Below are 144179 nucleotides of genomic sequence, written 5' to 3'. Positions count from 1 at the left end.
CACCTTCTGCATGGGTTGTTGTTCTTGTAGGTGGTGCCCGCCTTCTGCATGGGTTGTTGTTCTTGTAGGTGGTTTCCGCCTTCTGCATGGGTTGTTGTTCTTGTAGGTGGTGCCCGCCTTCTGCATGGGTTGTTGTTCTTGTAGGTGGTTCTCGCCTTCTGCATGGGTTGTTGTTCTTGTAGGTGGTGCTCGCCTTCTGCATGGGTTGTTGTTCTTGTAGGTGGTGCCGGCCTTCTGCATGGGTTGTTGTTCTTGTAGGTGGTGCCCGCCTTATGCATGGGTTGTTGTTATTGTAGGTGGTGCCCGCATTATGCATGGGTTGTTGTTCTTGTAGGTGGTGCCCGCCTTATGCATGGGTTGTTGTTCTTGTAGGTGGTGCCCGCCTTATGCATGGGTTGTTGTTCTTGTAGGTGGTGCCCGCCTTATGCATGGGTTGTTGTTCTTGTAGGTGGTGCCCACCTTATGCATGGGTTGTTGTTCTTGTAGGTAGTGCCCGTGGATTCATTATCAAAGTCAATAAATTTAATGCCCGTAAATTTAAGGCAAATTTATGAAGATCCCTGGATAACTTGTAATCAGCTTTCTTCGCGTAAATTTTTATCAATGTAACCACGAGCAGGGAATGACTGTTTCCCAAAAATAAAACAAAATGTTTTGGAACCACAAATTGCAATCGTCCACTACATGTACTCCTGTTAGAAATATATATATATATATATATATATATATATATATATATATAAATGTACAGTGTAGCTTGAACGAGATTAGGGAATTTACAGCAACCAACGAATCGCACTGCACGACGAGAAGTGGCGGTTAAAAATTAATTAATCGTTAACATTAACACAACTCATTATACGAGCTCGCTACATCACTTGAATTAATATCATGAAAATAAAAATACTTAAGAGGGCAGTGTCCTAAATAATTTTTCTCCCATAATCGCGAGCCTTTGCTCATTATTTTAAATAAATTCATCATATTATCATCGCTTATAGTTAATGTGTTTTATAAATTTTAATACGTATTCATATAAAAGCTTATATAAACTCAAAGGGTAATTATCATGTCAACCATAGCATGTAATCGTTTTGTATAAAGTTTTTAATTAATCGCTTGTAAGTAACCTTTGACTATATCATACCCCTGAAAAACTCAGGGTTTGTTGTATTATTGAAAAACGATTTTTTTATATTGATTTATGAATGCCATACAAAAAAAGGAAGAACTAAAATACAAATGCTACACACAAACACACATGCTAGTAGTTCTTGCTGGACTTGGACATGAAAATTTGTCTTTTAAGTTTCTAAAAAAAATTATCGTGAGAACACGTATTGAGTTTATACGAAAAACTCTGTGATAGTTATTGTACAAATTGATTTAAAAATGATGAGCGAGCACGAGCGGAATTACGGAAAGCAAAATAATTCAGGATACTAAGTACACCATAGGAAAGAATTCAAAACATTTGTGAGTGCCGGCGGCGCAAACAGAGAGTTATGGTATTATGCACTTCAGAAATGAAGCTAAGCCCTGCGCGAACGCGGGTGTCGTGTCGAAGCGGCCGCCATGTTCTGGCGCAGACGTCCAGCCAGCCGTTGGTGAGGGGGGAGGGGGTGGAATGCATATTAATGAGCACATTTTCCTCCCGCGCTGAAACAACATGCAAATAGCTCGAGGGGTTTTTTTTTGTAATGGCGGGGGTTGTGCGGGGAAGCTGTGGTCGCGAGTTGATGGAGAGTTCTCGCTGCGAGGGCGCGCGAAATATATATATATATATATATTTTTTTTATTCGTCCGGATAGTAATAGGGGGGGGGGGGGTCGTCGGACCATCGTTACAGAACGCCGAACAAGGGTAGCCAGCATTGCCCGCTGATGTGGACCTTCTTCTGCAATCATCTCTAGGTTACTCACTCCCCACTTGGAAGCCGTCTACAGGGTGTCTCGCGCTGAGCTTGCAGTACCTAAAGTACGGAGCAAATGGCGCCAACTGTTGCCAGGTTGATGCTACCCGGTCAGCTAACACTAGACATGTTATTTTGTATGCCATCGTTGATTTTTATAAAAAAAAAAGTTTTTATTTTTTAAAAACTATATTATTTGCTGTCTATTGACAGTATTTTTTTTTTGCAGTTTCAGTCATTCTGAAAAAAAAAAAAAAAGAATTCAATGCTAAACACAAATTATTACTTTACAGGAGTAACAATGAGTGTAGTCAAAGAGAGCCTGAAAAATTAATATAAAATAATATATACAAAGTTTGTTGTCGAAAACGGTTGAAACCAGATGGCGTTTTTCAGTTACGTTTCCTTAGACGAAAAATGTATTCCCAAAATTATCGTTCTAAATTTTCCTTCACACAATGCAATTTTTCTGATATATTATAAAAACCAAAATCTTTACATTATAAGTTGTTTCTAAATATTTTGTGCTCTATGGCGGTAATCAGACAACAGAGCACAAAGAAACAGGGACAGAGATAATGACAGATATCGTACACTGGGAAGAGAGAGTAAATGTCCATTAAAATGCACGCTGAGAACTAAGGGTGAGGCACGCAATAGCTAATTTATTTCGGTGGAGATATTTCTTACTGGCTTTGCAATCGTGACGACACATGTGGCACCAGGTATAGTCGCAGTGGCGCGATGACTGCCAGGTTGTCACGACGGGATGATTCTGCAGTGGCGAGTCGTTGCCTTCCGCAGCCTGTAGGCCAAGGGACAGCTCGACTCCCGGTGCTGGAGCCGGGAAGGAATACTCAAACAAGTGAAGAAGTTCCAGGCACCGGCTGGGGTTCGAACCCGGAGTCAGCACAGACAGCCAGAGTCCTGTCGCCCTCCTCTATGGCAGCGTCGTTCCCCGAGGAGCGGCTCCAGTCTCCTGATGGACCAAGCGGCTGGTCGCCTGTTGGTCCGCCTCACACACTCCCTGCTTTGAATATATATACTGTATAGAAGTCGCCAGCCCAGGTTAACATTTCTAATACGGTTTTGAGGTAGTTGGTTAATTCACCGCCGCAATCGCCACCATCTCATCGACTTGTGGTGGTCCCTAGCGGACAAGTGTCGAACTCTTCAAACACCCCTTCCCCCTCCCGTTGAACGACCTTGAGCTGAGGTGAATGTTGGGTGTGGGGGGGGGGAGGGAAATGACAGCGGGCGACAGTGCTGCGCTCTAACGTGTAAATAACAACTAAGACGATACAGGGCGTTACGGCAGCGCACTGCAGCGGTGAAGTTCCCAAGCTGCTCATCATACGCTTCTGAAAAACGTAGAGTAAATCCTATCCACTCGCGACTTCTATACAGTGTATATATATATATATATATATATATATATATATATATATATATATATATATTCAAAGCTCCCTGGGAGCAACGGTCGCGATACAGCCCCGGGAACCTCTGTACTCATTGACGCTGAGTCCGTTCTAGTTACGTCACACGAGCTCTCGGGAGCTTTCACCGACCCTCAGTCTGGTGAATCGCTTCCGACGCGCACCCCTAGTTGGCCCTGTTCTTAAACCTGGCTCAGGATTCAGCGGCCGCAGCGTCTGTTGATTAATAACAACAAACCATTAAGACCACATGTTGAGGGAACTAACTAACAAAATTCCCACGGAGATTCCAAATAAAGTTGTACCAGCTCCCATTTAAAAATGCGTTCTCAGTATGTCAAGTTAACCATGGAAAATAACGGTGAAAATTAGTCGGGAACTTTAGTTGCTTTTTTAAATTTAAAGATATTATCCAAGAAAACAACGCCACGCTGTGATTTTTTTTTGTTCCTGTGAAAGTACAAATATTCAGACATTTTATTACAGAACTGTATCTTTTGTTGTTTGATATTTCCATAAGAAATATCGAGAGAGCGGAACTGTCAAGAAAATGGCGAAACTGTGGGTGTGTCGGTGTTTGTTCGGAATACAGACTGACGCGAAGGGAATGCTCGAGAAATGGGTTGTTAGAGGGGGCGGGGGGAGGGGGGATGTGTGGAACGACTGCATATGTGGACACAGGGACGTCTTCTCCTGGAGGCATGATTCATGACGTCACAACTGCTTTTATGAGTTTAGTGTTTTACCAAGATGTTTCTGGTTTCTTCTCGACCCTGGAAAATAAAAAAACCTGGTTTCGTGTACTTATGTATGCGCGTTGGAAGTATCCTTACTTGGCGTAGTAAAATAATTAATTTTGCATGCATATAATTAATAAAAATATATCAAATATAAAAAAGGACTGGAGAGAAATTATAAATACGGTTGTTAAAGTATAAAATTAATGAAATTAAAAAATAATTCAAATACTTACTTATTATTATTAGTATTCAGTATGAATATAAACACGGGTATAAAATTAATTTTTTTTAAATTACTTATGAAAATGATAAATGTTTATTTTAATTGTATATTAACTAATAATATATAATTTTTTAATGAAAATAAATTAATAAGGGCACATAAACTCTTTTATGAAACACTTGGAAACGATTATAAACTCAATTTTCATCAATAACATTCACAATAAACAACTTTTTGTAATGATATGGATCAGTACTCAATTTCAATTACTAAAGTATAAGATTTAAAAGCACATACATAAGTTTTATCTGTATGTAATCTTTTATTCATTCTGTGAAAATTTCGTTGCACGGTGCGCGCGCATTGTGAAAATTCACTCTCATCATGTTTTCATAACGCGCCTAAGGAAGTTTAACTTCAAAAAAAATTATACATTTTTTTGTCTCTTAAAATATTTCGTGAAAATTCGCCCTGACAGTTACTTAATGATTTCACAGCAACCACGTGATTATGCCGTACTGATAAAAAAACCAAGCACTCTTTTTTCAAGTTCGCAATGATGCTGACGCGGGTGTTACGTCATGCGTTTCTCTGGGCAAGTCTCCGGAACCAACCACAGAGCCGCGAGTCGTTCGTTAAAACTCTCCCCCCTTCCCCTCCCCAGCTCTTTAAAAATCGTATTTGTTCCTCTCTGGACCGGCGCGAAACGACGTTAAACGCCGACGTGTCGGAACAAACCCAATCGAAGAGCGAGAAGGATAAAAAAAAAATGAGCTGCGAATAGCGTGGGAATATAATTTTTTGATTGGCGTTCGGCCTAGGAAGTCCCGACAAGCCGCATCTCATGAATAAAATACCTGCATGCTTGCTTTCGTCGCCCAAATATCTCACGAAAAGAGGAAAGTAATTTCATAAGCTCATTTTTTTTTGTTTTGTTTAATAAACCACTCGAGTTATTTTTTGTTGTTGTATCCATCGGGACGAGCCTTAGAGTCAAGGACATAAGTTTTATACATACTAGTAGGATACCTTACAAGTCGTATAACACATTTTTTTTTTTCGGATTCCCGGAACAAGGCTATTTTGTTTGATGCATTAGGTTTCCGAATCATTTCCGTATATGTAGATTTATTTCATTTCCCTTAGTATCGTTTAAGATTATTTCTGTTATTTCACATTATAATGTACCTACAGTTAGGAAACATTACCACACATTTCAGTCCTTTCCTTTGATTTATTTCGTTGCAATTCATGCATTTAATCATTGAAAATCGTTTCTATTAAAGTACATTTATTTTGTTATAAATGTGTTCTTATGATGCTTTTTCATTTAATTTTACTTCATTTTATTTATTTAGTTTATTTATAGTCACAGGCGTCTCCAGAAAAAAATTTTTCGGGAGGTGCTTTCTTGCAAAGGATTTTGTTGGAAAAATATGACATTCATAAGTCAGAGATAGGCATTGAAATGTTTACAAATTTATAGTATAAAATACAGAACTTAAATAGTTTTATACAACAGTGTTTGATTTAAAAATTTTTTAATTTACACCCCCACCCCCCCCCCCCCCCCCTCATTCCGGACACACTTGTGTACTGTGAAATTAGCTTTTTTCTAAATGTATTATTTTTTTCCCCTTTCTGTCTAATTTTTTTTTAAAAGTTTGTTCAGCTCTATCGTAACACTAAAATCTCGTTAGAAGGAGTGCACTTTCCTTTAAAAGTTGTGCCCGTCCCAGGATATGAGGAATGGTACTCGGAGAGGGATTTTCTTTTTCGTTAGTCCGTGCGGCGCGACGAAATAAATTTTGCCGGCTCGTGTATGCGACTCGCGATCGTACAAAGCCTTTCGCAATCAACCGAGCCGAGGAAACTATAATTCGTTTAGCCCGGAGCTGATAGAGAGCCTTACAAACATTCTCCGAGGCCAGGGAAGAAGCACTCTGCGAGAAGACATGCCCCCCCCCCCCCATGACAGGAGTCCTGGTCTGACTCTTGAAGAGAAGGAGCCGAGGCTGTTAGTAGGTAAGAAAGTGGTTTATGGATACAGAACATACACATAAAATGTCGCCTAGCATGTTAGGCTACCCTTAATACAATGCGAATCATTTCATGCCCCAGCCATATCGGCTCTGGGGGAGCTGAATTGTTGCCCGTTGGATGGGCAGCCCTTCAGGATTTTTCTGGCAATGGTTTGTTTGTACAGCGACTGGAAGGGCAGCCCATATAATTTCTGAAAACATGTTTCTTTAAGTGTTTAAATAATCCTGAAAACTTGCCCCTTGGATAGGCAGCCCATCAGGATTTTTCTGACAGTAGTGTTTTTGAAAGCTTGTCTGAATTGTTGCCCATTGGATGGGCAGCCCATCAGGATTTTTCTGACAGTGGTGTTTTTGAAAGGTTGTCTGAATTGTTGCCCGTTGGATGGGCAGCCCATCAGGATTTTTCTGACAGTGGTTAGGTTAGGTTAGGTTAGTTTAGGTTAGGTTAGGTCACTTTACAAACTAACCACTGTCATAAAAATCCTGATGGGCTGCCCTTCCAAGGGGCAACAATTCAGACAACCTTTCAAAAACACTACTGTTAGAAAAATCTTGATGGGCTTCCCATCCAAGGGGCAAGTTTTCAGGATTATTTAAACTCTTAAAGGAGCGTGTTTTCAGAAATTGGATGGGCTGCCCTTCTAGTCTCTGTACAAATAAACCAATGTCAGAAAAATCCTGATGGGCTGCCCTTCCAATGGGCAACAATTCAGTCGCCCCTCGGCTATTTCATGTGACACACAAGTAAACGAGACTTTTTTTTGGAAGAAAAGAAGAAAAAAATTCACTTATTCTGAAAATAATCAGGAAATTTTCAAAAGAAAACCTGATTTTTTAGAACATAATTCTTAGTCTATCTATGGGATGGCGTTCATTTTATATCTGTGAGTACATGACATTTGTGACAACCGATTACATAACAACTATACATAATTGTTAGCGGTTATAGTAAACTAGCTTAAGTACTTGTCGTTGCCCGGGCTAAACACATCGTAATACAGTATAAGGAACATCACTACAGAGTTTCAAGTCTGCAGGACAAACACTTGAAAAACGTAAAAATTTTGATTTTAAAGTCCCATTGATTGCACAATCTCGGTACATCAAGGCTACGCATCAGCAAAACCGGGACGCCAATATTCAGCTTCATTTTGTGGGAAGGAAGGTAACCCCGAGGCAAGACGTGACGGACGCACCATAACGATAGCGCGTTACGAATTCACGGCAACGCCATCTGTTGGCGAAGTTCTAAACTAAACTGTTTAAAGCGCCGTTAATTCGCTGGCAGCCGTGAGCTTCACTAAGCGGACGGGTTTCGCCAAGGAATAGGATAGGAAGTTGCCAGACCTTAATATATGACCGTGTGGCGGACATAGCGAAACGACGCAAAACTCACTGTTCGTGTGTCTATGTCCTACCTCCTACGATTTTGTATTATAAAACAAATTTAACCTCTTTCATAATTATATGTAGTGTAGTAGTAGTCTTCGGCACACAAACTATATATATGTATGCAATAATAAAGTCGATCCGTTGATCCGTTGCTGCGTGAAAGGACTAACTGACATACACAATTTCTCATTTGTAATGTAAGTAGGGATTTAAGGACTTTTCAACGAAGAATTTGACTCAAATAAACTAAGAGTTCTTCGTAATTTTGACGTGACAACGTCTAATAAATCGATGAACGCCGGCTGCACGCACGAAAAAATGTGTCCCGTTACGCACATTGTTCCGTTACGCTGTGTCCCGTTACGCTCATTGTACGCTTGCGCCGCATCTATCTCTCTTCCACTCGACTGTTTATAAAGTGAAGTGAAAAGTTAATGTGGTTTTCATTGCTTATTACAACAACAATTTCGGCAATAAAGGTTAATTATTCTTGCATTTTAAAAATCTGATTACTAGTATAATTTCAAGTATTTATTCTTTTATTATTAAAATAAAAATGATTCAATTTTATTCATAAAGTATGCAATCATTTCATCAATGTTTTGTTATGACGTTGTCACGTTAAAATATCGTCCGTAAACCGACTTTACAGACAACCAATTTTTTAAAATGTTTTGTTGATATACGAAGAATATTCTTTTGGAATAATGTTCAAAATAAGTGAACTCAGGGTCCGTAAATTCACGAAGATAGAAGTAAATTTACGAAGATATAAATATAACCAATAAATATTCTGAATATTTATTCTAATTTATTAATATCAAATAATATAAAAACATTTCGCACCCTTAATGTATAAAAATCAGTGTGAGAGTGTTCTGTCTGTTGCATCGGCACATATAGTACAAAAAAATATTAAAAATAAATAAGAACAGAATATAGGGCATCGAAAACAAAATTCATATAAGGTACGATGCATTACAGGTCGTCTTGTACACTGAAGTTGTAACATTCTCGCCTAGTGTGCCTGGCCTCAGTATGTCATATGCCAGCGCGCGAACTCTCTCTCCCCCCCCCCCTAAGCCAATGGCACAAGCGGTGGGCTCTGCTCTGCGCTATATTTATAGTAGGCCTACTGTCTAATGAAACCGTGAAAAGCTGAATTTTAAAAATTCTTCTTTAGTTGCAGAAAAGTGGGATTAGCAGTTCTCATACCAGCATTTAGTATATTTAAAATATCACTCATGTCGAGGAGATGTATAAATCGGTCACCCACACGTATACGTGTTTTTCTGTGAACACCCTGCGCCGTTTGCAATATGCGATGCAGTGCTCTTCAACAGAGAGCACTTTCGCTTTGCTTTTCAATTAAATTCGAAATTTTTCTGGTTGTTTTGGCGTATTCATAAATGAAGAGTTGAAATGAACCAATAATGAGGGAAATTTTTTTTTCCAAGGATGCCAATAAAAAAAAGTCAGTGATAATTATTATTTTTTTTTGCACTGACAAGTAAAACTCCCACACGTTTATTTCAACAAAGTCCACGCTTTCATTATGTTCCACGCCCTATGGTAAGTAAACAATTTCTCCGAGAGTAAACATAACAACTATTTGCGCAAGAGTCAATTACTTTACAGTTTAATATCTGGATGAAAAAGCTTCAATCGGAAGAATCAAATTAAACTACTATGTGCAAAACGATTATGCTCTGCTGCACTTATAATGAGAGTTTTGTTACTAGTTTGACTGAAAATTAAAACAAGTGTTCAAAAAAAATCACTTTAAGTAAAAGTTAATTTTAAATGTATCAACACTGGAAGTGTTTAACCGCTGGTAAAAACAGCTGATTCGTGACTGTATTGCAAGTTGAATTTCTCCTGAAAACGAGTACGATAGTTGTAAATGAAATACAGCTAAGCAGGTGTGAAATTTTCTCACTTTAAAAAAAAAAGTATAAATCTTAAATTGTTTTGTGTAGGAGAAACTCAGGACTGATTAAGCGTTAACCATTCTAGACTTTAGTGCAGTGACGAATCTTTAAGTAAAATGTAGAAATGTAAACGTATAACCTCTGTAGCGAGCAAATTGATGTGTTCTCATGTTACAAATAAACTTATAATACAAACTCGGACACGAAATTTAAATTTTTTTAAACAGTGCCGAGCGTCATAAATATACTGACTAATAAATAAAATATTCGCTTTTCAAGTACAAAAATTTCCGGATGCGAATCACACACGTACTTTCTGTACCCGCCGATAGAAATCGCTGTCTGAATCGTAAACTTTGATTGCCGTCATCACGCGCAGATAGTAGCACAAAACAGACGGAAATTTTAAACTATTAGAAATGGCTCCCATACATGATATTATCTTTGAAAGATTTGTGCAATGGGAGTGCATGACGTGATGTAAGCTTTTGGACATACGCCATTGCTAAGCACATGTATGTCTGTAGAAGGAAACTAAAAAATACCCAAAAGACAAAAACACAAATTAAGCAAAAAATTGCTGTTGTCAACAGGATATAAACACCACATAATATTCCATAACAGGAATTATGAATATTAGTGAAATAATTTGTGTTTTTGTCTTTTAGGTATTTTTTAGTTTTCTTATAGGCTACAGACATACATGTGCTTAGTAATGGCGTATGTCCAAAAGCTAACATCTAGTCCCATACATGATGGTGTCGTTATTACTAGCTTTGAGTGTATAGTTTGGCCGTAGTGGGCTTTTCAATGTATCCTTTTTTTTTCTCGTGTCGCCAAGATTCTGTCATGACCCTCTAGTACGGAACATAAGCCGTTCATCGAATTCGCGTAAAAGAAAAAGAGGGGTTTGTCTGTAAAGTCGGTTTACGGACGATAATTTCACGTGATAACGTCATAAGAAAACATTGATGAAAAATTGCATACTTTTTTAATTTTCAAATATTATTTAACAGTTTTTGCAAATTAAATTTTAATAATTTGTTTAAATAATTTCACGAACAATTAGTTAAAAAGCCCACCTTAACCTGTTTGACAATATAGAAGATTTTCTCGCGCGGTGGTTGGCCGGTTCTTGCACTTTCGGCTCAGGCGGAACGTGACAATGAGTCATGCTTTTTCGTGCGTGCAGCCGGCGTTCATCGATTTATAAGACGTTATCACGTCAAAAAGTATATAACCTTTAACATGTGTACATAGGTACACAACCCTGGGCACAACCACGCGACCGGGAGGAATGAAGAAGGAACTGTAGGAGTGGGAAGACAGTGGCTTGCGGGCGAAGAGGAGCCGGGGGGAAAGGGGGATGTCCCTCGAGGACGGGAAAGACGCCCTTGTGTGCAGGGCTGCGCCGTCGGACCCGCGCGGCGCGGATCAAACCTCATTTCCAGCGTAGATCCCGCGCACGCGACGCCATCACGCACCAGGGGGTTGTTGGCGCGGGACAAGAGGGGCTGGTTGCGGTCCCCGCCGCTCGCGGCGCCAGCGTCGTGACGAGGGAGAGGGCCGGCCAAACAAGAGACCAGCGAGGTGTATTTTCTTCCGCGGCTTCGCCCCGAAAACACTCTTCTTCACCCGCGGCTGTTGCGGTCTTATGTGAGGTGCGAGAACTAAAATAAAATAAAAACTTCCCCTATACGCACCTATAATAAAAATATAGTAATGCGAAATTAAGGAAAAAATAATATTCCAATTTCCTGGTTATGATGGGTGTGTATGTTTAATGTAAATGCTTAATTTCAATGTTGGAAAATCATTTGTAGTAGCATGACCAACCATTTCCAGATCCCAGTCTCCTGTGGTCTCCCGCGAAAACTCTACAAGGGAATGTGCGGGTTGCATGTGTTTGAAGTCAAAGAGAGAGATGGCATCCTACACTCTATCTCTCTGCGAATGAATAGCAGCAACGATCATTTCGTTTGAGATTCGCTGGGTCGATGAGTAGACATGAAGCACGTGACTGGACTTCAGTGCTTTTGCCACGTCCTCGAAGACTCTGAGCCATTCATAAACAAGGAAAATAAGTGGTTGCCCAATCACGTGTAGCAATCCAAAGAATGTGACTTTGTTATCAACCGGTAAGCATTCTGAAAAGTTTAGTTTGTATATAGACAGTAGCATATGTAGGATTTAATTTATGGAAATAAAGGGGGGGTAGGAGGGATATGACCAATTTGCGTTTTGTTTTATTTTCAAATTGTTTTGTTTTGCTGGTAGGGATGGTAGATTTGTTAGGATTTCGGAGGAGAATACAGCCCCAATATGCCTCTACCTGTTTAACAATGGACAGTTCGCCTTCCCTGGAGTATGCGCAGGACTGTGGGGTGGAAGACGGCGGGGGTGGCAGGCCTTGTAATAAAGCACTCGCACGCCGCTAACCGGGGAAGGTAGCAGAGCGTGGTCACTGCAATGACCAGGCACGCCGGGTCGAGGACTCGCTGGTAATCTAGTTTGTCTGGAGAGACACGAGCCTCGCGAGAGGGGGGGGGGGGGGTGAATCGTCCTGAATAATACAGCTCGTCGGCCTCTCGCTCGGCAGTCACGGCGCCGCCGGGACCCCACGTGCTCGACCCGGGGTCGACACTGCCTCCCGTGCGCTGACCCGTGGCTAGGGGCGCCTCGTCGAGGAAGGAGGTCGTCGCTCCAAATGGCCCGTCGATTACCGACCGTCTTGTCTTCCGAGTCTGTTCGGCAGCGTTACCGAGCGTGGCGTGTTGTTCACGGAGCGTGTTTTGTTGGTTGCCGAGCCTACTTTAATAGGCGTGAATTTTTTACGATGCGCCCGCAACATGCAACGAAATTTTGACAATATGAATAAAAGACTACTTACAAAAAGGGCATCATACAAATAAAAAATATATGTATAATTTTTAAATCTTATACTTAAGTGATTGCTATTGAAAACTGATTCATATAATTAATACCATTTATTTATTATGAATATTAGCAAAAAAATTGTGTTTATAAACTTGATGGAGTGTATTTATATAAGTGTCCCATATGTATAATTTATTAACATAATAAATAATTACATTATTGTTTAATAAATAATTAAAATGTATAATGTAGAATAAACATTCAGCATATATATTGATTTTAATTATCAATTTAAATACACGTCAATTATTTTTCTTAATTAAAATATTAATTTTATGTTTCTGTTTATATTAATATCGAATACTGAGTATTTATTAAAAATTTTAAATTTGATTGAATTTACAGTTCACCAACCGTTATTATAATACCACTTTGGTGGTATCACTATTCATTATTTGCATGCACAATATTAAAGTAAGTTACAAGCAGTAAAACGTTTCCAAAAATTTTGTATATTAAATTCGCGACGTCACACGTGGCTGGCCCTGTCGTACCGGCGCCTGAACTCACGGGTGATCCTGAACATTTCACGCTTGAAACGGATTCACGGAAACCTTTTAATTTCGAAACCACCGCGAAACACATTCGACACCGAAAAGCTTTCTTTTTTTAAATTCAAATTTGAAATATTTTTTTTATTATCTTCCGGGTCACAATAATGCCACGTATCGCGTGGACCCCACGTGCGGCGCGGGGTTTTCAACAGTAATGTCGCATCGAAGCCCGTCTAACCGACCCCGTCACACGTGGTATATCCGCGCAGCATGTCCGGGAGTGTTATGGTGGGGGGGGGGGGGGGGAAGGGAAGGGTGACACCCGCAATACCGCAGTCCATTACGGGGCTGGATATCCCTTTTAACATGAAGAATATAGTTAGTCTTTTTTTGATTTCACAAAGCAGTCTTTTCTGGGTTAGATTTTCCCAACATCACCCATAGTTTATATCTAGGTGTGTGTATATATATATATATATATATATATATATATATATATATATGTATACACACACACACACACACACACACACAAAAGAATGAGTTTATGCTTCAAAGCGGTTTTCAGTTGAAAATGTTGCAATTCACAATTTTTTCACGTCGCAAGGTGGGAAAGGGCGAATGGGAATAAAAATGACAACGATCCACACTTTAGCGACATCGGATTGCGCCTTTGGGCGAATCGAAGCGAGCACATCCGGTGGCGATATGGAAGTCCACGGCGCGGAACGCATCGTACCGGAAGTAACTCCACCACCCCTTCCCATTCCAAACCAATCGCGCTATAGGCCCGAGAGACGAAGAGAGACGCCCTACAGCGTGGAAGAGCCGCACGAAACGTTAAACATTTAGTTCCCAGGTCTCGTAGTGCATGCGTTCTTTCATCACACAGCGACTCTTTAATGCCTCGTCGCCTAGTTCGTATGCTATTGAGCTATTCGCTTGATTTTGCCTAATATTGCGTCCGATTTCGTTTTAATTTCCTAGGACTTGCTGAAAATAGGTTTCCATTAAATAAAAACGATTTTCCAAAAAAAAAAAAAAAAATTAATAACCACACCAATGAGGAAAGTGCAGAAGTTTAGACTCTAGGGGAATTAAATTCTGGAGAAAACGTCTAGATTCAGTCCCAAAACAAGCCAAATGGTTTGGCGACACTGCGACGGGTCGGAAGCCAGGGGAGGGGGGTCTCGCGGCTGTCTGTGTCCCAGGCAGGCCGGTTGTCATGGCAACGCGCCCCGGCTGCCGGCAATAGCCCGGCCCGGTCCTCTGTGCCGGTCCAAAACACCGACATACCAACCCTCTTCACTCCCCCCCCAACCCACCAGCCATGGCAGACATGGGTCCCGCTGTGTCGGCTTCTGTCTGTGGGCGGCGCGCCGCTCTGCGGTGTCTCCAGGCGTCTTCACTGTCGGCCGAGCCTAGATCCTCCTCGCAGTTCAACCAGCGCATTCTCCAGGCGTCTTCACTGTCGGCGGGATCCAAAGCCTAGATCCTCGCATTCTCCTCGGTGTGAGCTGTTCTTGAATAGTCGCATACGTTAAGGGCCCATCTGGCACACACGCGCAGTGGGCAAGGCTTCAGAAAATAATAATAATAATAATTTATTTCCAATTTTTTTTTACACTTCGTTAACAATATTCACTTAATTAACCAGGAAATTAAGCACTCGCGAAAGCAAGCTTGTATGTGAGTGCATCTGGTCACTTCAAATTACATGCGGTATTTTGACGATTGTAAACATTTGTAAACGTATAATAACTGAGAAATAAATACATAAAATATAACCTAAGAAACTTTACATTAGTTATAGAAAGATGAAAGTTAAAAAGAGCAATTTATTAAAATTCAATATTATGTATAAACTAAAAACGTATAAATTATAACATTGTTACACGAATAAATGAAAATATAATTAAATAAAAATTAGTATTTAAGTAAAGTACAGGTACAAAGTTATAACAATATATAAAACTTACTTAAATACTCAAGTCACCTCGATAAATGTTGTGCCCGATTTCGTGTTATAAGTTTATTTGCAAAATGAACAACATGAGAACACATGGGTTTGCTCGTTACTGAGGTTAGATATTTACACGTCACATGGCGAGTTCACATTCTATTTTGTGTGTAACATCTTAGCTCTCGTCATACGGAATTTTGGAGGTGTAATTTCCCGAATGGAACGAAAATGTGTAACCATGGTTCTGCCATCTGTAGTCTCGAAAACCATGATGGTTTTGTCTGTTATGGGAAGTTTTAAATTTTTCTAAACTTAAGGCCCTAAAATCGTGTTAATAAGACAGTCTGTATAGGACTCTTAAGAATAGTCTGAGGGCGGATTTAGATCTAAACTTCCTTTTTTTTTTTAAGATTTAAATTGGCCAAAACGAGTGTTTTCAGAGTAATTTTTAAACATGAAACGATTGGCAGAGTTTCTTGAAAACACTTAATGAACTTGCAGTACATCTTTACCTTAATTTCTCCGTCATATAATTGTACCACTGTTCCCTATGCAGGGCGAATAAACAGTCTTGCGCTTAGAGACGACACAGCGCTAAAAGCACCAGCGAGTATCGCACTTATCATCCCGCCTCACTTACACAGACACGCCCCTGAATAGGCGGGCTTCTTAAGAGATATTTCTGAAAATATACCACGGCTGGTCTCATTTGTACGTTGTTTGGACACACATCTATTTACTACTTAGCATTTGTGAACTATATTATCTTTGAAAGATTTGTGCAATGGGAGTGCATGGCTTGATGTAAGTTTTTTCGTACCATGTGCGTCTCTGCCTGAGGACGGGAGCAGATAGCAGTTCCCGAAACGTCGCTTATTTCTGTTTTGGAAAAACTATTGTGTTCGTTTGTCTTTTCGTTTTGTCGTGTTTTTGTCTCGTTTCAACTGTTGTGCTGAATTATTTTGGGTTGAATATTTTTGTGCTGTCATCATTTGTGGTTTTTTTTATCGTTCTATTCTGTTTTGGAAAACTATTGTGTTTGTTTCGTCTTTTCGTTTTGTCGTGTTTTTGTTTCGTTTTAACAGTTGTGCTGAATGTTTTTTGGGTTCAATATTTCTGTGTCGTCATCATTTGTGGGTTTTTTTTCGTTCTCTTAGTACATTTTTCTTTGTTTTTCTTTGTTTTTGACCATATTCCTGTTACGGAATATTTTGTGGTGTTTATATCCTTGTTTACAACAGCAATTTTTTGCTTAATTTGTATTTTTTGCCTTTTTTGGGTATTTTTATTTATTTACTAGCTGACCCGGCGAACTTCGTACCGCCTTAGCGTAGCAATGATGCACTAATTTATTTTGTATAGCTGACCTATCTTAGGTATGAGTACCTATTCAATTTGAACTGGAATCTATAATATCCTCCATATAAAAATGGATCCATAATTCCCTGGTATCACTATAACTGAAAAGGACCTTACTAATTTAATTAAATAAAAAACAAAATATATATTGTCAAAATAGTGTTTATTCCATAGGATTCAATAATTCCACTAATGTTTTTACAAATTGCTATTGAACAACTTGGCATTTTTAAGTAAACAATGAGCTCAATACCACGCGCGCTCTATAAATCAACTAATAGTCTCTGTACCCCTCACTGCTTCTCTCTACTCTAATGCTTTTTGATAAACTATATTTTTAGTTTTATGTTCTGGCGCGTAAATAAATAATGTTGATGGTTTTCCGACACGGGAACAGGCGACATATAATTGGCCATGTGAAAAACATGGATTTTCTAGGTTGATGCCACATACAATTAGCGACTGCCCTTGCGATTTATTTATTGACATTGCAAATGCAAGCCGCACTGGAAACTGTAAACGCTTAAAGCTGAATGTCATAAGGTTACTTTAAAAATATTTATATTGTACAAAGTGTTGGGTTAGTTTGGAAATAATTTTATATATGGTGGTTCAGTATTCTTAAATTTTCTAATTTTCCGTTAAATTTTTTCTTTCATAAGAACCTTCTCGTGACAATAACAAACACAACAAAAAAAGAATTAGTGAAATCGGTTCAGTCATTTACGCGTGATAGGAATTCATTATTCTTAAATTTTCTAATTTTCCGCACAATTTTCTTAATTTTTTCTTTCATAAGAACCTTCTCCTGACCATAGCAAACACAACAAAAAAAAATTAGTGAAATCGGTCCAGCCGTTCACGCGTGATGCCGTGACCAAGGAAAACGGGTTTCATTTTTATATATATAGATTTATTTTTATTTTTTTTATTTTTTTTCCTTCAACAGAAAAGTTCTTAGCAATGGCGTATGTCCAAAAACTTACATCAAGTCATTTGTGAACTATGTCTCTAAGTGATATCTGATTGTCATAAAAACTTGCGTGGCTTTTTACTGCTATTTGATGACAGTAATGCAGTGCGTTGAAATAAAAGAAATTGGTGACCATACAAAGAATGCAGAAATAGCATTTAAGTAAATGAAATGACATGGAAATGAAATGGCCAACATGGCGTGTGAGATCGAGCTGGGAGCTTCACAGATGGCCGCTGAATCCGTATTTTCGTTGACTACATATTCTGGTAGATGCTGAACTTATAACGTTTTTAAGTTAGGTACTTCTGCGTGCTTTTTATTCCTTGTGATAGGCGCACTACTAAACAAAACTAAGCCAAGGTTTGGTTATTATTTGACGCGATAACGTCTTATAAATCGATGAACGCCGGCTGCACACACGAAACATTGTCACGTTCCGCCTGAGCCGAGCGTGCAAGAACCGGCCAACCACCTTGCGAGAAAATCTTATATAATATCAAACAGGTTAAGGCGGGCTGTTTTAACTAATTGTTCGTGATTATATTTAAACAAATTATTTAAATTAAATTTGCAAAAACTGTATATAATATTTGAAAATTAAAAAGTATGCAATTAATTTTATCAATGTTTTCTGATGACATTATCACGAAAATTATCGTCCGTAAACCAACTTTACAGATAACCCCCCTCTTTTTAAGTTAGGTACTTCTCGTGCCTTTTTATTCCTTGTGATAGGCACTCTACTAAACTAAACCAAGCAAGGTTTAATAATTTTTTTTACGTGAAAACGTCTAATAAATCGATGAACGCCGGCTTTACGCACGAAAAAGTGTCCCGTAACACACATTGTCACGTTACTCTGCGTCCCGTTACGCTCATTGTACGCTTGCGCCACATCTATCTCTTTTCCACTCGATTGGAATAACCATCGATTTGACTTTTTCGGGGCACATTAAACTTGAAACACTCCCATTAGTTTCCTACGGTACTTTTCCTATCATCGTCCTATCCTTAACAGAATAACACAGATCGGAAGAAGTTAAATAGTAAACATGTATATACGTTATAGTTAAAATAATCTGTTCGTTAAAGTAATAAACATATTTGAATTAATGAGTGCAAATAAAAGTAAATTTATCAATTAAATTGTAGATTTCATTTCACTCCTTCTTTGTATCCATACAAAATAGTGATAATTCAATAAAAATGATTAAAATTTTTTTCATAAAAGTATGCAATCATTTCATTAATGTTTTGTTATGACGTTGTCACGTTAAACTATCGTCCGTAAACCGACGTTACAGACAACCAATTTTTTTTAATGTTCTCAGCAAGCACTGTGTAAATGAGTGTTCTGTGATTCTGACAGAGCCGGGGGGTCGTTGTATCGCCGGGCAGTTTCACAATGGCGACCGTGGGGACGTACGTGTCGCCAGCGCTCCTGGCGGACGGGAGAAGCAACACCAGCGTGGCAGCTCGAGCGGCCCCGATTGTTGGGGGGGGGGGGGGGTGATAAGGGGTAAAAACTTGAAGAGGGATTTCCTGGTCTCCAGCTCAACCTTTGCCTTTAATTACGCCTCTCGCGCCATGTGTCGGCGCCTCTTTTGTGTCTCTCTGTGTGTGTGTGTGTGTGTGTGTTTGTTTTTTTATGGCACCTCTTCTCTCCGCCGCTTCGGAACAACAACAAACAAACAAAAAAAAACAGCTTTCCCGCGGAAAGAGGAACAGGGTTTCTCGCCGGAAGAATGAATGCTGCTCGCGACTGCACCGGAGGGAGCCGGTGTCGGCGCGGAGAACAAAGGAGCGCTCGAGAGAAGGAAGGGTCGAGGAAATTAAACGCGGGAAACAAATTACGAACGCAGATGACTGGTCTTTGTTCGTTCATTTTTTTTTTTTTGTTCGTTTGCGACTGAGCCCGCGTTTTCACATTTGCGAAGATCACGGACTGTGTTTCGGGAAGTGGGAGTAAGGAAAAGGTGCGAGATGAGGAATTTTTTTTTGTAAAAAAAACTGCTGGGCCCGCCTACCTGGTCACACAGACGGTGCGCAGAGCTTCAGGAAAAACAACGCGATTTCAAAACTACTCATGATATCCGAGTGGGGTATGTTTACGAAAAGCATTTAAGAGTTCGCTGAGGCCCGAAAAGTACTTTTAATTTTGTATCATGTTTTTAAACTGTATTTCTAGAAGAGTTAAAATGGCTAAAACGCATGTTTTCAGAGTAATTTTTAGGCGTAAAACAACCAGTACAGATTATTAAAAGCACTTAAGGGGCTTACATTACACCTTTATCTTCATTTATCGGCCATATAATGTTGCGGTCACCGCTCAAATTTCACAGTTATCCTGTGACGACGAGAAGACTACGCGTCAATTTAGAGCCTTGCGCTTAGAGGTGATACCGCGCTAGAATCACCAGCGAGCGTCGCGCTTATCATCCCGCCTCACTAACACACATACACCCCTGACGAGGCGGGCCCCTTAACGGCTGCAGGCAAACCACTTCGAATTGGCGTGCTTTTGGTTTTTCGTCGGAGGCGAATATGTGTTTCATATTGCCAATATAAATCGTTAAACTGTTGTTGAAATATTTTTTTTAAGTTTTCCACATAAAGATGGTGCTGAAACACACGTTATATACCTATATCCTGCCGAACACTTCAATAGTTATGAAAAGTCCACAAATTTACTCTCGCTCAAGCCTTTACATATTTATAAACTGAAAAAAAAGTTTATTGAGACATCCCCTTTTTTTGTTTGTTTAGGATAAGAGGGAAATTATGCCACTCCGGTCGTTTGGATTTCATTTTTTACTCACGTCAAGTCTAAATTTAAAAAAAATAAACAACCAAATAAGACATCGTCTTCTGAATAATACGAAAAAACATTGCGAATACATTGGAATCACTATCGAAAGTGTCGAAAGCTTCTGCCAGTAAATGCAACCTTAGTAGAAGGAGGACAACCAGTTTAAGTGTTAGTAAGGCGACGCTCGCTGTTGCTTCTAGCGAGGAATCGCCTCTAAGCGCAAGTCTCTGAACTGGCGTACGGTCTTCTCGCCGTGCGTAGAGCCACAGCGTTGAAAGTGTACAGTACCTATTTACGTTGATTAGTATAAATAACATAATTTTTTAAATATCTAACAGCATATTTCAATATACCTTACTTTTGAATGCGTAGTTTTATTAGGACTTTCACCACGATTCGCAGCGTAAATGAAAAAAAATGGACCAAAGACGATAAGACGATAAGACGATAAGACGATAAGACCAAGAGTCGTAGCGTTGAAGTCGCAAAACCCCATTTATTTTCCGTCTTCGTTTCTACACTGAGTAGAACATTTTTTTCCTCCCTTTCGTTCTTAAGATTGGTTGGAATTTAAAGAATTTTCTGCTGACGTCTTCGTTTTATTTTTTCCCCTCTCGTAGATCACAGGTTGACGGCACTCTCTGGCCTGAAACAGACCTGAAAAAGATCGCGTTTCCAGATGACGTCACGGCGGAGTGAAGGAGGTCCCTGTGGGGGCGCCTTATCTTCCAATGAGGGGGCGCTGTTCAATGACAGCGTCTTTCTTGGGTCGACCCTTCGACCTCGGTACCCCCCCCCCCCTCGGGCCCGGAGTCACAGGGGTTTTGAACTGTGCGCTGCCTTATACGTAGAGACCGGAAAAATTCGCGTATTCATTTCGCGATATGCTGAAATGCAAATAATTGTACCTTTATGCAATTTCTGCCATTGGTTCACTGTTGACCTGGAGGACTGTGGTCCAATTATAGACCCTCAGTCAAAGCAGTGTCGAATCACGAGTCTCCCGATTGAGACGCCTCACGAGTCAGCAGCCAATGAACAGGTGACGTTTGCCCGAGTATGCACAGGATCGTGGAGTCTATCCTGGAGGTCATTGAACGCGCGAATTTTTCAGGTCCCTACGTTATACGGGACTGTTCATAGCAGAATGAAGTATGCGTCCGCTTCCAGAAAAACTAATAACAGAGTGCTGCGTCGAGCTCATACATATAAGGGCTGAAGAAGTGAGTCATATTACAAAACCATAAAAACTTATGTACCTATAGCTTTCATTTTTTACAGAAAGTAAGTTTCATTTAAAAACAAAACAAAAAAAAACAATTGTTTTAACTTGGAAGTTAAGGGCACCGTCTGACCGGTTGCACATGCGGTGCGCGGAGTTTCAGGAAAAACAACGCGATTTCAAAACTACTCAAGATATCAGAGTTCAGTCTGTTTACGAAAAGCTTTTAAGGGCTCCGCCTACCTGGTCACACAGACGGTGCGCAGAGCTTCAGGAAAAACAACGCGATTTCAAAACTACTCAAGATATCCGAGTGGGGTATGTTTACGAAAAGCATTTAAGAGTTCGCTGAGGCCCGAAAAGTACTTTTAATTTTGGATCATGTTTTAAACTGTATTTATAGAAGAGTTAAAATGGCTAAAACGCATGTTTTCAGAGTAATTTTTAGGCGTAAAACAACCAGTACAGATTATTAAAAGCACTTAAGGGGCTTACATTACACCTTTATCTTCATTTATCGGCCATATAATGTTACGGTCACCGCTCAAATTACATAGTTTTCCTGTGACGACGAGAAGACTGAGCGCCAGTTCAGAGCCTTGTGCTTAGAGGCTATACCGCGCTAGAAATACCAGCGTGCGTCGCTCTTATCATACCGCGCCAAAAACACACATACACCCCGACCAGACGGCGCCCTTAAAGTATATATATATACCTAAAATTACTTTTATACTTATACATATTTATTTATTCTTGTGCTTTTTAAAATAATTACTTTAATATGTCGGATAATCAGCTAAGCAACAACATATTTTAATTGTAAAAAGTGAATAGTTAATACTTATATATATTTTATTTATATCAAAATTTTATTTATTTTGTCTTTAAATAGTGGCAGAGTCAAGGCAACTGCTTTTTTCTCTAATATAACCATCTGAAATTTTTTAATAACTTACAAGGAAATTAATAAAACCAACTATGATTAATATCATGTAAATTAAAATAAACTAATTTAAATAAACTATGCTCCTTACTAAATTTATTAAATTAGCATACTGTAAACATATTATATTTAAATATATACATATTTAAGTTAGTGTTGGTTAGTCACTATTCTGCATTCTGCCCTAGTGACGTATGGTTTTATCAGAGACCGGAATAATTCGCGGATTCATTTCGTGATAGGCTGAAATTCAAACATGTGTATAATTCTGCTGGTACTGCTATTGGTTCGCGGTTTAACTTTAGCTCTCTGGGCCAACGAACGACTATCGACCAAATAAGCGTCGAATCACAAGCTACCCAGTGGAGACGACTCACAATTTAGTAACCAATGAACACGCGTGTTTACTTGAGAAGTGCAGAGGATAATGGAGGCTATCCTAGAGGTCATTGAATCCGCGAATTTTTCCGGTCCCTAATAATAATTATGGTTGTAATAATGTTCTAGTATTTTTTAAATTTAATATCTAAATGACAGAGATAATTGTTCGGTACACTAACGTCACATGGTCATGTATGTATAACGGCTTCAGGCGACGAGACCTCAAATATTATAGTGGTCTCAGAACCACTCGGCTATACCCACATTGTACTCATAAATGAGTCATGCAATGGTGGATGATAGAAAGGCTAATTGAGTAGAAGAAACAGCTTTAAAGACTTGTCGTGATGACGTAAACCAACTATTACTCTGCAGTTACAGCTAGATTTTTGTAACACACTTGTATTCAATCACAACTTCTATATTATTTTGGGAGAGGCCATAAATTTCAGACTAAATTGATTATGCAACTACATTATATATATAGCTTTCTTCTTAATATCTAAAATAAACTTAATCTCACTTTGTGCGATAGTCAACTAAATATTATATTGTTATGCACTTGGGCTATCAACAGGAAACAAAAAGATTCCTACTGGGCATACACTGTTTTTGGCGCATTATTCTCTGCATTTTATGGACACTTTTGGTTTGTAATGACTTGCCGACAGCCATATTAATGTTCGTCGTGTTGTCGTGCCCCTACGTTGTTAACTCTGTCGTGCTGGAACGCTGTGCGACGCCTTGTCGTGTCGTTTTAGTCGTGGCATTGTGATCCCAGCTTAAGACTAACAAATCAAATGATGTAGCAAAGATACTTGCTGCAATTTTCAAGTAAATTTTTTTTTAATCGGTTAAGAATTTTTGTTTAGTCATTTGATACCTTTTTTATGTTGTGTGTTTCACCCACGCAATTTTTTTTTTCAAATTTAAAAAGGGGGTTGTCTGTAAAGTCGGTTTACGGACGATAATTTTACGTGATAATGTCGTATCAAATTTTTTAAATTGCTGCTTTTAAAAAGCCCGCCTTAACCTGTTTGAAATTACAGAAGATATTCTCGCACTGTGGTTGGCCGGTTCTTGCACGCTCGGCTCAGGCGGAACGTGACAACGAGTCGTGCTTTTTCGTGCGTGCAGCCGGCGTTCATCGATTTACAAGACGTTATCACGTTCAAAAAAAAATTAATCCCGAAGTCACACGAAGGCCACGTGTTCGGGCGTGCAGGAAAGAATTTGTCGATCGCGGACTCCCGACCTGAGAAACAGGCGCCTCTCTCCCATGAACTGACACCTGCCCTGTTCTACGCGATCGGTAGAAGGTGCGTCGTTGGAAGCTGAGCCTGAGTCAGCTCTGGTTCCTGGGGGGGGGGGGGGGAACTGACTCCTGCGGGGCGACCCCTCAGGCGAGCCTGTGTCTCGTCGTGGGAAGCCTTCATTTCACACACGAGAGAGCCACACCCGAAGTTTCCCGAAGTTCATGCTCGCTTTCCCCCCCCCCCCCCCCCCCCGTACCTTTAATGTAGCTATCCTAACCAAATCAATCGTCCACAATGTTTTAAAGTATCCATAATGTAGCTAACCTAACCTAATTGACCATTAGAATCCTTTTATCAACACATTTACAATGAACAAAAAGAAAACCCGAAGATGCACGATCGGGCGTTTGGCTCTCACGTCTGTGAAAAGAAGGTTTCCCGTTGCTGAACGGAGTCCCCTTCAAACCCCATTATTTCACATGTGCACGGGACACAGGTGATTTCACACGCAACACGTGACTTCACCAACTTGCACGGTTCATACATAATAATTAGCTGTCAAAGTCGCGATTTTTATGTGTTTTTTTTTTCCTTTGGTGTAAATTATAAACTGTCACAATTATAATGGGAATCTATTTCTTTGAATAAAAATAATAAAAAAAAACCCTGTCCAAAAAAACTTTAAACATTATACTCTGTGTGTTAGCACATGTTACTTTGGACGAATGATGATAGCACCAAAGACAGATTATGAAATACGATAGTGTATGATAGGTGGATGTGTTGTGGCATTGAATATATATAACTTATAGAAGTCGCGAGGGGATAGGATTTATTATTCCAATTTTCGGATCCAAAACTGAGGTAGTTGTTAGCTCCGCCGCTAGACAGCTCTTCTTTCCACAAGAGGGTACTCGTAGTTACCAGCTTCCACGCTAGAGCGCTGTAGCGTCGCTTTTTTCAAGGTCATGCGCGTAATTCTCTGTTTCACTCTATCGAGAGGCGGTGCCTTTTGTTGAAATCCGAGCGCTTAGATACCGGCGGGCGCAACTGAATTGGAGGAGTACGGCCACCGAAAAAAAAAAAACAAAAAAAAACAGTGCGGTTAAAAGATGCCAACATAAAAAATTAAGTTATAATAATAAGAAAACTACAGAAATTTCTTAAAGCGTATCAGATTGGAATGTACAGTATAGTGTACATTTTCACTGACATTCGTAGTTCAGAATTTATAAAATGTTGTGTTAACGGAGTGGCGCATTGAGTAAAATGGCAAAACATAATTTGGAATAATTCTTGAGAACGTTGAATGATTTTGGTAGCTATGAAACAACTATGGCTGCGATGACTGTTCAAACGCGTGCACGTGTTGTTATTAGTAACTGAAACTAATGGTATGTCATACTTTGTGGCTATGCAGTTTATAATTTTTTTAACATAAGATGAAGCATTTTTACATAATGTTTTGGTTGTTACGTAATTCAAAATAAATAATCTTAAACGTTATATGGTGAATATTCCCAGTAGCGAATGACCACAAAAAAAAATCAATTTTGCCAACATAGATCTGAAAAGTTAACGATTTACTATGTTAAGTTGCTTATAAATAACGCACATTTCCCGGATTTCTCCAAAGAAAATAAGAGTGTTTGTTATAGCATTGAGTTCCCACTCTTTATATTCCTTGCTTTGAGGTTAGATACACAAGTTATGCTCGTAAAAACGATGCGCAAGTATTTTGAATACAAATATATTTTCTTTTAATAACCGAAAGGTAAATATTATTTCCATGAAATATAATACAATTCTTTAAACACAGACAACATATAAGAGCTATTTTTTGTTTGTTTATTCCATCTGGCGTGATAAATATTATATTTTAAAAACTGTTTGTGGATTTTTAATATAAAATAAATATTTATTTATGACATCAATTTAAGTTGTTCAAAAAATTCACTTTGGTATGAATTAAACCAAATTCATGTTATCCAGGGCACAAAGTTAGAAACTACCAAAAAAGATTATTTACATTGCTGTTTTGTGTAAATCTGTGCACGGACTTAGTAAGTGACATATTTATAATTCCTCATTTTAGCAACCCATTTTAACACAAGAGAAAAATTATTTTATACTAAAAAATTATTATTTTAAACTATTAATTAGCAGTAAACATGTATGAATAATCTATTTAAATTTGCATTTGAACAGGAAATATTATTTTGCAATAATAAATATTTTTATCATCGTATATTACTGATGAAAAGTTTGTATTTCCATCTAATCAGAAGTATTATGACACAGTTAATTAAATTGCTTTACAAGTTTTTATTCACATGAAAATCATTAAAAATTGGTTGGGAAGTTATATAAATATACAAAAACAAATCATTATACATACAATTTTATTATCTTAGTGGATTTAAATTAATGGTGTCCCAGTGACTACTGCGAAGAAAAAAGTCTTGCGAAAGGTTTCCTCGTAATTGAAATTCGTAAAAAAAAACTCTCTCATTTTTGGTGACATTTCTGACAAGTGGTACGATGAAATTTGAGACTGGCAAATGAATGTTGTGAAGCAATAAACAAAATATCACATTCGTGAACTACAAATGCATAATTGTTTTTATTTTATAATAAAAGTGTATCTAATAACCCGTGGCTTTGCTCACGTAATTTGCGGGTATTGCTGATATTCTACCATTTTAAGAAAATATGTATTAAATTTCAAAGATTTTTGAAGAATTATACACAAAGAACTGTCAAGTATAGAACATATTTAATAAATAAAAATATTTTTACGACTTATTTTTAATTGGTTTAGCGTAAGTCTATTTTAACTTTTATTTAAAATTAAGTACCTACCTTATTTTCTATCTCCCGGTTTAGTGACTTTGAGAATATATTTTTCCTTGATGAAATCTTAACTCTTTTCCATCTGGCGAAGAAGCCAATTAAAAAATAAACTAAGACTCGCGCACTTATTGTATGTTAAGACTGCCATCGTTTTAAATTACTGTAATTTTTTTAGTTATAGTCATGCTTAGTATAATAACATAATATGCCTTATTACGCATACATTTCAGTATTCATGAAACAAATGCATTTTTATTTGAAATGTAGAGCAGTTACCAAATTTCTTATCTCGCATATTGAACTTTTGGTATGGCTAGTATTACTTATAAATTTTTGAATTTTCACTGATGCACTGTTTTCCCTTTTCTATGTGATTTAGAAAATATAGCAATATACGTAAACCAATTAAACCAAAATCATCCTGAATTTTTATTACCGAAAAAAGTTAATTACAAAAAATTTTAATGTGCGTATTTTAATATTGAATTTATATATATCTTGCCAATACTGATTTAGTGGGTTACATTTTTTTTATTTTTAAAAATAATATTTACCCCTTTTACTACTTAATAGATAACGTTGAATAAGAGAAGGTTGTTTAAGGTATGTTGATTTTCCTTGCCAATATCTAAAAGTAAATTTGTACAAACGCGAAATATAGTTTAAATAAGTATTTTACTTTTAAAATAAAACCATATTTTGAACGTAACACTGAGCTGACTATTGGCCCAATACAAAGTTTTAATAGCTAATTTTCACTTCACTCGGGTACAGAATCCCATCATTCAGTGATTTCCGTGGCTAGCTTCTTTTGGGATTTCATCATTCTCAAACGACGGTAAGGGAAGCTCCTCTTCAAGGTCGCCTAACGATGCTGATAAGACCTGCCGGGTAATTTGAATCGCTGGTCTGGGATTTTCGGGGGGGGGGGGGGGGGGGGTGAAGGATGATGTCACGACTGGGCTGGTTAACCTAGTTCTGCCAAATACCGCCAGGGGCGTATACGGCCGATACCCAGCGATGAAAGCGATCGCAGCGGCGGAGCTTGGAACTACAACAATTCTTCTAAGAAACCGGACAGAAAATTTAACCTGGGCTCGCGACTTCTATACATTATATATATTCAATGGTTGTGGGCACATAGGTAGATTTAACGCAACTGTATGCTTATTTTACAACCAGTTTTCCATACTACGTACCCATCGCAAGCAAAATTTCTGACTTTTGTTTTCATGTGAGAATCTTTTAATTGTTTGAAGTTGTAGAATATCATTGATCTAAGGGTAGCAGTGTTAAAAGAGATTTTTTATTAATTAAAATATTTAATTTTTGATATTTTTCTCTTCGAAAATAACTCAGAATATTTTAAACAGGCAGATTCACTACCATGCATATTTCGCGAAAAGGTTCCGAAACTAGCTTAAAGTTAAAACACTGTAGCATCGTCTGTGTTTCGTTATTGGGTGAGTTTCTTTCAGGTACATGTAGATTGTTACAACACCAATAACAGTAACTCAGAGCGGAAGTAAACGAGTCCTGAGGTTTTTTTTTTTTTTTTACTTTTGGGGAAGTACGGTAAGATATATATTTTTTTAGAAAATGACACAAACCTTTGTTGAACAAACCATTTATTTACACACCAAACACAAAATAAACAAGTATTTAAGTAGAGTTACAAAACATCAACGTCACATTCGTGGAAACAGCTATGTGTCCAGGAAAAACATCGGTAACACTCTTGTTATGCACTATGACAAAAAAATACGCTTACGTCAACAATTAAACATCATAACACGGATGTATTCTTAGGAATACTTTCTGGACGCACCACAGTTACCAATTAAAAATTAGTTTGTACAAGTGTGTCTATTGTACACGGAGTAGCTGTACAAAAAGACATGCCCCTAATCTGAAACTTTTTCACCAACTGTCCATTTTGCAATGTCTCTAGCAGTCTTTGGCTTGAAACCTTGAATAGAAGAAACTTACATTTATATTTTCTTTAGTTCAAGGAAATATTATTGTGCAATTTGTACTCCAAATAGATGTTGCTTAACAAAGAAATAAAACTGTCAGATCTCGCAAACACATTTTGATTTGCTCTGAAAAAAAAATTAACAACTATAACTCCATGGTTTCCTGCGTATTCAGTAACACCACAGACCAAGCAAATTTGAAAGAATTTGTCTAAACGGGTTTGGAAAATGTTTTATCCTCACCACTCTCCAACGTTCGTAGATTATTATGACGTGACATAGTCGAAGTCTTGATTTAGAGGCCGGTGATGCTCGTACGACGAAAGGAAGCGATGTTGCCGCTATCTGAAGAACTGGCAACTCAGCACTAGCAGGAGGCATTGCAGCGATGTCGACGTGCGTGACGTCATGTTTGGTGAAGTTACTGTAACAAAAAAAAATTCGCATCAAATGGTATCAAGTATGCCAACAACATTCTCGTGTTCATGATGATCGTCAGCTACAAAACTGCAATTTTGGCAATTATGTAGTACTATTAAAAAAACAAATGTTATTGGTTTTTATGTATTATTTTATAAATAATAAGCATATATCTTGCTTAAAGACTTGAAGGGACTATGTTTTATAAGCTGTTGTACAAAACATAAATAAAATATGAAACTGGAAATTATTGTTAAAGTCAATTTCTCTTACAAGTATTTATGTTAATTTAAAGTTAAAGAAAAAATATTTAAACTTTTCACTTATTTGGAAATAATAACTGCATACCTAGTAGTATACAGTTTTATACCATGACAAGAAAATGAGATGAAAATAAGATTGAACATTAAACTAGGAGCCATATTTTAAAAACTTGATGGAAATATTTTTAGAGTTAAATTAAGACGCATTGTTTTAATTTAAAATTACTGTGGTAAAGTTTTATTTTTCAAAATTAATTAAATACGAACATCAAGCTGCCAAACAATATTGAGCGAACAATACATAAATCAACAAACCGAACAAAAAAAAAAAAATATATATATATATATATATATGTATATATTGTTACGATCGCGCTTGGCTGCAGTGCTTGGCATCGCCGCGCTCGTTCGGCCTGTCTGCGCCCCCTTCCACCCGCATCCTCTCCCTGGTATCTCGTGTCATACTGTCTCGCGACATCCTGACCGTCGCAGCGCGCACCTGCCTCAGATCGAGTTACTTAAAAGAGGCCGCACTGCGGCATAAAAGGACTCAGACATGTTTATCGGCGCGTTTTGTGGGAACCCGATGCTTGTTGCGTTTATCGGCGTTCTTTGAGCAGCCGCCGCGTCCTTCGAGGACTCACGACGCGTTTCTGGGCATTTCGACGGCGAAGGTCGCGCGATATCTCGGAGACATGCCCGATTGTTCTGGACGGGAACCCAAGGGCTATATAAGGAGGTTGGGCCGACCTTCGAGAGGAGTTCAGTGGGGAGTTCTCCCGCAGCGGAGTTTCCGGGCGATAGTGCCGCGGGTGCGGCAGAGTGGCGAAGTCCTTGGACGAAGGTTCCAGGGCAGAGAGTCTGAGTGAGTGAGTGGAGTCGGGAGTTCTCCTGCGGCGGAGCTTCCGGGCGATAGTGCCGCGGGTGCGGCAGAGTGGCGAAGTCCTTGGACGAAGGTTCCAGGGCAGGGAGTGAGTGAGTTCAGTGGAGTCGGGAGTTTCCGGGTGATTAAGTCGCGGGCGCGGCGGAGTCCCGAGTGAAGTGGCGAGCGAGTCGTCGTGTGGGATCTCGGTGAAGGGTGTGACGGCGGCGGCGGAGTGCGGCGACGGAGTCCCGCGGCGGAGACCCACGAGGGGTGCTGCGGTCAGAGTTGCGCTGGAAGTGCGGCCCAGCGAGGTGTGTGAAACGAGTGACTGGGGAATTGACATTTCTTTACGTGTAATTAATTATCTGCTAATTTAGAAGATGAATTGTGACAAGTAGTGGTAATAAATAAAACTGTGTGTGGGAAATAAAATCTATTAATTGGGCTATCCTTTACGAACCAGTGGTAAATCGTAACAATATATATATATATATATATATATATATATATATATATATATATATATATATAGCTTGAAAACAACTCGGCAGGAAGAATCGTAAAGTTGACATCATGTAGTGAATACTGTTAAATAAAATTAATATCAACACATCTGCAAGAAATTAGGTTTAAACTTCATTATAATTTTAAATTGTTTTGCTATGCAGATAAGAAAGGGTTATGAGCGTTCGTTCTCATTTTGACTTCAAGTATTATCATGGCAAATATTGCACGCACCAACTCCTTTTCTCTTACCTCCGTGAAAAAATCGGCTTCACCCGTTTACCACGTAATCATGCAAACGGGAAGCCTAAGATGTACATCAAGTTCTGTTCCTGCCCGAACACGCCCGAATATTCACCTTCGGCCAACCTCGGGTTTTGTTTTCTTTTTGCGCAGGAAAAATGAATTCAAATATAAAAAAAATTGGTAGGTTAGGTTAGCTACATTAAAACATTTTAAAACACTATGGATGGTTAGTTAGGTTAGTATAGCTACATTAAAATAAACAGAGAAATATAAATATATATAAATAAACCCGAGGTTGGTCGAAGGTGAATATTCGGGCGTGTTCGGGCAATGACAGAACTTGATGGACATCTTAGGCTTCCCTTCCCGCACACGTGGCTACACCCTGAGGTTAACACAGACTAGGAAGGAACACAGATGGAGCGTTAGCCGTCAGACATAAAGCAGTTTTTTACTCCAATTTTTTTTTCTTTATTTCACATACCAATATGGCGAACGTTTGTTGTTGTTCTAGTCTGTTTTTTTATTAAAGACTGTAGTTAAGCTTACGGAAGAAAATTAGATCAAATTATTACTGTTTAAAATGATTATACATATTAAAAGTCCAAAACGAAACTTCTTAACACAAATGTAACAATATGAGTTTATATTTTTCTCCAATTTAACCTTCAATACACAGGTACAACTGATACATCTGTAAACAAACGGCCACCATATTGGTACGTGAAGTACACTAACATTCCCCTTTCCTTTTGGCTTCACCCCCCTCGTCTAGAATCGGAACTTATGCTCCATCTGTATGTTTCCCTAATCTCTGGATGTTAACTACGAGTATTGTTTGTTGTGCCAAATTTGTAGTAGTGTAGTATTTTGTTGTACCAAAGAAGTATAACTAGAGACCGGAAAAATTCGCGTATTCATTTCGTGATAGGCTGAAATTCAAACATGTGTACAATTCTGCTGGTTCTGCTATTGGCTCGCGGTTTAACTGGAGCTCTCTGGGCCAATGAGAGACCTTCGACCAAAGAAGCGTCGAATCACAAGCTACCCAGTGGAGACGACTCACAATTTAGCAACCAATGAACACGCTTGTTTATTTGAGAAGTGCAGAGGATAATGGAGGCTGTCCTAGAGGTCATTGAATCCGCGAATTTTTCCGGTCCCTAGTAACTGGTCAGCGGGTGCTGGCACGTGGCTCGCGAGGAAGAACAAGGGTGGGAGGGGGGGGGGGGCACAGACCTCGCTCGGGCACGGGCTCGCGGCCCTTGCTGTAGAAGCGCGCCTCGGCCGACTGACGGTACAGGGTGCCGATGTAGGCGGTGCAGCGCAGCACGAGCCGGCCGGCCGCGAAGTGCGAGGGGAACAGCTGCGTGGTGAGGCTCTGCCAGCTGCTCTCCAGCTGGTCCGGCTGCCGGCTGGCCACCGTCTGCGAGTACCCCACCTGCGGGCACGCGGCGACACTACTGCACACCTGCGGGCACGCGGCGACACTACTGCACACCTGCGGGCACGCGGCGACACTGCTCCTCCACATCGACACCTCGCGCGGGCGAGCCACACGCACTGCCACTTCTTCAGGAGCGTCATCGAAGGGAAAAATAAATCGACGAGAGTGAATTTTTTTCGTTATAATAATTTCACGAGATAAAAACAAATTGGTTGTCTGTAAAGTCGGTTTACGGACGATAGTTTAACGTGACAACGTCGTAACAAAACAATGATGAAATGATTGCATAACTTTTATGAATAAAATTGAATCATTTTTTTTATTGAATCATCACTATTTTTTGTATGGATACAAAGAAGGAGTGAAATGAAATCTACAATATAATTGATAAATTTACTTTTATTTGCACTTATTAATTCAAATATCTTTATTACTTTAACGAAGAGATTATTTTAACCATACATTTTATACTTGTTTGCTATTTAACTTCTTCCAATCTGTGTTATTCTGTTAAGGATAGGACGATGATAGGAAAAGTAGGAAACGAATGGAGTGTTTCAAGTTTAATGTGCCTCGAAAAAGTCAAATCGATGGTTGTTCCAATCGAGTGGAATGAGATAGATGCGGCGCAAGCGTACAATTAGCGTAACGGGACACAGCGTAACGGAACAATGTGCTTAACGGAACAATGTGCTTAACGGGACACTTTTTCGTGCGTGCAGCCGGTGTTCATCGATTTATTAGACCTTGTCACGTCAAAAAAAGGTTACATAAAAATAAAAAATTATATATGTGCTTTTTAATCTTGTACTTGAGTGACTGATATTGAATACTGGTCCACATCATTATGCCTAATAATTTTTATTGTGAATATTTGTGATAAAAAATGTGTTTTGAGGTTATGTTCCTGTATGTTTCATTTATTTTCGTATCATATCATTAATTCGCTTAGTTAAAGTTTGCGATGTAAGTAATAAACTTAAATACATACCTATCCCTTAGGGGTTGTTTGTATACGTATGTTTTTTTATTGGTATCCTTAAATTAAATTAATTTAATTATTATTTTGTATGTTTTGTGTATGCTGCGTGCGCATCTTAAAAATTAACTCTCATTTTTTTTCCATAACGTGCCTAAAGAAGTATAACTTGAAAAAAAAAAATAAGGAAAGCAAGAACAGTGTCTGCTGTGGATCGCCATGTGCGTCGGAGGACTCGCCGCAAACATTTACGTCGAGCTCCCAACTACTTGGCTGATGAGCTCTCGTCATCGCTTCGTTCCCGTTCACCCCCTCTTACCCTGGAAGCCTACAACTCACGTAGTTTCGGTTCCCTGCCACGTTCGTGCAACTTCGGATTTCTCTCAAAAATTGAAATTAAAAAAATCGAAGGGTTAGGTTAGGTTAGGTTAGGTTAGGTCAATCACAACATGCTTGTTTTCATTGTAAACTTCTGATTTAGCGGCTGAAGTGGCGTTAATACCAAAACGCAAAAGTTCGGAAATCTTCGGAAATTCTTGCAGGGAACCGAAACTATGTGAGTTGTAGGCTTCCCCCTTTACCCACCACCACCCCTTTTCATTCCTCTCCCCAACCTAGCCTTTTCCCCTACCCCCCCCCCCCTCTTAGCTCCAGGACGCGGCTGAGAAGATCGGGAAACGGAAGCAGCGCCTCTAACAAGAGCGCTCTGTCCGCCGGATCGGGAATTAATTAACCATTCCCCGGAGAGAAGATGAATTTCGATCCGCCCACCTTGTTCTGGTAACTTCGCGGGACCAAATTTTAAAATAATAAAATTAATAATAAAGTTCGCGGGCTTTCGCGGCCATTGTAGCTCTGAAGTAGCTTGGCTTCTGGGTTGTTAGCCGCGTCCTCGGCGAATAATTCACCCCGGCGTTTCGGTCGACAGTGCAGTCGCCATCATCATCAGGGAGCAGTTGCCTACAGTAAAGTACGTAACTGCTTCCTACCAAGTAGGTTTCGGTCGACATTGCAGTCGCCATCGTCAGGGAGCAGTTACCTACAGTAAAGTACATAACTGCTCCTATACTAAGTAGGTAACTGCTCCCTGATGGTGGCGACTGCAATGTCGACCGAAACTTCGGTGAATTATTCGCGTAAGGACGCGGCTAACAAACCCAGAAGCCGAGCTACTTCAATAATAATAATAATAATAATAAAGCTAGCAAGTAAGGTCTCCCCCTCCCCCGGGAGGGTTTCGGAGAGTTGGTCGGAGCCAGACGACTGTCGAGGGGGGTTGGGTTGTAGCTTGAAGCTCCGCCCTCTCCCTCCTGAACCCCGCCCTCTCTCTCCAAGCCCACGTCATCAACACGACTTCTCTCCGCTGCGAGGAAACGCCATCCCCTTCTCGCGGTCCTCGGGGATGATTGGATTCCCGGCGCCTGGGATCCTCGCTGAATGCGAAGGAAAATGTTGTTTCATGTGTATAAAGAAAATATGTGGTCACCCACTCCTCAGAACTGTGGCGAAAATCTGTAGTAGGATTCTCAAGGAATGAAAGGGGGGAGGGGGAAGCCGAAATACGCATTTGGGGGGGGGGGGGGATGACACAAGACATCTCTGGTTGGGGTGCTCGTATGTTGCATACTGCCCATTATGTTTTCCCATATGCATGCGATAAGCAGAAAACTTTAAAAAAAAAATCGACTTTTTTTTTTCTTTCATAAAACATTGTTTTGAAGTTTACGTTTATCAGCTCCGTTTCACAGACACGATTTTGCAAGCGCAAGAGGGGGCCATATTTATTTCAACCTTTTTTTCTGACAAGTTTATTTTTTTTCAATGACCAAACGGATCTACTTTACGAATAACCCTCGTATTATAGGTACTGACAACAAAACATTATGGCGTTGTCTTTCAAAATATCTTAAAGCCTTTGCCTTAAGTCCATGTTGAATTTTCCATTTTTCGTCACTATTATTATTATTATTATTATTATTATTATTATTTCAGGGTTTTTCTGTAATTTCAAAATTTATCTTGTATTGGCTGTCCTTTCACTAACATTTTCAACAAATATTCAATAAGAGGGATATAATGTATGTGATTAAGTCGTGCAAGAGTTCGTAATGATTTTTTACTTGCGCCAACTTTTTACTCCCATGTATCCCTATTTGTGAATATCTGCTGAAAATATTAGTGACCGAAAAGCAAATGCAAGAAAGCATCGTGCAAAAAATTAATGATACAGGATTGTTACGGTATAATAAGGCGTTGAAACCAAATATGGCGTCTTTAGTTTCCTACCTATCCCTTTTAAAGTGACTACGATTCAGCTCCTCTGCAGTCTTGCAAAACTCATCACAGGAGTTCTCTCGTCGTCTGTCTCCAGGAAGGGCATGGCCACAGTTTCCGAGTGACGGGCCGAGATTAGCTGCGAACAGTCTTCAAAGGACAACACAGCTTCTGGGAAAACGGTCGGAATTAAATTTCCAGACGTGCTCCGCGGAAGCCCTTGAAGGAGTTGGGGGTGTTGGTGGGGGGTAAGAGGGGCAGTTAATTGAGTCTGCAATGTGGACACTGAAGCTGCAGCAGCCCCGAAACCTCCCAAGGATCCATTTTGAACAGAGTTAACATTTGTGTTTCCACGACACGAACTACTTTCATGGTGCGCGCTTTTAGAAATACTACATACTATAGGCGTTACCATGGTGCGACTTGCTGAGAATTTTGACGTGACAACGTCTAATAAATCAATGAACGTCGGCTGCACGCACGAAAAAGTGTCCCGTTACGCACATTGTCCCGTTCTGTGTCCCGTCACGCACATTGTACGCTTGCGCCGCATCTATCTCTCTTCCACTCGATTGGATCAACCATCGATTTGACTTTTTCGAGGCACATTAAACTTCAAACACTCCTATTCGTTTCCTACTTTTCCTATCATCGTCCTATCCTTAACAGAATAACACAGATTGGAAGAAGTTAAATAGCAAACATGTAGCCTATAAAAGTTATAGTTAAAATAATCTGTTCGTTAAAGTAATAAACATATTTGAATTAATGAGTGCAAATAAAAGTAAATTTATCAATTAAATTGTAGATTTAATTTCACTCCTTCTTTGTATCCATACAAAATAGTGATAATTCAATAAAAATGATTCAATTTTATTCATGAAAGTATGCAATCATTTCATCAATGTTTTATTATGACGTTGTCACTATAAACTAACGTCCGTAAACTGACTTTACAGACAACCATTTTTTTATATAGCTTTTCGTTTCATTGTACATAGACCCAAAACCCATCGTCAACTCAAAAGTTTATATATGTGAACACGATAACTGTCGCAAATTTTTTCACAAATCACCTACAAACTAGTATCTAGTAGTGTAGAATCTCGGTCGAGTTCTTTAATGGGCAATATCCGACCAAAGAGGTAGAAATGGGGAAGGTTTTTTTGAAAAACAGAAAAATCGCTATAACTCCAATAATATGATAAATATCACATCTGTTTGAACGTATTATAACTTTTAGTAGTGATATCCAATATATTTTGTCTGAATAAGTTTTTGATACTACCAAACATAAATTCAAGAGGTTGAAAAAACAACGGTCGGAGGACAAAAAAAATCATAACGCCCTTCGTAGGCACAACATAGAATTAGTACAAGTAATGGATAAATATTAAAATTTTTATATAAAACTTTTGTCTGAAACAATTTTTGATAATACAAACCATTACTCCAAGGGGTTCAAAAAACCAAGGATAGAAATAAGAATAAATAAAGCATCCCAACCATGTACTCTATCGAATTTATGTTTATTTTTGTTTAACTTTTTAAATATTGTTGAAAACTTTTATTTATATTAAATTTTATGTAACAAATCATAACTGCAAGAGGTGGAAATATCAAGGGCAGAAAGACAAAATGTCATTACTTTTTTAATAGATATCCTATCAAATCCGTCATGATTTATTTTCAAACTCCTAAATTTTATCTGAATCTTTTGGCTAAAACAATTTTTTATGAAACGAACTATCACCGTAAAAACAGGGGTTGAGATAAAAAAAAACATCTTCCTTAGTATCAAATTTGTCAGAATTTATTTATAACCATCTTAATATTGATTTGATGTAAGCTTTTGGACATACGCCATTGCTATGCACATGTATGTCTGTAGAAGAAAACCACAAAAAACACAAATGACAAAAACACGCACGTCGCACCTGTGTTTATGTACCATGTGCGTCTCTGCCTGAGGACGGGAGCAGATAGCAATTCCCGAAATGTTGCTTCTTTCTGTTTTTGAAAACTGTTGTGTTTGTTTCGTCTTTTCGTTTTGTCGTGTTTTTGTCTCGTTTTGACTGTAGTGCTGAATTTTTTTGGGTTCAATATTTTTGTGCTGTCATCATTTGTGGGTTTTTTTTTTCGTTATCTTCTGTTTTTGGAAAACTATTGTGTTTGTTTCGTCTTTTCGTTTTGCTGTGTTTTTTGTCTCGTTTCAACTGTTGTTCTGAATTTTTCGGGTTCGGTATTTTTGTGCTGTTATCATTTGTGGGGGTTTTTTCGTTTTGTTAGTCCATTTTTCTTTGTTTTTCTTTGTTTGTTGACCATATTCGTGTTGTGGAGTATTGTGTGGTGTTTATATCCTGAAAACAGCAATTTTTGCTTAATTTGTGTTTCATGTAGTTTTCTTCTACAGACATACATGTGCATAGCAATGGCGTATGTCCAAAAGCTTACATCAAATCATGCACTCCCATTGCACAAATTTTTCAAAGATAACATCTCAATATTACCTTAAACCTTTGTCCAGAAAACATTTTATACGACAATGCATGGGATGAAAAATAGTGTGTGGATGACAAAAATAATTGCATAACTACCTTAGTAGGCATAATATGAAATTCATGAGGCATTCAATGTTGGATGGATTAAGTTAAAAACATTCAAAATATTTTCGCTGCATTAAATATGAGAAAATGTTTAGTCGATTTTTTTTTAAAATATTGGCTTATTTAGGTTTTTATGTACATTTAAGTTCTTAAAATGTTTCAGGAGTTTATAAAAGTTTCCAAAACATTTCCAGAAGAAAAATAGTTACTTTTAAATATACTTACGCCTGTAGGCTGTGCCGAAAGGGATTTGTTTTTTGTTATTTTTCCACCCTTGTAATCCCACAGTTTTTTCAAAACCCGAACTAACAAACCTACCCCCTCTCCATCATTCCACCTTTGAACTCTTGGAGATCAGTTCGTTCCTTCGCCCCTCTTTTATTTTTTTTTCGGGCCCCACCTCCCCTTTTCGAAACTGGAGAAAAACAATCAGAACGTTTTAAGACCCTTATCGCTCTTTCTTTCGGAAGGAAGGATCGGGGGTGGTGATGAGAAATTGATTCCGGAGCAGCTTTCACTTAACCGGCTTAACAGCGCCCGGGTGTAATGGGAAACGCGGGAGAGAGAGAGAGAGAGAGAGAGAGAGATAGAGATAGAGAGTGAGAGAGGGAGGCGCGCTGTCCCAGGAGTGTTTCCGTCTTCGTCTCCCGTCTCTCCAGGGACCAGCCCTGGGTCTCTCCTATCTCCGGCGCAGGTTCCTTCAGGATCTGGCGGGGTCCCCTCGCTCCAGCCGGGAGACGTTGAAGAGGTCTGTGTTTGCCCCTGGAGAAGGTAAGGGGGTGGGGGGAAGTGTTAGCAGACCTGCTGTAGCGGGGTGTTTATTTCCAGAATCTCCCCGACAGGTTGTCAGCCCTCCGCTTCGGGCTGAGAGTCGTCAAATCTTCCCCTCTCTCCCCTTTTCCTTCCACACCTCGCCATCTTCCCCCCTCTACAGGCGTTCCTTCTTATTTATCCCCTCCCTTATCTCTCTCACTCCGCCCCCGTGGGAAATGCAATTCGACGTCGCGAAGAGGCATTTTAATTCACGGTCGGTGAACGGGAGGAGGTAAGTACGGAATGGAACGAAACCAAACAAAACAAAACACTGGAGAAAAAAAATATGGTTTGCGTGTACTTTTTTGTTCGTGGTGTTATGTTAAACTTACTTGGCATGATAAAAAAAAAATACTAACTTTTATTTTGCTCGCATTTAATTTATAGGAATAAAATAATAAAAGAACTGGAGTCATATAAATACGGTTGGTAAAGTGTAAAATCAATCAAATTAAATAAAAATTAAATAAATACTCAGTATTCAATATTAATATAACACATTATGAAATTAATTATTTTATTTATTAAAATAATTGAGGTAAAATTTAATTACTTATGAAAATCGCAAAATAGGGAGAATTTTTATAGTAATTTATTATTTAAATTATTAATTAAATAATTAAATATTAAATTATAATGGAAATAAATTATGCATATGGTAACAAAACCTCACTTGCATAAATACACTTGAACAAGTTATCAAACACAACAATTCTTATCACTTATATTCACAGTAAATAAATAATTTTAATAATGTGGACCGGTATACAGTATTGTTACGGGCGCACTAGCAAGCTAGGCCGCGAAGCATGCCAGGAACCTGAGTGGGCTTCCTAGCGGTAGACTGGCCCTGACGTCACGCGCGCATACCTTTGGGGATTAGGGAGGCCCCATCTCTCCCATCCCCTGTTCCGTCATGTAGCCCTGAGTGGCCTGGGAATCTTGCGGGCTTGCAGAGGCGGTCGCGTGTACTGGCGTGGTATTATCGACGCTGTTCTGGATGCTTCGGGCTTGGGTTCGACCCGGGATGACGCGACCCCGCCACAACCACATCAGTCCATTCCAGAAATCTGGCCAACAGTGCATGTTTTTTTTTTGCATAGTTAGGTGGCAAAGTTGGATTTTTAACTTTTTATGCAGTATGAATAAGGAAAACCAAATAGATCAAATTGAAATATTTTGGTTTTAAAGGCCAATGTGCTGCTGGTTGCTGCGTGGTATGATTTGAAAAACTTTCAGAAGAAATAAATATATAATTTTATTCGGCCTTTTAAAAACATAAAAAATTCGAAAGGCTAGGAAAAATTAAGTTTTTTTTTTCTGAAATAAATTTATTCCATATTACGCATAAGTTAGTAAAATTGCGAAATTTGCGAAAGTTCAGCCACTCGAAAAGTCGGCACATTTAACCACGTGGAATGTAAATATGAAATAGCGACCTGGAATGGGACATTCACCTTTAAAGGACCAGGAAAATGAAACAGCCAAATTGGCGCTCGACACCTGGCCTCCAGTCGCCGGTGTCTGAGTGGAGACAGAGTGTGAGAGTAACGGCAATCACGATCTTTCCTAACCTAAGTTTAAAACTAAGTGTTTTTGGGAGGGGTGTAGTTAGGTGAATCTCAGGTCGAAGCCCATATGCCTAATCATGCAGGGTTTTAGCCATGCAAGAGAGGTATCATACATCGCGGGCTAGGATGGGATTGGCCAACCATTGCAACACTTGGCAACACTGATAAAATTCTAGACTAAAAACTAGGTGAGTCGGGCCCTGGTAAAACCTTCATAGATTCATGGAAACACCACTATAATGCGCGGTGCAAAGGCATGCATTAATTAAGCAGGTTACTTACAGGAAACTGTAGATGGTTCAGGATGAAGAGTTGGACAGAGTAAAAAGATACTTATAGGAAAGGGGCCGGGATCTTGAACATTGCTGTCTATATTGTTTTGGAGCGGTGATGGTGTATTCGGGGCGACGAACGTTGATTCCTAGCGGGCTGCCAGCCAATATAGGGAACTCACCGGCGAGTCGTTGATGAGGAAGGCGATGGAGGAGGCAGGGCGCGACGGCGCCGAAGAGCAGTTGGCCTTGAGGATGTCCCCCGGGTAGTACCTGGAGCCCTCCACCTCCAGCCTCGGCGGCTCCTCGGGCAGAGCTGCAACAACCACCCTGAGTAGTGGAGCAGGTAGTACCTGGAGCCTTCCACCTCCAGCCTCGGCGGCTCCTCGGGCAGAGCTGCAACAACCACCCTGAGTAGTGGAGCAGGTAGTACCTGGAGCCCTCCACCTCCAGCCTCGGCGGCTCCTCGGGCAGAGCTGCAACAACCACCCTGAGTAGTGGAGCAGGTAGTACCTGGAGCCTTCCACCTCCAGCCTCGGCGGCTCCTCGGGCAGAGCTGCAACAACCACCCTGAGTAGTGGAGCAGGTAGTACCTGGAGCCCTCCACCTCCAGCCTCGGCGGCTCCTCGGGTAGAGCTGCAACAAGCACCCTGAGTAGTGGAGCAGGTAGTACCTGGAGCCCTCCACCTCCAGCCTCGGCGGCTCCTCGGGCAGAGCTGCAACAACCACCCTGAGTAGTGGAGCAGGTAGTACCTGGAGCCCTCCAACTCCAGTCTCGGCGGCTCCTCGGGCAGAGCTGCAACAACCACCCTGAGTAGTGGAGCAGGTAGTACCTGGAGCCCTCCACCTCCAGCCTCGGCGGCTCCTCGGGCAGAGCTGCAACAACCACCCTGAGTAGTCGAGCAGGTAGTACCTGGAGCCCTTCACCTCCAGTCTCGGCGGCTCCTCGGGCAGAGCTGCAACAACCACCCTGAGTAGTGGATCAGGTAGTACCCGGAGCCCTCCACCTCCAGCCTCGGCGGCTCCTCGGGTAGAGCTGCAACAAGCACCCTGAGTAGTGGAGCAGGTAGTACCTGGAGCCCTCCACCTCCAGCCTCGGCGGCTCCTCGGGCAGAGCTGCAACAACCACCCTGAGTAGTCGAGCAGGTAGTACCCGGAGCCCTCCACCTCCAGCCTCGGCGGCCCCTCGGGTAGAGCTGCAACAACCACCCTGAGTAGTGGATCAGGTAGTACCCGGAGCCCTCCACCTCCAGCCTCGGCGGCTCCTCGGGTAGAGCTGCAACAAGCACCCTGAGTAGTGGATCAGGTAGTACCTGGAGCCCTCCACCTCCAGCCTCGGCGGCTCCTCGGGCAGAGCTGCAACAACCACCCTGAGTAGTGGAGCAGGTAGTACCCGGAGCCCTCCACCTCCAGCCTCGGCGGCTCCTCGGGTAGAGCTGCAACAACCACCCTGAGTAGTGGAGCAGGTAGTACCCGGAGCCCTCCACCTCCAGCCTCGGCGGCTCCTCGGGTAGAGCTGCAACAAGCACCCTGAGTAGTGGAGCAGGTAGTACCTGGAGCCCTCCACCTCCAGCCTCGGCGGCTCCTCGGGCAGAGCTGCAACAACCACCCTGAGTAGTGGATCAGGTAGTACCTGGAGCCCTCCACCTCCAGCCTCGGCGGCTCCTCAGGCAGAGCTGCAACAACCACCCTGAGTAGTGGAGCAGGTAGTACCTGGAGCCCTCCACCTCCAGCCTCGGCGGCTCCTCGGGCAGAGCTGCAACAACCACCCTGAGTAGTGGAGCAGGTAGTACACGGAGCCCTCCACCTCCAGCCTCGGCGGCTCCTCGGGTAGAGCTGCAACAAGCACCCTGAGTAGTGGAGCAGGTAGTACACGGAGCCCTCCACCTCCAGCCTCGGCGGCTCCTCGGGCAGAGCTGCAACAACCACCCTGAGTAGTGGAGCAGGTAGTACACGGAGCCCTCCACCTCCAGCCTCGGCGGCTCCTCGGGTAGAGCTGCAACAAGCACCCTGAGTAGTGGAGCAGGTAGTACCTGGAGCCCTCCACCTCCAGCCTCGGCGGCTCCTCGGGCAGAGCTGCAACAACCACCCTGAGTAGTGGAGCAGGTAGTACACGGAGCCCTCCACCTCCAGCCTCGGCGGCTCCTCGGGCAGAGCTGCAACAACCACCCTGAGTAGTGGAGCAGGTAGTACCCGGAGCCCTCCACCTCCAGCCTCGGCGGCTCCTCGGGTAGAGCTGCAACAACCACCCTGAGTAGTGGAGCAGGTAGTACCCGGAGCCCTCCACCTCCAGCCTCGGCGGCTCCTCGGGTAGAGCTGCAACAACCACCCTGAGTAGTGGAGCAGGTAGTACCCGGAGCCCTCCACCTCCAGCCTCGGCGGCTCCTCGGGTAGAGCTGCAACAACCACCCAGAGTAGTGGAGCAGGTAGTACCCGGAGCCCTCCACCTCCAGCCTCGGCGGCTCCTCGGGTAGAGCTGCAACAACCACCCTGAGTAGTGGAGCAGGTAGTACCCAGAGCCCTCCACCTCCAGCCTCGGCGGCTCCTCGGGTAGAGCTGCAACAACCACCCTGAGTAGTGGAGCAGGTAGTACCCGGAGCCCACCACCTCCAGCCTCGGCGGCTCCTCGGGTAGAGCTGCAACAACCACCCTGAGTAGTGGAGCAGGTAGTACCCGGAGCCCTCCACCTCCAGCCTCGGCGGCTCCTCGGGTAGAGCTGCAACAAGCACCCTGAGTAGTGGAGCAGGTAGTACCCGGAGCCCTCCACCTCCAGCCTCGGCGGCTCCTCGGGTAGAGCTGCAACAACCACCCTGAGTAGTGGAGCAGGTAGTACCCGGAGCCCTCCACCTCCAGCCTCGGCGGCTCCTCGGGTAGAGCTGCAACAACCACCCTGAGTAGTGGAGCAGGTAGTACCTGGAGCCCTCCACCTCCAGCCTCGGCGGCTCCTCGGGCAGAGCTGCAACAACCACCCTGAGTAGTGGATCAGGTAGTACCCGGAGCCCTCCACCTCCAGCCTCGGCGGCTCCTCGGGTAGAGCTGCAACAACCACCCTGAGTAGTGGAGCAGGTAGTACCTGGAGCCCTCCACCTCCAGCCTCGGCGGCTCCTCGGGCAGAGCTGCAACAACCACCCTGAGTAGTCGAGCAGGTAGTACCTGGAGCCCTCCACCTCCAGCCTCGGCGGCTCCTCGGGCAGAGCTGCAACAACCACCCTGAGTAGTGGATCAGGTAGTACCCGGAGCCCTCCACCTCCAGCCTCGGCGGCTCCTCGGGTAGAGCTGCAACAAGCACCCTGAGTAGTGGAGCAGGTAGTACCTGGAGCCCTCTACCTCCAGCCTCGGCGGCTCCTCGGGCAGAGCTGCAACAACCACCCTGAGTAGTCGAGCAGGTAGTACCCGGAGCCCTCCACCTCCAGCCTCGGCGGCTCCTCGGGTAGAGCTGCAACAACCACCCTGAGTAGTGGAGCAGGTAGTACCCGGAGCCCTCCACCTCCAGCCTCGGCGGCTCCTCGGGTAGAGCTGCAACAAGCACCCTGAGTAGTGGAGCAGGTAGTACCTGGAGCCCTCCACCTCCAGCCTCGGCGGCTCCTCGGGCAGAGCTGCAACAACCACCCTGAGTAGTGGAGCAGGTAGTACCTGGAGCCCTCCACCTCCAGCCTCGGCGGCTCCTCGGGCAGAGCTGCAACAACCACCCTGAGTAGTCGAGCAGGTAGTACCTGGAGCCCTCCACCTCCAGCCTCGGCGGCTCCTCGGGCAGAGCTGCAACAACCACCCTGAGTAGTGGATCAGGTAGTACCCGGAGCCCTCCACCTCCAGCCTCGGCGGCTCCTCGGGTAGAGCTGCAACAAGCACCCTGAGTAGTCGAGCAGGTAGTACCTGGAGCCCTCCACCTCCAGCCTCGGCGGCTCCTCGGGCAGAGCTGCAACAACCACCCTGAGTAGTGGAGCAGGTAGTACCTGGAGCCCTCCACCTCCAGCCTCGGCGGCTCCTCGGGCAGAGCTGCAACAACCACCCTGAGTAGTGGAGCAGGTAGTACACGGAGCCCTCCAACTCCAGCCTCGGCGGCTCCTCGGGCAGTGCTGCAACAACCACCCTGAGTAGTGGAGCAGGTAGTACCTGGAGCCCTCCACCTCCAGCCTCGGCGGCTCCTCGGGCAGAGCTGCAACAAGCACCCTGAGTAGTGGATCAGGTAGTACCTGGAGCCCTCCACCTCCAGCCTCGGCGGCTCCTCGGGCAGAGCTGCAACAACCACCCTGAGTAGTGGAGCAGGTAGTACCTGGAGCCCTCCACCTCCAGCCTCGGCGGCTCCTCGGGCAGAGCTGCAACAACCACCCTGAGTAGTGGATCAGGTAGTACCTGGAGCCCTCCACCTCCAGCCTCGGCGGCTCCTCGGGCAGAGCTGCAACAACCACCCTGAGTAGTGGATCAGGTAGTACCTGGAGCCCTCCACCTCCAGCCTCGGCGGCTCCTCGGGCAGAGCTGCAACAACCACCCTGAGTAGTGGAGCAGGTAGTACCTGGAGCCCTCCACCTCCAGCCTCGGCGGCTCCTCGGGCAGAGCTGCAACAAGCACCCTGAGTAGTGGATCAGGTAGTACCTGGAGCCCTCCACCTCCAGCCTCGGCGGCTCCTCGGGCAGAGCTGCAACAACCACCCTGAGTAGTGGATCAGGTAGTACCTGGAGCCCTCCACCTCCAGCCTCGGCGGCTCCTCGGGCAGAGCTGCAACAACCACCCTGAGTAGTGGATCAGGTAGTACCTGGAGCCCTCCACCTCCAGCCTCGGCGGCTCCTCGGGCAGAGCTGCAACAAGCACCCTGAGTAGTGGATCAGGTAGTACCTGGAGCCCTCCACCTCCAGCCTCGGCGGCTCCTCGGGCAGAGCTGCAACAACCACCCTGAGTAGTGGAGCAGGTAGTACCTGGAGCCCTCCACCTCCAGCCTCGGCGGCTCCTCGGGCAGAGCTGCAACAACCACCCTGAGTAGTCGAGCAGGTAGTACCTGGAGCCCTCCACCTCCAGCCTCGGCGGCTCCTCGGGCAGAGCTGCAACAAGCACCCTGAGTAGTGGAGCAGGTAGTACCCGGAGCCCTCCACCTCCAGCCTCGGCGGCTCCTCGGGCAGAGCTGCAACAACCACCCTGAGTAGTCGAGCAGGTAGTACCTGGAGCCCTCCACCTCCAGCCTCGGCGGCTCCTCGGGCAGAGCTGCAACAACCACCCTGAGTAGTCGAGCAGGTAGTACCTGGAGCCCTCCACCTCCAGCCTCGGCGGCTCCTCGGGCAGAGCTGCAACAAGCACCCTGAGTAGTGGATCAGGTAGTACCTGGAGCCCTCCACCTCCAGCCTCGGCGGCTCCTCGGGCAGAGCTGCAACAACCACTCTGAGTAGTGGATCAGGTAGTACCTGGAGCCCTCCACCTCCAGCCTCGGCGGCTCCTCGGGCAGAGCTGCAACAACCACCCTGAGTAGTGGATCAGGTAGTACCTGGAGCCCTCCACCTCCAGCCTCGGCGGCTCCTCGGGCAGAGCTGCAACAAGCACCCTGAGTAGTGGATCAGGTAGTACCTGGAGCCCTCCACCTCCAGCCTCGGCGGCTCCTCGGGCAGAGCTGCAACAACCACCCTGAGTAGTGGAGCAGGTAGTACCTGGAGCCCTCCACCTCCAGCCTCGGCGGCTCCTCGGGCAGAGCTGCAACAACCACCCTGAGTAGTCGAGCAGGTAGTACCTGGAGCCCTCCACCTCCAGCCTCGGCGGCTCCTCGGGCAGAGCTGCAACAAGCACCCTGAGTAGTGGAGCAGGTAGTACCCGGAGCCCTCCACCTCCAGCCTCGGCGGCTCCTCGGGCAGAGCTGCAACAACCACCCTGAGTAGTCGAGCAGGTAGTACCTGGAGCCCTCCACCTCCAGCCTCGGCGGCTCCTCGGGCAGAGCTGCAACAACCACCCTGAGTAGTCGAGCAGGTAGTACCTGGAGCCCTCCACCTCCAGCCTCGGCGGCTCCTCGGGCAGAGCTGCAACAAGCACCCTGAGTAGTGGAGCAGGTAGTACCCGGAGCCCTCCACCTCCAGCCTCGGCGGCTCCTCGGGCAGAGCTGCAACAACCACCCTGAGTAGTGGAGAAGGTAGTACCTGGAGCCCTCCACCTCCAGCCTCGGCGGCTCCTCGGGCAGAGCTGCAACAAGCACCCTGAGTAGTGGAGCAGGTAGTACCTGGAGCCCTTCACCTCCAGCCTCGGCTGTTCCTCGGGCAGAGCTGCAACAACCACCCTGAGTAGTGGAGCAGTTAGTACCTGGAGCCCTCCACCTCCAGCCTCGGCGGCTCCTCGGGCAGAGCTGAAACAACCACCCTGAGTAGTGGAGCAGGTAGTACCTGGAGCCCTCCACCTCCGGCTTTGGCGGCTCCTCGGGCAGAGTGCAACAACCACCCTGAGTAGTGGAGCAGGTAGTACCTGGAGCCCTCCACCTCCAGCCTCGGCGGCTCCTCGGGCAGAGCTGCAACAACCATCCTGAGTAGTGGAGCAGGTAGTACCTGGAGCCCTCCACCTCCAGCCTCGGCGGCTCCTCGGGCAGAGCTGCAACAACCACCCTGAGTAGTGGAGCAGGTAGTACCTGGAGCCCTCCACCTCCAGCCTCGGCGGCTCCTCGGGCAGAGCTGCAACAACCACCCTGAGTAGTGGAGCAGGTAGTACCCGGAGCCCTCCACCTCCAGCCTCGGCGGCTCCTCGGGCAGAGTGCAACAACCACCCTGAGTAGTGGAGCAGGTAGTACCCGGAGCCCTCCACCTCCAGCCTCGGCGGCTCCTCGGGCAGAGCTGCAACAACCACCCTGAGTAGTGGAGCAGGTAGTACCTGGAGCCCTCCACCTCCAGCCTCGGCGGCTCCTCGGGCAGAGCTGCAACAACCACCCTGAGTAGTGGAGCAGGTAGTACCTGGAGCCCTCCACCTCCAGCCTCGGCGGCTCCTCGGGCAGAGCTGCAACAACCACCCTGAGTAGTGGAGCAGGTAGTACCCGGAGCCCTCCACCTCCAGCCTCGGCGGCTCCTCGGGTAGAGCTGCAACAAGCACCCTGAGTAGTGGAGCAGGTAGTACCTGGAGCCCTCCACCTCCAGCCTCGGCGGCTCCTCGGGTAGAGCTGCAACAACCACCCTGAGTAGTGGAGCAGGTAGTACCTGGAGCCCTCCACCTCCAGCCTCGGCGGCTCCTCGGGTAGAGCTGCAACAACCACCCTGAGTAGTGGAGCAGGTAGTACCTGGAGCCCTCCACCTCCAGCCTCGGCGGCTCCTCGGGCAGAGCTGCAACAACCACCCTGAGTAGTGGAGCAGGTAGTACCTGGAGCCCTCCACCTCCAGCCTCGGCGGCTCCTCGGGTAGAGCTGCAACAAGCACCCTGAGTAGTGGAGCAGGTAGTACCTGGAGCCCTCCACCTCCAGCCTCGGCGGCTCCTCGGGCAGAGCTGCAACAACCACCCTGAGTAGTGGAGCAGGTAGTACCTGGAGCCCTCCACCTCCAGCCTCGGCGGCTCCTCGGGTAGAGCTGCAACAAGCACCCTGAGTAGTGGAGCAGGTAGTACCTGGAGCCCTCCACCTCCAGCCTCGGCGGCTCCTCGGGCAGAGCTGCAACAACCACCCTGAGTAGTGGAGCAGGTAGTACCTGGAGCCCTCCACCTCCAGCCTCGGCGGCTCCTCGGGTAGAGCTGCAACAACCACCCTGAGTAGTGGAGCAGGTAGTACCTGGAGCCCTCCACCTCCAGCCTCGGCGGCTCCTCGGGCAGAGCTGCAACAACCACCCTGAGTAGTGGAGCAGGTAGTACCTGGAGCCCTCCACCTCCAGCCTCGGCGGCTCCTCGGGTAGAGCTGCAACAAGCACCCTGAGTAGTGGAGCAGGTAGTACCTGGAGCCCTCCACCTCCAGCCTCGGCGGCTCCTCGGGCAGAGCTGCAACAACCACCCTGAGTAGTGGAGCAGGTAGTACCTGGAGCCCTCCACCTCCAGCCTCGGCGGCTCCTCGGGTAGAGCTGCAACAAGCACCCTGAGTAGTGGAGCAGGTAGTACCTGGAGCCCTCCACCTCCAGCCTCGGCGGCTCCTCGGGCAGAGCTGCAACAACCACCCTGAGTAGTGGAGCAGGTAGTACCTGGAGCCCTCCACCTCCAGCCTCGGCGGCTCCTCGGGTAGAGCTGCAACAACCACCCTGAGTAGTGGAGCAGGTAGTACCTGGAGCCCTCCACCTCCAGCCTCGGCGGCTCCTCGGGCAGAGCTGCAACAACCACCCTGAGTAGTGGAGCAGGTAGTACCTGGAGCCCTCCACCTCCAGCCTCGGCGGCTCCTCGGGTAGAGCTGCAACAAGCACCCTGAGTAGTGGAGCAGGTAGTACCTGGAGCCCTCCACCTCCAGCCTCGGCGGCTCCTCGGGCAGAGCTGCAACAACCACCCTGAGTAGTGGAGCAGGTAGTACCTGGAGCCCTCCACCTCCAGCCTCGGCGGCTCCTCGGGTAGAGCTGCAACAAGCACCCTGAGTAGTGGAGCAGGTAGTACCTGGAGCCCTCCACCTCCAGCCTCGGCGGCTCCTCGGGCAGAGCTGCAACAACCACCCTGAGTAGTGGAGCAGGTAGTACCCGGAGCCCTCCACCTCCAGCCTCGGCGGCTCCTCGGGTAGAGCTGCAACAAGCACCCTGAGTAGTGGAGCAGGTAGTACCTGGAGCCCTCCACCTTCAGTCTCGGCGGCTCCTCGGGCAGAGCTGCAACTACCACCCTGAGTAGTGGAGCGCCATGCATCAGTACTGGCGGCCAGAGTCTTCTTTCCTAGTGACATGAAATACCTTTCGAGTACACAACATTCCACAAACTTACTGTTTCTTTTGCCAATCAGTGACTTTTAAAATATTTCTGAAATATTTTGCAAACAATTGTAATAATATTTATATAGTAATGTAACTAGGATTATTCGGTGTGATAACTACCATAAAGGACTGAAAAACGGTCAAAGTATCAATTAAAAGTACCGGCATAAATAAAAAGTACTCGATATCGAAAACTTATTATTATGTTTACCGTGTCCCTATACATATACACCATGTCCTCTCTGCTCTACCGCAGAAACCTTATCCTGCCTCTCAACATTATAACCTCCGAGGCGAATATGCCTCTATCCATGCCGCCGGAGATTTGTGTTTGGTTGGGGGGGGGGGGGGCGTTTCCGTCGTCCGCTACGCTACGTGGGTGCAGGGTTCAAGTCCAGCGAAGTTCTCTTGAACAAAAAAAAAACTGTGCTTACTTGTTTGCAAGTCAGGTAAATACCAGAATGTTTGAGGGCAGATTCGGCTCTTAACTTTCGTTTCCCTCGTCGAGTCCTTTGAAAATGACGCTATTTTTCTTACACATTTCGCAGCAAGACAGGATGAATAAGGGTTGAATGGTATATACGGGGGGTGGGGGGGGATAGGAATCAGTAAAGTGGAGGGATGAAGGTCATGATCGAGGGCAGGAAAAATATAAAAAAAATTCTCTCTCTCTCTCTCTCTCTCTCTCTCTCTCTCTCTCTCTATCCCAAAAACCTGCCACCTATCGGAAACGCGGCAATCCATTGGCCCTGGGCAGTCGCCCCCCCCCCCCCTCCCCTCCACAACCGTGTGAAATGCGCGCCTCATATTTCAGCCCTCGCTCGCTCTGGGGCTCTTGTGCGACTTCCTTTTTCCCCCCCAGCCCTCGTCCTTCTTAAACCCTCACCCGTAATCCCCTGGGGGTGCGGTGCGCTCGACGCGGTCTCGCAGTGATACTCAGTTAGATTGCCCCTCGGTGCGACCCCCGGGACTCCCTGCTCGTGTCGGGGGGTAGGGGGGTAGGGGGGTGCGCATAAACACGCCGGTGTCGACGTCGTGGCTTTAGCGTCGCGGCGCGCCGAGCCGGAGAACTTATCGCTCGGAGCTCGACACGGCGTGTTGGAGGGTGAGGAGGGAGGGGGCTGGCTGGCTAGAGCGACCCGATCCGGTATGGGGAAAAAAAATAATACCTCACCGAAAGTAGAAAAAAAATATACCTCGGGCTTCTTCGCTGTAAATTTTTTTTTATTTTTAAATTTTGTGCATATACATGAAAACAACTGTACCACTTATATAGCTATATTAGTGATACATACATGTATATATTATACACATTATACATGAGTGATAGTTTTCCATGGTTAAAAAATATTATTCTCGAATGAAACCTGAATATAATTATAAATTATTGGCTTTTTTTTTTTTTTTTTTTTTTAGGAAATAATACTCAGTGTTATTTATAAAAAGGGTTTTTCGTACATGCAAAACTAACCATAGCCATGTGTTGTGTACAATGTGCAAACTATTTCTTGGCAACTGGTTTCCAAAGGAAGGTTTTTGTGAAAAGTGTAGATGATAATTTTTCTGTGCTGCAGTGGAACATGATTTCGCTTCCCTCCCTCCTTTCCTGTTCTATTTATCGCCCCCCCCCCCTCCAACAAACTTTTTTTTTTTTACTTTTGAAAGCAACAAGGGTTTACAAATCAGGCTTTTCCCCCCCGTACAGCTCAACGCGTTGCGTGTTGAAGTTGCTGGCTGTCCGGTACGCAGGGCAGAGACACGCGTTTTGCTATCCATCGGGATATGTAATCCATCTCGAGCACCACGCTATTTTTTTTTATCAGTACGAAGCGGCTTGTGTATGAACTGCACTGGGGGAAAAAAAAATAGGATGTCTGTAAAGTCGGTTTACGGACGATAGTTTAACGTGACAACGTCATAACAAAACATTGATGAAATGATTGCATACTTTTATGAATAAAATTGTATCATTTTATTGAATTATCACTATTTTGTATGGATACAAAGAAGGAGTGAAATGAAATCTGCAATTTAATTGATAAATTTACTTTTATTTGCCTTCATTAATTCAAATATGTTTATTACTTTAACGAAGAGTTTAATTTTAACTATAACATTTATACTTGTTTGCTATTTAACTTCTTCCAATCTGTGTTATTCTGTTAAGGATAGGACGATGATAGGAAAAGTAGGAAACGAATGGGAGTGTTTCAATTTTAATGTGCCTCGAAAAAGTCAAATCGATGGTTGTTCCAATCGAATTCCAGTGGAATATAGATAGATGCGGCGCAAGCGTACAATGAGCGTAATGGGACACGGCGTAACGGGACAATGTGGGTAACGGGGCACTTTTTCGTGTGTGCAGCCGGTGTTCATTGATTTATTAGACGTTGTCACGTCAAAAAAAAAAAAGAGTGAGTGGCCGTCACGAGCGTTAGGTAGTGAAACTTCACGGTTAAGATGGATAGGAAATTTAAAGTTTTTTTTTGTTAATTTTAAAACACTCATATTTGTGCATCTAAAATATACCTTTAAATGTGTACTAGTGTCTTGCAGTGTCTTCAATGGAATCTAAGGATGAACGAATTACAAACTGAAAACATCTGTACAATTTGTCACAATTCTTATGCTAACACCGTATCAAACATCAGAGTTATATGAATTGTAATTTTGTACAACACATGATTATGGTTTTTTTTGCATATGTTAAAACGTATTGTGTGTTTTAATTAATGTTACATTCAAGCATTATTTTTTAAACACTCGAATATTCAAAAATTTGACTTTATTTTGTTTTAATGTGCTTCTTATGTCACAATTAATACTGAAAAGCTGTTCAGGAAATGGTTAACAAGTATTTTTAACTATTGGAGGTATTGGGACAACACAAAGCATAAATTCCCGGGTTAGAATCCAAACCCAGTATTACTGCGAACACTATGTTGTAGTGATAGAGTTGTTTTCATGTAAATGTACAATTTCACAAATATCTGTAAGTTTATATGAATATTTATGTTCCATTTACAAAAAAACAAATTTCCGTGTGTGGTTTGGCTTGCCTGTGGCTGACTGATTATGTCTTGGTTATTCATTCATCAAGTCATCAGCAATAAGGTTTTCCCTCGTCACTGAAGAAAACGGGCAAGTGGCAAAACTGCAGTTAGAATAATTTTTCAGTATGTATCAATGGATATTTAAGCATAGCCTATGTTCTATTGCCATTTTAACTAATCTAAATAAATATTTCATGTTACTTTTTGTCGAGTAAAAGATTTAGTATTGGTTTATGTGAATTATTTTTCCCGAACTGAAGTTTGAACTATCTGTATACATACAAATGAAAATTTTTCCTTCGTTCAAAATCTTAAATCTCAGAAAGTTCTTCACCGATTGCTTTGAAATTTTGACGCAACATAGCATTCGAATACGCGCGTGTTTTTATGTACCTATATCACACCTGTGACAGTTAAAAAGATAGATAAAAATGTAGATAGGTAAAAACATAGGTTTTTAAATTTCCATTGCTATAGAGTGACATGTATATATATATATATATATATATATATATATATATATATATCGATACAGATATATTGCAGAGGGAGATATAGAGATAGAGAGATAAAGATAGAAGTAGATGTATATGTTGATATAGATATAGAGATATATAGGCATACATAGAGCTAGAGAGGAGATAGAGATGTTTTGTGTATGTGTACCTACTTAAAGAAATTCCAAAAAAAAAAAAAAAATTGATTGAAGCATTGAAACACATGTCGGGCATTAGATATTTTTTAAAATAAAACGTCAAGTAGTTCTTAATTAGTTTTGATAGCGGCGAGTATGAAATACCGACGTCTATCCTCGCCATTCTAAAAAGGGTGGAGAAACAAGACGCGGAGATTTGGAGGGACATGTCGAAGCAAAGAGTTGACAGAAGAGCCCCAAAGCTCTGCAAGATGGCGCCAAGAGTAAGTACCGGCGGTGCTGCGGCACTGAAATGAACGGAACATTAATTCAATGCTCGTTTAATTACTCATTGCGTCGCGAGCGCTGCAAGATGAAGACTCCCGTCGTTTCATCAACTGGTTGTTTAATTTTCCCAGTTTCTCAGCAGGGATCTGCCCGGGAAACTAAAATCCACTGCATTCAAAGTAGCCGTATCCAGTATAATACACTCTCTGACTCGCGTTCGGATAACTGACTCAGTTGCAGTAGTGGCAGAAGGTAGTTAAGTATCTTCATCACTACGCGACCCACCGAAGAAGGTATTAAAGGGCTAGCGGTGATAGAAAGAGGGGAAGAGGGGGGCGGACACAAAAAGAAAAACTTAATTAAACTGCGGATATAATTAACGTCTTCGAAAGGGTTCCGTGAAACCCCCTTCCCAAAGGTTTTGGGAATAGCTAACGCGGACGAGCGAAGCGGTTTATCAGTGAGAACCCGGAGCAGCCGGAAAACTAAATGAGAAAATGGCGATTTCTCACGCGCGCGTGTGCTTGGCGGAGTTGGGCGTGGGTGAAGAGGGGGGGGGGAAGGGGAAACCCTTTTATTTTTCAAAACTATGAAATTGGCTTTTGCAACCAGGGCGCCAAGTTTCGGCGCAGATTATGAGCGCAAAAGGGAGACTTTGCAAAGTCGACACGGCAACACTGTTAGATAGCGGCGGCGCGAAGATGGCGTGGTTTACGAGGATAGGGAGAGAAACCAGAGAAGCAGAAAGAGAGAGATAGAGATTCGCGCCACGCCTGCGATAACTCCTCAGCTGACGAAGCAGACCCGCCGAGCAGAGCAGCGGCGTGGAACAGTCCGTATCTTGAGGACGTGGAGGGGGAGAGTTGGCATTGCCCTCCTTGTGACGTCAACACAGGGGCTTGGGGAACCACGTAGGTAGCAAGTATATTATTCATTTATTTTCATTATTATTGAAAATGATCTCCATTATTCTACTTAGTTAAACAATTAACTTTGTACATGTGTTTATATATTCATATTGCGTACTGATTATTTATTTAAATTTCGTAATTTGATTGAATTTATACTTTACAGAACGTATTCATAATATCACTCCAGTCATTTTATTTTTGACGTGACAACGTCTAATAAATCGATGAACGCCGGCTGCACGCACGAAAAAGTGTCCCGTTACGCACATTGTCCCGTTACGCTCATTGTACGCTTGCGCCGCATTTATCTCTCTTCCACTCGATTGGAACAACCATCGATTGGACTTTTTCGATGCACATTAAACATGAAACACTCCCATTCGTTTCCTACTTTTCCTATCATCGTCCTATCCTTAACAGAATAACACAGATTGGAAGAAGTTAAATAGCAAACATGTATAAAAGTTATAGTTAAAATAATCTCTTCGTTAAAGTAATAAACATATTTGAATTAATGAGTGCAAATAAAAGTAAATTTATCAATTAAATTGTAAATTTCATTTCACTCCTTCTTTGTATCCATACAAACTAGTGATAATTCAATAAAAATGATTCCATTTTATTCATAAAAGTATGCAATAATTTCATCAATGGTTTATTTATGACGTTGTCACGTTAAACTATCGTCCGTAAACCGACTTTACAGACGATTTTTTTTATATCTAATAATTTTTTTATCACGCCGGGCGAGGAGTATATCTTTCTGACGCGCGTGCGTTAAGTACACGCACCCGGGCGGACGCGAGTCGACAAGACGGTTTTGGTCTGGACGTCGCGTCGCCGGCAGATCAGCCCGAGGGGCTGTGGGCACAGGGGCCTGGCTATCTGCTCGGCGCAGTCACGAGGGATGGGACGGTTGTTTGGTGTCGCGGGTGTGTTTGATGCCTGCCTCTCCCCCAACTCCTTCCCTTGTCACCCTAGCTCACAACAATTCCCCCCTCCCTCCTACACGCTCCCCCAACAGCCGTGACGCAAGTCGTGGGACCAGGTGTTAGCTCGAGGCAGTGTAAACCACGGCGGCTGTTTGCTCAGGCGGCCGCCAGGCGGCAGCACCTGCCACGTGGCGCTGCGCGGTGCCAGCGACTAACACACTGTGTGTCTCGAGAAGCCTTCATTTCACAGACGAGAGAGCCAAACGCCCGTTCGTGCATCTTCGGGTTTTATTTTGTTCATTGTAAATAAATATGACGGTGTTGATAAAAGTCCATGAATGTTTATTTTGGACAACTCATGATAACTAATGGTCAATTAGGTTAGGTTAGCTACATTATAAATACTTTAAAACATCATGTACGGTTGATTTGGTTAGGATAGCTACATTAAAGATACCGTGAAATAATGTAAACGGTTTCCTAGCCCTGGGTAGCTATATATTAAAAAGTTATTTGCTAAGCAACCATAAAATGATTTTACATTATTTTTTATGTAGCTATACTTACCTAATATAACCAACCATCCACAATGTTTTAAAGTATTTATAATGTAGCTAACCTATATCCTAATCGACCGCAAAATTTCATGCCACACCGGTTTATACAATGAGATAGAACGGGTTGGGGGGGGGGGGGGGGGGTAAGCGAGCATGAACTTCGGGGAACTTCGGGTGTCGCTCTCTCGTCTGTGAAATGAAGGCTTCCGTCTCACTGGCGCACACTGCCAACATTAAAAAAAATCTATCATCAGTCATGGGGACTGACGACAGAAGTAAAAACTTAAAATTTTGTTTTTAAATGTGTAATATGAATCATTTATACGTCAAATGTACGCAAGAAAATGATTTTTGGTATTATACCTATCACTAGCATGTCGGTGACGCGAACCTATAAGTTTTTCCCCTACCAATAATACCTTTAAAACTAGAAGAAATGAAGTTTTTTCATTGAAAGAATAAAAAAATTTTAACTTAAATCTACAAATTATCAACATTATCTCTAATAAATCAATAACCTGACATTTGAAGAAATTCACATCGTTAATAAATAAACAAAAGGAAAAAAAAACATAACCTCAACTTAACTACCTACTAAAAAATATCCAATACTCGCAATATGTACCACACAATAACGTTAAAATTTCCTTGGAAAATAAAGAATAAAATTAAAAACTTGTATCTTTAAAAATAGAATAAATTAAGTTTTATCCGTGAAATATAAAAAAAATTAACACGTCACGTGACCATGTCACTTCAAAAAGATATTGTTTCGTATACCATCTTTTATTTTTAATCTAAGATTTTTTTTTTGTGTAAACATGAAACGTTTTCGGTATACGTACTGTATTTGGTAGGAAATAGGAACGGGAAAAAAGTCAATGAACGGAAATGTGACACATTGATGGCGAACCCGCGTGTAGCAAACATAAACCCGCATACGGACAAGTTCGTTAGTATTAAATGTGAACACCAAACGTATTGGTGTGACGAATGAAAGTTTTGTGATAGTGAAACTAACCTGGAATATATTTGGTAAACTGAAATAGTCGCAGTAAAGATTAATATCATTCATATAAATTTAAAAAAATATTAAATTTTAAATGTGTGTTTAAAAATTGTGGTTATTTTTTGGTGTATATCTGGCAGCAGAGCTTCGTTTTGCAATGTTAAGAATTGCAATGACAACGACAGTTACGACCATTATATTATTATTATCAACACCGTGTTTGCCTATTTAGGAAAAATTAAATTGAAACTTTGATAAAAAAAAATTACACTTCACATGAACAACGTAAGGACAGAAAAATCAGGTGTGATATATTTAATATGTTATTGTGTTTTTTTGGAGGAATTTATGTCTGCTTTTTTTTTACGTGAATTCGATGAACGTCTTATATGTTTCGTTCGAAGGGATCATGACAGAATCTTGGCGACACGAAAACAGGATACTTTGAAACGCCCACTACGGTCAAACTTTACACTCGAGGCTAATAATAACTACACCATCGTAAAGCCCGCTCTGACGTCAAGGCTCAACCCCCTCCCCCTCCAAAACGGGTCCCCGTCAATGACGTCACGGCGAGGCTAGCGCACAGTCGCAAGCGAGCCAGCAGCGCAAGTACTCGGTCGATTTGCTCCAAACAACTTTTATTATTTTCGTTAGAGTATAAACTACGTTTTGTAAACAAAAAAAATTGGTTGTCCGTAAAGTCGGTTTACGGACGATAGTTTAACGTGACAACGTCATAACAAAACATTGATGAAATTATTGCATACTTTTATGAATAAAATTGAATCATTTTTTAATTGAATTATCAGTATTTTGTATGGATACAAAGGAGGAGTGAAATGAAATCTACAATTTAATTGATAAATTTACTTTTATTTGCACTCATTAATTCAAATATGTTTATTACTTTAACGAAGAGATTATTTTAACTATAACTTTTATAGATGTTTGATATTGAACTTCTTCCAATCTGTGTTATTCTATTAAGGATAGGACGATGATAGGAAAAGTAGGAAACGAAAGTGAGTGTTTCAAGTTTAATGTGCCTCGAAAAAGTCAAATCGATGGTTGTTCCAATCGAGTGGAAGAGAGACAGATGCGGCGCAAGCGTACAATGAGCGCAACGGGACACCACGTAACGGGACAATGTGCGTTACGGAACCCTTTTTTCGTGCGTGCAGCCGGCGTTCATCGATTTATTAGACGTTGTCACGTCAAAAAAGGTAGAATCGTCTGCGTATCGCGGATGGTCGAGTGCATGTCTCCTGTCGGCAAATCACAGCAGTTCTATGCGGAAGAGAGTGCTTCCTAATGGTCCGGCCAAATAAGGAAATGGCTTCTCCCTCTCTCATATGCACAGGAAGAAAAACTCTACTTTTACAAAAAAATTCCTTTGAAAACCAGTTGTCAAGAAATAGTTTGAAATACTACAATACAAGTATTTTAATTTCATACAACACATGGCTATGTTTTTTTGTATATATGAAATACGTTTTTCGAGTTTACCTGTACTGAGTATTTCTTAACAAAATTGGTAAATAATTTTATATTTTAAATGAATTTTCATTCAAGCAAAACCTTTTTTGAACCACAGTAAATATATTTTGTTTTATTAAGCTTATTATTGTGCGCAGTTTACACTGGAAAGCTATTAAGGGAACGGTTTACAAATAACTTCAACTGCCGGAGGTACTGGGACAACACAAAGTATGAATGCCCGCGTAATATTCCTAAACTAGCATTACTGCGAACACTATATTGTAGTGATGCAGTTGTTTTAAATGTTAAAGTACGGATGTACAAATCTCTGCAATTCAACATGAATACTGACAAAAACTTTAACGTCAAATTATTTAAACAGGTGGATAAAAAGAGTCACTTCCAAATACCTAAATTTCTGGATGTGAATCACACACATACGTTCTGCACCCGCAGCTATATTTCGCTGCCTGAATCGTAAAAGTTGCCAGCCACCATCAAGCGCAGATGGCAGAGCAGCACGAATCAGGAATTTTTGAACTATTAGAAACAGCTCTGATAGAACTCGGGCTTTGAACCAGATTTTCGAGAAGGAATTTTTATTAAAATAGCTACTGCCCAACTGGTTAAATATCCCCCAAAATTTAATACTATAAATTTTTTCCGCTCACGACAGAAGTTATACTTTTATGGAATTACTAAAAATATTAAAATGAAATATTTAAAACACGCATTATAATGCTAAATATATGTTTGTAATTTTTTTTTGTTTAAACGACAGAAATCTGTTTGTAAATACTTCCTACATACAAACCTTATCCCTATTTAGCGTATATTCAATATTATTATTAAATTATAATGTTATTAAAAAAAGGTAAAACAATTCCAGTGACGAAATTCGAACCAAGCGCGCGCTCAACTCCGTGTTAGTAAGCCTCTTAGGAATTTAAGAGGAGAATATGTATTATAATCCTAATAATGCCAGTTTCGTAAGTATTTTAAAACTTGTGATCATTGTTTTTACTATGACTGCTTTAGTTTACAAAATGTATTCCAGGGTAGCTGCACTAGCATAAAGTTTCATTTGGTACAGCAATGCGTTTGGTCTGTCTCCTAATGTTTACGAAAGTGACTATATACGTGTTTATTTTGCTACACTTGGGTCCATTATCTTTATGTCACATTTCCGTTCACTTTGCTTCTTCAAATGACATATACCAAGAGCTCAGATGTTTATACTGCAAAGACTGACAGCGTGGAAGAAGCAGCTGGCGTTGACATAGCGTGTTGCAGTCTAATTAGCGATCACTAGGGACAGGAAATTTTCGCGGATTCATTTCGCGTTATGCTAGAATCCAAAAAAAAATGTACCTTCATGTTGCTTCTGTGATTGGCTTACAGTTTGTCTGAAGTAGGTACTTTGAGCCAATGGGAAACCTTCAACCAAAAAAGTATCGAATCGCAAACGTCCCAGTTGACGGATGTCATGAATCGATAGCCAATGAGCAGGTGGCATTTGACTGAGTGTGTAGGGGGTTGTGGAGTCTATCCTAGAGGTCACTGAAAGCGCGAATTTTTCCAGTCTCTAGCGATCACACATTTATTTCGCGAAAAAAGAAAACCTGCCTCTGGCCACTTGTGTCTGTCTTGGCGCGCGCTTGGTCGTCGACGCCGGGATCCGGCGGTGCGAGTCTCGCTCTGGGCTTCTGTATTGGCGCTTGTTCTGCGGCGGGGGGCGGTTCCTGGATGCGAGGAGACCAGACGAACTTCGACAACTCTCTCTTCCCCCACTTCCTTTCCCCCCCCCCCCCCGCCACACCACGCTATCCGGCATTCCGGCCCTGGCCGCAGTTCTCTTCCCGAACACCGGGAGAAGAAACACGTTTGACATGCGTGCGCCTCCATGTTTTCCCTTTTACACTTTCTTCCCGCACAATATAAAAAAAGTTTTTTTTTTCCTTCCGGAAAATGGATGGTCCTCCCGTCGTACATCGGGCTTGGCGGGTTCGCAACTGTCAGGTCGCTCTTTGGCGCGGGAAACATCCCCCCTACCCCCTCCAACCACCCATCGGCCAACCGACTTCCTATTTTACTTTCCCGTTCCTCGCGGTCCTCAGGGAATAGGGTGTTCGGAAATTTAGGTACTATGTAGTCTTCAGCGGAAACGAGAATTCCCGGTACTTTCGGTACTATGTGTTTTATATATATATATATATATATATATATATATATATATATATATATATATATATATATATATATAACTGGTGCAGCAGTCTGTGATTTAAAGTAGTAATGGTGAGTTTTGAAAGATTAAACAAGTTGTTAGTTAACAAAAGCTAAAAATTAAAACATTTGTGTTACAATTTTGTAATGCTAAAAGTATCTACTAACGTGAAAAAAAAATTCACTTTATTTTAAGTCTTACTCGCAAAACTTTAAAATTAGAAAGAAAGGAAGAAAAAAAATTTAAACAAATACTCTTTTTTGCGCACACAAAAGCACAGGATTATTAACTTAAAATAACATTTCTTCTTTTATCGTTATTAAAGAATACTGGACAAAAACAACCACAAGCACAAACACAAACACACACACACACACCTACATATACACATACATCCACACACGCGGCAGTCCGAACATCGACTCCGATCAAAGAAAATTTAGCGCGCAATAAAAAACCGAAATAATATGCTTTCGATGTCGAGTCCCACAAGTGCCGAAAGAACAACTGGGAATCGATTTTATTTTCCCGGTTCTTTTCCTGGTATCAAAGTATGTATACCGGGAATCCTCGGTACCATTCCACGGAAGGCACGCAACTTTATTCGTACAGTGAAAGTCGAGCCACTGTTGAAGTCGGCCAGTTTGACCGAACGGGGACGTAAGTACATATCAAACAGGGTCGTTACCACAACGCCGAACGTACAGTAACGCCGAATACCATAACGCCGAATGCCAAATTGTCTGCAACGCCGACAGCTAGAAAACTGCTGTGTACCACAAAGCCGAAATACAGTAACGCCGAAAAATTTACCACAACCTAACCTAACCTAGGCTAGCCTAACCTAGCCTAACCTAACCTAGCCTAACCTTTGTGGCAGTCCTGCAATGACATTTTTCGGCGTTAATGTATTTCGGCGTTGTGGTACACAGCAGTTTTCTAGCTGTCGGCGTTGTATTCAATTTGGCATTCGGCGTTGTGGTTTTTCGGTGTTGTGGTGCGTCCCCCTATCAAACAGCGACCTGGTGCGGGAAGCAAGGCAGTGGCAAAGAGGGGTGATGGGTGGTCCAGGCTGCAGAGCGCTACTCGGCGCCGGGGTGGGACGGGTGTCAGGCAGGGGTAGCAGGGGTGCGTGTCGGGGGGTAGCAGGGGTGCGTGTTGGGGGGTAGCAGGGGTGCAGGGCACACTCACCCACGACGAGCAGGTGCTGGTGGACGGTCTTGGTGCTGAAGGACGGCGCGTCGGCCGTCACCTCGCAGCTGAAGTTGCCCGACAGGTTGAAGCCCACGTTGCGCAGCACCACCAGGCTGTCGTTGGACACCGACAGCTGCGGGCATCAACAGTCGCGACCACGACTACTCGTCATCCGCGAGGGGGGCTGGAATTACATTTGCTATCGACTCCATCACACAACACCCCTTCCTCTCTCCTTCCCAGGAATTAACAAGTCCCTCACTGAGAAGACCCGCTTGCTGCGTCGAAAGTGTGAGTAGTATTTTATGCATGGATGCAAAGAAAGGACAAGGAAATTTTATAATCAAATCTGACAAAGCTATATTCTGGCCGCGGGCACGGTGGCTCAATCAGAATGGATATGTTGTTTCTGGTTGAGGCAAAAGAATGGTACACACCATTCAAAAATTGGCACATGGTACAACTAAGGCCAATCATCCAGATGCCATCAAACCACCAGTTGACATCTGGATGAAGAGAATAAGTTAGTGCTCCTGGTGTACCCAAACGGGTTCAGCTCCAGGAGGAGGAGGTGGTGAGGCTCGGCCGGGCTTCGGCCCGAAACAACTTGTCGAAAGTGTGACTGCTGTGAAACGGGTTTCACGTCAAAACTATGTTTTTCGTATAACTTCCTGTACATTTTAAAGTTTCTTACTTATCGCATGCATACAGGCCAGAATATGGGCGGAATACAACATGCAAGCACACCTATCCGCAGATGATTTGTGTCGGTTAACACCACTCTCGGCCCGCCTCCCCCTCACCCCCCCTCACCCTTTGGGCATCCATCATATTTTCGCCCCTAATTGACTCTTGAGTTCATCCTAGGTGTACTTTGCACCAAGTAAAGTAACGAATCACACGATACCTATAGTTGAGAGGTCTCGCATGTCAGCAGTCAGTGAACAGGTGGAATTTGCTTTAGCGTGCATAAGACTGTGGAGACCATCCTGGAAGGCTTTGAAGCTGGGGTATATTCCAGTCCGTATGTATCACACTGAATTATATTGTTAAAAAAGATAAAGAAAATTTCGATCTAGGTTGAATAAATAGCCACGTTGTCGTTGCCCAGTGTGTTACATATTTTTGTATAGATGTCTATGACTGTTGTGTATTCTTGCTGTGCAATCTTTTGTTACTTTAAATAAAACATATTAAAATAGGTTTTCTCAGTTTTATTCACTAAGAAACCCTAACTTTAATAGGTTATGGAACCAGGAAACTCTGAAAACGGAAGAATTAAGAAAACAGTAAAGAAGAAGTCATATTTTGCATTTTCGAATAAATCACGCCATATAACCTCAAAATGGAACGAACTTTGAGTGTTGATAAATTTGACGGAAGAAACTTCAGGCAATGGAAATTCCAGATAAAATGTGCCTTGAAAGCAAAAGGAATCGATATTTCGATACAAAGAACAGAAGCAAATGCGGATGCATGGCTAAAAAAGGACGGCATGGCTATGTACGTTATCACGTCGTCGATGGATTTAAATCAAATAACCCTAATAGAAAACTGTGAAACCGCCTTGGAAATTATGTCGAAATTAGAATCCATATATGAACAAAAAAGTGAATTGAACAAAATGTTAATTCATGAACGGTTTTACCAGTATAAAATGTCACCAAGTGACAGTGTTGCACAACATATTGCAAAGGTTGAAAATCTCGCAAAACAGCTCAAGGAAAGTGGTGAAAGCATCAGCGACAATGCTATAATCACGAAAATATTGGGAACTCTGCCTCCTAAATATAGATCACTTAGGCAAGCATGGATGTCGCTGGATTCTGAAAAACAAAACTTGAATAAGAGAAAGCAATGATCTTATCGGGTATTCCGATGCTGATTTTGCAGGCGATGTTGATACTCGAAAGTCTACCACTGGATATATATATTTAATGAATGGCGGGCCAGTAACATGGTTAAGCCAAAAGCAAAAGACCATTGCTCTCTCTACCACCGAAGCAGAATTTGTTGCAGTTTGTTACTTTAAATAAAACATATTAAAGTAGGTTTTTCTCAGTTTTATTCACTAAGAAACCCTAACTTTTATATATATATATATATATATATATATATATATATATATATATATAAAGAAAATATTTCGAGACTAGTTGAGATTTAAAACACAGTGTTTCACGATTGGTTGAGTTTATATAAACTGTTGGTAAACTATACTGTTTCCTCCCAAACGCGTCTTGGATGGCCCGGTCAAACAAGGTTGTCTCTCTTGCAGACGGCCGCCAATCACAAGGAAGGAATCGCTGGCGCGGGTATACAAACCTTGTTGTAATCTTGTGAGCGTTCATTTTTTCTCCTCGTGAAAAGTACGTGATGTACTGTTATTTTTTAACGGTAAAATTTTGTACTTAAGATTAATATTGTACGTAATTTGTATTTTTAATATGTGTTTTAAGTTGAATTTATTTATTTTGTTTAACTAAATATATTTAATTACATGACCTTTTAGTTGCAGTCTGAGGAGTTTTGGTTACAGTTGGTAATAGTTTTTAAGACGTATATGTTTATTTTTGTATATTTTTTCTAACTTTAAAATTAATTTTTAATTTTTCTCAAGGTTGATCAGAATTGGAGGATGTTTTGAATTTAGCGAGTGAAAAAATTACGTAATCAAGTGCCGCGGAGAAGTAGTTGACTGCGCCACCGCTAGAGAGCGGTGGCGTGGAGGGAAGGCTGATGACGTCGCCAGCGCGGAAGGCGAGTGTGTGTGTGTGTGTGTGTGTGTGTGTGTGTGTGTGTGTGTGTGTGTGTGAAGGGACTCGGCCGTGGACCGTCGCTGGAAGCCGCGCCAAGTAAAGGGATCGCTACTTTAGTCGAGCGTCGAACCCGGAGCCCTGCGGTCACCACCACGGAGCTCCATCCACTGAGCAAACACGTCACACGACGAGAACTGCGATATGTTTCCATCCTCAGGCACAAACAGACTGATGTCCATCTTCTTTATCTGTTATTGAGGTTTCTTATGACTAGATACCCGGAAAATTCGCGGGTTCGTTTCGTGTTATGCTGAAATTCAAATAATTATACCTTATAGTGCTGCTTCTGTCATTGGTTAACTGTTAATCTGGAGGACTGAGGGCCAATTAGAGATCCTCACTCATAGAAGTGTCGAATCACAGGCCACCCAGTCGAGACGACTCACAAGTCAGCAGCCAATGAACAGTTGGCATTTGCCCGAGTGTGTAGAGGATATTGGAGTCCATCCTGGAGGTCATTTAACCCGCGAATTTTCCGGGTCTCTACTTATGACATACGGTGTAAGCCAGCAATGACGCATGTCCACAAAAAAAACTTCATGACATAATATTCCGCTTTGCAAGAATCAGTCAAAGAACGTATTAAAACTTTGATTTTATAAATTTCACAGTTATTTGTACGTTCTAGTTTTGATGCGAAACATGTTTGAGAATTCTTGACTGTTAGATTCACTGCGTCTAATTACAAATTAACATTTAATAATAGAAATCAAAGCGTGGTTCAGATGTAAATAAACATAACATATATCGTTGTGTACGTAATATTATTTACCGTAGTTAATTCGGCAAATAATTTGTTGTCAATGTCTTGTCGTTGATTCATACTCCATCAGGGCCCTTATAATTTATCGTGTTCAGATTTCAGACATACGGTAATCTTAAAAAATATTTTTAAAAGGCTAAAATACTGCCAAACAAATACACGAGACCTCACCGTTTCTAAATCTATGCACATCTGCATTTTGAGGTATCGCTTGGTACCACGTGACAAATTACTCTTTCCGCACTAATTCAACGTAAACACGCCTTGAGCCTTCCGAAACGTATAGCTTAATTGGTGACGAACATTCCACACGCAGGACCGTTGCAAACGGTTACATTATCATCCGCGGACAACTCAAAACACAACACTAGTTAACGAAATAGCCTATGTGATTTACTATACACAACTACACATTCGCGAATTATTCCCCCGGTTTTGTCGCAACTGCATAGCTATAGTTCTGCCTTTTTTCTTTCGCGTTCCTCCCAAACTAATTAAATTATGCAGCGCACAGGGTTCGAGAGGGGGTGGGGGAAAGTGTAACCACCATTTGCAAATGGCAACAATAACAGAGCTGCGGTCAGGTTTGGAATTGTCGATGTTCATTTGTTGGGGCGTGACGCAGCGGTGGGGCCGCTGACGCATTAGCTGAGGGACGCGGTTCGAACCGCTGACGGCGCTGACTTATTTTCCATTGCTGTCATTACAGCAGTACTAATGGATTTATTTCATTACTGAACTTAGACCAACAAAAATGAGCGAAATAAATGTCACTTCATGTTGATAAATACCACACAAAAAATTTTCCCAAAGAGATATTAGCTCTTTGTGATGATACTAACATTCAAATAAAACATCACGTCGGAATAGTTTTCGGAAGGATATTACTTAATTGCGCGTAAAAATAAGTGGCAGAGCAGCAACCTACATAAAAAGAATCGGGATGGTAAAATTATATATATATATATTAGCAAAAAGAAACTAAATGAGTAAAAAAACGTTAGCTAGTATTTCAGTTCTCGCCAGAGATGTGTAACACGTAACCCCAGTAAAGAGAAAATTCATGTGTTCTCATGTTGCAAATACACTTAATATACAAAACTCTGGTACGAAATTTCACGTACGCGTATATTTATTTATTAAAAATAATACCGAACAGTATATACCGAGAGCAGAGATGTTACGTATAAAAAAATTTAATCGTGAACGCGATATGTGTCCAAAAGATCCAAAAAAATTACATCTAGAGGTAATTAATTCATGCCCTCGACACATAGTATTCAAAAGGATACATACATAAGCGAGAAAAAAAAAATGACAATTCAGGAAGATACTCAACAAAGAGAAAATGCACCTTCATTTAATGGTGTTGCTATTGGCCAATTTTGTTCCCTATAAACAGTGGACCAATAGCAGAACCAGCAAAAGTATTTTAATTTTAATATATCATGAAACAAATTCGCGAACTTTTTACGGTCTCTAATCATTTATAATAAAAACCAGCCTTGTGAAGAGCTTTAGACCATAAGTCATAGAGAAGTTTTCAACTTATTTTGTCGGTAGTTTATCGGTTGAATTCAGACACACGCTGGATATGGATTCAAATAACGGCGAACCTACACAGGCCTCAAGCTGTTGCGACAGGATGCTTATTTTGCAGACGCTTCACCTAAATTGCCTGCCAATTTTCTTCAGGAGTCCCAGGGAATTCAACGAGGTCGCAAGAACTCTTTATCCGAAATATTAGTTTACCATGCTAATTATCCTCGTTTGCATTGCAGATAAGATTAGAGTTCCACTTACTTTGCGATAGCGTAAGAGCCACAGCGATGAAATTTACGGCACCTTGAAAATTCATCTTGACACCATAACGATTTTCACCAAGAGGAAGAAAAAAAACGCGAAGTAAGAGCAGCGTGTTTGTACGAACAAAAAAAAACTGTTACTGACGTATAATATGTAAAGTCGAGAAGAGAAGTTCCTCTCAAAAAAATTTAAAAAAAGAGCATATAAACCATGATGAATTCGAAGATAAAATTACCAATAGCTAGAGACCGGAAAAATTCGCGTTTTCAATGACTTGTAGGATATACTGCATGATCCTCTATGCACGCGGGAAAATTACATTTGCTCATTGGCTACTGACTCGTGACACCTGTTAAATGGGACGCTAGTGATTCGATACTTCTTTTGTTAAAGGTTTTTCATTGGCCGAGTATCATTCAGATAAACTGTGGCACTGATGCAGAAAGGGCAAACGTTTTTGAATTCTAGACCATCACGAAATGAATCTGCGAATTTTTCCGGTCTCTACCAATAGCACTACGTATTTACAGAAACAGTATTTATTGAAGCCTGAATATATTTCACTAACGTAAGATTTGAAGTGTGTGAAGTACCAAATTACATCCGTCTCACGATGTTAAAGATCATAGACATCCCTAGATACATGTGTTGAATAAAGTTTAGTATACAACGCCCTCCCGATTAAACATAAAATAGCGATTTTGGTTTGAAATACGACTTTTCAGATGATTTCTAAGATCTAAAAAAAAAAATGCGTTTAACTAAAATAGGGGAACACATAATATGTGCAACATTAATAATTTTATCGATACTGTAATATACTGACCCCCTTTACAAGATTTAGTTTCTAAACTGCGATATTTATTTAAGATAACACTTAAGAGATTTTTGATGAAAACTACAAATAGGTTAAACGCTACTGGGGAAACACTTAATTGTAGTGCCATGTACTTTTCGCGAAAAGATTTCCAGACCAGACTTAATGACACTGTCTGTGTTTCGTGTTGGCTGGGTTTATTTTAGATGCATGTCTGCTTTCAGCACACCAATAATAGCCATTATCCAGTGCGGAAGCAAATGAGTCATGAATGACCCTGTCCAAATAAGGCGACGGCTTCTCTTGCAGACGGCAGCCAATCACAAGTAAGGAACAGCTGGCGTGGATGAGTCTCTTGTCGCGTGCTCTTATTGGCTACGCCTGGGCCAATGAGAACGTATTTTTTTTTTGTTGATCCTCCACGATTATTCTGAAAACAACCACGACTCGATGAACTTTCTTCAGATTTTTTATAGTAAGAAAAAGTTGCAATATTTGGCAAACTATCTTGCTTTAGTATATTTTCTCGATAAATTCCCATTTTACACGTAATTTATTGTTTATTGGTACAGTATGTTGCGAGTATATCAGAAACATTTTCAAGCTGTAACCAAAATTATTTCTGAAATATTTCTAAATTTAAAATAGCAAGAAAAAAATTTCAAATTAAAATTTTTTTTTAAAGCGGTTTTCACTTTTCTTCACTACCATCTCATTAACTAGTTTTCATTCCATATCCCAATCAAAAAATCTAGAGTCGCATTAAAATACAGTGTGCCTTTAAAGTCCACTAGGGATTTTTGAATTTTTTTAGCTTGAAACCTAATTCAGCTATCTGCATGTGGTCTTATGTAGATCTAAGTAAGACTCTATAAGGTTTCTTACTACTTTAGGAAACCTAGTTGTGAGCCCTATTGGTATAGCAAGGAGAAAGTCCAAAGGAATTTAAGCCCTAGCCATGTTCTGTAAGGGTCACTTGATACGTGTATTCAGGGCACATTGCCATCTCCTGACGCATAGGTACTGGGATGTCGCTCACTGAGCTGTTTAAGCAAAATGCGCACGCAGTTTATCGTTGCCATTAAAAAAAAATTGGTTGTCTGTAAAGTCGGTTTACGGACGATAGTTTAACGTGACGTCATAACAAAACATTGATGAAATGATTTCATACTTTTATGAATAAAATTGAATCATTTTTATTTTAATAATAAAATAATAAATACTTGAAACTATACTAGTAATCAGATTTTTAAAATGCAAGAATAATGAACCGTTATTGCCGAAATTGTTGTTGTAATAAGCAATGAAAACCACATTAACTTTTCGTTTAGATATATTTATGAACACGTTTTCATATAAATAACTGTAATCAAATATCTAACATATCCTATTATTACTGCACTCGCTGACAGATGCTACTTTTTTTTAATAATAAAAGAATAAATACAGCGTTACGGAACAATGTGCGTAACGGGACACAGCGTAACGGAACAATGTGCGTAACGGGACACTTTTTAGTGCATGCAGCCGGCATTCATCGATTTATTAGACGTTGTCACGTCAAAAAACAATTGACTACATAGAAAAACATTTCTCTATGTCGTACGAAAATTGGCGCATATTATTTATTATATTTTAACTGTTTCATTCAAGCGCGTATTTTTTTTACACCACGGAAAAAGATAATCGAGTATTCAACAATTAGACTTTATTTTGTTTTACCATGGTTAATTCTATTAGAGGTACTGGGACAACACGAAACATAAATGCCCGGGTAAGATTCCGAACCCAGTTATACAGATGTCTTCATGTAAATGTAAAAAAAAATACACGAATATGTGAAAGTTTACATGAATATTTCTGTTCCATTCACGAAAGAAAAATCACAGAGTTATACAAATTAAATACCGAAGCTCATGCCAGCTGTTGGTGCAAAAAAATAAAAATAAAAATTCCTGAGTTTTACTTTAGTTTGAATCAAACGACATGTAGCTAGGTAGATTAGTTTTCCTCGCGATGAAATTTCGAAACCTCTGGAGGGATTTTAGACACACACACACACACCATGGCCCCCACAAGGGGGGGGGGGGCTGGGTGGACCCCTGGGACCAGGGCCCGTGATCGAATGTGGAGGCCATGACAGACACGCTGTAAGAGACTTTCCGGGGCACAGGGTAGCTGGGAAGACTTTATTTCACAGACGAGAGAGCCACACCCGAAGTTCCCCGAAGTTCATGCTCGCTTTTTTTCCCCCCGTTCTATCTCATTGTATAAACCGGTGCGGCATTAAATTTTGCGGTCGATTAGGATAGCTTAGCTACATTATAAATACTTTAAAACATTGTGGATGGTTGGTTACACTTGGTAAGTATAGCCACGTTAAAAAATACTGTAAAATCATTTTATGGTTGCTTAGCAAATAACTTTTTAATATGTAGCTATCCAGCGCTAGGAAACCGTTTACGTGATTTCACAGTACCTTAAATGTAGCTATCCTAACCAAATCAACCGTCCACAATGTTTTAAAGTATTTATAATGTAGCTAACCTAACCTAATTGACCATTAGTTATCATGAGTTACAATGAACAAAAAAAAAAAACCGAAGACGCAGGATCGGACGTTTGGCTCTCTCGTCTGTGAAAAGAAGGCTTCCCCAGGGTAGCTCCAGTGTCCGGGCAGACACCCCCTCCCACCCCTCCTAGCGGGAGGCGGACATGGAGATGCGTGTTTGCTCTGCGCCGCTGTGTGTCCGCGGCTGATTGGGCGGCCCAGCCCCGGTCAGCCGTGGAGTGTCGTCAGGGGTGGCTGTTGTCGCGTCGTCACGCATTCACTCACGTCATCCGTCGATCCGCGAGCCCCTGTTAGGGGGAGGGGGGGCAGCGTTTCCCCGACAGCCCCTGCCCCGGGCTTCAGGGGGTATGTCCCCGCTCAAAGTCAATATTCCATTTACACGTTTAACACGGCTACACTTGTACACCTTTTGAGAGGCCGAACTTCAAACCAAAAGTAATTATATACATAGCATTCTTTTTTTATTTTTGGGAAAATAAGTGGGAAAAGTTGATTTTCAACATTATCGTGCACTATGGGTAGGGACTGGAAAAAATTCGCGGTTTCAATGACCACTAGGATAGACTCCACGATTCTCCATGTACTCGGCCAACTATCACCTGGTCATTGGCTATACCGACTCGGGACACCTGTTTACTGCGATTCTTGTGATTCGATAAGTACTTCTTTTGTTGAGTGTTTGCCATTGGCTCAGAGTCCTTCAGGTAAATTGCGGTCCAATCATACTGACGCAGCATTAAGCTAAACGAGTTTAAATTCTAGCCTGTCTCGAAAGGAATCCGCGAATTTTTCCGGTTTCTAACTATGGGTAAGGAGAACCAAATGGAATAAACAACTAAAAAAAAAAAAAAAGTTTTTGAAGACAATTGTTGTGAATACTGAGTGATATGGTTTTATTTCTTTCAGAAAAAAATTATATTTCTAAGCTTTTGCAAAATAATAATTTTTTTAAGAAATTAAAACCACATCACATAGTAGCCAGTAAAATTGACATTGAAACTAATAATAATTTCCAGTTTTATATGACGTTTCGTTCTCCTATTCCATACTGCACGAAAACGTCAACGAATGCAACGTTGCCAGCTAATTGTGCAAAAAGTTTGCGATATTTTTTTTTTCGTTTCGTTTTTGTGAAAGTTCAGCCACAAAAATAAATCGGCAAGTTTAACCGCGCGAAACGTGAATATAAAACAAATTAACTGGAACGGGGACACACGCCCCCTCCAACTTGAGATCGTCTCCATTTTTTTTTTTTCCCTCGTTCGAGTGAAAACATGTATATATGAACATAATGTCTGTTCGATTCGACCCAACATTTTTCACTCTCTCTCTCTCTCTCTCTCTCTCTCTCTCTCTGTGTCGCTCCTGCGTTTCTCATGCAGTTCACGATAGCTAGGGTCCGGAAAAATTCGCGGATTCAAAGACCTCTAGGATAGCCTCCATTATCATCTGCACTTCTCAAGTAAACACGCGTGTTCATTGGTTACTAAATTGTGAGTCGTCTCCACTGGGTAGCTTGTGATTCGACGCTTCTTTGGTCGATAGTCTCTCATTGGCCTAGAGAGCTCCAGTTGAACCGCGAGCCAACAGCAGAACCAGCAGAATTATACACATGTTTAAATTTCAGCCTGTCACGAAATGAATCCGCGAATTCTTCCTGTCTCTAACGGTAGAAGGTCACGGACCGAGTCGGAAACTCGGGGCCAACGGGAACCACTCGCGGCGACTGGAGGTTCACGTGGAAACCCGGGAGGGAAAAGAAGACGTTGCTATAGGGGCGGGAAAGAGGGGGCTGAGTGTTTACCGGCGCATACACACTTCAATTAGCGAATACCTGCCTCACTTCCCCCTCCCCTCTTGTCACTTTCTGCACAACCCTAACACGGGCCACATCTCGTCTAGAATTACCCCGCCCCCCCTCTCCCTCGTTCTCAACGCTAACCCGGAGCAGCTAGGCCTTCGCGGAAGAGGAGCAGGACGCAAACGCATTCGCAGCGATGCTGAAATGCAAATGTCCCTCTCTCCCGGTCGGGAAAGGAGTTTGTTGGCGTAAAGGGGATGAACAGGGGTGGTAGAGGGTGATGGTCGGGAGTTGGTTCTCCCTTCTCCCCCCCCCCCCAATCCTCCTCAACAAACCCCCCAAACCCCCACGCACTTGCTTGCCCTGCCTATGAATATGAATTTCGGAATGGAGCCCGTTTAATGGGATGCATTATGCATAAATCTGCGTTCTCCTCCGGGCCAATATTGGGACACCATATCAGATTTATTATTCCCATTTAAACCGGGAGGTAAAATAAATCCGAGGGAGGTTGGAATAGAAAAATCCTTCCCCTTTCCCCCCCTCCCCACCCTCCCTCGTTGTTGAATCACCCCCGGGGAGAACTGATACGGTGCTTTGTATATTGAAGTCGCTATTAAGTTACTAGCGAGTCCGTGTGCGCGCGCAATCAACGAGAGGAGAACAATTAACCGGCGGAATGTTTCCCCTCTATGAAAAAAAAATAAAAAATAAAAAGGACGGGTGTATGCCAGCAGTACGTTGCTGGTCAGATAAATTAAAAAATATATATCTACAGAAAGGATGTATATGTTCTTCGTGTTTCCCCCCCCCCCCCTACCCATTTTTTTTTATTCGTATGCAACATCATGGCGATATTTGTCAACTCAAGAATGCTTGTGAACTGGGAAAAATTAAACTTGTTTGTAGCTACCACAAAATACTAACTACTAAAAAAAAAAGGTTTTCCACTACTGAGTTATCTTGCAGCATATGTACTATTTTCAGATTTATATTTTTGTTTAGATAATGTTTGTACAGTTAATTGTGTTATTTGGTGTCATACATACAATTTGTACAGGTCCCACTAAAAATTTAACCACAAGTTCTGAATCAATATATTAGACAATAAATAATTAAACAAACATAATTTTAGTAATTATTTTATAAATAATACACAAATGTAGTTTTATAGAAAATCTTCACTGAATTTAACGTTATGTTTAAAAATATTTTTAAATAATATAGTTTGTATGAATTTACACACACACATATATATATATATATATACAAACCTTTATCTATTTAAAAAAAATACAGATTGCAAGGAAACGATAAATAAAAAAATCTTTACTAAAGAATGTTACGTAAACAAATAGCTGCCAGGAGAAATACTTCTTATAGCCTTTATTTTGCTTTTCATGAAACCGAAACAGTCACAAAATTAATTAAATAGTAGTTTTTAAAAGATAAATTGCTTCTAGAAAGCAATTTCTACCAGAAACTTGGAGCCAAATATTATTAAACTAAGATTTTTAACGGAATTATATTTTTGATGGTACCTGTACTTTAAATCTTCTGTTCACAGTAAAATTTTGGTCGCAAATGTGCACAGAATTCCAGGAGGTGCAAAAATTCGTCGAGTGGTGTATTGTTACGAGGATGCTAGAGACGGGGCAACGAGGCAGGCCAGTGGCCAGCCGGGGGAGGAGGTGGGGGTCCCGGGGAGGCCCCCACCTCCCGGACAGGTAGCGCCTGTTACTAAACTTCGAGGTAATCCGATAAGAGCGGCGCCTGTCCGTCCCTTCTCAAGGGTTCGGAACCTTCCAGAGCCCCGTCTTCGTGGAGTGGCGTAACTAGAACGCCGTTGTTCTCGTAACTTCGAGGGGTAACTCGACCTTGACGACGCGACTCTTCTTAAGGCTGAGAGCGGGTCTGAGAGGTGAATATGAACGAGGAGGTCGACTTGCGAGACCAGTGGAGTGAATGAGAGTGAGTGACTCTCTTGGCGGGCGAGGGCGGACGGTGAGCGACTAAAGGGGCTTCGTGTGCGGAGACTGTTGCGTCGGGGGATCGAACCATCCAGAACATTGTTGTGTGTGCGACGGACGAGTGAGTAGTGCAAGGTAGTATGGTTTTGGGACAGAGATGCGAGTTCAGAGACTAGTATCAGAGAGAGACACTTTGGAGCCAAGCACCAGTGGTGAGAGTGTGTTGTGGACATTTGGTTAAAAATATTCCGATATCTTACGGAGCAATATTTTTTTTTTAAATATAGAACATAGCCTATGTCTATCTGGAATAACGAATTTCTCAAAAAGAATGTGATTAATATGTGGACTCGCATTTAAATTGTTGGAATATAATTAATAGATTAAATATTATCTGATAAATCTAACTGTCTTTAATTAATTGTACTATCCTTTCTGGACATGTTTCCAATTATAATAGTAGGTATTTTATGGGAACAACAATCATGTTTAGTAACGGTTTCACAATTTTGCTACCGTTTAAAGATACGTGTTTTTACCAGTTGCAGATCCACAGAATATTTATAAGTGGCCAAAAGTTGTTTATTTATTTTAATTTGCGATTGTCTTAGTTCTTGTACACCGTCATAGGAAGTGGCATATCGTGATGCGTATTTGTAAGATATTTCTTATGCCAAGGTTTGGCTCCAGATTGGCGTTAAACGCAGTCTTACAAGAACTAAAACCCTGGACAAACTCAGCTTTATCGAATTTTAAGTCCTTAGTCACCAAAGTCGTTAAAGCCATAATTCTCAGAAAAATTTTCACGAAGACAGTTTGCAAATATATATTTGTCTTCGAAAATCTTACTACTTAACTGCTTCGCTCTTCCGCTTATAAATCACACATAACGAAGCACGGATAATTTAAAAAGGAATACAATGTTGTTACTAAATATTTCTGTAGTTATTTTGATTGCTTGAAGTCAATAAATCAATAAATATCAAATCTGAGTGGCTTTATAAAACTTTTTTCAAAAACACCACATGTTTGCGTACCTACCACGCGTGCTAGAAAAGAAATTGCACTAATAGAGGTATAAGAATATGCAAGAATGTGTTTAGGTATGTAAGTATGCAAGTGATTAAGTATAAAAGTGAGCAAGTGTACGAGTGCGTAAGTATGCGAGAGCGCAAGTATGAAAGAGTGCTAGTATGCAAATGAGAAAGTATACTAGTGGGCAAGTATGCGAGTGCGCAAGTTTACAAGAGAGATAATTAGCAAATTTCAAGTATACAAGTGAGCGAATATGCAAGTGATCAAGTATGCGAGTGCTCAAGTATTCAAGTGCGCGCGCATGCAAGTTTCGCACTTGTGAAAGTGAACTAGTATGAAAGTTAGCAAATATACTAGTGAGCTAGTAATGAAAGTGAGCAAGTATGCAAGTGAGAAATTATGCGAGTGCGCAATTACGCAAATGTGCACTAATGTAAGTGTGCTAAAATGCAAACAAGCCATCGAGCGCCACACTCCCGATCGCTGAACTTTTTTAGTCGTCATCCGAGTGACATACATACTTCCGTTACCCTTTAAATCCCCAAACGTACCCTACCGACCGTAAAAGAAGTTTCAGTGTAAAACACCCAATTTCTCGACACACACTTTTCTTTTTCCCCGCTCACAGTAAAAGTCGCAGGGAAAAAAGCGTTATTCGCATGTTTGAAGCCCGCTGTGTGTGCTTGGACTTTGACGTCGTGGCACCTTCCACCCCCCCCCCCCCCCCTAATCCACCCGGTGTATAGTGTGACTCTATGTCCGCGGGTCGGGCCGGCCCGTGCCAAGAAGAAGGGCGCAAGGGAAAGAGAGGGTCTCTGCGGATGATCCGTAATGCGGTTTGCGAGGGCGGGCGGCTAGGGACGGTATCTGCGGGGGACCGAGTGAGGGGGAGGGAGGTGGTCGGCCGCATGTCCAGGGGTGGGGGTAACCTCGTTACCGCAGGCCGGCCGAGACCAAGGGCGCCCATACCTATGGGCAGGGTGGGTCCGTGGCTCCCCCTAGCTTGTTAGGCAAAGAAAAAATTAGGTGTTCTTGAGCATTTTGGGCAAATTTTGAGTCCTTTAAGGCCATTTTTGGCCATTTTTTGTCATTTGTGATGGTTTGCCCCCCCCCCCTCCTCCTACAAATTCTGCCCCCCCCCCCCTTACAAACTTTCATATCGGCGCCCTTGGCCGAGATCTCGTGACCTCTCGCAGGCGTTCCCGTCGCTGCACCGAGGCTGATCCCGCCGTGCCTTCACACGCCACTTCGGTTTTTTAGTTTCCAGAATCCTTTTGTTCGCAAACATTCACCCCGTTAGTTCAGTTAACTTTCAAGCTTCGTCAAAACATCTGTCACTTATTTATAAGGGGAGGCAATTTTCGCGAAAACATGTGAACGCCTATTAGACTGCAACAAGGTATACCCGCAAAAGCGGTTTCTTCCTTGTGATTGGCGGCCGTCTGCGAGAGAAGTCGTTGCCTCATTTGACCGAGCCTTTCAGGGTCGCTTTGGTTTCCGCGATGAATTACTGTGATTGGTTCTGTTACTGTCGACATGTACCTGACAGAAACCCACCCAATCAGGAAACACAGACGATGCTACAGTGTTTTGGCTTTCAGCTAGTCTCGGAATCGTTTCGCGAAATATGCATGGCCCTACCTATTTCCCAAACGGTATCTAAAAGTGATCATTATAATTGACTGCATGGGTACATAACATTTTACAGCTCGCAAATACCTCATGACAGGTATTTTTGGGGACGGCACATAGAATTCAAGAGAGAATCGAGATAATTTTTTTTTTTTTAGGAATAGTAGGGACCGGAAAACTTCGCGGATTCAGTGAACTCTAGGATAGCCTTCATTATCCTCTGCACTTCTCAAGTAAACACGCGTGTTCATTGGGTACTGAATTGTGAGTCGTCTCCACTGGGTAGCTTGTGATTCGACGCTTCTTTGGTCGATGGTCTCTCATTGGCCCAGAGAGCTCCAGTTAAACCGCGAGCCAATAGCAGAACCAGCAGAATTATACACATGTTTGAATTTCAGCCTATCACGAAATGAATCCACGAATTTTTCCGGTCTCTACCTATCGGTGATACGAATAATTTGTTTAATGCTACTTTGAACGTCCCAGGTGTGTCATGATTCGCAAAAAGAAAAAAAAAACATAGTTCACCTAGTAAACTCCTGGTCTTTGCATCCTCGTACCAGAACGAGGTTTAACTTCTTACTTTTGTAATCAAATGCACGTTTTTTTTTTTTTTTTTTTTGAGAAAACGAGTGTCTCTCAGCATCGCTGCGGGTTTAACAAACAGTTCCCGCGCTCGCATTAAAACTAAATAGTAATTTAAACGGAGCATAATTTGCCGTCGTTTTCATGAGCCACTTTCTGCACCGAACCACGTGAGCCTTCATTTCGCAAGGTACTTAAGAAAGTTAGTTTTAGTGAGTTACAACTCAGGTATTTTGCAAACTTCGCAACCGAATTGTGAAAATTTGCATCATAACGGAAGCTCCGCTCTGTCGACGACCTACACTCTCCAAGAACTAACTCATTAATACAAACCATGTTTTTGTAGCGTGGTGCGTGTCTATATTTTACACTTAATTTATATTCAGCAGCCGTCGACGCTAGAAGTTTGAAACTTCTTTCCTCAGATAGTCTCTTTATAATGACTGGAGTTTATGGAGACAGCATTGTAAAGAAAATTAACACGGAAACCCTGTTAAAAAATATTATTTTCGCCACGGCTTATTAAATTAAGAGCCTTTATAAAAACCTTTTATAGATCCCATACGTAGTATATTAGTTAACAACTTATTTTTTCGTGATGAGACGAAGTTTGTGTGTCATTTAATGTGTGTAATGTACACACACACACACACACAGGGTTGCAGTTTCTTCACGACAAAACAAGTTGTAAACGTCTACACGACTCATGGTCTAAAGAGCTACCCAAGGCTGTTTAAGTTTAAGTCCTTGAAGTGGGGGCTGAACAAAACATTTATTGTAAATAATATAGAAAGTATTTAATATGGAACAATAAGCATCTAGATTACGTTTAATTCAATAAAGTTGTACAACCCACAACCCCCCTTACGATTTATGTCGCAAAAATTATCTAATTGAAATGATTGGGTGGGAAAGGGGGAGGGGCTAGTACCGCATCACCAAATTATGTAAAATAAAGGTTTTTACTCTCAACGTGGGATGATAAGAGCGACGCTCGCTGGTGCGTCATGCGCTAAGCTGTGAACAGACGCGCAGTCTTCGCTCTTACGGTGGAAACGGACACCATGTTTTGCGCGACGTGTGACGCTATCTGTTGGTTGGGCCCTTAACCACTAGCAGGAAAAAAAAAAAACTTGGGCGGTAGGTTCTAATCCAAAGTGTTCGGTTTATAATATGGTTCTAACTACTTGACGACTAAAAGCTTAGTAAAAGAAATTTATTTATTTATTCATTTATTTTTTCTTGTATGCTTGAATCTCTGAGTGTGTATCCTGTTGGATACCACCCAGACTCGTGCAATTTTGCTATGGAATACATAGTCCACTGGACGTTTACCTCCTGCCTAAAAAAAATTAATGTGTGCGTAAACACTTAATGCTGTTTTTTTTAAATAAAAAAAAATATTTATATAAATGAGCAGAAGATGAAAAAGTTCTGGAATGCCACACCATAAAATATGTGGCTACTAAAATGAAGTCAGTTAATTTTCACTGGTTTGTTTGCTTGATAATGTAAGAAATAACCATGCAATTATAATGTAGCACGTGACTGTAAAAATGGGAAGGGGGTCCTCCGATCCTGGGCCCAGGGACCGTAATCGAATGTGGAGGCCATGTAATAGAAACTGGAAAAATTCGCTGGTTCGATGACATCCAGGATGGACTGCAGAGCTCTCCCCATGCTTAGGAATTACCACCTGTTCATTGGCTGCTGACTTGTGAGGAGTCTCAAATTGCCTGCCCGTGATTCGCTACTTCGTTGGTTGATAGGTCCCTCGTCGGTCCAGATTCCTCCGGACGATCTGTCAGCCAATAGAAGAAGCAGCATAAAGGCATAAGTATTTGTATTCCAGCCTTATCACGAGATGCATGCGCGAATTTGTTCCGGACACTGATCATAAAGAGGCAACGGTATTCGAGTGGCCAGATTACACAAGGCGATTCGGGTTTGATTTTCACAATTGTAATACACAGCGGACGTTTCCATAAGTCGTCGGGGTATTCTCGGCGTTCGCTCCGTATTTCCACTAAATTAATTCAATTGCCGTTATATCTCGTCGTTTCTCGGCTTACCGACCTCAATGTCAACGAGAAGTTTATTTAACTCTTAATTCATCAGTTAATTCGAGCTTGTCCATCTCAGTCAATGCTGACCACAATGCCTAGTAATATAAATTTTAAGTTTCACCACTTAGCCACAATGATAACACAACTGTAAGTTGTTTTTGAGGCCACATACGAAAATCCATGTAGGTATTAAGTGTCTAAACAAGGTCAGGGGGTAGTACCCATCGTGGAAACATTCTTGTCAACCCCGTCCCCAGAAATATAGTTTTTAAATTAATTTTAAATAAGACATGTATAGTTGCAAGTATTATATATGGTTTATCTACTTAACATAGTAAGCATTTCAATACTTTCAACTTTTTCAATAAATTTGTTTTTGCAACTTTCGAAATAACATCATTAAAATCAATTCATTTCGCTAATTTGTTTTTGTTTTTGAAGATGGTTAAGTCAGAGAGACAAAGCTTTGAAAAAATAAAAGTTTCTCACATGATGCTACTGAAACACATAATGAAAGTATGAGTGTTAAAACTAAAGTCAGATTTCGTACATAATTAGAAGGTTTATATGTCTATACACTCTAAATATCTTAAACAAGGCTTTTCTCTAGTGCATTGCCAAAATTTTAATAATAATAAAAATATATTGTGGCCACATGTTTTTGTCATTTTATCGCCTACACATTTATTTATTGCCTTATTTTAAGTGGCGAAGTTAAGGCGTACCGCCTTGTCTTACCACATCCACAGCACTCCCCTTCTTACACCTGTGGTTACATTCACGAGTATTTTAAAGGTAATCGAATGCTGCAGTGCTGACCAGAGACGGAAGAACACTCACATCGACGTGGATGCCAGGGAACGGGAAGATCTTGGTGGGCGGCTTCTCGCTGGGCGAGTAACGGTAGAACTCCAGCCGGCCACGGTACCACTTGACGGAGTACAAGGGCGCCCCCTCCAGGTCGTACAGGCACAGCAACGACGCGTGCTGCCCTCTCTGCACTGCCGGCGGAAACACCAGCAGGCTCACATTTTTCAGGCCGCGACCCCCTGCGAAAATGAAACCACGCTCTGCTACCAATACAAGACTGACTGCACGATGTTTCTCTCAACTTGTTTACTCTGATAATTAAACTGATTAAAGCGTGAAAAATAAAGCTAGTGATGTAGGTATCCTGTTCTCTCTGCATAGCCAGTAAGAGCACCAGTAGGATCTTGTTCTTCAGATTGCTGTTCATGTGCAAAACAAAACACACACACTGCTACCAATTCATGGCTTACTGTGTGGCATTCGTTTGAATTGATTTATTTTGCTATACCTATAAAATGAGGAATTTCTAAGGTCTTTAGTTAATGGCTGCTACAGACAGTACTTAATAAATAAAGCTACAATATCCTATGAATGTGAATTAATTTGGGTTGTCAGTAAGATAAAGGAAAAACTTGTTTTGACTTTATGATTTGTTCTTTTTTTTTCTCGAAATAGTTGACTTATTTTTCGCAATACATCATTCTGTGTATATGGTGTACCTGAATATTAAACAACCGAGCATGCATAAAAATGCACCAAAAAACTATTTAAAAAAAGAGATAATATGCATGTAATAGCCTATGCATTAAAATGAGTGATAAAAATAATTACAGACTTTGCTATGCTATATGTTAGTCAGGGTATACTGGTAAGCAAGTGAACAATGTTTTTGGTTTGAAGTATGTCGCATTTTTTTGTGATGTCAGTGCCAGGCCCATTTAATGGCCATAATTTGTCACAGTACCGCAAGTTTTTTTTGTAAGAGTGTTTTCATACTAAACAATAACCGCGTGTCCCGAAAGCGTACATTCAACCGTAGTTCTGTTCTCTGCACTTCAGTGATGACAAGACTGCGAATGTCGAGCGAGTGTATTGTTTGGGTCAAGGCAAAGGGGTTGGTGTGGGATATGGGTCAAAGGGGGGAGGGGAGGGGGAGGTCTACCGCAGGATCGACCGCGATTTCCCTTTCGATGTTTATGTTTTAGGACGTGGCGACACTTAAGCCCAGTGCCCTTCCTCTTGCGTGCGGCGTGTGTCCGTTTTAAGGCCCTCTCGAACCTTAACCCCATCGCCCTGCAGCTCCTAGTTTGTTTACGGGCGTCTCGAGGCCACTAGACGCCGTCTTTCAGGAGCCGCCCCCCCCCCCCCCCCAAACATCCAACCCCTTCCGCAACCCCGCAACGAACTCTGGAAGGTTTACGAGTTACTCGGGGCCGAATTTCTCTCTCCCCCACTCGTTCACCCCCCCCCCCTCCCTCACCGGGAAAAACACAAGCTCTCTCCCCCCTCCACCTCAAGGCGGCGTGGAGGTCTTGTTAATGACCGAGTCAAAAGCGGCCCTAAACACGGGCCTGTAACTCGCGTGGTGAGGGGAGGGGAGGGGTGAGGGACCCCGCGGAACCTCCGCACGTTGTGAGGGGGAGAGGGGGGAGGGGGTTGTAATACCGCAGGGCCGGGAGTTTCGAGCGGCCGCGGATTTATCGCCCGGCGGCCGGCCAGTTAACAGGGTTCTGGGCTCCGCCCCCTCCGAGCTGCGAGACCCGGCTGGCTGTCTTCATCCGGGCGAAGCCAGCCCGGCGCAGCACAACACCGCAGCCGGGCTTATACACACACACCACGTTGTTTTTGTTAAGTTTATACTTCTTTAGGCGCGTTATAAAAGAAAAATGAATATTCACGATGCGCGCAATGCAACGGAATTTTTTGACGTGATAACGTCTGATAACTAGGGACCGGAAAAAATTCGCGGGTTCAATGACCTGTAGCATGAACTCCACAGTTCTACGTACACTCGGTCAAATGTCACCCACTCATTGGCTGCTGTCTTGTGAGACGTCCCAACGTAGCAGCCTGTGATTCGATAAAGCTTTGGTGGGGGGTGTATCTCATTGGCCCAGCGTCATCCAGGTGAGTTGTGAGCCAATAGCATAGGCAGCACTGAGGTATAACTATTTGTGTTTTAGCCTATCGCGAAATAAAATTCGCGAATTTTTCCGGTCTCTATTGATAAATCGACGAACGCCGGCTGCACGCACGAAAAAATTGTCACGTTCCGCCTGAGCCGAGCGTGCAAGAACCGGCCAACCACCGTGCGAGAAAAATCTTCTATAATATCAAACAGGTTAAGTCGGGCTTTTTAACTAATTATTGTTCGTGATTATATTTAAACAAATTATTTAAATTAATATTTGCAAAAAAACTGTAAACATTATTTGAAAATTAAAAAGTATGCAATTTTTCATCAATGTTTTCTTATGACGTTATCGCGTAAAATTATCGTCCGTAAACCGACTTTACAGACAACCCCCCTTTTTTTACAGGATGAACAAAAGACTAGATACAAATAAAAATGATATAATATGTGCTTTAAATTATTTACTTCAGTGATTAATATTGATTACTGGTCCATGTAATTAAAAATATTTATTTATTGTGAATACTAGTGAATTAAATTGTGTTAATATTTTTTTAAACAAGTGAGGTTTATGTTCCTGTGTGTATAATTTATTTGCATAATAGATTATAATTTATAACATTTAGTTATTGAATAAAAATTAATTAAAATAAACTTACCGAGCAGCGTTTTTTACGAGAAAATTTACGTGATTATTACCTCACAATAAAGTACAGTTTCGGTAGTAATTACACAAAAGAAAAGTTAATTGTACGAGAGCTGCTATACAAATTAAGGTTTTTATTTTTACTGTGCTTAAAAATACATCAAGAAAGTAAGTTCTTTTTTTATTCTACATTGCTACTCTGTGTTGCTTAGAAAAGAGAGAGATAGAGAGATAAAGTTATGAAAATAAAAAAATAAAAAATAAATTTATTGTATTGGTTTGAGCGCAACCCTTCAACTTTTTTTTCTCGCCATAAGCCGCGGAGGTTTGCGATAAAAAAAAATTTCTCTCTCTCTCTCTCTCTTTCTCTTCTTTTGTCCCGTCCCAGACGGGGCTTCTCTTTCACGGCGTAGCTGGAAATTACTTCTAATGAGAGCGAGAACATTATCGCGTCGAAGGAAGGTGGTGGGGAAATGGAGAGGGGTGGGGAGTTAAGCAAGGATTTTCGCTAACTTCTCCGTCTCTCCCCCTTTCCCCCCCCCCCCCCCCCCCCGTAACTTCGTCTCGCAAACATTCACCTGCCAAAATAACGAACTTGCCCGACGATGCAGAAGGAAAAGAGGGCGTCGTTCACCCGTGGGCGGCCTGAAGGGATAGTGAGTGGTAAGGAGTCGAAAAAAAAGGGGGGGGGGGAAGGGTTGAATGGGGAAGGAGATGAACCATTCCTCTCTCCTTTCCCGAATATTTTATTCCCCTCCCCCCCCCCCCCCCAACTCGAGAACTTATGCCACCCCTGTAGCGGTTGCAAGCGGAAACTTCTTAGCGAGTTAAGACACCGTGTAATGAGCCAGCGATTTTTTTTTTTCATATAGCCTATAGCGGAGAAAAATTTTCCCTCCACCGCGGTAAAACCAGAAAGTACTTTCTTTCTTTTTTTTTTTTTGTGCGAGGTTTCTGAAGGAGGCGGGTATAAAACATCAGGGGATCTCTACTCGCATCTTTGCACGTCGCTCTCCGGGAACCGCCAAAAAGCAAAAATTTTCCCCGAGTTCCGCCGGAAGCGCACAATGGCACACAATGGCGCGCAGTGTTCTATCCACCGTGTTGTCAGGAACGCACGTTCCAGCGTTCTCATTTCCCCCCCCCCTTTCCCGCCTTTCTCCCCCCCCCCCCCCCACAGTCTATTTACCGCGCGGTCGTTTGAACTGTTAAAAGTACCCACAAACAAACTTGAACCTTACCGCGAGCTTATTCAACATTTAAGATTTAACATAAAAATTTCATCACGAAATTCTTTTATTTTTCATGGCGTCGAATATATGTAGGGTCAACATGTCTCTCTACAGTATGAAGAAAGCTGGGCTATCTCTACATTTCAATGTTAACTAAGGGTTGAAATGCCAGGTTTATAACGTAAATTATAACTTATAACTAGAAACCGGAAAAATTCGTGGATTCATTTCGTGATAGGCTGAAATTCAAACATGTGTATAATTCTGCTGGTTCTGCTATTGGCTCGCGGTTTATCTGGAGCTTTCTGGGCCAATGAGAGACTACCGACCAAAGAAGCGTCGAATCACAAGCTACCCAGTGGAGAAGACTCACAATTTAATACCCAATGAACACGCGTGTTTACTTGAGAAGTGCAGAGGATAATGGAGCCTATCCTAGAGGTCATTGAATCAGCGAATTTTTCCGGTCCCTACTTATAACATAAAGTATTAAATGATAGTTGCACTATAATAAAATTGTATTATATTTAATACCTATTAGCGGTGTAAATTCTGCTAATGTTCATCGAAAGTTATTTACACGGATGAATCACACGGGTCCACCCAACCTTTTTTCGAAATTTCTGAGACTTTTCCACAGATGGCAGCACCATAGTTTACGCACTTCCGTTCCAGTCTCGAAATTACTCCTACGAAATGCTGTATACCGAGAGCTAAGTTTTTTACCATAAAAAAATGGGGTGTGGCTCTGTCATGGACACGGCCGTGTGTTGTACGTGAATACGTTTACGTAACAGGTAATATTTTCTATACAAAAATATAAAATACGCTATTTTTTTTATTTTAACAGCATATATATTCACTGCAACTATTTTACACTAATGTTTTATATATTGCAATCGATAGGTTTTGACGAGAGCTGACGATTGAAACTCAAACGAACGTCGTAGCTTCTCCGAGTCAAAATGTTATACTAAATGGAAATCTCTAAACGCAGCAAAATGACCTCAAAATGGCGGCGCTTCCCCCTCCACCGCGCGCGATGCAGCCACAGTCCTCACTTAGCGTAAATGATTCTTTGATCCTTTAGCTATCCAGTGGTGGTAATTAAATTTTGGATGGAGATGTTAGATATGAAGCTGCAACACCAAACTGTATCCCCCGATTTTGTTATCATTCTTTTTTTTTTTAATTGCCTCCCGCTATGGAAGCAATTTTAAAGACATAGCTTGGCTTCTGGGTTGTAGCCGTGTTCTACAGTATGGAACTGCTCCCTGATGATGGCGACTGCAATGTCGACCGAAACGTCGGTGAATTATTCGCCAAGGACACGGCTACAACCCAGAAGCCAAGCTACTTCAGACAATGGCCGTGAAAGCCTGCGAACACTATCAATTTTAAAGACGTATTCACGTCAACAAAAAAAAAAGTAGGTAACACACTTGTGACACGGACATTGATGCGCGCGACGCTGCACGAGAAGCGAAGCGAAGCGAAGAGAAGAGATGCAGCCCACGCGTCTGGAGATAATATGTAACAATAAAGTTCCCCGTCAGCTCCGCCTGCGCCCGCCCTCACAATAAAGCGGTCTTCTGAAAGCCCCCTGCTTGAGGGGTGGAAGGGAAGGGTTTGGTAGGGAGGAAGGCACCATCCTACAGTCATCACGCCGTCGTTACGTCCGCCGTCTGCAGGAGACAGCGCCTCTCACTTCCCCTCCTCCGACTTCCAACCCCCTCCCCCTTCCACTGCCTAGCCAAGGGCTGCATTTGTGTCGGCGAGGCGGGACTGGCTGGTGCTTCTAGCGCGGTGTCTCCTCTGAGCTGGCGCGCAGTCTTCTACCAGTGCACAAGACAACTGTGAGATATGAGCGGTAGACTGGGTTCCCCCCCCCCCCCCAAAAAAAAAAATATTACAAAGCAGTCATGAGGACTGCCGACAGAAGTGAAAACCTTTTTAGCAATTTTTTCGAAAGAAATATTATCACACAACAAATTTGTTTCATCACGTTAGTATAATAACTCCTAAATTACTATAAAAATACGCATTGCATAGTAATTGTAGGTATTAAAATAAATAAATGATGATGTGCTTAATTTTTAGGTAATATTGCTACAAAGACTCCGTTTTCTTCGTTATTCAAACTATATTATTTATATGAGAATATTAATATATTTTATACTCACTTTTTAACTGCACAGTAATCGTACAATTAAGATGTAAAAGCGCAGTAAGTTATACTAATGGGAACAGATGTAGTGTTATCGTTAACACGTCACGTGACCATGTCGATGACGACTTACATGAATTTACTCCCTATCCAAACCTTCCCATAGAAGTTTTCACTTCAAATAAAACCACGAACGAGTGCGCACGAATGTGCACACCTGTGCGAAACCGGTTTACAATTGAAATCTTACGGTTGATTTCAGCCAGTGAAATTTCGCGAAGTAGACGACACCTGTTGGTACTGTTAGTAAGGAACTAGGTATATATTAACTACCAAATGATTATCCCGTGAAAACTGCTCAGAAATTTGTGAGCACATTTTTTTCAACTTATAAATATAGGGTTATATAAAATTTTTAGTTAACTATTCTAACCATGATACGTTCTTTTAGTCAGCAGTGTTTGCTAAAGACTTATAAGTAATAGCGGGAATTATTTTTCTTTTAAATGCAGGAATTACACCTGAGCATTGTAATATCTCGAAACGTTCTTGACAAAATGTGATTGATAAGTATAAACAGTTCTCTAGTCCCGCCAAAATGGCTTCCTACTCTACTCTCATTGGTAGGGGCAGGCATTTTTCGCGAATAAATCTGAACGCCTATTAGACTGCAACAAGGTATACTCGTAGCAGCGTTTTCTTCCTGGTGATTGGCGGCCGCTTGAGAGAGAAGTCGTAGCCACTCGGGACGCGTTTGCTTCCGCACTGAATTACTGTGATTGGTGCGCTAAAATTATACATGTGCCTGAAAGATTTACACCCAGTCACAAAACAAAGACGATGTTACAGTGTTTTAACTTATAACTAGACTAGAAATCTTTTCGCGAAATATACATGGCCCTACTCATTAGCTGTTGTGCCTTGCGTCCGTAATCAGAAATAAAAAATATTTATTTCCGTCGTACGTGTACGACCTATTTTCCATGCACACGAACGTCCTATGCGCTATTGTGAATCAATCACACTATAATAAATTAATTTTTGGATCTGAGGTATCCCAAACTTTTAGATTTTGATCTCATTTTGAAATTAAATAATGCATCATAGTTATTTATGCAAATTTATATAACTTGTTATGCTATTAGTGCACTTGTATTTTATTTAAAAAAAAAACGCAAGTCTATAACTCACAATAATATTCGTTGCATTATAAAAAGCAAATGTTCGGCGATATTATAAAATTCTAGAAAATTATTTTTTCACACCTACTTTATTTTATAAACTCTTTAATCGCCATTTTAAAGATTCGTTGTGACGGAAAAGGATTCCATCCAAGAGTTTTTTTTATAGGGAAACTCAAGCTGTCCAACTTGTCAAACAAACATGGCTGGGGCTATTGACGTTTTCGGTGCCGTCATAACCCCTCCCCCTCCCCCCAATCTTCTGTTTGACTCGACTTACTGGAAGGCGTCGGAGGCGAAAGTTGGACCGAACGTGCGGCAGGGCCTTAAGAACCCTCGCCAGAAGCAACTCTCCCGTGGCTCCAGCGCGACTTGCAAGGGTCGCCCCGGTAATTGCAATCCAGGCGACTGATTACCGGAGGGTGAGGGGTGTAGGGACTGCAGGGCGGGTGAACGTCCACCCCCTCCCTTCTCACGGCTCCCGGACCGGCCCCGGAGCGAGCACAATGCGGCGCTGCCGCGGCCAATCAGATTACAGCGCAGCGCCCCGGGGGCTGCAAGGTCTGCACGCGACAGCCCGACTCTCTGTTCCGCCACGGGAAGCCTTTACTTCCTTTCACAGACGAGAGAGCCAAAACCCGAAGTTCCCCGAAGTTCCCCGAAGTTCACGTTTTTATCCGTATCTTTAATGTGACTCTCCTAGCCAAAATCAACCGTCCACAATGTTTTAAAGTATTTATAATGTAGCTAACCTAACCTAACTGACCATTAGTATTCTTTTATCAACACCGCCATATTTATTTACAATGAACAAAAAAAAAACCGAAGATGCACGATCGGGCTTTTGGCCCTCTCGTTTGTGAAAAGAATACTTCCCGTCCCGCCACAGCCTCACAGGATGTCCACAGTTAGTACTGTCGTACTAGATATAGTACTTGTATAAGTTTTTTTAGTGGTCTAGTACATTTACGCTCAGATCTAGTACTTTTTTTTCTTTAATATAATAATATTACAGTAACTCCAATATGTTTTATTATTAAGCGTAATTATTTTTTAAAAAAACTATGGAATGTCTGTGTGTGTGGTGTGATATTTAAGTTAGAGCACTGGAATGTCTTAATAACTTCCTAAATCGTTAAAACCATAACAAATTATAATTTAGTACTTTTTTTTTCAAATCTAGTACTTTTTTTCTCGCCTAAGTTGGTACGAAATATTTTTTTTTTCCTTGTGGACACCCTGACCACAGCCAGGGCCACGGCCGAGCGTAGTTTCAGACTGCTTCATAGCAGCCTGCACTCGTCAGCAATGTACATACGTGTGTCGGCGAGGCGGTATGCCCGCTGGTGCTTCTAGCAGGGGCGTGCCTAGGGGGGGGGGGGGGGGGACCGAGCGGGACCGGACCACCCCCCCCCCCCCCAGGGCTAAAAATATATAAATATTAAATTCATAAAATGAAAAAAAATAAATATTTAGTATGATATTAAAATAAATTCAATGATACAAGCTTAAATGTTTAATTAAACAGTATTTTTTTAGATAGCCTTAATCAGCAATATTGAACACGTATTTTTCAAAATTTTCCCGGGGGTGGAACCCCCCAGGCCCCCCGGAAAGGCCCTAGCCTTCTGCCTGACCACCCCCCCCCCCCCCAGTGCAAAATCCTGGGCACGCCACTGGCTTCTAGCGCGGTGTCGCCTCTCTGGACTGGCGCGCAGTCTTCTCCCAGTGCGTATGAGCGGCGACCGTGACATTACATGGCGGAGAAATGAAGGTAAAATGTGTAACGCAAGCCCCTTAAGTGCTTTCAAGAATCTGTACCGGTTGTTTTACGCCTAAAAATATTGGTTGTCTGTAAGGTCGGTTTACGGACGATTGTTTAACGTGACAACGTCGTAACAAAACATTGATGAAACGATTGCATACTTTTATGAATAAAATTGAATCATTTTTTATTTTAATAATAAAAGAATAAATACTTGAAATTATACTAGTAATCATATTTTTAAAATGCAAGAATAATTAACCTTTATTGCCGAAATTGCTTTTGTAATAAGCAATGAAAACCACATTAACTTTTCACTTCACTTTATAAACAGTCGACGAAACAGTTCACGTGTAGATGACTTGTAATTAATTTTAAACACTGGCGTTTAGCTATAAAATTTAAATATAATTATGAACAAGTTGTCATATAAATAAATTGTATTCAAATATCTATCATCAATTATATGAATCACCATAATTTTTAGTCAATTTGTTAGCGTAACGGGACACAGCGTAACGGGACACAGCGTAACGGAACAATGTGCTTAACGGGACACTTTTTAGTGCGTGCAGCCGGCGTTCATCGATTTATTAGACGTTGCCACGTCAAAAATTTACTCCGAAAACACGCCTTTTAGTCATTTTAACTCTCCTAAAAATACAGGTTAAAGACTTAATCCGAAATCAAAAAGTACTTTTCAGCCCGTCAGCGAATTTTAAAATGCTTTTCTGAAACAGACCCCACTCGGATATGTTGAGTAGTTTTGAAATCGCGTGACTTCTCCTGGAGCTCTGCGCACCGTGTGTGTGCCCGGGCAGACGGCGCCATTAAGGCCCCTGCCTACCCGGACACACACACGGTGCGCTGGACTTCAGGAAAAACCACGCCATTTTAAAGCTGCTCAACACACCCCACTGGGAGTCCATCATCTACGAAAAATTATCTGTGAATACGTAGAGAGAGAATGATTAACATTGTTTCCAGATTTCGTTTTAAAATTTTATTTTTGTAATTGTGAAAATAACTACAGAGCAGTTCTATAGGCATGAAACATCTGGTGCAGATTGTTAAAAGCAACCAAGGGACTCGCATTAGGGTCGTTACCACAACGCCGAACGTACAATAACGCCGAATACCATAACGCCGAATGCCAAATTGACCGCAACGCCGACAGCTAGAAAACTGCTGTGTACCACAACGCCAAAATACAGTAACGCCGAAAAATGTTAAATGTATCTTAACGCCGAAATACCACAACCTAACCTAACTTAGGCTAGCCTAACCTAGCCTAACCTAGCCTAACCTAACCTAACCTTACCTAACCTTTGTGGCAGTCCTGCAATGACATTATTCGGCGTTAATGTATTTCGGCGTTGTGGTACACAGCAGTTTTCTAGCTGTCGGCGTTGTAGTCAATTTGGCATTCGGCTTTATTGTACGTTCGGCGTTGTGGTATTTCGGCGTTTTGGTGCGTCCCCCTCGCGCATTATACCTTTATATTCATTTCTCCGCCATATAATTTTACTGTCGCCGCGCTTGGAGGCGATACCGCGCTAGAAGCACCAGCGATGGTCGCCCTTATCGTCCTGTCTCTCAAACACAAGCACCCCACTGCCCAGGCGGGTCCCTTAAAACATTTACCTCGATTTACAATGATTTTTAAATCACGTAGATTCCAATCCATACTTGTTGTTTGTTCTGAAGCTGTGCACACCGCGCGCGCGCGTGTGTGTGTGTGTGGGTGCGCCCGGGTACACATTTCCCCCTCGCGGGCAGTGTGTGCTCCGAGTGTTCCTCGCCCAGCCAATGAGCGCGCGAGTAACAACGAAGGCGGGCAGAGCCGCGGGAATGACAGTCGCGCTCCGACCCCCCTTCAGACGGGAAGCCTTCTTTTCACAGACGAGAGAGCCAAACCTCCGATCGTGCATCTGGGGGGGGGGGGAGGGGGGGTTGTTCATTGTACATAAATATGGCGGTGTTGATAAAAGGATACTAATGGTTAGAGACCGGAAAAATTCGCGGGTTCAATGACCTCCAGGATAGACTCCAATATCCTCTTCACACTCGGGAAAATGCCAACTGTTCATTGGCTGTTGACTTGTGAGTCGTCTCGACTGGGTGGCCTGTGATTCGACACTTATATGGGGGAGGGTTTCTAATTGGCTCTCAATCCTACAGATTAACAGTGAACCAACGACAGAAGCAGCACTAAGGTATAATTATTTGAATTTTAGCGTAACACGAAATGACCCCGCGAATTTTTCAGATCTCTACTAATGGTCAATTAGGTTAGGTTAGCTACATTATAAATACTTTTAAAACATTTGTGGACGGTTGATTTGGTTAGGATAGCTACGTTAAAGATACGGAAAAAAAAAGCACGAACTTCGGGGAACTTCGGGTTTTGTCTCTCTCGTCTGTGAAAAGAAGGCTTCCCCCTTCAGACGCGCGACCGCCATGACAGCAGTCTGGCGCTCAACGCTAATGACGTGTCTGCGAGCGCCCGGGCTAATGGAGGCGTCGCCGCGCTCCGTGGAGGCGCGCGGGGGGAAAAAAATATAACAACCGTTCCAATCGCGGAACTTCCTACTCGCGTGAACATTATTATTCCCCCCCCCCCCCCATTTTTCTTTTTCTGGCGTCACCAAAACTCCAGATTGGCGCCATGTTTGTCTGGCGTTGGCGGCGGGTGTTGAATACACGGTTCAGGAAGTTACAAATTTGACGACGTCTTATCGTGGAGTGGAGCAAAAAAAAAAAAAAATCAGTCGATACCAGACGTTACAAGTTTAACTTGTTTTCCTCCTTTTTTATTTTTTTTGTCCCCTCTCCCTCCTGTCACCAGCGCCCGGTAATTACCTTTTCAAATTATCCCAGATTTCGCACAGAAAAAAAAAATATCGGGATATTAAACACTCCGAGATTGCTGATGAAACACGTTTTCCGACATTTCAATGATTAAAGAAATCGCAACTGCGACCATGTAAAAAAATATATTTTAAAACGGACAAACACTCAGTAAAAGCCAAATTATAACGAGAAATTTTTCATTACTTCGTGCTTTCGTTGATTCATTAAGTTACTCGACACTTCTTTCAAGTAGGCCTCTGTACGTAAGTTTCTAAAAAACCCAAATAGTTTGAATGGTTGGAATGGTTTTGTGGAACATTAGTATTTTCACCACCTTGAAAATGATGGCACGGTCGTAGATCGAAAATATTTTGACCGACAGGCGGTAGATCGAAGTTGTTTCTTTGACATTTCGTTCTCGAAACTGTCAGTCTATTGAAAACTATCATATCTATGAATTTTAATGGACTTTCCCATTGCTTGAAATGAGTCTGGGAGTGGTAGGACAACATAAGTGACTTAGCACAAAATTAAACTTTAAAGGCCTAGAAAACGAACATAAAAAAATATTTTGTCAATATACTCCCTGTTCAATAAACATTGTGTATGGCACACAATAAGAAATCATGTCGTTCTATGGTCATGCTATGGCATTCATTTAACGCACAGTTGGTCTATTTTTTTTCCTTCTCTTAATGGAAACCGGTGAAATTCTCTTTTATTTAAACTTGCAGAGAAAATGATACTTTAATACCCCTTGAAGACCAAACTCTCCCATTAGGCTTAATTCCTTAAAAAACTTTTAATAGTTGTGTACTTTTTGTGAGTTTGGTTTTATTATTGTTTCCTTTGTTGTGAATAACATCTAGCGAAGCTTGAATATTATGGAAATTTTCCAGAATAGCTCAGTGGGGAAGGTCTTATGAAAGAAAGAAGGTTTAGTTTGTTAAATTGAATTTCTGCTTTCCGCCATTTATAAGAGCAAACAGTGTATTTAAAACAATGCCATCTTGTGAAAAGAGCTTATTGCTATAAGTATAGTGAAGTATTCGTTAGCACGTAAATTCGTTAAATCTTTCCAGCTCGAAGTAAGATTAAAACGTTTTTAGCTCCAAACGCGTGCAGAATAAATGTGCATGTTTTTAAGTTCAATTTAATTGTAAAAATGAAGTTATTGTCTTAAACATGGATGAAAAATACAGTTCCGCCATTGCGAATACATCTTGAGAGGCAAGTCTCACGGAAAATATTCAACTTAAATCAGTACTGAGCGATACATGTATGTTTAGTCAAAATCTCATACTCTATTAATCATGTTTGTATCTAACGACACTGACTTTTTTAAAAATTATTTTAATGGATGATGAGTGTAAAAATCTCAACCCAAGTCAGCATTGGCAAACAAACATTTGCGATCAGTTTTGATGTTGCCAACACTAACGTTGAACGGTGATATTTAATCTCAGGCAGATCATTACCATTTTACTACAGCTATTTATACGATAGTGAGCAGTGTTGTAGTGTGGTAAAGTTTATTTACATTGCATTACGTTCTGTGTTTGTTGTATTTAATTTTTTTTATTGAAGTTAATTTACATTTGTATATTCTCGAGTTTGCCTACTGGCCCACAGAATATCAATTTTTTTGGGCCCTTTACAAAAAAAATGCTGATCTGTGACTTGTGTTATAACAAATATAGCGCTTTTAGCGTCCGCGTGTTAACATAATCTCGACTGCCAGATAACTGAGTTTTGCCTAGCTTCATGTTACTACTTAACACAAACACGCCCTTGCTAGGCGGGCAGCTTCGCTCACGCGACCCGCGGCCAGCAAGATGCTGTCATTACTTAGAAACACGCATCATAGAAAGTTCTAAGTTGTGTGTTTCTAGGTCATGACGATTATAAGTAATGTGGTTCGGGCACTGCGTGTTTCCTAGTTACGTGATAGTTCTAAATTATTATTTTTTTTAAGACAACCACAGTGCGTGCGCAGGAGGGCCTTAGGGTTGCCTTGGTACCTCCCCCGACCACTGGACTAGGGAAACGTATCACACCTAGTCGAGCGGTTTACAGCTCTTTTTTAAGCCCGGGTGCACCCGAACACAGGGGCGCCTTTCATGGTCCATTCATTACCATAGGCCTGATCCATTCACTATGGGGCCCTTTGGGGTCGAGACGCCGGGGCTCGGCAGTCGAACCCCCCAGAAAGGTTTCAATTGCATCTGCTGTTGCCCGCAGATTCAGCCCATTCACCATTTCTGGTGACATGGTCACCACGATTCGCCCCCAGCAGCGGTGCCCACGTGGAGGCAGAGAATTGCCACTTGGTGCGGAGAGGCTATATATTCGCATCCTTGCACCCATTCCGCGAACCTGTTGGATTTATTGTTATTTGATATGGTTTTATTCTTAAAAACTTAAACCTCAAACCATTGTTTGATGGCAGAAAATAAATTATCCCATTGCATAGTAATAAGTTTATTAATTATACTTCCTTTTTGAAGAATTAAATTCGTACTTTATAAAAAAAGTGGATTTTTAATTAATGTCTTTTATTTTTGCTAATTAAGGAGACTTTGTTATGTTTCAGGCCTCACAGAAACGGTAAATTAATATGCTTTGAACTATTTTGTGAGTGAGGCTTATCTCTGCCGATGTCAAAGTATTATTCAATGATCATGGTTGCAGCGCACACATCAAAAGAACAAATTAACTTGTGCGAGCATAAACAGGAACGATGGAATTTCCCATATAGGCTCACTGAGATTGCTCTTTTTGTAAATGCAAAAAAAAATAATGTGTTTCACAAGCTATTTCGCACAGAGCGATGCTTTGTGTAACACCAGAGAGAATATTTCATGGAAAATGTAAAGCTAATTTTGAAGATAATTAATCTTTTTGTGGACTGTTGGCGTGAACTCAGAAATGAAAAGTTTTTAACTTCCGGCATTCCATTGGAATTTCTGTCTCTGTTCAGTCGCATGTGAAACGAATGTCAACAACGTATCATCCAAAACGTCGAGCGACCGAAAATCACATACATATGGCCATTTTCATGTCATACATATGGAAGCGTACGAAGAGAAAATTAACTGAATGCGCATTATCGTATGCACCGTAAATTGAAAATGGAAATCGACATTTCGGAAACAACGTTAATTAGTAATGTCATCACAGTGCTTTGTAAATATTAAATAAGAAGTGGGCCTACCAATTACAAATATCAAGGTCCAACACGAACAGGTATACCAAGGAAAATTAAATGTTTGGTTCGAAACAACCAAATGTTGGCTTAACAAATAACAGACACGCTCAATATTATTAGCTTCAGATTGTTCGCAAATAAATGGACTTAAAAAAAATCCCTTGTTAGTTTAAAATTCCTGTCCTTCGTGTAGCCTTCCACCAAATGCAAAAAATAACTTTGCCATGTATCCAGCGCCGTGCTTCATAAGACTAGTACCTGAAAATATGAACTGACTATAAACAAACAATAAGTTACTTTCTCGACCAATTTCATGATAGCTTATAAGAAACGAAAAAAAAAACTAAATCAATTTCTTTGGCCACAAATCATAAGGTTATTCTTTTATTTCGTAGAGGTCGTATGCTAGCCGTATTTTTCTTGATACTTGTCTTTAATCAAAAAATAAACTGCGTGTATTATTTTGTTTTAAAACTTTTTTATTTTTTTTGCTATCATTTTTGACAATACTGTTTCCCAAACATTTTCCATCAAATAAATTAATTTAAATAACAACACCTTTGCAGTGTTGAGTAAAAAAAACCGGTTTAAATACACCTGCTTTCACGTGATTTACTGTCAGTTTTTTAACTTTTTCTTTGCAACCACATTTCCGCTTTTAATTCAATTTCCGCCGCAGAGGACCGGGAGCAAAAGTGACGTAACCGACACTTGAAAACGTCCACAAAGGAAGAGTCGGTCTAATGAAGTATTTTGATTTTTGAAATATTAATCCGCCTTTGGCACTCACCACGATGGAAAAAAAAAATGTTTGCAGTTCGCACCGTATGACGATTTAATTGGCGTATTAAGACCTAACCCTTCTCCTTGCTCGCTTTAGGGTGGCTGGCCTGCTGGGTCGTCGAAGAGCGTGCGGAACTCCAGGTGTTAGCGCGCCGTTTACAAAACACTCAACATTTATTGAAAAAAGTTTCATTACGGACCGCATTGAAGAGCCATTTATCTCGTCCATATACAAGTTTCGTCTTTAACATGTATTTTTTCGGACAGTTTAAAAAAAGGCAAAAAACTGGTGTTTTAAGAACTTTTTAGGGCATGAAAAATTTATAAACACAGTTATATAAGTGGCATAGGGAAGTACAGGGAGACGTTATTTTTTTAATATTCCACCATTAAAATAACAGTATCGCCACTACAAGTCCCTTAGAGGCGTTCCCGACGAGAAGACTGCACGCTGGTGCGTAGAGGCGAGGAGGCGTGTGATGCGCGAGCCAGTGTCGCCCTTAACGCCCAGCCGGGCTTTTAGACCTCGTGCACCCACGGATACGTTTGGCCTATATTAGTCATGGCTTGGTTGAAAGGCATGTTAAAGTACCGTCGAAGAAGGTTTCATGGTTCGGAAGGCCGTATTCGGCCGTATTCGGTTCATCTTATGACTACTAGAGTACCAACTACATGCATATAGACCAAACGTCTGTAATAAACCTGTGTTCCTGTAGACTTAGTAGGTATGGTATACGTCAAGAAGACATATGAACAGAGAACAGAGGCGGAACACAGGTAAAAAACAAAGAATTTAGGTGTTAACACCCCAAAAGGTCGGTGGATGTTAAGGTGGATCGTAATATATAAAAATATAAATATGGTCTTTATGCATGTAGTTGGTACTCTAATAGTCCCAAGATGCACCGAATACGGCCTCCGTGGCTGGCACAATGACTCTGTGTACACATGTGTATTTATTCAGCCGGGACAGTTTTCTTGTACAAGAGTCTTTTTTTTTTTTGAAGCGAGGAAGATTAATTTAAATAACTATTTTTTTGGAATAAAAAAATTTTTTTTTGTCATCGACCATGGATCGAGCCAAAAACTTGAATCGATCAAATCAATTTATATATTAATAGGTAATTTTTTTAAGTTTTTTTTTTAATTTTCCCCCATTTTGTTGTTGATTACATATTTTCAATATAGTGGTCAATATGGCCGACAACATGGCGCACTCTGCGACCTGATGATTGTCGCTACTGCACTCCAGCGGGTTATTAATAAACTAATATGGTGGCAGTAAACTTTAACAGACAAAAAAAAAACCAAGTTGGCGGATCCAAGATAGCTGACATGACATACTGGTTGGCGTAATATATATTCCTTGGTAGTAGTGGTGGGAGGTCATTGTGATTGAGGACATTAGTGAGGAAGGACCTGTCGCCTTTTTAACTAAACGAATCGGGAATCCAAACGATCACTCCAGGGTTCATTATGTAATTGCGTTTTTAATTAAAATTGTAATCAAATAATTTTCTATAAATTTCTTTCAATTTTTTTGGATGATTGTAGATGTTTAAAATGGCGGAAAACAATTTGGTAGAATCTAAATAGGTGGAAATTTCTATAATTCAAGATCGCGGAATCAAAAATGGCTGAAAGATCTAGAAAATAAAATGGCGCAATCCAAAATGGCGGCCGAGATCAAAGTCATTGATGACCAGGGTCAAGGTCAATCAAAATGGCGGACGGGGTCAAGGGCACAGGTCACGGTCCATGCCACCCAATATGGCCGCTGCGGTTTCAAAATGCATGATGGCGGACACCCGGTCCCGGCCTCACACAGCCTGCAGCCTGCGCTCGAACCTACCAGATCGTACTACTCACAACAGCGCGCGACTTCGCTAGATGATGCGGAACCATGACGTCCACCCATGGACCCCACATTCGATTACGGGCCCTGGACCCAGGATTGGAGGGTACAACCCCACCCCCCCACCCAATTTTTACATTCACATGCTACATTATAATTGCATGGTTATTTCTTACCTACACTCTTTTTAGAATGTTATTTATCCTGAAAATACAGGTTATAATTATGGTTTCTATTTTATAATTCCAAACTAAGCTTTATTTATAAAATATTTTACTTTAAAATAACCACTGCGAGTATGTTTATTTAATTTCATACCCTGAGATGAAAATAAACAGGGCTGGGCCCTGGCCCTGTACCTAGGGGTGCACCCAGCCCCACCCTTGTGGGGGCCATGCGCCCACCATGGTGTTTGTCACCGTTTAACTGTAGCTAGTCGCGCATCAAATATGTTTGGATGACGTTTGTAGACGTTCGCGCGAAAATACCATTAGTTTGGTCTAAAGAACGTGTTATCACGTGGTCATGTCACGTTGCGACTTGTCGGTCAACGACTGATCATGTCTAGGCAGACAACGTTGCTAAACAAAAGTACCGCGTCGGCGCTCAACATTTTGAGCAACATGTTGCGTGTCAATTGTGAATATGCGGCTTTACACAAATAGCGGAACATTCGAATGAATTGCCCTAGGTAAATAAAAAAATAATAGCTGCGTGAAGTAGCTTGGCTTCTGGGTTGTAGCAGTGTCCTTGGCGAATAATTCACCGACGTTTGCAATCGCCATCATCAGGTAGCAGTTACCTACTGGTAACTGTAGGCAACTTCTCCCTGATGATGGCGTCTGCAATGTCGACTGAAACGTCGGTGAATTACTCGCCAAGGACACGGCTAAAATCCCGGAAGCCAAGCTACTACAGACAATGGCCGTGAAAGCCTGCGAACATGATTAATAGCTACAAAGTTACCACTCACGTTATAAGCGAAACTTCACACTTTTTGGGGTCTCTCTCTATGAACATGCAACACAACCAGCATTGGAATATGGCCAAAACACATTATTTACCTAATGATGGTTTGCCTCGCAACATCCTAGCCATGGTCTTTGGAGCGGGGAAGGTAGTAGCGTACGTAAGCAATGAGAGAAAGGTAACTAGACGGCGATGGGCGAAGCAGAAGTAATGGAAGGCAGGCAGAGATCGGTAAGGAATACAGATGCGAGGACGACTGAAGGCGTTCGTGCGGCTTAACTGCGCGTGAGCAGGAGGGTGGATGGGCTAGAAGAGGAGAAGGAGGAGAGAAGGGCGAAAAAGAAGACAAATTATCATTCGCTGTAGCTTATGAACGCGTCTCTCCAGAAACGACTTTGACATTTTCCTGACTGGTAAATCGGCTTTACACAGGCGTTTGTGAACGTGTAACGATATGCGCCGGGAGGAAGAGGGGAGGGGGAACATACCAAAAGGAATGTTCGTGAAGAACAATTGACAGTCGCCTGGCAGTGAAGCTGCTTTGCGAAGTTGCTCGTATTCCGAGATGCCTAGGTTTGGGAAGTTTACCCTTTCTAAAACATATTGTTAGAGACCGGAAAAATTCGCGATTTCAATGACCTGTAGGATATACTGCATGATCCTCTGTGCACGCGGGAAAATTAAATTTGCTCATTGGCTACTGACTTGTGACACCTTGTTAACTGGGACGCTAGTGATTCGATACTTCTTTTGTTAAAAGTTTTTTCATTGGCCGAGTATCATTCGGATAAACTGTGGCCCAATCACTGATGCAGCAAAAGGGCAAACGGTTTTTGGATTCTAGACTATCACGAAATTAATCCGCGAATTTTTCCGGTCTCTACATATTATTAAGATTTCGGAAAGAATAGCTCAATTAATTAAGTACGGTTATATTTATTGTTAATATTTACACTTTAAATTAAATTAAAACACTTAAAATGTCTGTCCTCAAATTGATCACTCCTTTGTTTAGTCCACAGTTCACTTTCCCCCACTGGATCTCGGCTCTAAGGTGGCTCTCCCTACTGCTCGTCCCTTACCGCGCCCCTCTGTCCCAGCACACTGCCTCACCCCACTCACTCTTCCGCACCGCGTCACAGTCCCCGATACACCAGCCTTCGCACGCCAAGTCCTTGCGCTTGTCCTTGTCTCTCGCCCTCTTCGCCTCGCTGGCTCGGGCTTCGCCGCTTTTACACACGCCCCATCAGCCCCTCCTTCTGGAATGGTCTCGCACCCCCATTGACGTATCGCGCCGTCGAGGGTCGACCCGTCTCCACGAAGCTCCCAGAACAGTGGCGTCCTAGTTACGCCGCTCAACGCGGCGGCACCCGGGAACCCGCCGAACCCTCCAGATGGTATTATCTTTGAAAGATTTGTGCAATGGGAGTGCCTGACTTGATGTAAGCTTTTTGACATACGCCATTGCTAAGCACATGTATGTCTGTAGAAGAAAACTACAAAAAACCCAAAACACAAAAACACAAATTAAGCAAAAAATTGCTGTTGTCACAGGATATAAACACCACATAATATTCCATAACAGGAATATGGTCAACAAACAAAGAAAACAAAGAAAAATGGACTAACAGAACGTAAAACGAAAAAAAAAACACCTCACAAATTATGACAGCGCAAAAAATTTGAACACCCAAAAAAATTCAGCACAACAGTTGAAACGAGACAAAAACACGACAAAACGAAAATACGAAATTAACACAATAGTTTTCCAAAACAGAAACAAACTTGTTTGTTGTTGACCATATTCCTGTTATGGAATATTGTGTGCTGTTTATATCCTGTTGACAACAGCAATTTTTTGCTTAATTTGTGTTTTTGTCTTTTGGGTTTTTTGTAGTTTTCTTCTACAGACATACATGTGCTTAGCAATGGCGTATGTCCATAAGCTTACATCAGGTCCTCCAGATGGTCTACGAAAAAGCGCACTGGCTCCCGCGTCGAGATTTGCGAATAGTGGGGGCGGTATGCGCCGCGCGATTAGTCCACCCGCTTCACAGCGGTGTCGTGAGAGAGAGAGAGAGAGAGAGAGAGAGAGAGAGAGAGGGAGATGCAGGTGCTGGCCCTGTATCTCTATTCACTGGCTCCCAACTTCTTCGAAGAAGGCATCTAGAAGCCTGTGTTACGATATGACTAATGCCTCAACCGTTTTGACGATTATGTAGAAAAATAAGTAAGACCCTGCTGAACGTTTGGTAAAAAAATTATTATGGTATGTAAATTTGTCTTTTTTTAAAGTCCATCGGAGGTTGAAAAAGAAGCTCTCGTAGATTAGCTTAGTAACATACGTTATGTTTAATAACATTTGCGTGGTTGAGTGGTGGATTTCGCCACAGAAAATAGGTCCTTAAAAATATCGCCGCTGCTTGAAGTCCTTTTCATAGTTGCACGCAGCACTACTGCCTCGAGCGAAGGAGCGTGGCAGTGTTGTCCTTGGCGTTTTAATTATTGTTTGAAAAATTAAATAAAACAATAACAACCCTAAGTTGACTGGTCCTTAGAAAAAACTACGATAATTTTAATTGATTGGTTTCCCGAATTAATGATAATCGTTTGAAAATTCTTTCCCTACACTTTGTTCACATTTTTTTGTACTCACTGTTTGGGATTTTAAAGTCCACAACCAAAAATTTTACCGAAGCGAGCCTTAAAAAAAAAATTAAGCTGAGGCGTGTTTCAGTTTTACGATGATGTCGCCACGTATCGAGGAAAAAAATCTCATGGTGCATGTCATGTAAACTGATGTTAAAAATGCCTGGTTTTATACGTTCCTCCTTCCTTCCCTTATATTACGCTTCGCCGCCGTGAGACCCTGCGATAGCCGGCGGCCCGTATCTGGCTGCAGTCGTAAACTGCGCAACTTTTTACAGCCATCTCGTATTCCAAGCAGTTAAAAAATGAGGAGGGGTGGGTATGAGTGAGCGACGTCACTTTAACGTCGAGTGACGCTGCATCATTTACCATGTTTCTGCGAAACATTACCTGAGGCAAAGTATTCACGCAGATAACATATATCAAAACGTACTCGAAAACAGATCTGACATGTAACCACGAAAATAAAAATTTTCTGAAGCGACACGGAAAAATTCTGATTTTGAGCGTGCCACAAAATATTTTGCGGTGACAAAAAATAATTTTTCAGTGGCTCACAGTATGAAAGATATGCAGTCTTGTAATGCTTAAAATATACAAGTATACAAATATTTTGTCATCAAAACATAACAATCATCAATTAAGAAGTTTATTTTCTTAGTGGGTATTCATGAAATATATATTTTTTCTTATGAGTTTTCTGGAGTAACTGTAATTTTTACCTTTATTCGCACTGGATTTCAACGATACACATAAAGTTGTATACCTATATTACGAACTGGACGTTATTGAAAAACAGTCGACTGAAATTAGTATCTCAGAACTTTTTGCTGGTTGCATAGTTCGTCCTTTTACGAAACAATAACTCGTTCTTGCGCAATATCCTTTTCAAATTATTTTTTTGCAATCATCACGATTGCCTTTTTTTTTTCTCTCTGTCTACTGCCGCCAGTTTTGTGAGAGAACCGAGTCCAATATTTTACGTCGAACACAGACACAGAGGCGTTTATTTGACAGATTCCACACGAACCCACACTTCTCGGTTCTTATTGTTTTTTTTCCTTCTAAATTCTAGCCAAGAAACAATAGCCAGTGCGCACTCATTTTTATTTACTTGTTCAAATACCGTATAACCCTCAAGAAAAAAAATATAGTAATTCTGTGGTATCTGCGCAGAACAATCAACGAATCATACCGAAAAATAAATTATTAATTAAATTCATGCCAGATATGTAGGGACCGGAAAAATTCGCGGATACAATTACCTCCAGGATAGCCTCCATTATCCTCTGCACTTCTCAAGTAAACACGCGTGTTCATTGGGTACTAAATTGTGAGTCGTCTCCACTGGGTAGCTTGTGATTCGACGCTTCTTTGGTCGATAGTCTCTCATTGGCCCAGAGAGCTCCAGTTAAACCGCGAGCCAATGGCAGAACCAGCAGAATTATACACATGTTTGAATTTCAGCCTATCACGAAATGAATCCGCGAATTTTTCCGGTCTCTACAGTTATGCGATGGTCGACTAGTTAGATCAGTGGTTAAGGTGCGCGGCTAGTCAGGGGTGTATGTGCGCTAGTGAGGCTGGTGCTTCTAGCGCGGTGTCTCCTCTGAGCTGGCGCGCATTAGGGCAGTCAAGAATATCTACTGGATGTTTCGTGCCTAAACAAAATTATTCTGAAAAAAAAAACACACGCGTTTTAGTCATTTTAATTTCATACTAAAGACACGGTTAAAAAAAATCGAAACACGGAAACAGAATTATACTCATCCGCCTCAGCGCATTTACAAAGGCTTTTCGTAAGCGGACACTACTGTCATTGAATATAAGTATATAATGTATTCAGTGCTACTATGGAGTCCAGAGCAGGTTTCAAACCACGTGGTGTATCCTGAAGCTCTGTGCACGGTGTGTATGCCCTGGCTAGGCTCTGTGGTAACCTACCCTCTGCACCTAATCGATAACACAAACTCGACACCCGACTGGTTTGATCGAAATATAAATTAAAACAAACTCCAAACATGGATATCAAAAAGTACGCATCCGTACCCAGCCCGGGTGTTAAGCAAAATAATGTAAAAACGCACATCATTAAAAGGCAGAGCAAATACATTACGGTGTCGAAGTGGGCATTTTATGGAATCAAAAAATATATTTTGTTAATATAGAGTCCAATGTATTTCATTGTGACCCGCAAACATTGGTTACTGGAATAAGCGAAAAAAATATATAACACTAAAATATTAGAATATATTGTTAATATAAAAATTTATTTGTATAAACATCTTATAAAATGAAATGTTAAAATAGATGACTGCATTTATATATTCCCCCCCCCCTGCACCATCCCCCCACTACGCCTTAGGCCTGAGGTCACTGGGTCTCGTGACTAGTGTTGTAAACAACCAGTTTTTTTTCAAAGCATGGTTTTTTCTAAAAAAAAACCTGTTTTATTTCACAAAAAAATACTTTTTTTTTCATAGCCACAATAAATATTAACTGTAAAGTATGAGCTACAGTTAAAGTAAGAAATAATCGTAAAAACTAATGTTTGTTGAACATATCATAGTTTATTATAATTTAATAATATATATATTTTTTTAAAAACTGCCAACTACCCACCTTACAGGTTTAACAGCACTTAACCTCACTTCTTGGCTACAGTCATGACCTGATAATTTGCAATTCACAGGCTCATTAGTAACAAAAATAAAGTTACTGTAATTTATGAGTCACCCACATAGTTTTTTTTTGCAATTATGTAAAATTTAATTATAGTGTTTGAACCTACTATTATTCCATTTGCTTTGTTTTCTGTGCTGTTAAACAGTGAAACTATACCAAACAATGCATTAGTGTGTTTCTCGAGAATGACACTTTTATTTTTATTGTTATTTTTTTTTAAATAAAACAAACACGTGCCTACTTAGTCTAAACTTTATATCACACATAAACTTATGTTTAAATATTTAATTAATGTCTCGTTTACTATTAGAAATAATAATAGGAACTTATTTTTAAAATGAAAAAAAAAAACCTCAAAAGTGAAAAAATCTAAGGCCAAAGTTTTTTTCTAAAAAAAACATGTATTTTTGGGGGGGGAAACCTTGCTTTTTTTTTCATTTGCAACACTACTCGTGACACGTGGAGCTGTTGACCTCTCCGTGATTCTTTTTTTTTTGTGTAAACGGAACAGAAACGTTCCTGTAAAATTACGGATGCTTGTAAATTTTTACTTTCTACACGAAAACAATTGTGTCTCTGCAAAATAGCGTTCGCAGTAATGCTGTGGTCGGATTCTTGCACGAGAATTTAGGTTTTGTGTTGCCCCAATACCTCCAGTTATTTGTAAACCGTTCCCGGATTAGATTTTCCATAGTATTAACCGCGCACATAATGAGAATGATACAAAGAAATAAAGTAAAGTTGTTGAATATTAGACTATATGTTTTCCATGGTTTAAAATAATATATATGCTTGAATGAAACATCAATTATAATATTAAACTATGCGGAAATTTTTGTATGAAATACTTAGTATTATCTAGAAAAAAACGTATTTAACATATGCAAAAATAGCCATAGCCAAGTGTTGTACTACAAACTATTTATTGGCAACAGCTTTCCAAACGAATCTGTTGTAAAAGTACAGAGAATACCTGAAGTACGGACTAACAAAGATGAATACAAGAAAAATCGGCTGATATCAAATGCCAAGTGCACAGCCAGCACAGAGAGTTCCGTGGAAGGAGGCAGTCAGAACAATGTCGCAGACGAACCCAGTGCACTGGCAACGGAGAGGCAGTTGGGTCAAGAACAGTAAAGTACAGACAAACACAACACAACATAGCAGCAAACACAAGAACGCAAATGAATTCGCGTGATTTGCGGGGTTCTATATTTAGTAAAGAAAAAAAAATAATATTTACGTTTGGAATCATGGAAAAAATCAAATGTACTTATTTTTTTGTTAGTTGTATAGAATTTATTTTAGTTGTATAGAATATATTACAAAAAAAAAATCATTGAAAAGTGTATGAGCGACACTGTCTCATATTTTAATGTAGTCCAAGTAATGTAAAAAAATGTGGGGAAAATATTTTTTATAAATATAAACTTGATTTACAGCAGCACCGGATTTGCCCCTTCTTTCCCTACCCAGAAAGACGTACCATATATATATATATATATATGTATATATATATATATATATATATATACACACACACACACACACACACTTCTGATAACAATCAGCGATGAGCGATGTTGGCCCATCTTTTAACTCTTGCCTTCTGGCGAGTCTATCTCCCCCCCCCCCCCCCCACCCGCAACTCGCGCGGAGTCGTACCAGAGAGAAGGTGGTGGTGGTTGGTGGTGGAAGTAACTCTTCCCCCTCCTTAACATCCCCCCCACCTTAATCCCTCACCCCTCACACACACACACACACACACACCAACAAACACGCCGACGAAGCCAACTACCCAACTTTCGGGATTGCTGCCCAATTATCGGCAGCGGTCGTTTCTTGCGAGGACCTAGCCCGAGGTCCCGGGGACTTTCCCTTTTCCTTCCCGATGCCCCCGGGGCTGCAGGCTGACTCAGCTCCTGAGAAACAGAGATGTACTCCCCTCCCCCCCCCCTTCAGAAGCCCGCGGGGGCCAGAAATGGACCGTGCAGACGCCGTAACGCAATAACTGCCACGAGCTCGGGGGCTGGGGGGCTCGTAGGTTGGCAACTCAAGGATAACGGCGCGGATTTACCGAGGGAAAGTCTATGTGTGTGTGTGTGTGTGAGAGGGGGGGGAGGTAGTGTTCCCTGTAATCTTTGCTAGATCCGGAAGAGGGTTGGGGGAAGGGTGGGGGGGGGGGGGGTTAGGAAGCAAATTCGATAAAAACAACCTCGTGGGCTGCAAATATTTGAAAAGCTATCGATCGGACCCGCGACGACCGTGGAAAAGAAGGAGAATTTGAGAGGTCGCGGAGGGAGGAGAGAAAATGGCGTGATTGGGAAGGACGAAGGAAGGAGGTAGGGAGAAAAAAAAGGGTTTACCGTAGCTCAATTTAGCCGACGGTCTTTGGCTTCCGTTGCGTATTTCTACGCTTCGGAGAAGAACAACTTTTTTTTTTCTTTAGTCGAGCGAAAGATTCCTACTGGGAGTCGTCCAAGGGGGAAAAATAATCAAGCGACGAGCAACGCAACGTTAAATTTGTGCACATATCTCAATTTCGTCTGAACAGCGTCAATGCTAATGTTTAGAGAGATCCTGAAATTTCGCTAATTCGATTGGCGTCGGGCTGAAATACAAAGCCGTATATTCACTCTACCGAAGTTTTCCTCACTTCCCTCCTAGCTGGGCGTTGTTGGCCTCACGGTTATTAGAGGGGCGTGTCTGAATGACTGCTGTCCAATCATCAATCCCGTACAATTCCGGTCCCTACTTATGTTACAGACAGCAAAACGTTTTTCATTAATCATTTTAATGTCAACGCGTAGCACGCAACTAACCGCAGCGAGAACGGAACAATTCGCGGATTAAATGACCTCTAGAATAGCCTCTATTATCCTCTGCACTTACCAAGTAAACACGCGTGTTCATTGGTTACTAAATTGTGAGTTGTCTCCACTGGGTAGCTTGTGATTCGACGCTTCTTTGGTCGATAGTCTCTCATTGGCCCAGAGAGCTCCAGTTAAACCACGAGTCAATAGCAAAACCAGCAGAATTATACACATGTTTGAATTTCAGCCTATCACGAAATGAATCCGCGAATTTTTCCGGTCTCTACAGATAAGACGATGCTGCTCAAACTGAACTGCTCAAGCATCGCCGTTTATTTAAACGATTAAGTATAACACTGAAAAATAGTGAGATTTGTTCCTGTTTGAGAAACACGGGGCGCTGGCAAAAGGCGCCAGCAATGTTCACTCTCATTGAGTGATGGTTTGAAAAAAAGAGGAATCAGACCGACAAAGGAGGAGAAGAGGCACGTTGGAAATAATAAGTTCTGAAAACGTACCTATATTACTTTGTTCATCACTCCAAGCATTTGGTATTCATACGCTGACTTCATTATTGGAATTAGTTCTGTGGTAAGTTTGTATTAAAATTGGAAGGTATTTTATATTGATGTATCAAGTTGGGTTTGTATACCGTATCTAAGCCACGGGGAAAAAAAATAATTTCCAGCATCCCTTTAGCCCAATTTAGGGGTTTCGTATTTATATTTTGTATTAATTTTTTATGTACATTAATTACAAAATCATATCTCAACTAATTGCTAGGCCTGCAGTAATTAAATATATTCAATCTCTGTTAACTTAAAATTTCACCCTACAGTTATGCAGCACAGTGAAAACATTTTTTTTAAGACATAGCCAAAGAGCATTAATATATAATTATTAGAGACCGGAAAAATTCGCGGATTCGTTTCGCGATATGCTAAAATGCAAACAATTGTATTTTTATGCAACTTCTGTCATTGGTTCACTGTTAACCTGGAGGACTGTGGACCAATTGTAGACCCTCAGTCAAAGCAGCATCGAATCACGAGTCTCCCAATTGAGACGCCTCACAGGTCAGCAGCCAATGAACAGGCGACGTTTGCCCGAGTATACACAGGATCGTGGAGTCTATCCTGGAGGTAATTGAATTCGCGAATTTTTCCAGTCCCTAATAATTATACATTTGATATTTTGTTCCCTGGTAGTTTTGTTTGCAAAATAACTAATATATTGATGAACGTTATTTAACAATATGTACTATTTATTTACTCTTTTAGTTTATCGTCCATATCTTAAAACGTCGCGAGTGTATGTGTTAATGAAAACATTTGTACAATCTTAGATGACGAAACCGCCATGTAGTTGTGTGTTCGAATGGTGATGTGAATAAGGCCAAGCGTACCGACTAGTTTCGCCGGCTTGCCGCTGCGTGGCGTGGCGTCGCGGGCTGAGACTTCTACACCGTCCTTCTGGCGGCAGATGCCGTCGAAACGGCACAAAAAAAAAATAAACACCAACTACAGTCTCCACTCTGCCTTCTCCTCGGCGCTGGGCCAACTCAGTTTTTTTTTGACCTCGTTCTGCGCCAGATAGTTCTCAGTTAAGTTCAGGGGAGCGTTGGGAGGGAGGGGGGGAAATGCATTAACGGTATTAAACTACCAGATTATGCCCCTTCTCGACTCTTCGTGCGCGCGTAAATCGTGCCCTGTACTCGAGCAGAGGATGCGCAGACTTTCAAAAGCAGTACCGAGACAGGAAAAAAAAACTGCGGGTGGGGAAAAAAGTAAGTAGGGGATTATTGTTAGTGATTCACGTGGTACGGTTAAGCTGAGGAAGCTAACAACGAGGTACCCGCGTTAAGGCCCCTGCCCACACTGGCACACACACGGTGCGCAGAGCTTCAGGAAAAACAACGCGATTTCAAAACCACTCAGGATATCGGAAAGGAGTCTGCTTACGAAAAGCATTGAATAGTTCGCTGAGGACCGAAAAGTACTTTTGATTTCGGATTAAGTTTTTTAAATAGTATTTTTAGAGGAGTTGAAATGGCTAAAACGCCTGTTTTCAGAGTAATTTTTAGGCGTAAAACAACCATTACAGATTCTTGAAAGCACTTAAGGGACTTGCATTACACCTTTATCTTCATTCATTTCTCCGCAAAATAATGTTACGGTCACCGCTCATGTTTCACCGTTATCCTGTGACGACGAGAAGACTGCGCGCCAGTCCAGAGGAGACACCGCGCTAGAAGCACCAGCGAGCGTCGCGCCTATCATCCCGCCTCACTAACACACACACACACACCTGACGAGGCGGGGGCCTTAATGGCGGCCGTTGTGGCTGGAGTTCCTCTCGTGTTTCGACGCAAGAGACGGTGGCTCGAACTTGGAAAAAGAGAACCCACAGGCCTCGACACGAATAATTAATCAACAGGAACAGACCCGCGCACTGAGAGGTTTTACAGCCACTGTCATCTCAGAGTTCTGGTCGTATAGCTCGGGCATCAGACGGTAACTCGCAGGGCATTCGGAACAACTACCGATTTTCGGAACCGGGGGATTTCGGTACTGTCTTCATCGGAACCGAGAATTCCCGGTACTTATTTTATTCATAGTGCAACAGTCAGTGATTGAAGTAGTAATAGTTAATTTTGAACGATTAAACTATAGTTTTAGTGACCAAACTTAAAAAGATGAACTTTTGAACGAATCACTCAGCCTTACTCTCAATCTTTAACTTTGGAGGAAAAACTCGCCCAATCACAAAAAAAAAAAAAACATACAGACGATGCTATAAGTAGTGTTTTTAACTTTCATCCAGTCTCGAAAAACTTTTCGCGGAATGTGCACGCCCCTAAGGATAGCTCGAGGGGTGCGGTTAGTTTTCAAGAACGCGCCTCATGCACGGCGGACTCTGTGTCTCTTCTCGCCAGGTGTCCCCGGCGAGTGCGCGAGACACACCCGGCCCAAGTGTACTCCGAGAGAGTGCGCACTCGCCTCTCGAGCTGGCGCGCCCTTCCCCGAGTGCCTGAGGAGGGACGACCAGACCCGGGGAGGCTTTTCAATTAGCGGAGCTGGGAGACGGGTGTCGGATTCTCCCCAGCTCTCGAGCGGATCCTAGCCCGGGCGTCGTCGGCGGGCGACGGAGTCAGCTTCCCCCCCTCCGCTCGCCCCCCCCCTTCCCAAATTAATGAGTCCCCGGCGCCTGTTTACCGACTAATCACTAATTCATACCTTCTCCCCCTTCTTCAGCCCTTCCCTACGAAGTCCCCGCGCGTTGAAGAATGCGATCACCTGCGACGTCGCGGATTAATGGCGCCTCTCTCGGAGCTTTTTGTGCGCCTCCCTGCTTCAGTCTCTCTCTCTTCCTCTCTCTCTTTCTCTCTCTCTCACCCTTCCCGTTCCCGTTCGAAGGCCTTTCTCCTCGTGGGGAAGCCGGGTCGGCCGGTATTTTTTTTAATTTTCCGCGTAATGAGACGTAATTAATTACGAGGAGCCTCCGACGCGACGCCCGCTGCAGCCGCCATTGCTGACGTCAGCACGCGGTCTCCCGCGCCGGTGATTCGCGGCGCAGTCGGAGCGACGAAGAGACCCGGTGGGGGGGGGGGGGGAGGGGGGGAGGGTAGATAAATAAATTTCCCGCTGGTTTTGGAGGGTGAAAAAAAAAAAAGAAAACAAATTAAAAAGAGTTTATTTGTTGCAGATTCTGTTGTTGAGATCAAATTAAAAAAATATATACGAGTTATGAAAATATTTACGCTGGGTAAAAGTATTTACAGCGTAATTAAATACATCACCCCCCCCCCCCTTACCAAGTCGATACCCCGTATACACATCCCCACCTTCGTTAAATTTTAAACACGCGTCCGGTAAAGTAATAACGGTAACAAAACAGTGGAATATTGTTCATCGTGGAGGAGCGGATAGCACACAGGGCTTCTACAACATCCTGTCCTCTATTCCATCCTTCTGACTGTGTCTGTGAAATTCCTATCCTAAGGATGTAAAATGGTGGTAAGTTTTAGTCTGTAAAATGAAACATTTTTCCAAAGACAATGGAGCCGGAGATAAGAATATATACACTCAAAAATCGCCAATTCTTTTAGACCATTTTTACGAAATTCCACTCTTACGGAGTTATAAAAATTATAAATAAAATTTTATAATGAAACATCATACCTCCGAAGATATTCAAGCAATGTAGATACTTATGTAAATATTACAACTATTTTTTTGCAATTTTTTTTCTTCAGAAATTTCATTCCTAGAAGGGTAAAAATTGAGTAGGTTTAATTTTATGTAGCGAAATTTATATAACCCGTTATACTAAACGGGAAGGTAAGAACTGAGCATGACTTGTAAGCATAAAGATGGCATTTTCAGTGTCGATAAATAAATCATATAGGCAACCAATGAAAGAAGAGGGGACTATGGTTCTGCACTCCATTCTTTTCCCGTGGCCGTCCAAGTTTTTTGTGCTCGAAATTTACCCGTTTACTTGGGGCATAAACCTGGACTCGCAATGGTCCGTCTTTCTGTCGATCACAGCCTCAAGCCAATCGCAAAGCCCGGAAACTTCCAGCCGTCCGTCCGAAAAAAAAAAATCCCAAGCTTTAACTTTTGACGGACGGGTGAAATTATAACCTTGAAAATATTTGAATGTCATTGGCTTTATCTTACGAGGCTTTGAAGCTCATTTATTGGTTGCACAGCAAGGCTTTAAATTACTTTTTAACGTTTTTAAGTTTGATATTTAAAACAAAAATTCGAACGAGACAGTAAGTGTAATAAATAACGTACAGTAACACACACACATCCATATATTTATATATGAGAGCGAATAAAACGTATGTTAATTATCTATATGTGCTTAACTTACATGATCGTCAAACTTATTTATTTTTAAAAGAATATATATTTTCCCCAAAATTAAATTTATCTAATCTGTTGGCAGCATCCAAGTGGAAAAAAATATTATGACGGACATGTGGGGTGTTGTGAATCGGTCAGCTAGTTGACGGATGAACGGATGGCAGACGGATGGACAAGACAGATCATTGTAGGTTCACATTAACAAGTAATTTAGTATCGTGTACAGACAGAGATCGGAAAATTTCGCATATCCATTTTGCGATAGGATACAATTCAAATACGCATACCTCTAATTTAATTCCACTATTGGCACACAGTTTCTGAAGAATACCAACTCCTGGCCAATGAGAAACCGTCAACTAAAGAATCCCCGAATCGCAGATTACCAAGTTGAGACGTCTCACCGTTCGGCAACCAATTAACCGGTGGCATTTGCCCGAGTGTGCACAATATTGTGTAATCTATCCTAGAGGTGATTTAAAAAGCGATATTTTTCCAGTCCCTATGTACAGATAATTTCGCGGATTCATTTCGTGATAGGCTAAAATTCAAACATGTGTATAATTCTGCTGGTTCTGCTATTGGCTCGCGGTTTAACTGGAGCTCTCTGGGCCAATGAGAGACTATCGACCAAAGAAGCGTCGAATCACAAGCTACCCAGTGGAGACGACTCACAATTTAGTAACCAATGAACACGCGTGTTTACTTGAGAAGTGCAGAGGATAATGGAGGCTATCCTAGAGGTCATTAAATCCGCGAATTTTTCCGATCCCTTTGTATGTATTACAGTAAATTCATCAACTCCAGCAAGAGGAAAAAGCTAGCAATACACAGCCAACCATTGTTGATTTAACACGCACAGGCTCACGTGTCCACTTCCTCGTGGGGACTTGGAAAACGATAAATGTTCCCCCCCCCCCCCCGCTAGACGCGCCTGTGATCCGTAATCATGAATGCTGATAAGCCTCTCCTCGCGAAATCGGGAAATAGTCCGCTTAAAGATTTCCGGGGATTTATTCGCGAGTGGGATTGACAGGTTCGCGTGAAAATGCCCAGTAAAGTAAAAAGGGCAAAAGAAGAGGAGGAAATTATTATCGCAGAGAACGATGTAGTTATTTTCGGACAGATAAAAGGAACCGGATCAAACGGGGATTTAATAACAGCCGACAGGTACCAGAGCACAGTTTTCTGCTCTTTACTTTCGCGAGATTTCACAAATGTAAATACATTATTTATTACTCGAAACGATGAACTTATCCCCGAAGCGCTACAAAAAAAATCTGCCTTCACGTCGTAAAAAAAGGCGTGTTCATGACTAAGTGAAATGGCCATATTTACGGAGAGCGAAACGGCTAGAGCTCGTGACACATGTCCGAGGTGTTATCTCGTGTCCACGTGTGGTCCAAAATAAACCCGAGACAGCATGGAACCAAGTGGCATGCTTTCATCATGCTTCCTCAGTCCACAATTTATCTCTCGGGTTTTATCGAATGGTTTTCATCTGCGCTACCGTTTGTTTCTAAATTCGGGAGATTTCAAATGAAGAGCAAAACCAAATTAGATGATTTTACTCTGTCAACTGCAGAACGTCATCGAGTGACGTGTGAAGAATGCTCCGAGGAGCGTCATCGGAATATACAGTATGTCCATAAAATAGTGTTCCAGGAATAAAATTTTATAGTATCAACTGAAGGTGTTGTAAAGTGTGTTGGTTCAAGATCACAGTAAAAGAGATACTCAAACATTTTAAGATAAGCGCATGCGCGAATACTGCTTTGTTTTGTTTTCTCGCTCGCAGCCTGATATAATGGCTAGTACTTCAACTAGTACATTAGTAAAGGGTGAACCTGTAAACTTTATTTGGCAACAGCATGTATCCCCTCCCCAGTGGAATCTCTTTGTACGAGAGTTGTTTGAACGTCGAAGTCCCCGACCGTTGGAATGGTCGTAATGGTCGAAACGACAAGAGTTTGTTTTTTTTCGCTGACATCCACGTTCAACTGACATAACGCCATCCGATTTTTCCTTTGGGACTTAAAGATCTTAAAGCTCGTGTCTACGTTCCGCCGCTACCTAATGATTTGCCAGAGTTGAGACACAGGATTTAAGAGGCTATTGCTTCCATTACTCCGGACGTGTTAACCAAAGTTTTGGAAGAATTGGACTTTAGGTTGGATGTTTGCCGTTTAACTAAAGAGTCACATATTGAACGTTTGTAAAGAAAACTAGGTTAGTTTACCTTCAATTTGATGTATGATTTGTTGTAAATAATCGAAGTTAAACTGTTATAACTAGAGACCTGCAAAATTCGCGGTTTCGATGGCCTTCAGGATAGACTGCACATACCTTTGTACTCTCGGGCAAATAACGAAAGTTCGTTGGCTGCCGACTTGTAAGTCGTCTCAGCTGGTTTGTCTGTGATTCTATCCTTCTTTGATTGAGGGTTTATAACTGGTTGAGATTCGTCCAGATGAACAGTAAGCCAATAGAAAAATTATCTAAGAGGTATATGTGTTTGAATTCTAGCCTATCACCGAATGAATCCGCGAATTTTGCAGGTTCTTAGTTATAACATAAAATTGAAACTGGGACATTCTTTTATTGACACCCTGTCTTTTATATATTCATTTAACATTCGTGTGGAGGCCTAATATGAATTTAGAGTGAGCATAAAAACACACAGACATAAATGTACTTATAGATAGAGACCGGAAAAATTCGTGGTTTCAATGGCCTTCAGGATAGACTGCACCTTCCTCTGTACACTCGGGAAAAAAACGCCTGTTCATTGGCTGCTGGCTCGTAAGTCGTCTCAGCTGGTTTGTCTGTGATTCGCTCCTTCTTTGGTTGAGGGTTTATAATTGGTTGAGATTCGTGTATATTAACAGTAAGCCAATAGCAACATCATCTAAAAGATATATGTGTTTGACATCTAGCCTATCGCCGAATGAATCCGCGAATTTTTCCGGTCTCTACTTATAGAGTAAAGCTATATTGTAAAAAAAAAAACATAATATTTTGTTCAAGCTGTATCACTCTCTGTAAATTAACCACAATTTATCAATAAGTTTTTGAATAAACATTATATATGTATAGCTTATGTTTCTCGTGAAACATTGCTGGCAGTGAGTTTTAGGGAGATCGGGGGAGGGTCAGTTTCGGTATAGGAAGAAGTGCAACTTGTAAGTTTTGTTACGCCGCTACTAAGTCTACAATTAGTCCGTGCGGGCTGGCTCGCGATACCACTCGGTCAACTCACAAGCCAGAAACTCACATCACATAGTGGACATCGAACATTAATCAAAATTCCGTTGAGGTGACGATCATAGACATGCAATATGATATAAAAACAGCTCTATTGTATTCTGCGCAAGAGACCTTCATTGGCTACGATTCGCAAACAGTACTTTCAGATTCAGCTGTTGTAAACATTGACACATGGGTCATCGTGTGTAACAACGTACACATGGGTTTTTGTAAAATAAACTGTATTTTTGATTAATCATTATAATATTTCTATCTTAACGCAAAGTTTTCCGTGGTAATTGTATTAGGTGTTTCAGAAGTCTGGTGCATGTTTAGTAAAATCTGACAGTAAAAATTTTATTTTTATTTCATCAATAGCCAGAAAATGTGTTGTAGCAATTTGGGCATAGGCACAATTGATAAATATAAAGCTGTTTTTATTGGTTTGAGACTTTGTAAATCGCAGTAACGAGTTTTGTTTAGCTGTATGTGTGTGTGTGTGTGTTCGTGTGTGAATTTTACTCTGCGTTTTTATTTTATGCCCACGTCTGGCTTCGTAAAAGTTGTAACGAATTATCGTGAACGATCGCAAGCGTAGAATAAAGGTTGAGAAGAGATTATTTAAATATTTTCCCATTTATAATACAAGGTTTTTATTATTATTTTATTTGTTAAGGTAAATCGGTGCTTCCCAGTTGGGTTATGCACCCAAGTGGGCGGGAGATAGCGACTGTCGCCTTTGTTCCGAGGATGGCTGGATGGCTACAAGGTTGACACACAAGCTCTCACTGAACGCATACTCGCCTCTGTGACTGGCGCGCGCAGACAACTTTTGAAAAAACACACGGGACAATGGCTTTTCAACCTTGCGTTTTCATTGCGAAAGAGTGAATAGGGTCTTTGTCGTTTTAATTTTCATAAATAATGCGTATTGTTTCCCTACACTTTTTTTATTTACTATTTATTTTTTCTAATCATTTCTACGGTGAAATTAGTACCCTGCCTACCTGGAGGAACCAGATTTGCGCTGGGATAAAATAAAGATTTTAAATGTTAATTATTACTTGCCGTGGTTTGCACGATATCCAATAAAAAAAATCACACTGGGCATTGCGATTACAATAAATTTTTGTAAGTGTTTGTGTTTCTGTGTTTTGAAGAGCCATACACAGATAAAAAAAACTCAGAAACACACATGAAATAACTAGGGACCGGAAAAATTCGCGGATTCAATGACCTCTAGGATAGCCTCCATTATCCTCTGCACTTCTCAAGTAAACACGCGTGTTCATTGGGTACTAAATTGTGAGGCGTCTCCACTGGGTAGCTTGTGATTAGACGCTTCTTTGGTCGATGGTCTCTCATTGGCCCAGAGAGCTACAGTTAACCCGCGAGCCAATAGCAGAACCAGCAGAATTTTATACACATGTTAGAATTTCGACCTATCACGAAATGAATCCGCGAATTTTTCCGGTCTCTAACTATTTCTACCACTCCCCTGCGTCCCCTCTTCCGGCCGTCGCAACTAGCATATACCATGCTACGCTGTGTACCTATTCCCCCCCTCCTGCCCGTCAGCCCATTCGACCGCTAGCGCATGCGCTGGAGTGGCGTCGCCGCTGACGCACTCTCCTCTACCTGTTCCCCCACCACATACCTGACTATTCCCCTCGTGCGATCGGAATTTTCGTAACGCTCGAAAAATTGTAAAAAAAAACCCTCAGCTAATAAGTTTTACTTCGAAAAAAAAAAAAGGAACTACCGTCATGGCGTGTGAGACCGGCTTTCAAAAAGATAAGCTCAATAAAATTTTGTCTTGTTGCTTGAGTTCTTAAACGCCTGCAGCGGGCGAAAAGATTTCCCCGTGTTGCCACTAACTCTTGAAACCCAACCTTTATCTTCACACACACGCCCTGAGGGGGAGGGGGGAAGCTACACTGACGACCGACTCGAACAGTTCCAGAACCCCCGCAGGCGACGTCGAAGCTCGACGTCCTGACCCCGAAGGTCCGAGGAGCTGTTAACTCCGCGGCGACTTGGACAAGTTACACACTGCGCGCGCGGCTCCGGGCTTAACTTAGCAAGTCGCGCCGCCGTACCTGGCGACCTTCCTACCCCCTTCCTACCCCCTTCCTGGCCAACCCCCGCGGACGCAATTTGGTCCCCGGCGCAGGCAATTGCAAGTTCCCGGTCGCCCGCCGCCGGCCCGGATTATTGTGTGCGCGCGTCCCCTTCTGGGTGTCTGCCCCGGAGAGCAAGGAGCAGGCGAGGCTACAGAAGCGGAGGAGGTCGCCTCCCGTCACGCGGGACACAGGGGCGTAACTGGAGGGCCCCTAAACCCCGGCTGAATAATTTTTACTTTACATATTTATTTGAATATCTTCATGTTAGATTATTAAAAAAAAAAAAAATGCCGGAGGGCAGATGAACTGATGTATTGATAGAGACCTGAAAAATTCGCGGGTTCATTTTGCGATAGGCTAGAATCCAAATACATTTGCCGTTTTTGCCGCTTCAGTGATCGGGCCACAGTTTATCTGAAGGACTCTGGACCAATGAAAAACGTCCGACAAAAGAAGTATCGAATCACAAGCTTCCCAGTTAACACGTGTCACGAGTCAGTAGCCAATCAGCAGATGTAATCAGCACAAGTACATAGAGGATCATGGAGTCTATCCTAGAGGTAATTGAAAACACGAATTTTTCCGGTCCCTATGTATTGAAAGATACATACACGTATATCATCAAATATTAAAAAAAAACTGCTATGTTTCGCGTACTATGAAAACCTGCGATGTATTTTAAAACGAAACGACTGCAAAAACAATTATTTATTTACCACCTATTCTTAATAAAAAAAAATTTAGAATAGTGGAATTAACATGTGGCGATATAAGGTGTTGTCAGGATAGGTTATGGTTAGAGACCGGAAAAATTCGCGGATTCATTTCGTGATAGTCTACATTCCAAAAACGCTTGCCCTTTTGCTGCATCAGTGATTGGGCCACAGTTTATCTGAATGATACTCGGTCAATGAAAAACCTTTAACAAAAGAAGTATCGAATCACTAGCGTCCCAGTTAACAGGTGTCACGAGTCAGTAGCCAATGAGCAAATGTAATTTTCCCGCGTGCATAGAGGATCATGCAGTATATCCTACAGGTCATTGAAATCGCGAATTTTTCCGGTCTCTAGCTATGGTTAGGGGCAGGCATTTTTCGCGAAAATATCTGAACACTTAGACTGCAACACGGTATACCCGCACCCGTGGTTTCTTCCTTGTGATTGGCGGCCGTCTGCGAGAGAAGTCGTTGCCTTGTTTTTGATCGGGCCACCCAGGACGCGTTTACCTCCGCACTGAATCACTGTGATTGGTGGTTTAACAATCGACATGTACCTGAAAGAAACCCACCCAATCATAACACAAACGATAGTACATTGTTAGAGACCTGCAAAATTCGCGGATTCATTTCGTGATATACTACAATTCAAATAATTATACCTTAGCGCTGCTTCTGCAATTGGTTCACTGTTAATCTGGAGGACTGAGGGACAGTTGGAGACCCTCACTCGTAGAAGTGTCGAATAACAGACACTCGGTCGAGACGACTCACAAGTCAGCACCCAATGAACAGGTGGCATTTGCCCGAGTGTGTAGAGTGTAGTAGAGTCTATCCTGGAGGTCATTGAATACGCGAATTTTGCAGGTCTCTATACATTGTTTTAACTTTCAGATAGTCTGAGAATCTTTTCGCGAAATGTGCATGCCCCTAGTTATGGTTGGTTGGTTTGAGAGAAAAGGTCAGAAAAGGTCACTAAGGTCAGAAAGACATATATTCTGCAAAACACGGCGTCAACATCACAGCCAGACTCAGTAGTCTTCCGAAGACAAAACAGATGCATGAGTCTAAACAAATATTCTGGATAACGTGACGACAGCATGCACGAACACAGAAGTAGTCTTCCTAAGAGGAAAAAATAGTTGCACAAAATTAAACAGCGACGAAAAAACTCACAAACACAGTAGGTCTCGCTAAGAATTTTCAGCTACTAGAAAAGCAAACGTTTATCAAGCAAACATAATTAGCGAAAATTTCCGGGTCTCTACTTATAGCTAGGGCCATGCATATTTCGCGAAAAGATTTCCAGTATAGTTATAAGTTAAAACACTGTAACATCGTCTTTGTTTTGCAACTGGGTGTAAATCTTTCAGGCACATGTATAATGTTAGCGCACCAATCACAGTGATTCAGTGCTGAAGCAAACGCGTCCCGAGTGGCTCGGTCAAACAAGGCTACGACTTCTCTCTCAAACGGCCGCCAATCACAAGGGAGAAAACGCTGCTACGAGTATACCTTGTTGCAGTCTAATAGGCGTTCAGATTTATTCGCGAAAAATTCCTGCCCCTACTTAATAGCGTTTGCTCCCTTGTGATTGGCGGCCATTTGCAAGGGAAGCCATTGCCCTATTTGACCGGGCCATTCAGAACGCGTTTGCTTCTACCTACGATAGAGGCGAATTTTTCAGCTCTGCCTGTACTCGTGTAAACTTAATGCGCTAAATCGGTTCGGATATCACAACCAACAAATAAATACACAGCTTTTTCAAGCTTAGCCTGCCGTCCAAATGCAACGTGCGGATATATTTATTTTTTTCTAAATGGGTACGTTGAGTTTCCAACATAAACGTTGCATTTTTATTTCAATGTTTCGTCGGCGCGTCGTTCACTAGTCGCCGTTACAGAGTCCACAGATCCTCCATTAATCGTCCTCAAAGCCTTTGAAGTCAAAATAAAATCCGGTTCACTGATCAGGCACGGCATGCGAAATTTTCTGAGCCGTGAAAAGTAATCGCGTGTAAATAAAATAGAATAAAAATTATAGCGCAAAAAAAAATCTGTTCCCCAAAAGCAGTTGACCGTGTAGAAAAATAAATAACAGGTAACGGGATATTTGTTTTTACAAGCCCTCGTTCTGATTTGAAAAAAAAAACCGAAAGATTAAAAAAAAAGTCGTTGACTGGAATGAACAAGTTTTGAAGCGGGTACTGGCGATATATAACTCCCTGCGGTTTGGAATGCACTTTCCGGGGCTGAAGTGCCTGCGGGGTCTGTGATTGGCTCCGCGTAGCTATCGAACTGACAACCCTCCCATTTCCCCCTCCCCCCCAACACACCCCCGGAAAACCCCGGAGCTCTCTTCCTCCCCCCCCCCATTTCCACTCCTTTTATACACCCCTATCGCCATCCTCTTCTCGACACGCTCTTGAACAGGCCAATTAAAATTTTTATTTCATCGCCCGATGGATTGACAAGCTGAGCCTCGCTTGACTACCGAAGCGAGTTATCTGTTAAATGATACTGATTTTATATATACACACACACACACAAATATAAATATAAATATATATATATATATATATACACACACCACACACACTCACTCGTACATATTTCAGATATCATTTACTATGAATACTTCAGTTGAACATGAACAGGATTCTTTCAGCAGTAATTAACGCAGATTTAAGCGAACTGAAACACTTGACTTGTTTGTGCAGACGTTTATAAACCTTTCCGATTCCTACAATTAGCATCATTTGTCTACCTAAATTTTTTTTTTAAATGTAGTCAGTCTGTTCACACAATGTGTGTATAAATTTGTGTTAGAAGATAACTATTTCCATTCCCCTTGCCATATTTTTTAATCCTCCTTAACTCTCAATCCACTACTCGTTGTTGAAAAATATATAAAAAAATGTCTAATACATACTCATGTGTTACAATATCGAACATTGAGATATTTTATTTTGAAAATTCAGCTAATAATCTTTCGCTGCCTGGCTAGTAGCCAGTTTTAATTTTGAATCAATTTCCGAGGCAACTTCTCTGGCAAAAAAAAAAAAATTAGTTGACGTCAGAAATATTCGTTCGAATACCGCCAAACAAGACTCAATACGGAGTTATTTTGAACTCCATGTCCTGACGGACTTTCGTCGTGGGGATGGTTTTATATTGCTTTTTTGAGTCCTGTTGGGTTGGGTCAAATAAGCCTCGCTGGGCTGAAAAATAAAAATAACAGAACGCGTTCAGCCTCGTCGAGTCTCTTGATTTCCTTAACTAAGAGAGACTTCCCCACGTGTATGTACGTCCCGAGGGTAGGAGACATGAAACAACGACCCGCCTTGAGGGGAAATAAAAAAATATATATATCCCGGTTTTCAAAAGGTTAGAAACACACTCGGAAACAAGCGGCCGTAACGCGCGCCCCACTCCGGGTTAAAGCCCTTGTTCCGAAACCCGGTTTCCGTGCGTGTTTTGACGAGCGCCCTTCAGGACTTCCGCCGCCGACGGCAAAGACTCGCCCCGCCGCTACCGCGGTAAAAAATTTAATCAACCGACTTCCTCTTACCGGGGGACTGTTTGCCTCGTCATTTAATTAGCTTCCTGTTTTCGCTGCCTTATACAGCAGAGCGCAGCCTCCCCCATAGAGACGGCGTGACGTGATGGTCTCTGCGCCGAGTTAAGGCCCCTGCCCACCCGGCCACACACGCGGTGCGCAGAGCTTCAGGAAAAACAACGCAATTTTAAAACTACTCAACATATCCGGGTAGGGCCTGCTTACGAAAAGAATTTAAGAGTTCGCTGAGGGCCGAAAAGTACTTTTGATTTCGGATTAAGTTTTTAAACTGTATTTTTAGAAAGGTGAAAATGGCTAAAACGCGTGTTTTCAGAGTAATTTTAGTCGTAAAACAACCGGTACAGATTCTTGAAAGCACTTAAGGGACTTGCATTACACTTTTATCTTCATTTCTCAGCAATATAATGTTACGGTCACCGCTCAAATTTCACAGTTATCATGTGACGACGAGAAGACTGCGCGCCAGTCCAGAGGAGACACCTCGCTAGAAGCACCAGCGAGCGTCGCGCTTATCATCCCGCCTCACTGACACACATACACCCCTGACGAGGTGGGGGCCTTAAGGCCCCTGCCCACCCGGCCACACACGCGGTGTTGCGGAGCTTCACAGGAAAACGCTAATTGAAAACTGCTCGCTATATCCGGGCGGGGCCTTAACAATACATTCCTGGACGCGAATCACACGTAGTTTCCGGACCCGCCGTTAGAATTCGCTGCCGGAGCAGCTACCTCGTCTATTGAATCATTTAATTATCAGACCGTAATTTTAAAACTATATAATGGAACGGCTCCGATAAAAAGCGAAAAATACCTGCAAAAATACTGATCCCTAGCTTTGGACCTGATTTTGGATAAGAAAATTTAAATACCACCCATCTTGTTAAAATTAATCAAACAGTTAATAATATAAAGTTTAACTTTGGCTTTGTGAACTTTTGTTCTCGAAATCTGCCACAGATGGCAGCATCGTGTCCACACATTTACGTTCAATGCAACTTACGTCACATTGATGAAATTACTCCTACTAAATTCATTACACCGAGAGTTAGGTGGTTACAAATTTAAAAAAAGTTTAAAAACTCACGTCTAAAACAAAAAATCTTTTTTTCTAAGAATAAGCCTGTTCATCTATGTACATAACAATGGAAAAGAATGATCATTCAATTTGGGGTATACGTCTTAGTTTCTACTAAGATCCAGTTATCTCTGCGTCTACGAATGACTCTTAGTTATTTTAAGTGTATTCTTTGTCTAAAAGCCTGTAAACGTACTGTGATTTCTAATAGCTCACACGAGCGTTAGTGTTACCACCGAGGATCCTTCCCACACCTTTACTAATATTTACTATATTTTATGTTCCTTGGCAGGTACTTGCCAACCAATTTTGCACCGTAACTATAGTCATATTCCCTTTAATTAGAATTTGTCAGTCCCTTTGCTTATGAGCGCATGTCTTGCTCGTGAAGGTGAAAACCATTATGACATGTAACATCAGCTAATTAAAACCACCTCGATTTGATAGAGTACAAGCTTTCCAAGTCGAAAAAAAAAAAGATTTAATCATAATATTTCAAGCCTCAACTCATAACTAGAGACCGGAAAAATTCGCGGATTCATTTCGTGATAGGCTGAAATTCAAACATGTGTATAATTCTGCTGGTTTTGCTATTGGCTCGCGGTTTAACTGGAGCTCTCTGGGCCAATGAGAGACTATCGACCAAAGAAGCGTCGAATCACAAGCTACCCAGTGGAGACGACTCACAATTTATTACCCAATGAACACGCGTGTTTATTTGAGAAGTGCAGAGGATAATGGAGGCTATCCTAGAGGTCATTGAATCCGCGAATTTTTCCGGTCCCTACACATAACTTATTTTTTAGTAACCAGTGACATAAACGGAAAACTGACAACTTTGATACTAAAGAAAAGTAATGCTTTTGATGTGTGAACTTCTTAGCTCTCGGTATATGGCATTCGGTTGGAAGCAATTCCTTGAATACGACGGAAGTCGAATGAACGGAAATGTGTAACCACGGTGCTAACAAGATGGCGGACCCACGTGAAGCATCATAAACCCGTATATAGTCATTTTCGTTAACATTAGGGGACATTACAAACGTATTTATGCGCCAAATGCAACTTTATTATAGTGAAACTACCCCGGAATCAGTGGCGGATCCAGAGGTTCACCTCGGAAGGGGCACTCTAGGATTTCAGGATAGCCAGAGAAAAAATGTCATTAAAATTACTAAATTTGTATTTAATCTACTCACACTACACATAACATCCAACCACCAGATTTTATGATTCTACAAGAAATTCATTAACTATATTAAAATATTTTATTGGTTTCAGAAACAATCATTTTTGTCGGCAATATTAATGTAGCAGAAACTGGTTTTTCGGGTGGATTGGGGGGGGGGGGGGGGGGGGGGTGGAAATATGCCACTGCCAGGAATATAATTTGGTAAACTAAAATAGTCGTATTAAAAAGTTATCTCAACTTTAAAATTACGTAAAAAAAACTGGCATTACATTAATAATACATACTCTCCTTCCACAGTTCAAACAGTGGCTGAGCGCGCGCTTTTAAACCTCGAGGGTGAATTTATGACGTGGTTCATACCTCATAATGGGGAGAAAATTTTTTTTAACTTTTTTAATAAAAATTATAATTTTTATATAATAATGTTGAACCAACTTAATAAGGTTTTAGGTTTGTTTGTAGGAAATATTCAAAGACTTATTTCAGTCGTTTAAGCAAAAAACAAACTTACAAAAACATGCTTGGTGTTGTAATATGTGTTTTAAAATGTTTGAGGTTATTTAGTAGTACCATATTTTATAAGTTTATTTGTAACATAAACAACATGAGAACACGTGTGAATATGCTCGTTACCACGGTCAGATGTTTATGCATCACTGGCGCGTACGGAAAGACTTGCTAAAATATTTTAATTATACAGGCCATACATTACGGATTGTTCAGTCTAATTGCTCTCTGAGTCAAAGTGTAATTAAATGAAAAATTGCGAGCGTGCGCATGCAAAGCACTGTTATACATAAAAAAAGAAAACCCGCAGGCAAAAAAAAATATGCATGCAAACACAAAAAAAAAATAGACGAGCTGTTTTAATATAAAAGATACTTATAGAGAACTAACAGAAGAATCTGTTTCAATTATTTGTATATATTTACTTATTTTCTCCTAGAAAATTCTCTGTCATCTGTTTTTCTTGTGCATTTTACAGTCAGCTAATCCGTGCATTACGTTGCAGCTATAGGCTAAGGAAAGTCTCTTATGGCATTATGTCAGCGGTTGTCAAGATGAATTTTCACAAAATATTAATTTTTTGTTGCGATAATTTTTTTTGTGCGAACACCTTTTGGAAAAATAAATGTTATTTAGTCTATTTGCATTAATGAGAAGTAGTTTAGATCGAAAGACGCAATATTGGTTTCAATAGAGAGTTTTTATGTGATAAGTAACTAAAATTTGACGTTTAACATTGTTAAAAAAAAAGCCTTCCCTAAGGCAATACAAAATACGTAGTTTTTATTGACAATATTATAACAGCTGTGTAGTTCACAAAAAAATTACTTCACAGGAGGGAACTATAATGTATAATGTACTACGACTTAACGAAGCGGATTCTTGGCAGATAAATGATTGTAAAAATTTTTATGCCGTAAAAACGGTTGAAACCAAGATGGCTACCTCTTAAGGGCGTGCAATCGGATTAAGTACGTCTTGGAGGCGAACCAACATCTATATCGTGGTTTAAGTGATAGCAGAACACCTCTCCCATTGTTCCCAACTGCTCTGAATAAACAACAAAAAAAATCTTCGAAACTTTGTCAGCGTCTGTTCCGCAGAGATACCACTGGACGTTCAACGCCGAGTGAGTGGAATAAAACAATTTTGTAAAGGAGTGTTGAAAGGGGGTTGTTGGAAGGGGGAGAGGGGGGAGATGAAGAACAACATTTCCCTCGCAGCTTCAAGTTGGAAGAACTCGGAGGAGGGGGGGTGGAGGGGGGTTCCCCGTTGGCTGCAGATATTCCGCGTCTTCCTTTCTTTCTTTCTTCCTTCCACCGTTCTCCTCCTCGTCGTCTTATCCTCTTTTCTCGCCCCCCCCCCCTTCTCGCCACGCGCACATACACGCCCCCCGGCAATTGCAGCTCCCATCGCTTACAGCTCGCGCGCCCTTAAAGTTCCCTCCCTCCCTCCCCAACCCCCTCGACACCCCTAAAACCACACCCCCGCCCGGCTTTAATTGCTGTTTTTAATTGAGACAGAAGACGCGCGCGCGCGCTGGCGTACATTTTCATTACTGCGCGTTATGTTCGTAATCAGGGAGAACTGCGCGTGATCCGGTTACACTCCCCCCCCCCCCCCACCCCTCCACCGACCCACCCCGGCGAGGGTCGCGCGTATAACCCACTCTCACGAGCCTGCTTGAAGCCCTGGTTCACAATCAGGAAACAACGTAAGCAGGCCGTGCACGCCACTGCGCACGCGAACATGTCTCGACATCGGTTCGCAATTGAAGTCTTGCTGTTAATTTTTAACCGACGAATTTCCGTGACGTATGTATCCGACGTCTGCGTTGGTGGATTTTTAGTAAATAACCATGTTGACTGCTAACCCCTTTGTCATATGACCAGCAGTTTGTGAACACAATAATTTTTAAACATATAAATTAATTTGAGTTATGTCAACTATTTCTAGTTTACCATCCTAACCATGAACATTTAAAAATTTTTATTTACGTTGATTGCGAGTGACTTTTTATAAGCAATAGCTAGAGACCGGAAAAATTCGCGGATTCCTTTCGAGACAGGCTGGAATCCAAACTCGTTTAGCTTAATGCTGCGTCAGTGATTGGACCGCAATTTACCTGTAGGACTCTTGAGCCAGTGGCAAACACTAAACAAAAGAAGTATCGAATCATAAGAATCGCAGTAAACAGGTGTCCCGAGTCGGTAGCCAATGGCCAGGTGATATTTGGCCGAGTACATAGAGAATCGTGGAGTCTATCCTGGTGGTCATTGAAACCGTGAATTTTTCCAGTCCCAATAGCATTAATTATTTTTAAAGTAGGAACTACACCTAGGCACTGTAATATCTCGAAAATGTATTGCCACATAAAACAAATTCTCTATAGTCTCGCCAAAATGGCATCGTACTCTACTCTTTCTTTTTGGTTGATGCACCATGAGACCGTAGCAGAGATAAAGTGGAGGCAGCACCATCTAGTGTAGGTTTTGTATTGAAAGTTTTTAGTACGCGGTCAATGTCTCTCGTTTTACATTTAAATCCATTACACCAAGAGCGACTCGCCGACAGACTTTCAACGATTAAACAACGGCCTTGTGTGCCGACACAGCCCTGCCCAATTTTTTTTTGACGTGACAACGTCTAATAAATCGATGGACGCCGGCTGCACGCACGAAAAAGTGTCCCGTAACGCACATTGTCCCGTTACGATGTGTCCCGTTACGCTCATTGTACGCTTGCGCCGCATCTATCTCTCTTCTACTCGATGGGAAAAACCATCAATTTGACTTTTTCGAGGCACATTAAACTTGAAACACTCCCATTCGTTTCCTACTTTTCCTATCATCGTCCTATCCTCAACAGAATAACACAGATTGGAATAAGTTAAATAGCAAACATGTATAAAAGTAATAGTTTAAATAATCTCTTCGTTAAATTAATAAACATATATGAATTAATGAGTGCAAATAAAAGGAAATTTATCAATTAAATTGTAGATTTCATTTTACTCTTTCTTTGTATCCATACAAAATAGTGATAATTCAATAAAATGATTCAATTTTATTCATAAAAGTATGCAATCATTTCATCAATGTTTTGTTATGACGTTGTTACGTTAAACTATCGTCCGTAAACCGACTTTACAGACAACCAATTTTTTTTATCAGCACCATGTTGGCTGAAGTGTGGTGTTCGCACTGTGGAGATAGTTTCATATGACTGTATTTCAAGGAGAATACTCTGTTTGACGACGGTAATTCTAATTGTTACATACTAACCATCATCAGACATTTCCGAAATGTTTTCTGGCAAAAAAATATGGCGATGGCGAGGTTAAAACAAAGTGACTTCAAAATAGCCTACGTCACAGATTGACGTCTCCTGAAAAAAAAAACTCCGAACTCCATGACAGAAACAGCTTCACGTTGGATGATTTTAGCGCGTCTCTGTTTTTGAGCGACATTTGCAAACAGGTCGGTGTTTACATCGTGGTTGGTTTCGACAGATCTATTCCATCGCCACTCTATGGTCCGGAGAGTCCGAGGAGGGGGCACAACTGTCTGGGGCTCGGTCACGTGTGTTTCTACGTGTTTATAACTCTATCTCAGACACACCTCTCGCAGCGCCCGTTTCAAACGAGCAGCACTGTGTGGATTGCAATAGAAGAACTTCAAGTTGAGTGTCCATAGGTAGGGGCATGAAGATTTCGCGAAAAGATTTCGAAACTCGATAAAATTAAAACACTGTAGCACAGTCTGTGTCTCGTGATTGGGTGAGTTTCGACCAAGGTTCAACTCGATTGTAATAACACCAATCACAGTGATCCAGTGCGGAAGTAAACGCGTCCTGAGTGGCTCTGTCAAACAAGGCAACGACTTCTCTCGCAGACGGCTGCCAATCACAAGGAAGAAACCCCAGGTGCGGGTATACCTTGTTGCAGTCTAATAAGTGTTCAGATCTTTTCGCGAAAAATGCCTGCCCCTGTCCATAGGTTTTAAACATTTAAACGCAAAAAAAAAATATCACGTAGAACATAAACCTAAAATGAATTTTTCTTTATTTTACCCTACGCATTAATGTTCCTCTCAACGTGCAAAATAAGGGTTTTTGTTTGGAAGCTATCAAACAAAGGACTCCAAACGGCAGACAAAAAATTCATCGTTTTAAAGTTTAAAATAATGGTCGATGAAAAAACTCTTGGATAGTCAAGTAAAATTTTGGTTATAAGGATGGCATATACAGAAGTGTGAAAATGCACATTTTTGCTACGCTTAATGGTTTGAAACTAGTATTCACCAGTCGCGAAGTAGTCACCCGTCTAGACTCGGAATTATCTTTCTTTTTTTTTTCTTTTCGCCCAAAAAAACAACAGATTACGCTGTAACTTTATCTTGGTAAATGGAATTATAATAGTCATGTAAAAATACAGATATTTTTTAACTTTTAATTCACATTAAAGCAAATGTATCACTACAACAAAAAAATTGCTTCGCAGTAATTCTTTCCCGGACATTTATGCTTTGTATTATCCTAGTTACTGCATTAGTTTAATTTATTTGAAGACCGTTCAATTGAATAGCTTTCCAGTACTAACTGCGTACATTGATTAAGTATTCAACTATCTTCTGCGATGTTTAAAAAAAGTTATGCTTGTATAAAACATAAATCTTAATTTAAAATTATGCTTCAATTTTAGTCAGCGTGACAAAAAAACAGTATTGTAACTGTAAACGTACTGGATATCATGCAAAAAAATAACCAGAGGAATACAAATTCTCAACATTTTTTTCTCGTCGACTGGCGACTTGCCGACCTCCACAGCGTAGTCGGACCCACGGTGCGAGGTGTTCTGGGTTCGAGTCCCGGGTGAGGCATGGGTGTCAATTTGTAAACGTTTAAATTTGTCAGCGGTTTGTCAAAGTCAATAAAACTGTCACACTAAACGCCTATTAGATTGCAACAAGGTATACCCGCAACCACGGGTTTCTTCCTTGTGGTTGGCGGCCGTCTGCGAGGAACGCCGTTACCTTATTTGACCGAGCCACTCAAGAGACGCGTTTGAATCCGAAATGAATCACGGTGATTGGTGTGCTAAAAGTATACGTGTACCTATGAAAGAATTTCGCACAATCAAGAAACACAGACGACGCTAAAGTGTTTTAACTTTCAGCTGGTCTCGGAATATTTTCGCGAAATATGCATGGCCCTAGCCATCAGCATCACAAACCAATTTCTTGGCGGCTGGTTGCCAAAAGGAACTTTTTTTTTGTGAACGTGACGCGTGTTCTGAGAAGTGACCGTCAGGGACTCGTCACTTCAAGTTTAAATTCTCCTTTCAATCCGTCCTCCGGGTGTGTTCGTGCTCTTACTTGGTCGTTAGGAACTCTCAACTCTCGCCCTTGTCGCGTCTCGCGAGTCTGGACGGCGTAACTGCTTCACCCCCACCCTCCCCCTCCTTACCCTCGTACCCTGCCACAACAGCCGTCGTCGGAGCGCGTGACGACTGCTGTGGACAACTTCCGCCGGCAGCGCCTGGGCCCGGGGGGTGAAGATGTTTCCCACGGGAACACACGGCGACACGCGCAAATGACGAGCCTCTCTCTACACCTAGTTTTGGGGACGCACCACAACGCCGAAATACACTAATGCTGAAAAATTTCATTGCAGGACTGCCACAAAGGTTAGGTTAGGTTAGACTAGGTTAGGTTAGGTTAGGTTAGGCTAGGCTAGGATAGGCTAGGTTATATTAGGTTAGGTTATATTACGCTTGGTTAGGTTAGGTAAGGTTAGGTTTGATTGTGGTATTTCGGCGTAAAGGTACATTTAAGAAACACACACAAATTCATTCAGTTGTTATTTCGGCGTTGTGGCACACAGCAGTTTTCTATAGCTGTCGGCGTTGTGGTCAATTTTGACATTCGGCGTCATGGTATTTCGGCTTTGTGGTAACGACCCCCTATTTTTGTTTTGCATCCTCGATCTGCGGGGATTCAACCCTCCCCTCCCCGCTTTCTTCACACAAACCCTCAACCCTCCTAACTCCCCCCCCCCCCCCCCAAATCAACCAGAATTATGTCTGAAACCGGCATATCCGTTGCGTAAACCGAACTATAGTCCTTGACGCAGTCAAGTTTCCGAAGTATTAAGGTTTAATCTAATTCACGTTTGGAAAAAAAACGTTTAAAATAAGGTTCGTATAAGAAGTTAAAAAAATCGATAAAGAACAAAGCTAATATCTGAAGAAAGAGATTATGCAGCGTTCGCCATAGTAAAGAGAGCCAAAAAAAAAAAAAATTAATATCATACCGACGCCATTTACGTTTCAACACCAATTTTCTCGGCCAATGAATTATTAGTAAACCCGAAAAAAAAAAAAAAAAACAAAGTAGAAATAAATGTGTTCTAGTAGTTGTAGCTGTTATTCGAATATTAAAAACGTACATGAGTATTTATTTTTTCAAAGTTGTTTGTTATTCGAATTTTTTTTTTCGTTCGTTTGAATATTAAACACGTACTACGTTGTGTTTAACTTGCGTTCGAACACAACCGGACGAAACACACATGCACATTGGACTGCTTCCTGTTAAATTTCCGTTACATGTTGTTCGTGTGCATTGCGTCGCATGCAAAAAAAATTTCACCATTTCACTTGCAACGCTCCTGAAGTAGTGTAACTTCAATAATTACATACATCCTAATAATTATTTATGTATGATTATTACATCTACTTACAAATGTATATAACTCACTCAATATGAACTGTCAAAAATAACTAAACTTACTCGGCCAAATTCAGAATCACCAAAATCCCTTACTTACACCACTGAAATTCATCACCATCTCACTACTCTAGTCTTGTTATATATGCCTCTACTGAAAATGACATACTTGGAAGAATCAAACAACGAAAAATAAATTTCACGATCAAAGTCTGTTAAGCGGATAGTACCTAATTATTTTGCTGCTAATATTTCGTATTTTGCACATGATTTTAATAAAATTTTATTTTCAAGATATTTAATTATTTATAGAAGGATATTTTTTTACTAAACAAGTCCTTATTTAATGTTTTTATTAACTTAAAAGGATAATTTAATGTCTGTCCTTGCATGTACTGAAAACATGAAATCATGTGGTAAATGTTTTGGATTGACCTCTCGTATATAGCCTTCGCCTCAAAACGTTTTACCTTTAGTATAGCATTATTATATCAATAAAAATTATGTTTGTCCAAAACCCTGAAACAATCAGGTTTCTTTGGTTCTGAGAAAACATATTTTTATTGATTAGGAATGATTAGGGTCGTGCACATTTCGCGAAAAGATTCTAAGAGTAGCTGAAAGTTAAAACACTATAGCATCGTCTGTGTTTCGTGATTGGGTGAATTTCTTTCAGGCACATATCGATTGTTACGAACACCAATCACCGTAGTTCAGCGCGGAAAAAAAAACGCGTCCTGAGCGGCTCGGATATTAGAGGCAAAATAATTTAGGATACTCGCTATTCAAAAACTTCAGTTTAGTTGTACATCTGCATATGCGCGGACTATACGTTAGTTGTAGTTTTATATCTTCTTTCAATACAAACTATTTAAGCCAGAAATAGCACTGCATCTTGCATGTTATTAAATGAAAACCTATGTTTATTTTTAAAACCAGATGACTCATTTTTATTTTATCTCTAGTTTTGTCTAGCTAAAATATTTTGTGGAAATAAATACCATTCTAACAAGTATTTTGTTGACAAACATTCTACTTTTGCTCTGATACTATTTTTTTTTTCTTTTTTTCTCGGTCCCTTCCTAAAGGAGGGAAAGAACAAAGAGAAAACTACGTGTACAGCAACAAAGTAGAAAATTGATATGGTTACATTAATTTTATTCTGTTCGCATAGAGAACACTGTTGTGTGGCAGGAGGATTCGTGGGATGTGCGGCAGCAGAGTTTACTGTTTGTTTCCCAGTGTATTATCTGGACGTGTGCGGCTCGGCCGCTCTGAAGGGTGGATTGATGGCTTCTCTCTGGACGAAAGGAGTCTCGGGAAGTGGGCGGAGGAAGTTTGGAAATAAAGTATACGCCCCGGGACGGGAAGAAGGAAACGCGAACAAACAAAGAAGCTGGAAATTGAAAGGAAAGTAACGTTACCCGGGGAAACATGACAGAAACACACAGGAGGGGGGAAAAGAAACTTCCAAAAACCAAGATTTAAATATGGGGATGCTGCCTCGTTTTCCTTCTCTTCTTATATCTTTTTTTGTCGTGTTGGCTGCAGGGCTGTTTTATTTGCGCTCAGAAAGTCATAAAAAGATGTTATTTCGTTTCTCTTCCCAGAGATACAAATCTTATATACATATTTATGTGTGTGCGTATGTGTCACGGGGAGAGAGACATGAATATATGTAAACGCTCCAACCTCACTTCGACAGTCCGAGAATCCTTCTGCTCCCGGCAGCCCAACCACCAAGGGCAGGGGGGGTTGAAGTCCCTTTGAATGGGCGAATCACGTCCGCTTCACGTCAAGGGAAAATGTCGTTTTATTTTTAGTTTGTTTATGATTTTTACATCGTGGTCGCTGGAAATATTATGTATTATTTTATCTTAATGTCACATGCATCACCGGGCTCTGTTTGTTTTTTTTAGCTACGTGGACTTCAAGAAACAAATCTTGACGCAAATAAAAAAGTATTGAAAATTGAAACAAATATGGCGACACTACAAACTGTCAGGATCTTTATTTTTTCCTTACTCTCTACTTAGTTCCTTACAATAGCATTCACTCTCGCTCTCTCTCTCTTTCTATTCCCCCTCTCCAGGAGCGTTAAACGTTTAACGTAACCTTGTTGGAAGTCGCATTAGAAGTATAACTTCAATTACTTGGGCGTGGGTTTGTTTGAAAGCCCGTCCTGATCCCTGGTGTGAAATACTGGATACACGTTTGTGACGTAACCTTCTTTGGGTTACGTGATTAGCTAATTGTTATTCAAACCCCGTACATTTCAGTGACTGAACTCCATTAATACGATTTTGACGTTTCAAAAGAATCAATCTAAGTGGTTTTTTTAATATACGTACTTATTTATTGTTTTTAATTTTTATCATTTTATATTTACTCTTTGAAGATTTTAAGAAGCAACTTAATATCATCACATTAGATTGTGATTTTGTATCGACACGTTCGACGCCCACAGTTGCGGTCATGTCGCAATGAATAGCGGAAGCAATCAGCATCCTAGGCTGTCAGTTGTCTCCTGAGGTCGAACTGACTCCAAATGCCCAGCGCTTCGTCCAGGGGGAGAGGTAGAAATGACGCAGAATACTTGCAGACTTGCATGCTATCACTCTTTCATGCTTAAATACCTGCACATTTGCATACTTGCAAGATCGCACACTTGCATACTTTCTCACTTTCATACGTGCGCAATAGCATCATATAGTGCTCGCATACTTGCAATTTTTTTTGACCCCAGAAAAATGTTTCCTATACCTAGGGGCATGTATATTTCGCGAAAAGATTCTGACACCAGCTGATAGTTAAAAACACTTTAGCATCGTCTGTGTTTCTCTATTAGTAGAAATTCGTTCAGGTACATGTATGCTTTTAGCACACCAATCACAGTGATTCAGTTCGGATTCAAACGCGTCCTGAGTGGCTCGGCGTCGGCAACGACGTTTCTCGCAGACGGCCGCCAATCACAAGGAAGAAACAGCTGATGCGGGTATACCTTGTTGCAGTCTAATAGGCGACCAGATTTATTCGCGAAAAATGCCTGCCCCTACCTATACCTAATAATATAATAAGCTAGAAATTTCACTTCTGTCGCGCGGGAACTCTACGCACACACTGTATATTTATTTATTTTTAATTTTTGACCCTCCATTCAACTGGGAGGTACTCCATACAAACCAAACCTCCCCCCCCCCGCCCCCCAAATGTGTAGCTGGGACCGCCAATGTCGTCGTTTCCGATTGATGCGATTCTGATTTCCTTCGGTGGGACGCTGGACAACATGGAATGTCGGACCAGCGGAGGTCCCATAAACGAGACTCTTTTGTAATGCCTAATACGCAGAGACCTGTAAAATTCGCGATATCAAATCCCTAAAGGAAAGACTCCATGATCCTCTATGCACTCGTGCAAATTACATCTGCTGATTGGTTACCGACTCGAAACACCTGTTGACTGGAATGATCGTGATTCGCTAATTCTTCTGTTAAAGATTTTTCATTGGTCCAGAGTCCTTCAGATAAACTGTGGCCCAATCACTGAAGCAAAATAATGTCAAAAGTATTTGGACTCTATTCTATCGCGAAATGAATCCGCGAATTTTAAAGGTCTCTACTAATACGGTTATTGCCACGGCATCGAAGTTGGTCCAGTTCATAGGCAACTAGTGGCAAGTTTCGCGCCAAGACCAGCGACCACAGAGCAAGGAAGACAAGGAGCAGCAACTAAACGCTGCAACTAACGCCCTTATTTTCTTTGGAAATCCTAGAACTGTGCGCGATTTAGAGGCAACCTAACAACCTAAAATTCGTAAACGTTTCGAAAGTAAATGTTGGCTACCTTGATATTTTTTTTGTGGGAATTCGTTCGGTGCTGGGATTACTAACCGTATACGTTTAACATTATTTTTTTTCAGTATTGTGCTAAAATGCTTGATCTTTTGATTTAAAAAATAAAAACTGCATAACAGAAAAGTTCGAGTGCTGAAAATCATAACCTCAGATTCTATTGCAAAAAAAAAATAAAACACGCGACCACAAGCATAACAAAGCACAGCCGTGGTTATTTCATTGCTACCATAATAATTTAACATTGCAACAATTATTTTGAAGTACTTATAATATTTTCCCATTTTAATCAATATGCTTCTCCGTTAATACACCAGTCCATGAATTCTGAACGAATAAATTCGTACATAGTCTTTTTATTTATATTATTTTTAAGAAATTTATGTGTTTTCCTCATATTTAAAATTTAATTTTTCATGTTGGCATTTCTCAACTGCACAGTTTTTTTTAGTGGCCATATTTCACCCGTACAGTTGCGTCCAGAGATTAGGAAAGTATCCAGATGGAACATTAGCCGTCAGAAGTGAAACATTTTCCCCCCATTTTTTTCGGATTTGCACATACTAATATGGCGGACGTTTGTTTTTATATCAGCTGTTCTAGCCTGTTTTGATTAACAACTGTAGTTAGCCTAAGCTGTTCGGGAGAAAGTTATGTATAAATATTACCAGTTAATTGTACATTTAGAAAAAAAAAGTCTGAAATTATCATTCATAATTTTGATATGAATTGAAATGAAATACAAATGAGACCAAACTGAACTTTAAACTTAATATGATTGGTATACTGACTTATGGAAATATACTGTCCCAGTCGTTTGAGATTCTGCTTGATCACTTATTGGCGTGTATTCATGTAGTCAATTGATACGGCTGGACGACATAAAAATATATTTAATTCTTTTGTTATTTTTGCTGTATGTAGACTCTCGCACAATGATTGTTCTAAATAAAAACACTTTGTGAAGTAATTCGTCTTTAAACATGAATGAAGTAGCTTGGCTTCTGGGTTGTAGCCGCGTCCTTGGCGAATAATTCACCGACGTTTCGGTCGACATTGCAGTCATCATCATCAGGGAGCAGTTACCTACTAGGTCGGTTAATTATTCGCCAAAGACGCGGCTACAACCCAGAAGCCAAGCTACTGCAGGCAATGGCCGATGAAAGCCTGCGAACTTTAAACATGAATATTTTAAAAAATGTCATCAAATTCGCATTAATCTTCAGCGTTTTAACCTCAAACAGAAGTACAGTTGATACAATCTGTGAAAAAACGGCCACCATATTGGTAAGTGTAGTGGAGTGATTTCCCCCGTCTCCCTTTTAGGCTTCAACCCCCCCCCCCGCCTCCCTACTTCAAAAGGCAGACAAGGACCTCTTGCTTAGGGGCAGGCAGATTTCGCGAAAAGATTTCGAGACTGGATGAAAGTCAAAACACTGTAGCACAGTCTGTGTTTCGTGACTGGGTGGAGTTTCTCCGAGGTACAACTCGATTGTAACAACACCAATCACAGTGATTCAGTGCGGAAGCAAACGCGTCCCGAGTGGCTCTAGTCAAATAAGGCAACGACTTCTCTCGGCAGACGGTCGCCAATCACAAGGAAGAAACTACAGGTGCGGGTATACCTTGTTGCAGTCTAATAGGCGTTCAGATCTTTTCGCGAAAAATGCCTGCCCCCTACCCTTGCTCCATCCGGGTCCTGTCCGGGACTCGAGGGAGGGGAGGCACTCACGCTGCGTCGCGGAGAGCAGCAGCAGCAGCAGCAGCAGCAAGCACGAGGCGCGGCGGTCCATGCTGCCCGGCGACCCGCGCATGCGCAGCTACATCCTCCCCGCGCGCCGCCTGCCGCGCGCCGCCCTGCAACACGCCGCGCAACCTCGCAGTGCGGGTTGCCTCCTCCCTCTCCGCAGGCGCCGCAACTCTTCTCACAGCTTAGTCTCATCTACCAGAACTAGAGACCGGAAAATTTTTGCGGATTCATTTCGTGTTATGCTAAAATTCAAATAATTATACCTTAGTGCTGCTTCTGCCATTGGTCCACTGTTAACCTGGAGGACTGAGGGCCAATTAGAGACCCTCACTCATAGAAGTGTCGAATCACAGGCCACCCAGTCGAGACGACTCACAAGTCAGCAGCCAATGAACAGGTGGCATTTGCCCGAGTGTGGAGAGAATATTGGAGTCTATCCTGGAGGTCATTGAACCCGCCAATTTTTCCGGTCTCTAACCATAACTTAGAACAACAGATGTAAGAATTTTTTAACGTAGAAAATTACAATTTATATCTTAGAAACACACCAACTATAAAAAAACACAAATTATAATCTTATAAAATAAAACTGTGTGTTTTTTTAATATATGTCTATAAGTTATCACAGCACGCTTATCAGCTCCATGGCAAGAATTATTTGGTCTTAAGGATGTAAGTCCCGTTTCATGTCATTATTTTATATATATACATTCTACGTTGCCGTTTTTTTGTATAGCTGAACTTTCACAAAATTAAAAAACAAATCGTATAATTTCTACATATTTAGGATAATTGGCAAAGTTGCATTTTTGTGCAGTTTAGATAAAGAGAATGAAATGGAATATAATACTGGAATTGTTTATGTTTAAAGACAATTGTACAGGCTGTCATGAGATATGGTTTAATTTCTTTTAGGAAAAAGATATATTATTTCTTTTACCTGGCCTTTTAAAATAATCAGATTTTTTTAAATATTTTGAAAGGCAAAATAAAATAAAATATTTTTTTATGAAAAAAATTATAAATCGTACTACACAATAGCAACCACCGTTGACTTTATTACAAAAAAAAAATATCTCAGTTATTTATTCCATTTGGTTGTCTTTATCCATACTGGACAAAATGGTTAAAAATTCTAAGTTTCTAGCTAATTATGCAAAAGATATGCATTATATATATATTTTTTTTTTCCTTAATTTTGTTGAATTTCGGTCACTCAAATATTTTTAAGTTTAACTGTGTTAAAAGTAAAAATAAAATATTGACCTTGAACGTGGTATGCCCCTTAACGTCTCGTCATACTTCTATAGGACGCAGGTTCGAACCGCAATCAGAACATCCTGAGTTCGGTTTCTCCTCGGCTTCTCGAAGTCTCTCCAGGCAGTTTTCTATGCCGTGCTACCGTCTCCTGTCACCTCACTTTCAAGGATATGCCGATCCAAATATATGTTTTAAGAATTAGGTGCGTGGCTGCCTCTTCAGATGTACAGAAGTATAGGAAGTATGGCAGAATACACTACTATTTCAAACAGAAGTACAAGTGTGCAAGCTTACAAATGTACCTGTATGTGAGGGCACAAGAATGAGAGAAAGTATCCCGGTGCGAAAAATTCGCTAGTACATAAGTGTGAAAGTGTGTAAAACATGCCATCGAGCTTGCTGCTACCATTCGTGTTTTCCGAAAATAATTTGATAGCTAATAAATAACACTGCAGAGGTTCACACTGAAGGTTCAAAATTGTAACAAACTTGACGACTAAACATCTTCATAGAGTCTAACAGTTGTCTGACTCTCTACTTTATTCGCTCTTAGCGTTACTTTATTTTTTTGCACCACTACATTGATGTGATCTTTCTTAATACCCTACAGACAGAAAACAAGTTTCACTTCAATTAAAAATTTATGAGGATTTATTTAAAAAAAAATAATCTAATAAACTTTTGGTACTCTAAAAAATTTCCCTTTCATATATTTGTAAATTTTTAATGAGTAATTTTATGTGAACAAAAATTGTTGCAACTAATCTTCTCGGGATCGTTTTTAGATGGATGTGAAATATCTGGAACACGCTGTAGCAGTGTGTTTCGCCTTTGTATTTGTTAACATTTGTTATCCCGCCACAGAATCACAAGAGGAATCACATTTCAGTTGTCTTCGAGCCACTTTTCTGGCATTGAAACCCGCGCCATTCTAGTGACTGTAGTGCAGGCTTAGCAGATCATAAATAAGTAGAAAACCTCAAATTGATAGCGATTGGCTGAATTCATTATTCTCTCCGTAAAAAAAATTCAATAGCTTGTCTCTCGTTCTTAGTTTGCAATATGCATTTTAATGGGCATTTACTTTCTCTTTCCAATGCGCGGTATCTGCCAATAGCGCTGTTCTTGTTCGGTGTTCTCTGTTGCCAGATATACCCAAAGAACAGAAATGTTTAAGACACAAATTTATAAAAAAAAATTAATTTTTTTCTAAAATGTGCTTAAAAATTGTTATTTTGTAAATGATAATTTGGAATGAGTATTTGGGAAATATACTGCATATATTTAAAAAAATAAAATCATGTGATAATATTCATTTCTTACGTAACTGAAAGACGCCATCTTGGTTTCAAACTTTTTCGTAAGAATATTTTTTATAGCTTTTAATTCCAAAAATATTGAGTTTTGTTTGATTATAGGGCGTATTTAATGGAATGCCTTGTTATTTATAGTGACCTACTGCTACAAATAGTTTATCCTGTGAATTAATAATTGTTGTTTAGAATCTATGTTTATTTTTCTCTTAAACAACTGTAATAAACAGTAAAGTCAAAAACAGTGTTTTATGGCCCTAGGAAAATCAACAAATGTGAAAATTCAAAATTTACGAGAACTTATTACAATCATCGGTGGCATACAAAATAAAAATTTTAATGTTAACAAACCGGGCAGTATAAATCTGGAAACAGTGCGCGCAAATCGCTCTGTACTGTAATCTAAGCCTGATACATACTATAGATGCGTCGGCAATATAGCCTACAGTTAAAGATACAGTGCTAACTATTTTAATGTTGAGTTCCAGTGAAAAAAAAATAATATCACAAAAGCATATTAGTAAATTATTTTGCGTTTTAAAAATAATAAAAACTAAGAATATTATAATTATAATTATTATTATTAAGCAACAACTGTTTTTGTTTTAATGACGTGGGTTTCTGGCGCGGTTGGAAGACGTCGGTGGTCATTAGTGCCAAGGCATCACTCACATGTGGCGAGGTCTAGTTCATTCTGCAGGTATCTGTGCCGAGTCCATTGCAAACACACTGGAGGCTAACACCGAACAGCTCTACACTAACAACACAGGAGAGAGCGTGAAAATTAACGTATTGACAAGAGGTGTGGCCACAAAAAAAAAACATTTAATAGATTCACGGTCCAGTTGTGCGTGATAACTTCTGGTTTGAAATTTGATTAATATCTTTTTCAATAATTTTGAGAATATTTCCCCCATAAATCTGTTCATCATCTTCAACTGCTTCCAGCCTGCGACGGGGTCCTCCATACACTCCATCATTCCTCCTCCTTCACACTATTCCATTATTTACCTCTCTTATGCACTCCTTTAACTATTTGTTCTTCTACAATCCTCCTCGTCTTCTTTGGGGCCTTCTTCCGGCCATATTTTTCCTATTTTCTGGACTATTCCAATTTTTCTTTCTCCATTATCTTATTATAAAACTTTAAATCAATAAAAAAAATGTTTTCCTAAAATAAAATAAAGTTGTTTTCGGTGTCATGCAGATTGGAGGAAAAGGTGTGTATCGGTTTTGAAGGGCTATTAAAAAAAACGGAGCAACTTTCAGAAATGAGGTTAAATTTATTGGAATCTGTATACATCCCAATTTTTTTTTTTAAGTTATAAAGATTGTATCAGGAAGATGGTGGATATCACCAGTTATACACTGAAGAAGGTGATTTCGGAAATCTTAGATCATATTTCGAGGAATATTGTGATTTCCTCCCGAATTTGCATCTTCATTTCTTCCCAGGTGTGAGGACGATGTATGAAAACATTTTTCTTGCGGTGAACTCATAGGAAGAAATCACTAACGGTCACATCCTGTCATCGCTGGCTCCGGATTTCACCGTATTTTCCTTGTATTAAGAAACTATTTCTTGGCAAATGGTTACCAAAAATTTTTTTTTTTCGTAAAAAAAAAAGAAATTTTTGAAGTTTACTTCTTTAGGCGCCTAATAAAAAAAATTATGAGAGTTAATTATTGCGAGGCGCGCTCACCAAGAAACGAAATTTTCACAGAATGATTAAAAGGCTACAAAGAAAAAAAAGCTACATACAAATAAAACTTTTACTCTTGTGATTTATAGAGACCGGAAAAATTCGCGATTTCAATGACCTGTAGGATATACTGCATGATCCTCTATGCACGCGGGAAAATTACATCTGCTCATTGGCTACTGACTCGTGACACCTGTTAACTGGGACGCTAGTGATTCGATACTTCTTTTGTTAAAGGTTTTTCATTGGCCGAGTATCATTGAGATAAACTGTGGCCCAATCACTGATGCAGCAAAAGGGCAAACGTTTTTGGATTCTAGACTATCACGAAATGAATCCGCGAATTTTTCCGGTCTCTAGTGATTTATATTGAATACTGGTCCATAACCTTAAAAACATTCGTTTTTGTGAATATTATTGGTATAAATTTTAATTATAAACTATTTCAGGTGTTTTTATATAAGTGAGGTTATTTCCCCGTACGTATAATTTATTTGCAGTATAAATTATTGTGTAATAATTTAATAAATAATCAAAATTAATAAATTAGGATAAACATTCATCATACTTATTGTTATTTACTTTCATGTTAATAAAAATTAATCTCGATTATTTTACTAAATTAAATTATTAATTTTACACACCTGTTGGTTTTAATATTGAATACAGAGATTTTTTAGTTTTTTTTTATTTGATTGAATTTATACTTTACAACCATAATTTACAAATAAATCCAGTCATTTAATTATTATTTCATTTCTATTAATCATTTGCATGCAAAATTAAAGTTGTTAGTTTTTTTATCACGCCAAGCAAGTATAACTTCTAACGCGCGTACATAAGTACACGCGCCCATTTTTTTTTTCCTGAAAGATGAGATTAAAATGGAGCGGTGACGAAATGAGTGGATGATTGAAGCGGGGGAATCCTACAGCGAGGTCCGACCACCGCGCCAGGAAGGGCTATGTGGCCCTCGAAGCGCGATACGGTATCGCCCTTACGTCTGCTCGACTGCGGCTCCCAGCAGGCCTAGTGAGCTGGAGGGGGGGGGGGAGGAGGCCTGGTTTCGAGCCCCGAGTTCAATTGCACACATTTCTGTGAATCACAGGACAACCTAACAGTAGGTCAGTATCGATTCTCCCCCCCCCCCCATCGTCCTTGACCTGTGTTGGCTCTTGTGTGTGCTTCTGTGAGCAAGAACATTGCTTCGGCCAAACGAGCAAGTGGTAAGTGCACAGAAAAAAAAAACTTCTGCACTTTTACAAAAGATTCATTTGGTAAACCAGTTGCCAAGAAATAGTTTGTAACACTACAAGAAATATATTGTAACTTTGTACCATACATGTCTGTGGTCATTTTTTTTTGCATATATTAAATACGTTTTTTTTCGAGATAATACTGAGTAGGTACTTCTTCCGAAAATTAGCGCATAACATATATTTTAATCGATATTTCAAGTATTAGTTTTTTTTCCAACCGTGGAAAAGATAATTGATTATTCAATTACTTAACTTTTTTTTCATTATGCTTATTAATACTGAAAAGCTTTTCAGGGAATGGTTTACAAATAATTTTAACTATTAGAGGCACTGGGACAACAAGTAGCTTGCTTGGGGTAGGAATCAGAACCCAGAATTACTGCGAACACTATTTATGTAGTGATCAGTTGTTTCCAAGTAAATGTACAAATTTCATAACATCTGTAAATTTACGTGATTATTTCTGTTACATTTTCAAGAATAATTTACAGTGTGGAATTCCCTGAAGATACGTCACCAGTGCTGTTATGCATTTGTTGTTTGGTCGCGAATTGTGCTAGCAAATGTTTACTCGACATTATTTCAGAACTGCAGAACCACATTGTTAGTCATTTCAGTAAATTTACGGGCTTTTAAACGGAGAATTCACTTTAAGTAAACGAAGATGTCGTGGTTGTTCCAGATAAATACGTACGCTTTAAACAGGGCACGGAGAAAGGAAGAAAATTTTTGCTAGTGTATATTTGACAATATATTAAATATACAGTTAATTGCATTAGATTGAATTCATTTTCGAAGTAAATAAATCCAGTTACTGCCCGTAATTTTACAAAGATATTCGCACATATACGCATATCCCTATATAATTCGTAAACCTGTGCTCTTCGTCCATTCAATGTGAACGTTTTCAACAGTTCATAATTACTTGCAAACGCTTGCATGACCGTTTCACTATGATATAACAAACACTTATTAAATATTAGGTGTGCAAATTAGTGCGAAAAAAAAACATAAAATGCAAGAGAGCTTTAATAATGATTTTGCATATACACCTCATCAATAAGGAAATAAATTAAGGTTATTGTATTTCCTAGACATCATTTTTTATTGCTATTCCAACCGGTTTATTTTTCTTATTCAAACATTAAATATTACTTATTTTTTGTGTGTCTGATATGC

At 41.5% G+C, this 144179-nt stretch overlaps 1 protein-coding gene across 1 annotated transcript; it reads right to left on the bottom strand.

Moving 5' to 3' along the window:
* Positions 1–28484: 28484 nt before the first annotated feature.
* LOC134543238 (uncharacterized) lies at positions 28485–137529 on the bottom strand. Its single transcript, XM_063388140.1, has 6 exons — positions 137448–137529; positions 80918–81126; positions 62209–62344; positions 41291–41424; positions 32386–32587; positions 28485–29272 (listed from the first exon to the last, which is right to left on the bottom strand). The coding sequence occupies exons 1-6, from the start codon at positions 137527–137529 to the stop codon at positions 29190–29192; spliced, it is 846 nt and encodes a 281-aa protein (XP_063244210.1). The 3' UTR covers positions 28485–29189.
* Between the last annotated feature and the right edge of the window lie 6650 nt (positions 137530–144179).

The sequence above is a fragment of the Bacillus rossius genome (genome assembly GCF_032445375.1).
Source record: "Bacillus rossius redtenbacheri isolate Brsri chromosome 9 unlocalized genomic scaffold, Brsri_v3 Brsri_v3_scf9_2, whole genome shotgun sequence".
NCBI lineage: Eukaryota > Metazoa > Arthropoda > Insecta > Phasmatodea > Bacillidae > Bacillus > Bacillus rossius.
Note: the sequence above shows the minus strand (reverse complement) of the source record. Positions and strands in the feature narration are given on the sequence as shown.

What these genes read in the sequence shown, in the direction of transcription:
- LOC134543238 (XM_063388140.1), bottom strand. Translation starts at nt 137,529, where the DNA reads ATGCGCGGGTCGCCGGGCAGCATGGACCGCCGCGCCTCGTGCTTGCTG. An exon ending in TCCCTGGCATCCACGTCGAT is followed by an intron (nt 62,345 to 80,917) that starts GTGAGTGTTCTT and finishes TGATGCCCGCAG; the next exon opens with CTGTCGGTGTCCAACGACAG. An exon ending in CGAGCCCGTGCCCGAGCGAG is followed by an intron (nt 29,273 to 32,385) that starts GTCTGTGCCCCC and finishes TTTTTGTTACAG; the next exon opens with TAACTTCACCAAACATGACG.